Source organism: Geotrypetes seraphini, chromosome 7, assembly GCF_902459505.1.
Source record: "Geotrypetes seraphini chromosome 7, aGeoSer1.1, whole genome shotgun sequence".
NCBI lineage: Eukaryota > Metazoa > Chordata > Amphibia > Gymnophiona > Dermophiidae > Geotrypetes > Geotrypetes seraphini.
In genome coordinates, this window is record NC_047090.1 from 35,248,374 (window position 1) to 35,392,552 (window position 144,179).

The window sequence follows — 144,179 nt, forward strand, 5'->3', positions numbered from 1 at the left end:
TAACAACCAGAGTGGAATTCTCCAAAAGAGAATGATGTGCACTAAAAAAGTGTCCTTCAATCCGTCTGGTGAAATGACGATCTTTATTGTTCAAACATCAAATTGACAAATTGACTCGACATGCGCATGTTTTGGCCAATCAGGAGTCTTAAAAGTCACTAATGATGATATACGAGGTTTACTGAATCTGACCACAAATCAGAGAAGAGTGTCATGCCACAAGGAAAACGAATGCTGTCTGCTGACACAACGCGTCTAATTCTGAATTACACGCGTTGTATCAGCCGACAGCATTCGGTTTCCTTGTGGCATGACACTCTTCTCTTTTTCCTCGTATATCATCATTAGTGACTTTTAAGACTCCTGATTGGCCGAAACATGCGCATGTCGAGTCAATTTCTCAATTTGATGTTTGAACAATAAAGATCGTCATTTCACCAGACGGATTGAAGGACACTTTTTTAGTGCACACCATTCTCTTTTGGAGAATTCCACTCTGGTTGTTACATTCTCTATAGTGCATCACAAGGAGAGCTCATGAGAATACTAATGAGCTCCTTGTAATGCTTTTGCATGCTACGAGGACTGGTAGCAGCCACGGAGAACCCTTTAGTGCATCAGGACGAGAGCTTAAGAATATAAGAATTGCCACTGCTGGGTCAGACCGGTGGTCCATCGTGCCCAGCAGTCTACTCCCGCGGCGGCCCTTAGGTCAAAGACCAGTGCCCTAACTGAGTCTAGCCTTACCTGCGTACGTTCTGGTTCAGCAGGAACTTGTCCAACTTTGTCTTGAATCCATGGAGGGTGTTTTCCCCTATAACAGACTCTGGAAGAGTGTTCCAGTTTTCTACCACTCTCTGGGTGAAGAAGAACTTCCTTACGTTTGTACAGAATCTATCCCCTTTTAACTTTAGAGAGCCAACTTAAGAGCTTTCTTTTTAAAGACGCTTTCAATACTTAATTGAAATGCTAATTGCTCTTTATTACTACCAATCATACCAGTCATCTAAAGATATTATTTCCAAATTTATTTTGTTTTTCCCTTTCCTTTTGTAATTTACCCTCAATGTTCTCTCCTTTCCTATGATAAATTGTATTTCTTTCCCCTCTATCCTAATGTTTCCTGTTGTAATTTGTCCAATATTTAAATGATTTTTATATTCTTATTTATATTATTGTTATTGTTTTATCCTGTACTCTTTGTATATGTAAATCGCTTCGTAATTATGATAGGCGATCAATCAAATAATGAATAAACTTGGAATAAACTTGAAACTTGAGTTCCCTCTCGTTCTCTCCACCTTGGAGAGGGTGAACAACCTGTCCTTATCTACTAAGTCTATTCCCTTCATTTAAGGAGTCTTTTTGAGCACTTGATCCTGATTGGCATAAAGCAAGTCACAGTAGGTATTAACCTGTCTCTGGAGGGCTCACAATTAAATACATCAAAGCAAAAATTATAAAACCTTGCAAGGATTTGTTTCTCAGCATGCAGCCGTAACCAGTGGTGTCGCAAGGGCGAGTGGCTCCCATGGCGGTGGTGCCCCCTACCCTACCCTCGTCTCCACCTCCATTCCTTCCTGACTCCACCCTTCGCACATGCGTACGCCCCTTCCCCCATTCCTTCTTGATTTTGCCGGCGCGAGCAGCATCACAAACTTCCTGCCCCCATCGGCGTCAACTCTCCCTCTGACGTCACACACTAGGCACGTTACCCAGAAGTAATGTCAGAAAGAGCCGACGCTAGTACGAGCACAAGATTGGAGTTGCTGCTTGTGCCGGTGAAAAGCTACAGGTACAGTCGGGGGAGTGGGGGGGGGGGGAGTGAAGGCACGCACGTGATGGGGGAAGGAGTGGGAAGGAGCGAGGAAGCGGACAGGAGGATGGGTGCCGGAGCCCCCACCAAGATGGAGCCTGGGGCAGACTGCCCTCCCCCTCCCCCGGCTCTCACCATTAGGCACTTCCTCCACATAGACATCTGTGTGGCCATTCTATAATATGGACATTCCTCTGCCCCACTTATAATTTCGACATTTCACTTTCTTAAATTGATGTGATGCAGGATGTAGCCAGCACTTGGGACCTCCATTTCTCCTATATTCTAGGACAGACTGCATGTTTTCAGATCCTGTAGTGAAATTCATGAGAAATGAACATCCAAATGTGGCAATACCGCGTGCTAAACCGCCGGCCCCGCTACCGCTTCCGCCTCCTCTTGAGCAGGCGGTAGTTTTTAGGCCAGTGCGGGGGTTAGCGCGTGATGAAAAGTCGCACGCTTTATCCCTGCTAGCGTGGCTTAGTAAAAGGAGCCCAAAGAAGAGTTTGTTTAAAACAGTCAGCTATTATAAAACAAAACATGCTACATTGCCATAGGATGGTAGGTCAGAAACAATCTAGCTTGCAAACCCGACATGGTCCATGTTTCTGCTTTAGAAAAAGGTCTGCCTCAGGGGTACAGATGACGATCTGAGTATGGATATGAGACACAAGTCTCTATGATGGAGAAGTCTGGGTTTAGAATATCGTTTCGCTCAAAGCTGCGTGACTAAGCATACATCCGTAGTGAAAAAGTAAAAATTCCTTCCCTACTTTTTCTCTATAATATGTTTTGCATGGGGTCTCTTTCCTTGTTATTTTGAGTAGATTTATTAAAATGTATGCCTGACATGTCTGAACGTCTGCCTTAATTCTCTAAAGGCTCCTTTTACTAAAGTTGCAGCTAAAGCGCCTTTATTGCGCACATTTTGCAGGAATTTCTCATTCACTAAAGCCAATTAATCAGTTAGAACAGTGGATCGCAAACTGCATGCCATAGCGCACTAGTATATCACAGTAAGATTCCACAGGTGCCGAGAGACGCTGGTGGGGAGGAGAGGCACGCCCTGTAGGCAGTCAGCTGGCCAGCACCTCTCCGCACCTCTCCTCCTTCAGCAAACCCCCACTGGCATAGCAATTGCACGTGCAACATCATCGCGTCGACGTCCATGCATTTACGGAGGCCCTCCAGCCGCGGCCCCCCGAGTTTTAGTGTGCCGCGGCCGCAAAACGTTTGCAGAATACCGAGTTTGAATACGCATGAGATCGATTTGCACACGCTGCCTCGATTACATGCAGACCTAGCTCATGAATATTCACGGCGGATGTCCTGGAAACCTGATGGGACCAAGGGTGCCCGGAGGACTGGGTTGGGAATAGTTTCTTTACCCACCGATGTTGTGTTTTCCATTCTCTTCGCAAAGTCAGATTTCTTACTTCATTACAAAAACTGCACAAGGCAGAAGCTGCATAAACTAAAGTATCCTGTTCTCTTGCCACATAATCTCATGATTTTACGCTCAGTAACAAGCAAACTACTGTGCAACCCTTTATCGCATTTGTGCCTGGATTCTCCAAATGACACTGATTTTTTAGGTGCTGGTAAGGTGCCTAAGCTCAGTATAAAAAAACCCAACAACACTGTTTAAATGATGTTTTTACTGAGTTTCAAGGCACCTAAAAAAATCAGTTCTGGATTCACACCCATGTAGGCGCTTTAAGTCACCTAATGTGAATGTGGGTGTGGCTAATGTCGGAAGTGGCGTTAGATGACCTAAAGCAGTAATGTAGGCCTTAAAAAACCCTGGCCTACAATTCTTGTGCCAAAACAAACTGCTCCAAAACCCTAGGGCACATCTACTAAACAGGTCTCTTAACACTTAAAACTTGCTTTCGTACAGATCTTCTTGTCCTCCGTGGCGATACACCGAGCTCACCAAGAGGGAAGGAAGAGACTCAGCAATTTAACAGGAGTATCGTGGAAGGATTTCCAAACTCCCTAGCTCAGTCATTGGCACAAAAACCTCTCCCTCTGGTGCTCAGAAGTCTTTAAATTGTTGCAAAAGGTTGTTACAAAAAAGTCATTACAGAAAATCGTTCCAGGCACGCCCGCCGTGCAGCTTTCAACACTTTTATCTTGGTTCAAAGCAATTTTGTAGCAGTCCAGCGGGAAAAATTGTCAAAAGTACTTAAAAAAAAAAAAGTTTCATTGGGTTATGGCTGTAGGATACTTTATGAAGTGACATTGCACTGGAGATTACCTTGCATTTAGAGAACCTGTTATTTCCCTGATGCAGCGGAGTTCACAGCCGCGAAACGCTGTCAGCGCCGGAGTGAAAGAAGCGTGTGAAAACTCTCGGGGGAGCTCTGAGTGAACGGCTTATCACTGTCACAATCACAGCAAATATACACGGATGTGTAATTTACAACTTAAAGTTTGCTTGAAAGATTAAAAGATACTTTTGATCATTTGTCCCGATGGACTAGTACAAAATTGCTTTGGACCAAGATAAAAGTGTTGACAGCTGCACAGCGGGAGTGCTTGGAACGATTTTCTGTAATGATTTTTGGTAACAACTTTTTGCAACAATTTAAAGTCTTCTGAGCACCAGAGGGGGAGGTTTTTGTGCCAATGACTGAGCTAGGGAGTTTGGAAATCCTTCCATGATACTCCCATTAAATTGCTGAGGCTTTTCTGTCCCTCTTGGTGAGCTCAGTTTATCTCCACAGAGGACAAGATCTGTATGAATGCATGTTTAAGTGTTAAGAGACCTGTTTAGTAGGTGGTGCCCTAGGGTTTTGGTGGTTATTTGTCCTACTCTTCCTCTGTGATGATTTGTTTTGGTTACATTTCTTGTGCCCATCTTTCACAGTGGCCTACAGCTTGGCTGCCCTTGGAAGCCAAGCAGGGTTGGGCCTGACTAATACCTGGATGGGGGACCACTGGGGAATACCAGGTGCTGTAGGCTGCAGGGCCCTATGTTGGGCAGCAGCAACATAGTGGAGCCACACACTGCCCAGGAGAAGGCAATGGCAAACTAGAGAATGGCACAGGGACAAATGTGTCCCCATCCAACTCAGTTTCCCCATACCCACACATTTTGTCACTGTCCCTTCCCCATTCCTGTAAGCTCAGCCTTAACCACACAAATCTCAAACACTTATGATTTTAAAGTGTTCGAGGCTTGTGCAGATGAGGGCGGAGCTCAGGCATTGGTGGAATGAGGGATTATGACATCACAATCTGAGCTCTAGAATGTTGCTACTAATGATTTTGAAGTGTTTGAGGCTTGTGCAGATGAGGACGGAGCTCAGGCATTGGTGGAATGAGGCATTATGACATCACAATCTGAGCTCTAGAATGTTGCTACTAATGATTTTGAAGTGTTTGAGGCTTCTGCAGATGAGGACAGAGCTTGCAGGAATGGGGCAGGGACAGGAATAGAACTCGCAGGGATGGGACATGAAAATGAGTTCCTGTGGGAACAGGGAAAAATTTGTCCCCGTGTCATTCTCTACGGCAAATCACTCCTGAACTCTGCCTTGAAACATCACAGGGAGGATTCCTCAGTGTGCAAGCAGCCATGGGTTGGTGGTCAACTCAAAGGCATGCACACACACATCTTTCACAGAGGCACAATTCTCTATACAGCACCATTGCATGACTGCCATATAGAGAATCTGGGCCTGTTTATTACGGGGGAATTCTATAAATCTGTTAGGCTCCAGGAAGATTCATGCTAACCTAGCAGTCTGCAAAAGGTGATCTGCGCAGAGCACCCTTTATAGAAAACTAATCAAGTACAGATCTCACACCTAAGGTCACTGCATTTATGTCTGGTTTAAATGCTGCTGCACAACCAATGGCAGCTGGGTTCAAAAATGATCCTGTGCTTAATTTGTGGGAATGCCCCTGACTTGCCACACCCCCTTTTGAGGTGCATGCTATAACATTTAGGTGTGCATTTTATAGAATAGGATTTAATTGAAAGTTATATGTCCAACTCGAAAAACGTGATTCTAGAAAATGTAGGCACCTAGTCCAAAGCGTGTAGTTAAAAGTGGGCATGGCTAGGGATGGATCGTGGTCATACTGTTGAGTTAGGCATCTATTTTTGACTTAGGTGCAGGTATTTAAGCCAATAAAATCCTGGCATAAATCGGGTGTGCCTAAAAGCTGTGATACCCGATGCCGATAAGCAATACTAAGCGTGATTCTATACCGTGACCCTAACTTTTAGAGAATCGTGGTGCTGATTTTTTTTTTTTTTTAGGTGAACTATACGAGGTCTGTCAAAAAAAAAATTCCAGGACTGATTTTATAAAAAAATTTATTAACAATCTTACAACTTATCCCCTCGGGTTCCCTTCAAATTACTCCCCTTCCCTAAGGACTCCTTTTATCAAGCCGTGCGTGACTTTTAATCATGCGCTAACCCCCGTGCTGGCCAAAAAACTACCGCCTGCTCAAGGCAGGCATTAGCGGCTAGCACAGCCGGTGGTTTAATGCACGCTATTAGGCGCATTAAACCACTAGCGCGGCTTGATAAAAGGAGCCCTATGTGTACACTTTTCCCAACGCCGTTTCCACTTCTGGAAATAGGCCTTAAATGCATCTTCAGGCATTGCCAGAAGTTGCTGTGTTGAATTTTGTTTTATGTCTTCAATGGTGTCGAACCGCTTTCCTTTCAGCGTGGATTTAAGTGTAGGAAACAAGAAGTCAGCAGGGGCCGAGTCAGGAGTGTAAGGTGGCTGAGGAAGAACTGTCATCGCGTTTTTGCGCAAGATTCGTGAACTTTTTTGAGGTGTTCAAAACCACCTTCCACGACTCATGACATGTTCCCCATAAGCCACTTTTGACATTTCATAAGTTTCTGTAGCGGTCTTACCCAGTTTAAAACAGAACTTCACGCTGTAGCGCTGCTCGTTAAGCTCACCCAAGATGAAAAATAGCCGATCACGAAAACACACGTTCTCCAAAAAAAAACCAAGAAACTGCTGTAGCTCGGAGATGAAAACAAATTTGAACAAATGGTAAAAAGGAGGTTACTCTGTAGGGACCATGGATCACTTGTTGTTTTATTATCCTCTGATACTCAATTTTGGGAAATCAATATGGGACCAAATTAATATGATACTGGAAACGTCGATTCCATTGTCTTACGATGTGGTCATATGTGAGACTGTTGAAGGTTAACAATCCAATAGATAGTTATAAAAGCAGACTTCTTATGATCATGACAGGGGTTGCCATGCAAATGATCACCAGGAATTGGAAAGACTGGGACAGGCTGGGAAACGCTCTGTTTACATTATAGATATGGAAAAAAATGTACGTAGAGCAAATGAGAAATAACATAATTTTTTAAGAAAAAAATATGGCGCCCATTAGAGAAATTTGTGAAACAAAAGACTGAGTAAGTAATGAACTTTTGATTCCTTGATGATCCTTACGCACATCCAGAGAAGGTGGGCGGGGGGGGGGGGGGAGAGAGAAAAATGTGTTTTTTGTTTAATATGGGGCTCATAATCGAAAGAGAAAAATGTCCAAAAACGGCCTAAGTCGGCACTTGGACGAACATTTCTCAAAAACGTCCAAGTGCCGATAATAAAAACGGGTTTTGGATGTATTTCTAAACGACCTTGGGCTTCATAGTGCCGCTGAATGACCAAGCTAAACGGGGCATTTCGAGAGGCATGTTGAGGGCGGGAGTTGGGCGTGATGTGGGCCGGCTTAGACTTAGTCGTACAACATTTATAACTGAAAGTTTTACAATAGAGCCTAGACGGAACTTGGATGTTGTGACTTAGACCATGTAAAACATGGTCTAAGTCACAAAAACCCACCTAAAGTCACCAGATAAGTACTGAAAACACATAAAACAGACCCCCATACACTACCCCCATGATCACCGACCCCCCCACCCCCACCCCCATAACAATTTTAATCATAACTTTAAAATTCAGCCTCCAGACCATCAACACCTGGCCGCCTGGCATAGGAAAGCCTAGTCGTCCAGCCCAGAGGCAGCTTAAGTCATCTTGGTGGTGGGTTAGGGACTCTTGGAGAGGAGGACCCATGCCCATAAGCCCCTGTAATCACTGCATTGATACTTAAACATGTGCACTCCCCTATACACCCCCAAAACCCTTTTGTGCAGGCATATAAGTGGCTCCTGCAGCCATAAGGGCTATAGGGGTGGTAGATAAGTGGGTCTATGGGATTCTGGAGGTGGTTTGGGGGGCTCATCATGACCTATAAGGGAGCTGTAGGGAATAGAAGACATGGCACCCTTTTTGTGAAGTTCACAGCAGTGCCCTGTAAGGTACTCCACTAGTTAGGTGGTATGTCTGGGTGTGCAGTCCATCACTTTGCAGACCCCTCCTACATCCAACAGGGCTTGTTCTAGGCGTTTTGGACTTGGACGGAAAGTTGGACGAAAATGTGGTATAAAGATGGACAATTTAGTGGCTTGGACGATCAGATCGGCAGGACGTATAATTAAATGATTTTCGAAACAAAAAAAAAATTGGATGTATCTTTCGAAAATGTGTTTTAAGCTGTTTTTTTTACTTTGGATGACTTGTAAGATGGATGTAAACGGACTTAGACGTCCCTTTCGATTATGCCCCTCCACGTGTCTGTAGAAATGTGCTGATTTGTGTGTATTCTGATTGTATACTTTGCTTGCACTTGTATAAGTTTTGAAAATGAATGAAGATATATTAAATAAAAAAAAAAAAAAGGAGGTTACTCGTGAGGTTCCAAGCTGCCTAACATCACCTAGTGCATTTCAAAAGAACTTCCCTTCGGCGCACAGTTCATACTGTCCTGGAACTTTTTGAACAGGCCTCATAGACCTGCATATTAATCCTCTATCTATAGCCTTCAATCCCCTTTTCCCAATGCCGTACTCTGTCCTACCATGCCCTCTGGAAGCGCATTCCAGGTGTCCACCATCCTCTGGGTGAAGAAGAACTTCCTAGCTTTGGTTCTGAATCTGTCTTCTCTTAATTTATCCGAATGCCCTCTCGTTCTTGTAGTCTTTGAAAGTTTGAAGAATCTGTCCCTCTCCACTTTCTCTATGTCCTTCATGATCTTGTAAGTCTCTATCATTTCCCTTCTAAGCCTCCGCTTTTCCAGGGAAAAGAGCCCCAGTTTCTCCAATCTTTCAGCATAGGAAAGGTTTTCCATACCTTTTATCAATCTCGTTGCTCTTTTCTGAATCCTCTCGAGTATCACCATGTCCTTCTTAAGGTATGGCAACCAATATTGGACGCAGTACTCCAGATGCGGGCGCACCATCGCCCGATACAACGGCAAGATAACTTCCTTCTTTCTGATTGTAATACCTTTCTTGATAATACCTAGCATTCTGTTCGCCTTCTTAGATGCCATTGCGCACTATGCCGACGGTTTCATTGTCTTGTCTACCAGTACCCCCAAGTCCCTTTCTAGGCTACTTTCACCCATTACCAGCCCTCCCATCATGTAGTTGTACCTCGGATTTCTGTTTCCTACGTGCAAGACTTTACATTTTTCTACATTAAACTTCATCTGTCATCTCGTCGCCCACTCCCCTAGTTTGTTCAGGTCCCTTTGCAAATCTTCGTAGTCCTCTTTAGTCCTAGCCCCATTAAATAGTTTGGTGTCGTCTGCGAATTTTATTACTTCGCACTTCGTCCCTGTTTCTAGATCATTTATAAATAGCAGCGGTCCAAGCACCGACCCCTGCAGAACACTACTCGGGACCCTCCTCTAGTCCGAGTAGCGGTCCTTCACTCCTACCCTCTGCTTCCTACCCGCCAACCAATTCCTGATCCATCCATTTTGCTGATTGTCCAGCCTTCTTTTGTGTAAACCACCTAGAAATTGTTAGATTATGGCGGTATAGAAGAATAAAGTTATGTTATGTTACAGAAAGGCAGTAGATTAAATAAATTTATAAGCTAACAAACATGCATGCATAAAAATCTACATTTACAAGAAAACCTTCATAAAAGAAAAATAAAAAAAACCCTCTCCCTGAAATTTGTCAGCAAACACTGAGGGCTCCTTTTACAAAGCCACGCTAGGGCCTTAACGCGTGGATTAGCGCGCACGCTATCCGCTACTTCCTCCTTTGGAGCAGGCGGTAGATTTTCGGCTAGCGCACACTATAGCCCTAAAACCTCTAGCGCGGCTTTGTAAAAGGAGCCCTGAGTGTGAAGGCCAGTAGAAAGGGAAGAAGGGATCTCCCGGGGAAAGTGATCTATTTTTTTTTTAATCAATCTTTATTGATTTTTAATCTAAAACAGTGCCAAACAAATAAAAGAACAATATATCCTATATACAATGCACTATTATCTGTACAGGTAACACATATATCATTCAAGATTTCTTAGAATTAATAGTAACATATAATATAAATAAATATAATATAATATAAATGAAGAATAAAGTTACCTAAATGTCACCATCAAAATTTATTTCCCTCCCTCCAACCCCCCTCCCCCCATGGATGTGTAAAGGTAAATGAACAGAGGGAAATATAAAGTGATCTATTTGACAAAAAAATACTCCAATAAATTGTAAAATGCATGTGCGTTGCCATTGATTCATGCTTTCTCTCATTTTACAGATATTTATGGAAGAACCAGAAATAGAATCAAAATAAAACACTAGGGAGAGGAAAAATGAGCTTTTTATAAAGTACAGCCAGGAAAAGAGATAAGAAATTGAGATTGGGTGGAGACAGGGGTGCAATTTATCATCCCGTCGTACAGTCTAAATTGTGTGTTCCCGGGCGTTGGACTTTACTGACTGAGAACTCGCTCTCTTTAAGCAATTTAGAGACAGGTTGTAAGCGGTTCCACTCCATTTCTTTGTCAAGGCTCAGGAAGTTTGTAGCGTGGGATTACGTTAATTCCCTCAGAAAATATTTGTGGTATCCAGTAAGTCGTCATTAATAAGTAAACTATCCGATAACTGGGATTTGGGACTTTTCATGATTAGCATTTCCCAAACGAGGCCTTGAGCAGCTCAACACAGCTTCAGGATCTGACTAGCAGAATGAATTTATAGCTACAGAAGCTGGAAAAGCCAGAACAGGTACAGGATTCTGCTGGGGTAGTACTATTTTTAATCTTTAGGTCATAGACACATCCACACACGTGTATCTCATCAGTTTTATTTTCAGAGTTAAACAACTGCATTTGGGGGCAATAGATTTGTTTTTTTATTTGTTTGTTTTTGGAAGGGTTTTGTTTTGGGGGGTTTTGCTCTTAAACTGGAACTAACCGTTGCATTTTTAACCTCAAACTCCAATGAAAAGCAGAAATACGCCGTCTCCCACCCTTCCTTTCAGCTGTAAAAGTTCAACAAAATGAAACAGGCACAGTGCTTTAAAAGTTATACCATATGGATCTGGAATGGCCAAGCTGTCATCCCCTCACACCCCTTCTAACCCATCACCAACCCCCTGATTACAAAAGCCCCGCCCCCCTCGCTGCACTCACGCACTTATATTCTAAACTAAACTAAACTAAACCTTAGGTTTATATACCGCATCATCTCCACGATCGTAGAGCTCGGCACAGTTTACAGGAGTTGAGAGAGAAAGGAACTCCAATGAAGGTTAAAGGGTATAGAGAAAGGATGAATGGGGGGCTTACGATGCCAAAGATGGGGTAAGTATTACATTTTTGAAAACAGCCAGGTTTTCAGATGTTTGCGGAAGAGTTGGAGAGAGCTCAGGGTCCGGAGGGGGGAGGTAAGGTTGTTCCAGAGCTCAGTGAGTCTGAAGGGGAGGGAGGTCCCTAGTTTTTCTCAGCAATAACGCCCTAGTTATTCTCAGCAATCATGCCAATGATAAATAAACCACACACACTTTATTAATGGTAATAATCAGGCCGCAGCTTTGTTTATTGGGCCTAACAAGAAGCAATGAACAATTGCTTCGTCCCGAGCTACAAGACATTGCAATTTACAAAACTCACAATTGTATTCCCCTGACCCTGCCATATCAGCAAGGGCCTAGGGGTGGCATCGATCTCCATGACTCTATTCCGTGCCACGGGCCTCAAGACATATTCGCTCACTCGAGCTCCCTTCCCTTTAACCGCTCCTCCCCTGATGAGCCTAGGGGCGTAGGCATGGACCGCTATGCCTCCCCCCCTTACAGGGTCTCCTGACCCGCGGCATCACCACTCCACCGAGCTGACTGCCAAATACCCGCTCATCTTCCGATGAACCAAAACCTTGTAGCTCGGGTTACCACCACAGGCCTGTAACTTACAACCCCTCCCCCCCACACACCCAAAAACAAAGCTGCGACCCCAGGGATCCTGACAAGTCCAATTAACGGGAAGGGGTAAAACGCGGACCTGACAGACCTCGCAGATCTAAACCCGCACGTCCTTAAAAATCTGAGCTCCGTGCTGTTTATAGTTAGCTTCTGGCTCTGACAGACCTCGGTGACATTGTAGCGCTGACGGATCCTAATACTTTTCCCTCCCTATGCTGAGACGGATCCGTCAGCGCTAAATTGTCACCGAGGTCTGACAGAGCCAGAAACTAACTACAAGCAGCACGGAGCTCAGATTTTTAAGGACGAGCGGGTTTAGATCCGCGAGGTCCGCGTTTTACCCCTTCCCCCAACTAACCCCATCAACAACCATCCCCCAAATGCCTTTTTCCCCTAAGCACCATGAACCATCAACAGAAGTACTCCCCACACCGTAACCCCCCCCCCCCCCCCAATCTGAGGACAACTCCACACCCTTGCAGAGTAATAGGCCATGTTTCCCAAGCAACACACATCACTTTTGGTTTTCAGAGTTAAACAACTGCATTTGGGGCAATCGATTTGTTTGTTTTTTTACTTCTTTGTTTTTGGAAGGGTTTTGTTTTGGGGGCTTTTGCTCTTAAGCTGGAACTAACCGTTGCATTTTAACCTCAAACTCCAATGAAAAGCGGAAACTTGCTGTCTCCCACCCTTCCTTTCAGCTGGAAAAGCTCAACAAAACGAAACAGCCACAGTATTTAAAAGTTATTAGACTAAAGTCAAACGACCTTCCTTCCCGAAACCATTCCTCCCTGCCTGCCTTTGTTCTAAACTTCACTGCACTTTTTTGCAGGCTTAAATCTGTCAGGGGCGAAGTTTGGAAGTTTAAGCCATCAGCAAATATTTACACGAAATAACTAGAAAACGCACTCCGGGTAGGTCAAATTCTGCATTCTACCAAACTTGTAGGATCTTGCTTGGTTGAGCTGAACGCTGATCCTAAACTCTAAAAGCAGAAGAGCCACAAATCTTGGCTAAGCTTGCATGGGCTCAGTTGGCAGATCTTTGCTGACTGATGTGTTTTAAGTCGTCAGCTTTCTCGGAATGGTAGGAAGGTAACAGGGAAATAAATCTGTGTCGTAAAATATAAACCACTGGGTGGTTTTTTTTTTTTCTCTCCGTTCTAAACTCGTGCAGCTTAGTAAATCAACTTTAGATCCCTCCTAAAACATGTCTTTACTGGGTCAGAAGCTAGAAAGAATGCAAACCCAATCAAATCCGAATAGAAATTGCAGGCGTCTCCTTTAAGATTGAAGTTGGGCAGGAATCCAAAGGTGTAGCAGAAACAATACAGAAGTTCAAAGTTGGAAGAAATTGCTTAACTTCTAGCTCAGTGAGCTTTGGAGGCAGACCGGGACTAACGAGCGAAAACTGTAAGAGGCTAAAGGAAAGATAATCTGCCATTTGCTTATTTTATTATTAATGATAATAATGTTTCTTTGATGCTGTTTCAACTCTTTCAAGCTCATCATGGCACCCTTTGGAAGAAACTTGTTAAAGACACGGCACAAAAATAGGTACGGCGGGTTTTTGGGGGTTGAATTTTGGGGTTTGGGGGCTTTTTAGACACCCTCTAGGCATCTGCCCTACAAAGGATCGCAAGAGAATGCTTAAACCCTTTGTAGAAAACCAGACAAGTTAGACTAAAGCGCGCGCTTAGTCTTTTGGCGAATTGCTAAGCTCTGCCTTAGCAACATTGTTGCAGTGCGGCTATGCATTCTCTACAATTGTTTTGGCATTTACAACTCCTTGTGCCCGATCTCAAAGGATTCAAATGTATGTTAAATGTTTACCTTAGAGGTAGTTTGGAAGGGATGTGCCGTCAGGTTGAAAATTGGTTGGACCAACATTAAAAAAAAAAACCCCAATGCTCTAGTCTGTGGGCTTTTAAGACTATATGGGTCTGTTTTCAAATGAGACCACATTGTAAACCATTGTAGAGATTTCTTTCGTCTTCGTTTCCTCTTTCTCAGTCCGCGCTTTGAGTAGCATTTCAACTTACACAATGGCATAGAAATGGTATAAGTAGCTTCTATGATTTGTTTTTGTTTTTTTTCAACATTTTTTTGAACAATTCAGATGAATTCTTTCCTTTCCCTGGCAACCTCACTTTTTTTGTTTTCATGCTGTAAACAACCTAAAGAAACTTTATTTGCTCAGCATTCTCTAAGGGACCTTATTAGTAATGGGGGAGGGGGGGGTGCAGCCAAAATATTTTGTTGGAGTTGTGTTTTGTTTAGTGTCCTGAGTCATTTACAGGAAATTTCCCTCCCCTTGTTTAAAAGCAGCCTGAAAACCCACCTTTTTGATATAGCTTTCAATCCTTAACCCTGCTCCTCTACCTTCCAACCCAGCCCGCTGATTAACCGTTCCCCTTAATTGTATCCATGACATCCTGTTTGTCTGTTTAGATTGTAAGCTCTTTGGAGCAGGGACTGTCTTCTTTGTGACTCTGTTCAACACTGCGCAAGTCTGGTAGCGCTATAGAAATAATTCACAGAAGTAGTAATAATGTGAAGAGTTTCATTCTTTTGGAAGCAGAGCTGAGCTTGTGATGTCATAATGCCTCATTCCACCAATAAGAGCCAACCCCATCAGTGATGTCACAATGGCTTGACTGTCCTGTACTCCCCTCTGCCCTCCAACCCAGGCAGCAGATTAACCATTCCCCTTAACTGTATCCATGTCATCCTGTTTGTCTGTCTTGCCTGTTTAGATTGTAAGCTTTTTTGAGCAGGGACTGTTTTCTTCTTCTTTGTGACTCTGTGCGTCGCTGTGTGCGTCTGTTAGCGCTTTAGAAAGAATTAATAGTAGTAGTAATAGTAGTAGTGTGCATTTTTCAGAAAGAGTGTGCACTTTGGCAATAGAGGGCAAAGAGTGTGCGGTACTGTGGAGGAATGCAATCCCTCCCCCTGTCTAGAAGAGAATGCTCCTTTTCTGGATTGCAAGCACTCTTTCCCATGAGTGTGTGTACTATTCATCACACATGAAAACAGGACATTTCAGGTCTCTCCCTTTATTTTAAAGCAAATAGGACCCAAAAAATGGAATAAGTGTTGCCGGCATTGCCCATGCCATTTCAAATGAATGCAATGTTAGGAAATTCTACTTTACGGAGAGGGTGGTGGATGCCTGGAATGCGCTCCCGAGAGAGGTGGTGGAGAGGAAAACGGTGACTGAGTTCAAAGAAGCGTGGGATGAACACAGAGGATCTAGAATCAGCAAAATAATATAAAAAATTGAACTAAGGCCAGTATTGGGCAGACTTGCACAGTCTGTATATGGCCTTTGGGGAAGGATGGGCTGGAGAGGGCTTCAATGGCTGGGAGGGTGTAGATGGGCTGGAGTAGGTTTTGACAGAGATTTCGGCAGTTGGAACCCAAGCACAGTACCGGGTAGAGCTTTGGATTCTTGCCCAGAATTAGCTAAGAAGAAAAAATAAAAAAAAAATATAAATTGAATCAGGTTGGGCAGACTGGATGGACCATTTGGGTCTTTATCTGCCGTCATCTACTATGTTACTATGTCACATCTCTAATTGATCATGGGGTTTTCCTATATAGTATGGGAAATACCTTTTTATGGATAAATTTGATTTCTAATTACTTCTTTCCCTTTCACGCTGTATATATAAATAAAAAAAAATACCACCAAGATTTCATATGTTTAAACTCTCTTTTCCATCATTAAGAGGAATCGAGTCCATGAGTAAAATTTCACATTCCTTTCCATATTTACTAACTGCAATATGGAATGGACGACCTCCTCAAATTAGATCGTGTTTATCTCTTCAGTTCTTTTGAAAAACCTTAAAAACCACTGTTTCATCTTTTTTAGGCAATAGCTCCAATGAATGTTAATGGATTTTTCTTTGTGATCTAATTATCTTGTTCTATGAGTGTCGGGAGCAGCACGGAGCATTCAGCGCAGCTCCCTGCGCTAATAACCACTATCGCGGTTTAGTAAAAAGGGGGAGGGGGTTATGTAAATCGAATCGAGCTTGATTCGGTATATAAGATTAAGAATTGGATTAGATTGGATTTCCATTGTGTATGAAAAAATATACTTTTTAACACTACGTGAATCTGTAATGCCAAGTGCTGTAGTTAAATGCTGTGGGACTTAAGACGTTTCAGAGTTAAAATTCAGCCAGCAGCAGTGTTCTTATGTTTTCCTGAATTCTGCCAGCATTATTCCCAGATATTCAATGCTAGGCCATGTCTGGGCTAACTTATAGCCAATTAGGTCAATATTAATCACATAACTACATAAATACATAATTGACCTTTTCTCCTTCTCTGCCAACAGACACAAGAGAAGCTAATCTAATCTAATCCTTAGGTTTGTATACCGCATCATCTCCACGTTCGTAGAGCTCGACGCGGTTTACAGTAGGAGAAATAGGAAGGAACTACAACAGAGGGTTAGAGGTAGAATTGGGAAGAAAATTTACAGGACTCATTCCTACTTCGTTTTCCCCCCAGTTAGAGGTTGCAAACTAAAAAAAACACCATGAACACCTTCTTTCACATCAAGCAGCATTGTGGGGTAAAAACCTAGATCAACTGCTTTCGCCCACTACTATGAGGAATTCAGAAAACGTTCCTAAAGTATCTAGACAATTGACCCACTCATCTTCTTTCTCCTCCATAGTGATTCCTCTGTCCTATTAATCTCTTTCTCCTCAACAACGCATTTCCGGTCCTATTAACTCTCCTCTTCCCCCCTCTTAAATTCAATCAATTTTTACCTCGCTTAATCTATTGTAAACCGCATAGAACTTAACGGTATTGCGGTATATAAGCTGTTATTATTATTATTATTATAACTAGCCATGGGCTACCACATAAAGGGGCCCTTTTTCCAAGTAGCAGTAAGTACTAACTTAGCACTCCTTAAAATCCACAGCCACAGGACACGATCAGGCGTCACGCACTAACTTTGAGCTTGGCATGTGATCAAATATACTTTGGATATTTATTTTTTAGCACTGGGGTGTATTTAAGGATGGAGAGTAAGCACGCCCTGCGCTAATCAGTTACCAAGTGGTCATTGGCGTGCACTGACCAATTAGCGCAGGATTAGCGTGGGAGCCATTGCTGCCTACAAAATAGGTAGCTGTAGGGGCTCGCATGTTAATTTTGAAATTAGTGCAGGGCCATTAATGGGAACCCCCCTCTCCCCCCAATTGTGGCCATTTTAGAGCCATGCTAAAAATTAGCTTCAGCGCTATAAATAGCGTAGTCCGCTTTTCGGCACGGCTTTGTAAAAGGTCCCCAAAGATAGGACTGCGTTCTATGCGATCCCCTTTACGGTTTATGGTTCATTAGATTGGATATACCACTTTCCTCAAATGCAGCAAAGTGATATACATAAAAAATAGTAAAACCTCTTAAAGTGTGGCAAGGCTTGTGTTTGTCTGCCTGGTGGTTAGAGCTGTAGCCTCAACGCCTTGAGGTTGTGAGTTTAATCCTAGCCTGCTCCTTGCGACTCTGGGCATGTCCCTCCATTGCCTCAGGTAGCACAGTTGGCTTGTGTTGTGAGCCTGCTGGGACAGATAGGGAAAATACTCAAGAATATTTAAAGGGCTCCTTTTACTAAGAATAGCGCGCGCTAAATTGCCATGAGCGCTAGACCTTAACGCCAGCATTGAGCTGGCGTTATTCTAGAAACGTACCGCGTGGAATAGTGTGTGATATTTTTGTGCGTGTGCTAAAAACGGTAGCGCACCTTAGGGCTCCTTTTACAAAGCTGCGCTAGAGTTTTTAACATGCGTACCAGATTAGCGCGTGCTATAGCGCACACTAGCTGAAAATCTACCACCTGCTCAAAAGGAGACAGTAGCAGTTAGCGCGCGGGGCAATTTAACGTGCGATATTCCGTGTGTTAAGGCTCTAGTGCGGCTTTGTAAAAGGAGCCCAAAGATTATTCAATGTATTGTAAAGCTATATTAGTATTTTTAGCTATGAATTTTAAGGTTTTTTTGTATGTTTATCTTACTATATTTTAAGACTAGTATTTTAGCCCATTACATTAACAGGTGCTAGAATATATGTCTGTGTGTCTTTATTTCTGTCTCTCTCTCCCTCCCGCTGTCTGTCTCTCTCCCTGGCCCCCTTTGTCTGTCTGTCTTTCTGGGTCTCTCCCTGCCCCTGCGTCTTTCTTGTTTTCTTTCTATCTATCTGTCTCTCTCCCTGCCTCCTATGCAGCAGCATTTCTCTCCCACCACTTCCCTGTGCAACAGCCACAGCAGCATTCCCTCCCCCTCCATTTTCCTCCCCCACACCACTTCCCTGTGCAGCAGCAGCGTTTTCCCTACCCCCTCCCCTTTTCCTTCCCGCGGTCTGGTCGGCTCCCTTAGTTTCCCTTCCCGCGGTCCCGACAAACCTTCCGATTCCAGCAGCATCTGCAGCACTCTACACACGATGCTTTGGGGCCTTCTACTGCCCAGCAAATCAAGGCATTAGAAGGCCCCAAAGCAGCGTGTGTAGAGTGCTGCAGATGCTGCTTGAATCGGAAGGTTTTCAGGACCCGCTGCCCTTGCCAGACCTGAAGCGAGCTCTGGGGATTTTGGGGTTTTTATCCTTCAGATGGCAAGAGCCACCATGGCCGACAGGCTCTGCGCCACTGTGCGCATGCGCACTCTTACCTGTGGGTCCCTTCAGTGCACGGAAAACGGGAGCACGCAGGTGGGAGTGTGCATGCGCGCTTAGGGTTTTATTATATTAGATTATGTAAGTATATCTTGTTAACCGTTTAGTTGTAAACAGTATAAAAATTGTTTAAATAAATAAATAACATTATTTTTCATGAAACAATTTATTGAATTTTAAAAAATTTATAAAGATACAACATATCAAATCAAATGAAAAATACAAACCGAAAAGCATAAAACATGAACATAAAAACATAAGCAATGCCTCTGCTGGGTCAGACCTGAGGTCCATCGCGCCCAGCAGTCCGCTCACGCAGTGGCCCAACAGGTCCAGGACCTGTGCAGTAATCCTCTATCTACCGTATTTTCACGCATATAACGCGTGCGTTATACACGATTTTTACAAACCGTGCATAACCTTGCGCGTTATATGCGTGAGCGCGTTTTACAATGTTTTTTTACATAGTTCCCCCCAACGTCTGATTCACCCCACAGGACCGCTCACACCCTCCCCCCCGATGTCCAATTCACCCGCCCCCCCGCAGGACCACTCGCACCCCCACCCCGAAGGACCGCTCGCACCCCCACAGCCTCCCCCCCCCCATCATGGAGAAGCTCCTACCGTTCTCCTGCTGCTTCCTCTGCTGACGGTCCCGGGCCTTCTGTGAGCCCTGCTCTGAAATGCTTCCTCTTCCGGCGGTCCTGGCCCTTCTGTGAGCCCTGCGTCTGCGCTGCTTCCTCTTCCGGCAGTCCCGCCCTTTCTCTGACGTCAGATACAACGGCAGGATAACTTCTTTCATTCTGGTTGTAATACCCTTCTTGATTATGCCTAGCATTCTGTTTGCCTTCTTAGCAGCCACTGCGCACTGTGCCGTCGGCTTCATTGTCATGTCCACCATTACTCCCAAGTCCGTTTCTTGGGTACTCTCATTTAATAACATCCCTTCCATCGTATAGTTGTACCTCGGGTTTCTGTTTCCCACATGTAATACTTTACATTTCTCAACGTTGAACTTCATCTGCCATCTCGTCGCCCATTCCCCTAGTTTGTTCAAGTCATAGGGTGTCATAACACATCATGAATCCAAATTAAGCATAATACTGTACATTAATCATTGAGGGGTCCTTTTACTAAGGCGCGTTGGCCATTTTAGCGCATGCTCATACGTTTCAAGTTTCTATTAATATTTGATGGATCGCTTATTCAGTTTACTAAGCGATGTACAACTTTATAAAAACAGGTTGTGAAAACAGACAAAATAACTTCGGACTTACAAATCTAAAACAGACATGAGTCGTGGCGGGTAGGGGGGAAAAGTTACAATTCTTTGTTAGAGAGTAAAAACAGAAAGGGGGATAAAAAATTCGGGACTTAAAAACATCTGGTCATAGGTCGAAAGATGAAAGGTTGAATGCGTCTTTAAAAAGGTAAGTTTTAAAAAATGTTTTAAATGAGGGAAGATCTTTTTCTTCTCTAATGTACTGTGGTAGTGAGTTCCACAGTTGAGGGGCCATGACCGAAAACATATCGTGTCTTCTAATGCCTATAATTTTCAGGAATGGAACAGATAGGAGATTTTGAGATGTCGAACGAAGAGACCGGGAAGTGTTATAAGGGATAAGCATTCTGATGACAAATTGAGGTTCGTTAAAAATTAAAGATTTATATACTAAAAGTAATATTTTGAAAATGATGCGATGGCTAATTGGGAGCCAGTGGGAGTCAATCATTAAGGGTGTGACGTGATCATATTTTTTAGCATTATGGATAAGTTTAACAGTCTATTTTGTATTATTTGAAGTCTTCTTTTTCTTTTTGTGAGATATTGAGTAAAAGAGAGTTGCAATAATCAATTTTGGCTATGACCAGAGAATGAATTAATATGTTGATGGATTTGGGCTCGAGAAATTTAGAGATCGAGCGTATCAAACGTAATTTGAAAAAGCATGTTTTAACTATATTACTAATATGGTCGTGGAACGATAGTTTGTCGTTGATGATGACACCTAAGATTTTTAAGGAAGACACTAACTCTAAGGGAATGGCATTAAGGACAAAAGGGGTACTCAGAATGGTGTCCTTTTTCCAGGTAAAAAGCATCGATTTAGTTTTTTGAATGTTTAGAGCTAGTTTATTGGAGTTGAGCCAATTTTTTATAATTTCGAGTTTATTGTTGATTGCCCTAATTTCTCCATTGTTTTCTGGGTCTACAGGATGAAGGAGCTGGATATTGTCCGCGTATGCAAAAGATGTAAAGCCTATTGATTGACATATGCTTAGTAGTGGAGAAAGGAAATGTTGAACAAAAGAGGTGACAGAATAGAACCTTGGGGGATACCATAGGTCAAGGAGTAGACTTTAGAATTTTCGTCATTGAATCTAACAATTGAAGAGCAATTAGAAAGAAATGAAACAAACCAGTTTAAGACTTGGTCGTCGATACCTAAGGATTCCAGTCGTTTGAGTAATAAATCATGGTCAATTGTATTGAAGGCTGCAGATAGGTCTAGTGAAAAAAGAACTACTGGTTTGTGATGATCTAATAATAATAATAATAATAATAATAACAGTTTATATACCGCAATACCGTTAAGTTCTATGCGGTTTACAAAAGATTAGTGGAGTACAAGTTGAGTTGACGTACAAGTTGAATTAACTTAAGGGATGTGGGGAACAATGGGGAGAAAGAGCTGTCTAGGTATTTCAGGAATAGGTGGGTTTTGAGGCGTTTCCTGAATACCTCATAAGTGGTGGGCAATAGGAGTTGTTCTAGGTCTTTACCCTATAGAGCAGCCTGATGTGAGAGAAGATGCTCATGGTGCTTTTTTAGTTTGCATCCTCTAACCGGGGGAGAAACGAAGTGCAAGTGGGAACTTCTCTTGTGTTTGTTGGCTGAGAAGGAGAATAGGTCAGTGATGTATTTACGGTTTAGACCGTAGAAAACTTTAAAACAGAGGCAGGCAAACTTAAACTTTACACGAGCTTCCATCGGCAACCAGTGTAGCTGTTTGAAGTATGGCGTCACGTGATCAAACTTCTTTAGACCGAAGATTAGTCTGACCGCAGTGTTTTGCATTAGTTGTAATCGTCGCATATTATTTTGGGGGATTGCTAAGTAGACGATGTTACAGTAGTCGAGTTGACTTAATACGAGGGATTGTACCAAGATTCTGAAGGCAGAGTTATCAAAGTATGCTTTGATGGATTTAAGTTTCCAGAGGGTGAAAAAACTCTTTTTGATTAGTAGTAGATGTTGTTTATCAATCCTATCATTGAGTATTCTGTATTGTGGAATTTCCGGAAGCCGGTCTGGTTCGGGTGAAGTGCATTTGTAGAATCAATGAAATCTGAAAGTTGGTCAAATACAAGTCTTTCGGTTATTTTGGCAAGGAAAGGTATGTTAGCAATGGGACGATAGTTCGATACTTCATCTGGGCTAATTTTGATGTCTTTTAGTATTGGAGTATTGGCAGGTCCCAAATTTTAAAAGTTTCATTGAAATAGACAGAAAATCCCACTACTAGGGCAGCAAAATGGCTTGCCTTATTGGTTTAATGGAAACTAAAAAGAAATACAAGCCCGAGAGCTCGTCTAGAGGGCATAAATAATTAGGGGAGGGGAGGCTTGTGCGCATTCGAGGGGAGGGCTGTGAAGAAGTTACAAGCGCGACAGGGCAGGATTGGCCAGCCATGTCAGCAAGAGTCTGAGGGGTGGCATGTACCCCACATGCCCCATTCACCAGGTTCACCCGACCCAGCAGGTAAGGCTCCCCCGCTGGCCTGCAACTCATCCCACCAGCCCAAGAACCAGTAGCTCGAGATACCGCTCCCGCTATTTGCACTAATCTACCCAATAAGCTAACTCAACAGAAATAGAAAACAGGGGGAGGGCAGGAAAGCTGCCTCAGAGGACCTGGAGCGCCCTGAGTCCTCCAAGGTCCCAGCCTCTTATCACCTCCCTCCCCTCACCCTTACAGCTGTGCCCGCCCAATCCCGTTGCTCTTCCTCGGTGGGAACGACCCGCTGACTAATCCTGCCCTGTCGCGCTTGTAACTTCTTCACAGCCCTCCGCTCGAACATGCACAAGCCTCCCCTCCCCTAATTATTTATGCGCTCTAGACAAGCTCTCGGGCTTGTATTTCTTTTTGGTTTCCATTAAACCAATAAGGCAAGTCATTTTGCTGCCCTAGTAGTGGGATTTTCTGTCTATTTCAATGAAACTTTTAAAATTTGGGATCTGCCACCTATAATAGAGGCAACGGAACTATAAGGCATCCAGAAAGGTATGACGAGGCCACGGCACCAACAGAAGGACAAAGGGTGCTAAGAATGGCATGAAGACTCAAAGTCACAATCAGAAGGGCAAAGCAGCACAAAGACTCAAACCTATTGGCCAAAATGCACAGCATGTCAACATTGGAATGAAAATCCCACATCAAGAGAATAAGGGAAAAGCAGGGGTGTCAAAGTCCCTCCTCGAGGGCCGCAATCCAGTTTTCAGGATTTCCTCAATGAATATGCCGGAGATCTATTAGCATACAATGGAAGCAGTGCATGCAAATAGATCTCGTGCATATTCATTGGGGAAATCCTGAAAGCCTTACTGGATTGCGGCCCTCGAGGAGGGACTTTGCCACCCCTGCTCTAGTGCTATAGGAGATGATTAAAGAAATGTTGAAATTTGGCTTCTTTTCAGTGCTAGGCCCTTTGGGATTTTATTAATCCTCTTCTAACACATTTTGAATAAATGAAATAAATCGGATATACAAATCTATTCGATAAGCAAAAAAAAAAAAAAACATTGAGAAAGGATATGATGGAAAGTTGTCAATTCAAAAGGAATTGTTCTTTATTTTGTTCTTCAAACTTTATAGTCAGAGGCATAGCCGATAACTAGCATCAGGGGGAGCGGACAGTGAAAAAAATAGACGCCATCATGAAACCAGCAAAGGTGCCATTTTTACTGAATAGGCACGTTTTCTTTTGAAATCCTTTTGGGGGAGCGTCTGCTCCTCTCACATCCCTCCTATCTATGTCTCTGTTTTGTGGTATTATAGCATTAATGCAATGATACATGAACATAAAAACAGTCATACTGTGTCAGGCCAATAGTCCGTCTAGCCCAGGCTCCTGTTTCCAAAAGTAGCCAATCCAGGTCACAGTACCTGGCAGGAACCCAAATGGATTTAGGAGGAACTAAAGAACAGCTCCCTTGCTTCAGTTGTGATCCATTTGAATCAGGCATAATTCTCTAGGAAAGTTGATGCAAAATAACAATCATTCAACATAGGACTTCTTGTTGCTGTTAGGTGCCATTGACTTGTGCTCAAGACCTAGCAACTTGATGAATTGCGGATCTAGAAAGAAATCGGTTTTGTGCTAGTCCGGAAAGGTCCTCCACCGTCATCCCCATGGCTGTTTTCAACCTGTCAAGCCATCTGATTGCAGGTTGTCCTCTTCGCCTGGTTCCTTTGATCTTCCCAAACGTGATTTCCTTCTCCAGTGATCTCTCTCTTCTGATGGTCTGACCAAAATAAGACAGTTAAACTTTATCATCTGGGCCTCGAGTGACATAGCTGGTTTGATCTCTTCCAGAATTGATTTGTTAGGCCTGACGATCCAAGCATGTCCATGCAATCCTTCTCCAGCACCAAAGCTCAAAGGAGTCAGTCTTCTTTCTGTCTTATTTCAGTAGTGTCCATTATTAGTAACAATATCAGTGCTGTATACTGTAAGGAATTGGACCAGTGGTTAATAGCCCTTTATTTTTACTCACTCATAATAATGTAGACTTAAGTTGCCATGCTGTCCAAAAGCAAATGGCGAGCTCTTGTGCACAGATAAAGTATACAGGTGTCAATATTCAAAATGGTTTAACATCCCTTGGTAAATCCCACTGAGCTGGCCAATCATTGACATTCAGCGTCACGCAACCAGGCAGTGCCACTGAATATCAGCTCTAACAGGCCATAGCAAAAGTCGCTAGTTGAGGAACAGTCCAACAAGGTCATGCATAACTGGTTAAGTTAAAATCAGACTTGACTAGCTATGGGTTAGCGCATAAAGGACCTCTTTTACAAAGCTGCAGTAGCAAGCCTTGGTGCGGCAAATGCGACACAGCCCATAGGAATCAAATGGATTGCGTCGCATTGGCTACATAGGAATCGCTACCGCAGCAATGCATAAGGGGTCAAAAACAGGACAACTATTTATATATTCCTATTGGTGCATTAAACCTGGCTGGTTAGATCCGATTATAGATACCTAACAAGACTCCATCCCCAGAACACCCTTGGAATGCCCCAACATAGCTTTAACCCCCCCCCCCCCCCTCCAAATTCAGGGCAGGCCGGCACTCTGAATGTTCTACGCTGCTCCCAATGCTCATAGGACCTCTATGAGTGTCGGGAGCAACGCAGAACATTCAGTGCGTGGCCTGCGCTAAAACCATTATCGCATGGGGGAGTTGATGCTATCTGGCCATTTTCAGCAAGAATGAGTTGTTAAGATCCGCTGAAAATGACCAGATAGTAGCAACCAAGTGAGTTAACCAGTTTGTGGTTATTTCTAGCCAGCTAACTCACTTTGAATATTGATCAAGAAATGTCTTTTTTTTTAAATCTTTAATTCTTTATTATGATTATTCATTACAATAATAACAAATATTCATGAATATCCACAAAAACTCTGTATATAAAATACATTGAAACATATATATGGAAATAAATCAACTTGATCTAGTCCACATTTAAGTGGTCGCTAGAATTTAGACTAGGAAATCAACTCTTATGTATTCTATCATCACGGACAGGCTAGATTGGCTTATTTTATATATCATTCATCTTCCTCCCAATTGAAAATAACAATAACAGAAATTAAACTTTTAATAAAGGTTTCTCCTTAATAAAATCTTCTAGCTGGATTGGGTTGAAAAACACATATTTATAACTTCCATACGATATAAGGCATTTGCACGGGAATTTTAAAAAGAAAGTAGCTCCGACCGCCAAAGCTTTAGGCTTTAGCTGAAGAAATTGCTTTCTTTTAAACTTAGTATCCGGAAAAATTGTCACTCGTTGACCACAGAACAGATCTTGTTTTTTTAGAAAATGTAATTTCAAAATAGCCTGTTTTTCAAGTTCCGTCTTAAAGACCACCAACAGAGTAGCACGTTTACTAATTATATCCTTTGTCTTTTAAATTTTCCTATTACACATTATCTCTCTCCCATAGAACTCTTGAAAATGTATTTGAGGGAAATATTACATTACTAGTATTTTAGTCCATTACATTAACGGGTGCTAGAATATATGTATGTCTGTCTTTCTTTCTGTCTGTGCTTCTCCCTGCCCCTGTCTCTTTCTTTTTTTAATTTCTGTCTCTCTCCTTCCTGCTGTCTATCTTTCTTTATTTCTATCTCTCTCCCTCCCACTGTTTGTCTTTCTTTCTTTCTGTCTCTCTCCCTGTCCGCTGTCTTTCTATCTTTCTGTGGCCCCTTGCCTGCCTGCCTTTCTTTGTCTTTCTCTATGGCCCCCTTCTTTATCCTCCCCAAAGCAATCCAAGATTGTTCCCTGGCCCCCCCCAGCACAACCCTCTCCCCAAAGCAAAGCACGTTTCTCCCTGGCCCCCTTTGTCTCCTCCCCCCCCCCCCCATGCAGCAGCATCATGTCCTCCAACTCCACTTCCTTGTGAAGCAACATTTACCTACCCCCACCCCACTTCCCTATGCAGCAGCATTCCCTCCCCCTTTATTAAAGGCATAGTCGGCCTGGAGGAGCCGGTCGGGGCGGTGCTCCCGTGCGCAGTGGGTGATCGGCCATTTTTGCAGTGTTGGATCCTTTAGTTTGGGTGGCTGACTTAGGCCCGAGCGCAGCGTCGGCCTGGAGGAGGCGGGCGGGGCTCCCATGCGCAATTCCATGGTCAGCTGCATGGGAGTTTAGAGCGATGCCGACAGCCGTGGCGGCGCCTCAAGCCGCCTTAGCGCTGTCACGGCAACCCGCCGCCGAGCTGTCTTTCCTTCTCTGCCGACAGGGACCACCGGGGGCTGGATGCGGCGGGGAAGGAGGGTCTTGCCTGGCCATGTCCGGTCGAATCGCGGGCCTGCTCTCCTTCCCCTAAGTTCCGGCCCCTTACTCCGGCAGGGGGGGGGAGGAAGAAGACCATAAGCCGAGGAAGAAGACCGTAAGCCGCGCATGCACACTTCCTAGCTACAGCTCACGGAAAACGGACGCATGCATAGGAACTGCGCATGCGCGGCTTACCGTTTTATTATATTAGATATTAAAGTGGATATCTTTGAAGTTGATAACCTCTATTACATTCCAAGAGTTTCTAAGGAGATAGTAGAAGAAGGTGGTATGGACCAACTAGTTTCACCTGATAGTTTGAATGTATCACAGTTTCTTGAATCCTCTAAGGAAATGTCTTTTTTTTGTCTTCTCGTTATTTTTTTTGTAATAACATGTAATGACATAAGATATGCTATTGGCATTTTTTATGTTGTCACAAATAACAGCTGATGGTCTATCACACCTTTTCAGTAGAAGTATTTTTGAACTTTTATTTTATTAATTGTTAATATGTTTCTTCATTTTTAAAATCCAATATAAAGTGCAACAGGTTAACAAGCAATTCGTATAATAAACAGCACTCGGAACAATCAAATAATTTAAAAGTACATAAAAGCCTCCTCCCAAACCCTCCCCCCCCTAGATGTGTACAATACTCCTTCAGGACTCAAAGGGAAATAACAATATTTCTTACAAAATTCTGTTAATGGACCCCCCAATCTCTTTGAATTTACTATAGGGCTCCTTTTACAAAGGTACGCTAAGCGTTTTAGCGCACCCACCGGATTATCGCGCGCTATAGTAACATAGAAACATAGAGTATGATGGCAGAAAAGGGCCGTCGGCCCAACAAGTCTGCCCACTCAAAGAAATCTCCCTCAACAAGAACCCTCCCTCTAAGAATTTCCCGGAGCGAACCCACTCCAAGAACCCTTCCTCAACAAGAACCCTCTTTTTAAGCATTTCCCCGGAGCGAACCTACATGTATATCCCATCGTCCCATCGTGCGTTACTGGCCTCAACTACCTGACGTGGAAGACCATTCCATCGATCAACCACTCTTTCGGTGAAGAAGTATTTCCTGATGTCATCATGAAATCTCCCATGAAATCACCCTCGAGTTTGAGCGGATGCCAAAAATCTACCGCCTGCTCAAAAGGAGGCAGTAGCGTCTAGCGCGCGGGGCAATTTAGCGCGTGCTATTCCACGCGTTAAGGCCCTAACGCGCCTTCGTAAAAGGAGCCCATTGTGTCCCAATTGTAACTGCCAATAAAGCCATTTCTAAACGGATTTGTCTTCCGGTTGCCATAATCAATCACCTTTTAGTAAAATTTTAAAAATAAGGCTGAAAATAAGTGAAATTGCTGCTGTGGAAGGAGGAACTGCACATTCGCCCGACCATTTGCATCAGCATCCAACCCATTAGAATGGTGAATAAAAAAATTTTAGCACATAAAAATGCTATTAACAGGTCTGCTATTGATAAACATTTGGGACAACATTCCATGGGAGCAACACATTTATGAAGACTTTTTTTCTTTTTGTCTTGTGCATGCCAGATCCCGCTTGGAGAGGCGGTGACTTGGGACAGTTTGTAGCTACAAACAGAACAGAGACCGATATATCAAATCCAAAGGCACAGTTGCTTTGTTGTGTGGAGTCTTTTGATGTGAAGTCTCCTTTGCATAAGCTGTAGACATTCGGGTAGGATCCCGGCTGGCATCCCAGTTTCGGCAGTCTGGAGTGCCTTCCTCGGGGGGACAGGCAGGTGGCTGGGAAAGCATAAAAACCGTGCATTAAAATGATAAATGTGGAGGCATTGGATTGAAACTTAAATATGGCTAACAAGATGATTAAACATGGGAATGTTACATTGGCGCTAAATTAGAGTGCCATAAATAAATATTGTACTTTGATCACACTGGGGTGGGGTGACCATCATGGAGAAGAAACCGTGTGGTTATCTTGTGAATCATGTGGAAAGAGAGTGGTGAGAACACGTTTATTAGTTTTGGGGGGCTCTTATGACATGCTTGTATATTTAGTCCTCCAAAATCTTGTGAAACACACTGAAATCCTTAAGACTTGGCTAATACACAAGCCCACATGCAACCCAAAACAGGATGTATAGCGAGGTAATTGGGGGTCTCAAGCGCTCACAGCTATAAGCCCGTCAATCACAACAAGGCCAATAACTACAAAGTGAGCTATCATCGGTCCCTTACACTCTTTTCTCCAATAATTTTCATGATTTTCATAATTTAGTGATTTTAACTTATTATGCAATTACTCTCCCATTGTAATTATAATCATGAAGTACTCAGCTTCAATTAATGGGAGCAAGTAAATAATATGCTGTGATGATACTACAAAATATATACTTTTAAATGACAGTTAAATACTTATAAAATATATATAGTGCTCAGCCCCACAACCTATATATAATGCTTCTATAACCATAAAGTCCTATGACTTCACAATGCAGGTGTAAAGAGCCTTAGCCTATAGGAAGAGGAGATGCAAATGTTAAGAGCCTTAGCCAATAGGGAGAGGAGGAGATAGTAGATGCTGCGGATGGGCCATTTGACCTTTATCTGCCATCAAGTTTCTTTCTTTCTATATAGATTCAATAGAGTCACTCCAAATGGACTCAAACAAGAGGCTGCTCTATTTTATAATGCTATATTAGATGAAATATGAGATCTTTAACTGTACCTTCTCTATAGTGGCTATTGTTTACTTGCTATTCATTATTTATGTATTTGTTTGTTTTAAGCATTTATTTTTGTTTGGTTACCATTTGTGATCATTTATATCTTATAGTTAACTTAATACCATTTAGTAATATATCTTTTAAAGAAATGGTTAGGGGAGTCTCAATCCGACATAGAACTGTTTTGCCGTAGCTTTCCCAAGGATATTCCCCTTGATTGCTATATACACCATTCCTGCTCTCAGACTTTTAAAATTCAGAAAATCAATCACTACCAGGTTTCTGAATTTAAAAGTCTGAAAGCAGGAACGGTGTATAGAGCAATTAAGGTGAATATCCTTGAGAAAGCTACGGCAAAACATAGGCCTAGATTCACTAAGCAAACCGATTGGTTTGTGAGCCCTTTGCTACCCGATTTCCCTCCGACCCGATTCACTAACAATCCGTGCATGGAAATGAGGGGAATCGGCATGCAATGCAGGAAGGACGCCATTCACTAAACTTACCGACTGGCTGGCCGATCATAAAACTAGCGACTGGTGAGGACCAGTCGCTTGTGCTAAAATCCTACTCTCTGCCCCGATTCTCCTGCTCTGGCCACCCGACTCTCCAGCCCTGCTGAGCCCCGACTTGCTTGCCCTTCCATACAGTGCGAGCCCGCGGTTTTAACAGAAATGTATAAAAACAAAATTGGTTTTACCACAGAAGGAAAAAGAAAGAAAAAGATCTTAATACAACTGATTTGATTGTATTTCTTTTGTGTAATTTTCTATAAGATTTCTCTTTCTTCACCCTTAATGCTAATACTCATAGTTTGAGGAGGGGGTTATCTTAATGTATAAGAATGTGGTATGGGTTATTTTACTAGGTTTCTTGTAATGATTATGGGTAGGGTTACCAGATTTTCCATTCGACCAGCCCCCATGTCCGCCCAGTTCCACTCATCCCCGCCCCATCATGCCCCAGTCCCGCCCCCTGCTGCCTGCTCTGGTTGGGCAGGAGGGCATCTGCGCATGTGATGCAGTGACCGCCCGTGCGTGCGCATGATGTCATCGCATTGCCCTCCTGTCCGATGGCGATTTTGAGGGAGGCTTTTCAAAACCCAGAAAAGGAGGACATGGCTGGGGGAATCCAGACATCTGGTAACCCTAATTATAGGAAATATATGTTTCAGAAATGCAATAAAACTAAATGGGGGAAACCCTTTATACAGCCCAGAAACTTATAGCACAATTGTTTTGCCTCTGCATCCCTAATGTGCGGTTCATAGACAAAACCGCCAAAGACAACTGAGCGCAAGACGGAAGCGCGCGCCGAAGAAAAAGAGTGTTTTTAGGGGCTCTGACAGGGGGGGTTTGTTGGGGAACCCCCCACTTTACTTAATACAGATCGCGGTGGCGTTGTGGGGGGTTTGAGGAGTTGTAACCCCCCTCATTATACTGGAAGCTTAATTGTTTCCCTGTTTTTTAGGGAAAAAGTAAAGTTTTCAGTAAAATGTGGGGGGTTACAACCCCCCAAACCCCCCACAACGCCCCCCACAATGCGGCGCGATCTGTATAAAGTAAAGTGGGGGGGTTCCCCCCTACACCCCCCGTTGGAGCTCTTTAAAACAGTCATTTTCTTCGGTGCGCGGCTCTGCGTTGCGCTCAATTGTCTGCACGCGTCTTTGTCCCGGCGCGCTTTTGACCTGACACCCTAATGTGCACAGGGCAAAACCCATTTCAGTTTGTTCAGGGTTCTTGCGACCTTTCTTCCTGATCTCCAGGCATGTTTCTCAGTGCCTTTCACAGTTGTCGGAGCAGAAACTTTGGAATGTTCATTAAAACTTCATAAGGTGTGCTAATTAACAATACAAATTAATTGGTGGGTTAATGCAATTTGAATTGATTTAGCACACACTCGTTTTTTTTAAGGCACACCAGTAAATCAAACGCACATCCCTGGCAGGCAAAATCCAATTCATGTTTCTTTGGGAAGTTGTGCGGAAAATGTGTGGTCTGAGAATTGGCAGAAACGTAGAAAGATGACGGCAGAAAAGGGCTATAGCCCATCAAGTCTGCCCACTCTACTGACCCATCCCCTTAAGTCTATGCCCTAATGACCCAATTCCTTAACTCGACCCTTGTAGGGAACCCACCTAGGTATCCCATTTATTCTTAAAGTCTGGCACACTGCTTGCCTCAATCACCTGCACTGGAAGCTTGTTCCAATGATCAACCACTCTCTCCGTGAAGAAATACTTTCTGGCATCGCCATGAAATTTCCCGCCCCTGAGTTTGAGTGGATGCCTTCTTGTGGCCGAGAGTCCTTTGAGAAAGAAAATATCATCTTCCATCTCAACACATTCCGTGATGTACTTACATGTCTCAGTCATGTCTCCCCTCTCCCTACGTTCTTCGAGAGTGTAGAGCTGCAATTTGTTCAGTCTCTCTTTGTATGAGAGACCCTTGAGCCCCGAGATCATCCTGGTGGCCGTCTGCTGAACCGATTCAATTCTGCATACATCTTTATGGTAATGTGGCCTCCAGAATTGCACACAGTATTCCAGATGAGGTCTCACCATGGCCCTGTACAAAGGCATTATGACTTCAGGCTTCCGGCTGATGAAAGAGCTTCTACTGCCCAGAGAGCTGAACTAGAGAGTTGCACGGGGATAGAAATCCTGCCCGTCCCCACCAGTATCTCGCCTGTCCCCGCCCTCCAGAATCTCCTCCGTCCCGTGAGGAATATCCTCCGTCCCTGCCTGTCCCCACGAGGAATCTCCTCTGTCCTCGCCCGACTCCCCATAAAAGTTACCTGTCCCCATAAAAAGCAGCAATTTCTTCTGACAGTTTTGATTTTTTTATTATTTTTTTTAAAGTCTTAGTTTTTTTAAACCAATAAAATACAATATAAACAAATAACAGTGAACAGAAATAAGAGATGCATACATCACCGGAAAGAATTAGACGAGACATTAGGTCATGTGACTGTAGGGTCGACCATTTCTTGTTAAAAGAAATAAAATAATTGGATTTTTGGGCAATATAAAGCTCTTATCTGTAGAGCAAATAAATCTGGTTCCACCATCTGGCATAGGTAACTTGTGAGGGGGTCCTTCCAAGATCCACAGATATTTTTTAATGCAGCAATGAATAAAGAATCAAACAACACAGCATCGAAATCATTTAAAGCAGAATTGAGAGAGGCACTTTTCAGGACAAGGGTTGCATAAGAAAAATGTGCCAAAACTGAACTGGAAACCCCAAAATAAACTCAGCAAGTACTTCATTTTGTACTAAACACAATTGGTGGCATAACCATGAGAGGGGCTGGGCCTCCCACTTTGAGCTTAGCCCCCTCAAAATGTAGCTGGTGGGACATTTTTGTTTTTCCATCATTTTGGTCCCAGTTTCTGCTTTTGTCTATCTTCTACTAATTCTCTTTCCAGGCCTCGGGCACCCCGTGGGAGTCCCATGAGCCTGAGGGGGATCCCCGTGGGAGTCCTGTAGATCCGGGGGGTTCCCGCGGGACCCATGAGATTCCTGCAATCCCCATTCCTGTGCAGACCTCTAATCTGAACCCTAAAACTTCAGATTAAGTACCTGATGTCCTAGTGCAGGGGTCCCCAAAATCCCTCCTTGAGGGCCGAATCCAGTCGGGTTTTCAGGATTTCCCCAATGAATATGCGTGAGATCGATGTGCATGCACTGCTTTCAATGCATATTCATTGGGGAAATCCTGAAAACCCTACTGGATTTGGCCCTCAAGTAGGGACTTTGGGGACCCCTGTCCTAGTGACTGAATTACACAGACCCAGCCCTTTTTTCGCTGGCCCCGCAATCCAGTGAACTCTCACTTGCTTCTCATTCTCACTCTCATGTTTCAAAGTTCTGCAAGATGCCTTTTAACTAGTTGGTTTGAGAAGTATCTCGGGGTCAGCTGGCATTCTTTCTGGTGAGTGCGAACAGAACCCTGTTAGACTGCCCTTGAAAAGAAATTGCTTTCTGAGCGGTAGCAGATCCATTGTCTTCAAGTTTCAAGTTTATTAAGTATTTGATTAATCGCTTACTCAAATATCTAAGCAATGAACAAATCATTCAATTTACAGATAATACAGGGGTCATAAAAACAGATGGATACTGAACAAAACATATTAAATTAACGACTAACAGAATAAACAGAAAAGGAAAACAAAGGGAAAGGCAGGGTAATGAAATACAATAATAATGATAGAAAGAAGGACGATTATGGTAAAAAACAATAGGAGGGAAATAAAAGAAGTAGCCTTATGAAAATAAGCAAAAATAGGCTGGGACTCCTAAATATCATAAGCGTCTTTGAAAAGAAAGCTCTTAAGTTTACTTTTAAATTTATCTAAGTTCTTTTCTTCTCTGAGATAAATAGGGAGGGAGTTCCAAGTCTGAGGAGCAGTAACAGAGAAGATATGGCGTTACTTGAGAGAGTTCAGAGAAGAGCGACACGTCTGATAAAAGGGATGGAAAACCTTTCATACGCTGAGAGATTGGAGAAACTGGGCCTCTTTTCCCTGGAGAAGAGGAGACTTAGAGGGGTTATGATAGAGACTTATAAGATCATGAGGGACATAGAGAGAGTAGAGAGGGACAGATTCTTCAAACTTTCAAAAAATAAAAGAACAAGAGGGCATTCGGAAAAGTTGAAAGGGGGCAGATTCAATACAAATGCCAGGAAGTTCTTCTTTACCCAACGTGTGGTGGACACTTGGAATGCGCTTCCAGAGGACGTTATAGGGCAGAATACAGTACTGGGATTTAAGAGAGGATTGGACATTTTCCTGCTGGAAAAGGGAATAGAAGGGTATAAATAGAGGATTACGTGCTCAGGTCCTGAACCTGTTGGGCCGCCGCATGAGCGGACTGCTGGGCACGATGGACCTCAGGTCTGACCCAGCAGAGGCATTGCTTATGTTCTTATGTTCTAAAGTGCCGCCGTGTATTAATAACTTTAAGTGAGGGCATAATTAATAGATGTTGGTCAATAGATCTCAGTGATCTGATTGGGGTATAAGGGATCAATAACTTGTAGATGAAAGCTGGGGTTTTATATAACAGGGATTTGAAAGTAATTAGATTTAGTTTATATTGAATTTGATGCGCTACTGGAAGCCAGCGTGCTTTCTTAAGAAGAGGAGTGACGTGATCAAATTTCCTTGCTTTCATTATGAGTTTAATTGAGGTATTTTGAATGATCTGCAAACGTCTAATTTCTTTTTGAGCTATTCCCATGAGTAAAGCATTACGATAATCAATTTTCGAAATAACCAGGGAATGAATTAGTATATTAAGAGACTTTGGGCATAGAAATTTGGATAGTGAACGAATGTGCACAATGAATAGCCCAAGATACGAGCTGCTGCTTGAAATCCCGCTGTCACTCTGCAGTATGTGAAGCATTAAAAGTCCAGTTGTTTTTAATGAGAGCCGTGCGGGTAGAAAAATTCTACGTTTTTCTTCTCTTTCCTTTCTTTGGGGGTCCTGTTACTAAGGCGCTCTGGTTGATTTAGCGCCCGCTAAATGCTAACGTGCCCATTAAAGTCTGCGGACGCGTTAACATTTAGCGCACACTAAGATTTAGGCGCTCTTTTTACTAAGGCGCGCTAACCAATTAGCACTCGCCAAACACTAATGCGTGCACTAGTGTTAACACTAATGGACGCGTTCGTGTTTAGCGCGCGCTAATTCGATTGGCCTGCGCTAATCAGTTAGCGCACCTTAGTAAAAGAGGGGGTCTGTTTTTGTTTGTTCTGATTTCAATTTTTGTCTTTTTGTTTATGCTGTTTTTGCTTTGAAATAGTGCGCATCTTGAAGTTAGAACAGGGGTGGGTGACGAGGGCCGGAATCCAGTCGGGTTTTTAGGATTTCTCCAATGAATATGCACGAGATCCATTTGCATACCATGGGAGGCAGTGCATGCAAATGGTTCATAGTCATTTGCATGTGAGGCTTCAGTGCGCTGACATTGCAGCGCCGATAATTCGGCACAACACACCAGTGCGCTGCCTAAAAATGACTTTTAAAGAGCTCCGACGCGGAATGTGAGTGGGGAACCCACCCCCCAGTTTACTTCATACTCTTCGCGCTGCCGTTAAGGGGGTTGGAACCCTCCATTATAGAGTAAACTTAACTTTTTCCTGATTTTTTTGGAAAAAATTAAGTTTTCTCTATAATGGGGGGCGGGTTGCACTCCCCACCCCACCCCCCAATGACAGCACAAACAGTCTGAAGTAAAGGTGGGCCCCCCCCCTCCCCGTCGGAGCTCTTTAAAAGTCACTTTTTAGGCGGCGCGCTGGTGTCTTGCACCAAATTGTTGGCGCTGCAATGTTGGCGCACTGAAGTCTCACACGCGTTTTTTCCATCACCCATGCAAATAGATCTCATGCATATTCACTGGGGAAATCCTGAAAACCCGACTCGATTCCAGCCCTCGTTGCCCACCCCTGAGTTAGAACTTGTTCTGGGCATCGCAACCCCATCACACTCTAAATATTACCAAAGCTTCTGCCATCCATCCATCCACCTGTCCTCCATTGTGAATCTTATCCAAATTCACCTAATGATTTATTTATTTATCAGAATTTATTTACTGCCTTTTTGAAGGAATTCATGCAAGACATTTAGAGCATGAGGCTGGACTCATTTAGAGCACTGGTTTTTGACCTGGGGGCCGCCATATGAGCGGACTGCTGGGCACGATGGACCACTGGTCTGATCCAGCAGCAGCAATTCTTATGTTCTTATGTTCATTGTACACTAAGAATAATTCAAACCTAAGCAATAGACAGTTACAACAGTCAATATATTCAAATAACAATATAAAGTATGGCTTCGTATGGAACATTACAATGTCATCACAAAAAGTGATAAAACTTTTTAATGAGCAGCAAAGGCAGTGGTGTAGCGTGGGTGATAGGCGTCCAGGGTGGTGGTTCCCCTCCCCCGCCCGTTCCTTCCTCGATCCCCCCCCTGCCGCACAAACGCTCCCTTCCCCGTACTTCGTTGTTCACTGCCGCGACCAACGAGAACTTCAATGTACTCCTTGCAACCCCCATCATCTCTCCCGCTGATGTCACTTCCTGTGCATGGCACCTGGAAGTGACATCAGCAGGAGAGACGACGCGATTGTGATTAGCACATTGAAGTTGTTGCTCGTGGTGGTGAGCAACCAAGAGGTGCGGGGGAAGGGGGTACGTGTTTGGTGAGGGGAGGAGTGGGAAGAAGTGGGGTGGAGAGGAGGAGGAGGTGCCACCAAGATGGTGCCTGGGGCGGATGCTCCCCCTTTGCTACCCCTTACTGAGCAAAGGGTATAGGCAAAGAAAGGTCATGTAGATAGAAAAGGTAGAGTAACAGAAGTTAGAAAATAAGGGGACTGATTTGAAGAACGCTGTACGTGAGGTCAGAATGGTGCTTGAACGTTATCACAGCTAGGGTAGAAGTGGACAGACATGTCCTGCTATAATGTATGTGCAGTCGGTGTCATTCTGTATGTGTGACTAGCAAGTTAGTTACTTCCTCCTATTAAAGACTCGGTTGAAGAGTCAAGCTTTCACCTGCTTCCTAAAGTAGAGATAGTCTTGTGTTAAGCGAAGCCTTTCAGCGAGTGCATTCCAGAGTGTGGGGGCTACTCCAAAGAAGGCTCGCCGGTGAGTGTTGCATCATGTACGTCCTTCGGAAAGGGCGTGTTTAGGGATACTCCTTGGGAGGACTTTAGTGACCTTGGAGGTGTTTAGAAAGAGATCCTTTTGTTCAAGTACTCTAGGCAGTTACTTCTGAGGGCCTTGAAGATCAGTCATGGAGTTTTAAATTTAGCCCTGTATTGAACTAGTAGCCGGTGAAGGTTTTGCAAAAAAGAGAGTTACATCTGTCAGGTGTTTGCTATGAAAAGGCCTTGAGTTATTCATTTTGAAGATTGCCATCTATGGTGCTTCACGTTTTTCCTCAACTGGGATATGCGAACTAATACAATACATAGTATAAGTCTATGTGCCAAATACCTGGCAATTGGCAAAGAAAAAAGGAACACACACATACATCATTATCATTATAATAGGTCTTGTTTGTACTTGTCATCATAAGGTCTTTTTGTTATTTGAGGAATTTCTTCCTACACAGAGTAATATTTGCTTAAGAAAGACTCTCCCTGCCTTTTATACAGTAATGTTCCTTGATGGGTTTAATTTTAGAAAGATGCAGAGGTCACAGATGAGAACATAAGAAGGTCAATGTTAAATAGAGGGTCTGCCACAAGAGTTTAAATGCCCCTGAAAACAAAGATAAGATATTTGTGTTGCCCACATTGATTCTCTCCTCAGAGCAGGGGTGTCAAAGTCCCTCCTCGAGGGCCGCAATCCAGTCGGGTTTTCAGGAATTCCCCAATGATTATGCATGAGATCTATTTGCAAGCACTGTTTTCATTGTATGTTAATAGATCTCATGCATATTCATTGGGGAAATCCTGAAAACCCGACTGGATTGCGGCCCTCGAGGAGGGACTTTGACACCCCTGCCTTAGAGTGAAGAGTTTCAGTTTCTGGTAACCAGAGCTGATATTGTGAGGTCATAATGCCTCATTCCACCAATAAGAGCCAGCCTCATCAGTGATGTCACAATGGCTTGATTGTCCTATACTTGACTCACTTTTTTCTTTAATTATGGGGGTGGGGGTATCAACATGGGCTACAGTTAAGACAGGTTATTTTAACCCCCCCCCCCCCCAATTGTTAGTAGCTAGATCTCACTGCATAAAAAGGGACCTATGCTAAAATAACATGAGTTAATGATAGCCTACATTGATAACTCCCCTCCCCCCCCCCTCATTTAGTATGGAGAGTTTCAGTCTCTGGTATCCAGAGCTGATAACGTGTGGCAATGTTGACTCACCAGAATCACACTTACATAGGCACTTTAGGCCACCAAACACCAAAGTAGGTGTGGCTAATGCATGAAGTGAAACAAGCAAAAAGTGGAACCAAGTCCTGGACTAGCAGGAGTAAAAATCAATGTTTATTAGTGTATCATAAAATACAACTCATTATAAAAACAAAAAAACATACTTTGCAATTCTGGCCAATGGCAACAGTTCACCAAACATATAAAAATAAAGCCCACTTAATCCGTCATAGAAAGCACTGTTATGCAATTCCTCTGGCTTTATTTTTAGTCCACCATATTAAGGACCCCTGAGGAAGGCAACTTCTTTGCTGAAACACGGACTGTGTAGGGTCTGCTGCTTTGATATACAGGGTCTGCTGATTTTTTATATAGCCCTATTTTTATGTTTGGTGAACTGTTGCCATTGGCCAGAATTGCAAAGTATGTTTTTTTTTTTATAATGAATTGTATTTTATGATACACCAATAAACATTGATTTTTACTCCTGCTAGTCCAGGACTTGGTTCCACTTTTTGCTTGTTTCACTATTTAACTTTGTGGTACCAAGGTCTTTCGATGTGTGTAGTTGGACCACCGTTTTTTGGTGGACACCACCCCACAGCGTTTTTGTGGTAATGCATGAAGTGGTATTAGGCAGCCTAAAGCGCCTATATAAGCACGATTCATACAAAGATAGACGCTAGAAATGTAGGCCTATGTCCTGGCGCCTATCTTTGGCGGGGAATCCCGACAATAGTCCACAGCCTGCCATCAGCTGATCATGGCAGAGGAATTTCCAATCAGCTGAGCCAGCGTGGCTCTGGGGAGTCCTGCTGGCTCATCAGATCAAGGATTACCCTGCCGCAATTAGCTGGCAGGGAGAGCCCCGATTCCTCTCTCCCTCCTTCCTGCCCACCCACCCATCAATTCTCCCCTCCCACCACAACTACTTCACAAGGAAACACCCCAAGCCTGACATCCCCACAACCCCCTCGTACCTTTTATGGAACAGTGGCAGGAGGGATGTCCACTCCCTCCTGCCGGCAGGCCTGCCTCATCAAAATGGCCGGCTTCCCCTTCCCAATGGTTCACAAGGTTCATTATTCCAACACCCCATTTAACAACATGATCCCTTGATCATTAGAGTCATCCCAACAAAACCGTCTTGTTGTCTCTTCCTTTTGCACATTTGTCTTGGTTTCATTAGAACTAAGATATTCAGTGTGACCGATCCCTCCCTCTGGAAAGCTTTTTCTTTGTCTCTTCAAGAGAAACACTCTTTCCAGAGATTTAAAAAGGGACTACAGACATTATTGTCTCAAGATTTGTTTGGAATATAATCTACTGTAAGTGTGTTTCTACCTTTCTGTCTATCCTTGTGCTCTGCAGTCTCCTCGGGGAAGGGGGGGGGGGGAGAAGGAGAACCTCGTGCCAGACTAACTGCATGCTGATCTATTCTCTCTGTTATCCAATATCGTATTTCCTTTTGCCTTGCTGGCTCTGTAGGTTGAATTGCAAACCGCCTGGAAAGCCTTCTGATTGGGCAGTGTATCAAAAATGAAATAAACTTGAAACTATTTAACAAGGCTTTTTGGAAATTGCCCAGCTGGCTGTGGGGGAAAATATGCACTTTGTTAAGTGATACGTGCGCTTTCCCTGGGATTGCTGTGCAGGCATTCCTGGGGCGGGTTTCAGCTGGTAGAGGCAACAACGCTTGCAGTGTTGTAGTTTTTGAAACTGCATTCATCCTTTGGAAGCGAAAACGTGCCCGGTGGGGAAAAAAAGGACATGTAAGTCTCTGCGGATACTTTTGTTTTCTGGCAGTTTTCAACGAGAAAGCATGGAGTAGTAGCCACAGAGACGCTGCATCAGTAAAGCAAGTTTTCAAATGCCTTCAGCATGACTCGAAGAGGGAAGGAGTGGCCTGGTGGTTAGAGGTACAGCCTCATCACCCTGAGGTTGTGGGTTCAAATCCCACGTCGCTCCTTAAGACCCTGGGCAAGTCACTCAAGGGGAAGATTCTCAGAACTAAAATGTGCCTTTAACGTGCTCGCTAAACCGGTTCCAGCCAGTTTAGTGCGCATGTATTTTAGTGACGGATTATCAAAACGGCTTCCCGTGGTCTTTTCCAAGTTTCCCAGCAGTCTCCAATATGTAGTACAACAAGGTCATTAATATTAAAATGAGCAGGCTGAGCGGTTCTCTTATCATTGCCGAGGGATTCCCTAACCTCATTGTGCCACGTTTGCGGCCAAAATTTGACGACAGGTCTGAGCTGTCATAGCCTTATTTCTGATTGGCTCAGGCACTGACAGGAAAGTAAGGTTTGACAGCTCAGAACCCCCACCCCCACGCAAATTAAAAAAAAAAAACAACCAAATTGAAGATCAGCAGGAGAGATGCCCATTCTCACCTGCCATGTCACACAATGTCTCAACACTACTACTCACCCTCCAACCCCGCATCAGGAAAGATCCCCACCCCTGGCAACACCCCCCACCCCTCCCTACCTTATTCACAAAGTTCAGCTTGAAGGACCCCTACCCACTTCAGCTGGAAGGCCGGTTTCTTATAAAGTGGCAGGCCTTTACCTTTCACCTGGGATGCGTCAAGGAGAGGCCTAATGCTCAGGAGAGGCCTAATGCTCTGATTGGCCCAGGTGTTTAAGGCCCCTCCTAGAAAGCGGAAGACCCGCCGTTTGTAACAGGTGAGCCTGCCAGTTTGAGCGGGTAGGCTTCCTTCTGTCCAGACTTCATGAAGAAGATAGGAAGGAGAAGGGGGGGTTTTCAGGTGCATGGGGGGAATTGTCGGGAGGGGGACTGGGCGACAGCAGGAGGAAGTAGGCATCTTTCCCTCTGTGGGGGTTGGGGTGGTGGTGGTGGGTGGGTAGTAGTGTCAGGGGATTGTGCGGCGGGAGAGCAGGCATATCTCTCGCCGCTGGGTGGGGGTAGGTGGGTAGTAGTGTTGAGTGATTGTGCGACACGGTGGGAGAGAGTGGGCGTCTTTCCCACTGAAGGGTGATGGGGTTGGTGGTAGTGTCAGGCAATTGTGCGTCATGGCGGGAGAGAGTAGGCAAGGGTGGGTTCTGGAGGCTGTGGAAGTGCGGCAGGAGAGATTGGGCATCTCCCCTGCCGATCTTCAATTTGGTTTGGTGGGTTTCTATTTTATTTTATTTTTTTTAATATGCGGGTGCATTCTGCGCCTATGCTGATCGCTACCACCAGCGACTCATCTCGAGTAAATTTAGCAAGACCGCGTGAACATCCACAAACCTCATTTGCACGCAGGGCCTTTTGAGAATGACGCGCCTTTTTTAAAATTGTTGCACCAGTGACCTCGGTAGCAGGCCCGTCAGATTTTATCGTGAAATTTTGAGAATCTTCCTCTCAATCCTCCATTGCCCCAAGTACATCAGATAAATTGTGAGCCCACCGGGACAGTTAGGGAAAATGCCTGAGTCCCTGAATGTAAATCGCTTAGATAACCTTGATAGGCGGTATAAAAACCTAATAAAATAAAAATAGACATGATGTTTCAACTATATGGAGTAAATAAGCTGAAATGGAGATCATGGATAAATGCCATTCTGCAGGAAAAAAAAGAACATATATGCTGATAGATAGGGTTTTATTACCATCATGGGACTGACAGGGAAGTTGTCAAGATAACACCTTTAATGCTTAAAAAAACAAACCCCCCCCCCAAAAAAAAACAGTCAACCTTTAGCCAAAGTAGATTACTTGCAATCATGTGCAATTTAACAATCCTCTTAGAAGTGTCAAAATAACGATGAGAGTGCGCCATCGCACCTTGATACAGCCAAAGAAGGAACAATCTGTCTTATCCTGATGCACTGTTCACTTGAGCATCTGAAAAGAAACGTAGAAAAAAAAACGATCTCTAAATGCCATCAGTTATGGGAAAGTCTGTTTCCAAATAACATCCCGAGAGTTCTCCTTTAAGGTCATTTTTCCTGTGTGCTCCTGCTCAGCCAAACCAAAGCCAGCGTTACATTGTAAGTACGCACACCCTCATGTGTCCCTTTTTTAGAATAGTTTGCTCTTTGACTAGGTTTGTAAATAATTGTAAGAGAAGTATGTGCTATACACACATGACAAAAGGAGTGCTATGCAATCTTTTGAATTGGCTAAAGCGTGCAGTCCTTTAATCAGCGCTGAGATTTTAATGAGGGATTTTCGTACAGTGGAAAAGTTTGGTGTGTATTAAAGACGACACCACTGCAAGCTTGGCTAACATAACCTTGATGGGAAAAATTCAAGAAAGCGTGGGACAGGCACATGGGATCTCTTAGGGATAGGAGATAGTGGATGCTGCAAATGGGCAGACTGGATGGGCCATTTGGCCTTTATCTGCCATCATGTTACAATGTTTCTATAACCTTAAAGTTCTATGACATCACAAAGCGTGTGTAAAGAGCCTTAGCCAATAGGGAGAGGAGATGCAAATGTTAAGAGCCTTAGCCAATAGGGAGAGGAAGAGATAGTGGATGCTGCAGATAAACAGACTGGATGGGCCATTTGGCCTTTATCTGCCATCATGTTACAATGTTTCTATAACCTTAAAGTTGTATGACATCACAAAGCATGTGTAAAGAGCCTTAGCCAATAGGGAGAGGAGATGCAAATGTTAAGAGCCTTAGCTAACAGGGAGAAGAGGAGATGGTGGATGCTGCAAATGGGCAGACTGGATGGGCCATTTGGCCTTTATCTGCCATCTTGCCTTCCCAAGTACCTTTTTGGTGTGCTCTCTGACGTCATTTCCAGGACCCACGCCTAGGAAGTGTACATCAAAGGGAGTCAACACCACCATAGGCAGCATGCTGCTCACGCCAGAGAAGTTTAAAAGCTATGGGGAAAGGGAAGGATGCACATACATGGTGGGGGCGGGGGCACTACGCCACGAATACCAGTTTAAAAATTCATTTAAACAGTGTTTTATACTTGGGCGCCATTTAGAGAATCCGGGCCACTGTTTTTATCAGTTTGGTGAGATTTCATGCCAGCTGGTATTCACCCACCCCTGAGGCAGCCATTTGGCAAAACATGACCGCGTTGGGCAACCTCGTTTAGACCTGGGAGTTAAACTGTGTTTGTCATATGGTCTGCTTCTCTTCTCTTCTCCATATTGGATTTCATGGAGCATTTGCCTTGTTATTTTCTCGGCCCTAACCCAGGCACTGGCACTCAATATCTGAGTCTTTACTGGCCTCTGGGTGCTAACCAATATACAGTGCTGGTACACAGGTAGATATCTGGGCAAGTTAGGACAGCTATTCCTATTTCAGGTACCAGGACTGACAATCAGCAGTGCTTGGATAGCACCTGGGTCCTCCCCCAACTCTGCTTCCAGACTGCCCTCGCAGTAACTGCTTTCAGGGCTGCTAAACACAATTTAACTGGGCAGTTAGCGGAAGAGGCAATTTTTAAGAACATAAGAATCGCCATCCTGGGACAGACCAAAGATCCATCAAGCCCAGTATCCTCTTTCCAACAGTGGCCAACCCAGGTCACATGTACCTGGCAAGATCCCAAGTTGTAAAACAGATTTTATGCTGCTTATCCTAGGAATAAGCGGTGGATTTTCCTATGCCATCTTAATAATAGCTTATGAACGTCTCTTTTAGGAAATTAGCTAAACTGTTTTTAAACCCTGCTAAGCTAAACTCTTTCACCACATTCTCTGGCATTAGATTCCAGAGTTTAAATTATACATTGAGTGAAGAAATATTTTCTCCAGTTTGTTTTAAAATCTACTATGTATCTTCATTGCATGCCCCTTAGTCCTAATATTTTGGGAAAGAGCGAACAAGTGATTCACATCTACCCTTTCCACTCCACTCAGTATTTTATAGACCTCTATCATATCTCCCCTGAGTCATCTCTTTTCCAGGCTGAAGAGCCCTATCTGCTTTAGCCTTTCCTCGTAAGGAAGTGGTCCCATCCATTTTATCATTTTTGTCACCTTTCTCTGTACCTTTTCTAATTCCGCTATATCTTTTTTGAGCTACGGTGACCAGAACTGCATACAATGTTCGAGGTGCTGCTGTACCACAGAGCGATAAAGGGGCATTATAACATTTTCATCTTTGTTTTCCATTCCTTTCCTGATAATTCCTAACATTCTATTTGCTTTCTAAGCAGCCACCGCACACCGAGCCAAGGGTTTCAACGTATCCTCAACAATGACACCTACTGTGGATCCTTTTCCTGGGCGGTGACCATCACAGAGCTAAAGTTTGGACACCTCTTTCCCACATGCATATGAACACATATGTACGAATAAATTACATTACAACTTCTAGAAAGCATTTTCATCGGCTGAGCTCAAAAACCGAGTCATTAATAAAACGTAAATAATAATTGATGGTATTCTTGATAGGGGGGGAAAAACCCCCCCAATTACTGCACAGAATCTTTGCTCGCTTTCCTTGATTATGTTAAGCAGTGAGATATATTTCACATGTCAAAAATAGGCAGAGCACATTCTTTAATAATGAGGGGGTCTGATATCCGTTTTATTCTGCATCTGTGAGATATTCTCTGGGGACTCAAAATGAACCTATAAATAATGTATTCATTTAAGTAATTAGCATTGTTCTAGAAAGCGCTAATGTGGGGATGTAAAAATGTCAACATGATCATATTATCATAAAATTATAATGAGAGCCTAAGCACTTCTATGCCCTATAAAGATAATGTGCCAATTTGTTTTTATTAACGAAATGGGACTTTTATAATCTAATCCCTTTATTGAGGACATAGTTAAGGTTTATCATTTTTCTTAGTTTTTTTTATTAGTCACAAACACTCGAATGGTTTTAATGTCTTAGATGTGTAGTTACTGCAGCACTAGATAAATCAAATATGTACCTACGAGCCCTGCACTCCCCCACTGCCTTCATATTTCACCCCCCGTGCAGAGGCGTCGCAAGGGTGAGCAGCACCCGGGGCAGTGGTGCCCTTCTTCCGCCCCTTCCCCCCTCCTGTAATATTAAATAGTTAATCATCATAAATTTAATCCATAAATCATAATGGAAAAATATAGCATGTCAAAACACTAAGGCCCTCTTTTACTAAGGTGAGCTAACCGCTAACGCGTGCATGTTAGTCTTTGGACGCGTTAGTGTTTAGCATGCGCTAATCCGATTAGTGCGCGCTAATCGGATTAGCGCACCTTAGTAAAAGAGGGGGGCAAAAGGTTGCTGTTTCTTTTTCCAATGTCAACTTTTGTGCATCATTTAGGAGCTAATAATGCCATTCTAATTTAGATTCTTGCATTCATGCTTAAGGATCTGGAACACTCTAAGCAATTATCAACAGGTTTCATTTTGCAAAGCAAGCACTCCGGGGGGATTTGGAATGCGAAGCAAAAATGAATTGTAGTGCAGAGCTGAGCTGACATCCTTTATAGGAATGAGAGCCAGTGATAAGCCCATGATATTCCTCTAGGAGTAAAAATTGCAGGATCTACTGAGTACGACAACTCCCCCCCCCCGTCATGTGATCTAGAGCAGTGGTTCCCAATCCTGTCCTGGAGGACCAGCAGCCAGTTGGGTTTTCGGGATAGCCCTAATGAATATGCATGGGAGAGATTTGCATATAATGAAGGAGACAGGCGTGCAAATCTGCTCCATGCGTATTCATTTAGGGCTGTCCTGAAAACCTGACTGCATGGTGGTCCTCCAGGTCAAGGTTGGGAACCACTGATCTAGAGGATAAAAATCAAGTATTTGAAAGAATATAATAGTGAGTGATATTCACATGTGTTGTTGTGGCATGACATTACATCATTATAAAGGTCCAAGATGGCCCCTATCTCTTTTCCTAGCAAACAATGCTCCCCTTTCCATCTTTTCTATGAAGAAAGGCAAAAAAAGGGCTAGGACTTTTCAACTTGGAGAACAAATGGCTTAGGGGATATATGATATCAATTACAAGGAGCAGAGATGACCAAGCGTTCAAGCTGGCAAATAAATTTTAAGCAAAGTCCAACACATTTGCCGATAAAACAATAACAGAACAGGGTCTGGTTTCACATTTCTCTGAGCTGGCATTGCAAGTCTGTTGGATGCTACTCATTAATTTTTTATATATATTTTTTCCCCTCATCGGTTTAGTGAAACATTTTGAAACTCTCATGGACCCCCTGATGCAGGCAACTTAGCCGAAACACATCCCATGTCGAGCCCTTGTTCCATTATTGTTTTATCACCATATGCATTAGTGCAACTTCTCTGTATTTTGCCTTCTTACCAATTTTCTTGTCCTTTTTGTATGTTAAAATCAATAAAAAAAATTTTGAACTTAAAAAAAAAATTATTTGTCAGCTTGATTGCTTGGTCATTTCTGCTTTTTTTTTCTAAAAGTAGATGCATAATAGAAAAGATAATCTTCTCCTAGTATGATGATTTCAGAAAATTTAACAGGAGTATCAGTATTAGGCCTTAGATTTCATGTACACTATTATTCATGTTAAATTTTCCTCCTTTTTTCTAGATCTTCAATCAAGACGATGGATTCTGGTGAGAATGAAATTGTTGTGTGGGTTTGCCAAGAAGAGAAGATTGTCTGTGGGCTTACAAAGAGAACATCGTGTGCCGATGTTGTTGAAGCACTGCTTGACGAACATCAAGCCACGCACAAAGACAAATGTTTTCTTCTAGGACACCCTAGTGATTATAGCATTGTGGAGAAATGGAGAGGTTTTGAGAGGGTTTTGCCACCTCTCACAAAAATATGGAGACTATGGAAGGCTTGGGATAAAGAACAGCCTAACCTCGGTTTTGTTTTGGTGAAATCGGATGCTTTCCTTCCTTTCCCAATGTGGAGGACAGCCGAGGCTAAGGTTGTACAAAACGTTGAACGCCAAAGAGAGCACAGCCCAGCACACTACATTAAGACGTTACCAGTCGACAAACAAAAAAGAGTTGTCAGGAAAGCCTTCCGAAAGTTGGCCAAGATTAAGCAGGACATTGTTTCACAGGACAGAGACAAAATGGAGACGCTTATTCATCTAATTGTATCTCAGGATCATACTATTCACCAGCAAATCAACAGAATGAAAGAGATAGACTTAGATATTGAGAGGTATGAAGCCACGCTGCATCTGGACCGAATAGAAATTGACGGAGAAAACTATGTTCAGAATGCGTATCTACTGAATTGTTCAAGTTACTCAAGTAAGGAAATGCTCACACCATGCACTCAAAGTAAACCTGATGATTTGGACAAAAGTGATGAATCTTTGCAGGTAGAAGAAAAACTGATGCAACATAAAATGCTTATTGAAAGTCTCTCTGCAGAAATTGAAAAAGAGATACGGAACATAAGCATGGAGAGCAATGCAGAGGAGATGCGGATGGAGGGGAAATCCGAGGAGGAAGCAGAAGACTCAAATTTGGAAAGTGTCAAGTGTGAGTTAGATGAAAGCATGGCATCTGGCTTACAAATGTACACGGATTACAACTGCCTTCAAAAGGAGTTGCAAAACAGTGACCTAATGCTTCAAAAGAAGGCAAAAGAATATGATGCTCTAGCTGAAGAGTTTAATTCATTGCACGTCATTGACAAAAGTGACTATAAACACTGCCTGTCTGACAAAGAACAAACAATGGTTAGAGGGGCAACTAGCAACAGTTATGGAGTCTGTAGCTCCACTTTCAGGATAACTAACTTGGATATCAATGACACCGACTCTGATACTGGCATAAGTTCTACCCACAGTCAAGATTCTGAAACAACCTTAGGCGATGTATTGCTATTATCAACATAGTAGCTTTTATGCAGGACAATGGCTGCCTCTATAGGGTATTTTGTGTTATTGCTCTTACCTTTATGTTTTGGTCCTACACAGCCAGTCTTCTTGTATACATCCTGTATACACCCATAGATGGTATGCAAACTTTCACGGGAATTTGAGCTTCTTATCAGGTTGAACTGCTTGGATGACGGAGAAAGATTACTAGGCCTTGGTCTTCACTCCTGGGGCTACAAACATGTCAGATTTTCAGGACACCCCTAATAAATATACATGAAAGAAATTTGCGTGTAATAGAGTTGGTAGGTATGCAAATTTCTCTCATGGGTGTTCATTAGGGATATCTTGAAAACCTGACCCATTAGTGGTTCTCAAGGCCTGGGATTGAAGATCAAAGGTGCTTAATGCCTTTCTGACTTTTCATTTCATTTGGAGAAGATGATAAATTTGATCTAAAAGACCAAGGATCTGATATTAAACAGATATATTTCAGGATATTCAAAGCCCGGCCCTGTCCAGGTTTCAGCTTTGAATATCCATTTATTTTTGAGCCAGCTAGCACATAGCTGCTTAATTTGCTATTCAGCACTTAAGTGGGCTTGGATTAACACATAGAGATAGGACAGACTTTAAGGTGGTCCCAAATATGCATTAAATCTAACTGCTTAAGGGCTGAATGTTAGCACTTAAGCAGACAGATGTTGATTTTACCCCCATAATGCCCCAACATAGTTGGCTTTGAATTATACACTAAGGGCCAGATTCTATAAAAGACACCTAAAGTTAGGTGCTTAGATCGGTGTGCCTAGCTAGTCTAGGCGGCTAACTTAATTATTTAAAAAGCTTAATTGACACTGTTAATTGAAAATTGCAATTATATAGTAGGCGCCTACCACCAATTATATAGTAGGTGCCATCTACTCCAAGGTGCCTATCAGAAAGTAGGTGTGGTTAGGGGAGAATTGCGGGCAGATCTTGGGCATGTGTTTACTTAGGCACAAGTAGGCGCCTTACTTTGGTGAACTCATTTAGGTCAAGAAAACCTGGTATTGATAGTGTGTCTAAGGTTTCAACGCCTACTGGTGTCTAAGATTGCTTTAGGTGCCAGTAGGCACGATTCTATAAACAGCGCCTAAGTTATGATTGATACTTGCGCTCCTCGGTGCCTACATATTAGCACCATTTATAGAATCAGGGCCGAACTTACGCTGGCTTTTACAAAGCTGCGATGGAGGTGTCTACCACAGACCAGTGAAATAAATGCTTCGATGCCAATATAATTCCTTTACCGTGGCTTTGTCATAGGAGCCCTTAGCAAGTGTTTCTGAAAATTAGTGACTAGCTCTGACAAATCCATTTAATCAGCGGTCCGATAAATCGCTTTGAATATCGGCCGGCAAATGATTTTAAACGAATGCTTGGTCATTTACAAAATGTCATCACATGAGAACCCCTTACCCATCTCCACCAAAATCAAAAAAAGATATGATTTTTTTTTTTTACTCTAAATTTGCCTCTATTCTATGAATTTCGGCTTAAAACAAAGCTCGTTAATTTTGTTTTCATTTATATTTTACACAATTCCGGTAAGTTTAACAGAGAGTATAACAAGTGCCCAAATTCATTTTTTTAGTCTTTCATATTATCCTTTAAGGCTGTTTTTATTTCATTACACATTAAAATGTCTTTGGTTCGCCTGGGATGAAAGTCTTATTGAAGACTATTTTGATAGGTGTAGTATGAGAACAACCTGAGGGAGTCCTCACAAACTGAACACGTTAACAGTTTTTTTTGTGGTTTTTTTTTAAAGATGCCTCTGTTGTGATCAGGGTGGGGAGATTTGCTATTAATATATATATATTTGTGCAGCTCGTGTTGATATGTTTTGCTTGGCCTATATGGAACACCTATTTTGCATATTGTAGACATGTTGACTGTCAAAATCCAGACATTTTGACGGTTCTGTTAAGTTATTATAATTAGAGGAAATTACTGCTGTCATGGTAAATTTCTAAAACTCTGCTTTTTCTTCCAGCTAGTACATGTGATGTTTTGTCACTTCAAAAATTCTTTAGTGAAGACAGTGTGTTCGGTTAATAAAGACTTTAATAATCGGCTCTGTAGACTGACTTCCTCTGTAAGTGTGCCCATATAAGTTCCCTGGGGTGATTTACAAAACAGAAGTACCCGATAATTTCACCATGAAAATCTGCAGGGAGAAAACTATGGCCCCGATTCTATAAACGATGCATAAAAAAAATAGGCCTCGAGAAACGCGGCGCATAGTGCCTGTCAATCTTAATGAGTCTTTTAACTAAGGCGCACCGATTGATTTAGCGCGCACTAAGGGCTCCTTTTACAAAGGTGTGTTAGGGCCTTAACGCGTGCTAAAATGCCACGCTCACTAGCCGCTACCGCCTCCTTTTAAGCAGGCGGTAGATTTTCGGCTAGCGCGCGCTAATCTTGTGCCTGCGCTAAAAATGCTAGCGCTCCTTGGTAAAAGGAGCCCTAAATGCTAAGGGGCCCATAGAATATAATGGGGGCCTAGGCATTTAGCATGCCCTAAATCAGTTAGCGTGCCTTAGTACGAGAACCCCTACGTTAGGTGTTATTTATAGAAGTATGCATGGGAATGTGGCGATTGTGTCGAGTCTGTGAGTTTTCCCTGATGCAGCCGTACAACGGTGAAACAAGGGCCTTGTCGGAAGAGGCTCGGACCAGTGTGTGGCGTACATTCAACAAGGACGTTGTAGTGGAGGACTACTGATATCAAATATGTCGGTTTGACGAAGACGCCAACACTTCCCCCCCCCCTCTTTTACTAAGGTGCTTTCTAGCACGCGCTAAACACTAACGCGTGCATATTATCCTATGGATGCGTTAGCAGTTAGCACATGTATTGATTTAGCGTGTGCTAAGCGTGCGCTAAAACGCTTAGCGCACCTTAGTAAAAGAGATCTTTTAAGTTGAGTAAAAAAAAATGGTTTGGTCAATTAAACCCTGTGCACAGTGGCGGGCCTAGTCCCGATTTGAAATTTGCATTTTTGTAGGTGGAGTTTTTTTGTTGACTATGATGAGAAATGAGCAGCTTGAAATCAGTGTGGATTGCCGGCTCTAACAAAGTGCTTCAGGCTTTTCCGTCACTTTATTGTTAAATGTTTTTTTCTCTGTGGGTAAATCCACCGCTGGCTGGTAACATCAGTAGTGTTTAGGAAGTATATTTGTTGTCAAACTACCATGATTTATGAGATTATGCCTAGCAGCGCCTAAAGTGGACTTAGGCACTGGTAGGCACTAGAGAGTTGCACGGGGACAGAAATCCCACCCATCCCCCCCGTCCCTGCCAAGATCCAATCCATCCCCACCCATCCCCGCCAGAATCCTCTCCGTCCCCACCCATCCCCGTCAGGATCCTCTCCATCCCCACCCATCCCTGCAAGGAATTACTTCCATCCCCGCCCGTCCCCATAAAAAGCAGCAATTACTTCTGACAGGATCATCAATTCCACAGTTTCTTTTGTGTTTGCACTGCTGTTTTCCTTGTGGAATCTCTTTGGTGGATTCCTTTTTTTGTTTTCTATTCAGGTAATTAACTTATAAACCCCCTCTTTTACTAAGGTTGACGTGTCCATTATATTATATGGACGAACCCTGCTTCCAAAGCCTTCCATCCCTGTGGGAGTCTCGTTGGCTAGAAGAGGGGTCCCCATGGGAATCCCGTGGGCCAGAGGGGGTCCCCTTGGGAGTCCCGTGAATTAGGGGAGGATTCCTGCGGGAACCCCGTGGGACCCGCGGAATTCCCGCGAATCCCGTTCCCGTGCAGACCTCTAGTAGGCACCCTATCGTTAGACGGTCCCTATTTATGCCAGGGTTTTCTTAGCCTAAATACTGGCATGTAAGTTAGGCGCTCACACCCAAAACACAGACCAGGATCTGATCAGGATCTGCCCCTAACCATGTCCACTTTCTGGTAGGTGCCTACCAAGCTGGGCGCCTAGCAACTAATTCATTTTAATTTAAGTCAATTATGAAGTGCTAATTGCTTTTTATCTGCACTGATTAAGCTTTTTAAATAATTAAGGGCGCCTTTTACTAAACTGCGGAAGAGCTTCATACCACGGGCCAGCAAGGTAAATGTTCCAATGCTCATTAAATTCTTAGGCGCATCAGAGCATGTACGTCACCAGCCTGCAGTAAGAAGCTCTTCCATAGTTCAGTAAAACCCAGCAGTAAAAGTTAGACGCCTAGGTGTGCCAATCTATGCCCTTAACTTTACTTGTCTTTTTACACAATCTGGGCCTACGTGCGTACTTTTTACGCGTGTGTGGTTCTAAATTTACTGCCAAGATGTTTGTGCTGTTTTTATGGTTTTTCTCGTATAGTTCTAAAACTAGGTTTGCTTTCATTTACACTTAAATGCTCCATCTGTTACAAACATTCAGTTACACCTCACAGTTACCCTTTTTCTAAACCGTGATAGCGGTTCTTAGCGCAGGGAGCCACGCTGAACACTCTGCGCTGTTCCTGACGTTCATAGACCTCTTGTGAGCGTCGGGAGCAGGGCGGAGCATTCAGCACGGCTCCCTTTGCTAATAACTGCCATCGCGGTTTAGTAAAAGAGGGGGGTATCGTCTCACTGGTGACCCTTTTCATTCATTTTCAGAATGTGTGCAATATGCAGAGCTCGTCCCTCTTCGAACAGACGCATTTACCAAATGCATATTGGAACATCAGTGTTGCAGCTTTATTAATTTATTACTTTAACAGTGATCAAATTGTTCTCATAACAAAACATTTAGGGCTCCTTTTATCAAACTTTTTACCGCAGGCCGGTAAGGTAAATGCTCTGAAACCCGTAGGAATTGAATGAATGATGGAGCATCTATCTCACCGGCCCGCGGTTTAAAGCTTTTCTGCGGTTTGGTAAAAGGAGTCCTTAAAGCCCCTTCCAGCTCATACATGTAAATATACATTTCTCTACTACTTGACTAGATAGTAACAACCTAGTCAGACAGTAATATATCATTTTTGGCCATCCAAGACACCTGCGGTGACACCAAGGGTCATTTGGATCATATGCCATCAAGAATTATTAACCTAGCACTCAAATCATTCTCAAGCATAGTCCAAGCTCAAATATCAAATAATTATATTCCTTTAGTTTGGAATATAGCAGAGCATACCTCCACCACCACCAAACTGTGACAAACTACTCTCTCCAATATACTCGCCTACCACTACAGGAGGGTGAGTGCGACAAAAAGAAAATGTTCCCATCATTACCTCTAACTGAAGAATGCCACCAAGAAACCCAAGTCAGTGATTGGCTTCAGCGACATCCAATCAGCTTCAACGTTCCCAACATAATAGCCCAGAAAATAAAGTATGCAAACAGGAAGGGGGAAGGGTTTTTTTATGCTACAGTTTAGGTTATGACTTATTCTTATGTGCCATATCTACTTAAACATGTGGAGGGGCATAATCGAAAGGAACGTCTAAGTCCGTTTTTGTCTAAGTCGCAAGTCGTCCAAAGTAAAAAAACAGCACAGGACACATTTTCGAAAAATACGTCCAAATTTTTTTCCCTTTCGAAAATTGTCTTAAGTATACGTCCTACCGATCTGATCGTCCAAGTCGCTAAATCATCCATCTTTATATAACATTTTCGTCCAACTTTTTGTCCAAGTTCAAAATGCCTACAACAAAATCGCCTGTTAGACGTGGGAGGGGTCTGCAAAGTGATGGACTGAACACCAGACATGGCACCTAAATAGTGGGGTACCTTACAGGGCACTGTTTTGAACTTCACAAAAAGGGCGCCATGTCATCATCTCACTACAGCTCCCTTATAGGTCATGGTGAGCCCTCCAAACCACCTCCAGAATCCCCTAGACCCACTTATCTACAACCCTAATAGCCCTTATGGCTGCAGGAGCCACTTATATGCCAGTACAAAAGGGTTTTGGGGATGTTTAGGGGAGTGCACATGTTTCAGTATCAATGCAGTGAATACAGGGGCTTATGGGCATGGGGGCCTCCTCTCCATGGGTCCCTAATCCACCTCCAGGATGGCTTAAGACGCCTCTGTGCAGAATGACTAGGCTGCTAGGTGATGATGGTCTGGAGGCTGAATTTTAAAGGTGTGATTATGATTTTTATGGGGTTGGAGGGGAGTCGGGGATCACTGGGTAGTGTGGGGGGTCTCTATTATGTGTTTGCAGTGCTTATCTGGTGACTTTAGGTGGGTTTTTGTGACTTAGACCATGTTTTAAATGGTCTAAGTCACAACGTCCAAGTTCCGTCGATCCTGTGCTGTATAACTTTCGGTTATACATGCTGTACGACTAAGTCTAAGCCGGCCCACGTTCCGGCCAAATCCCACCCTCGACACTCCTCCTGACACGCCCCATTTAGCTATGGTCGTTTAGCGGCACTATGAAGGCCTAGGTCGTTTGCAAACATGTCCAAAACCCGTTTCGATCATCAGCACTTGGACGTCTTTCGTTTATGATCGTCCAAGTGCCGACAGGCCGGTGTTTGGACGTTTTTCTCTTTCGATTATGAGCCCCTTAGTGGAAAAGGTGTAATTAAGGACATACATTTTATAATGAAGCCAATAAATTGTTGGCTGATTCAATGCAGAAATCTGTCCAAACATGTATTTATTTATTTAGGGGTCCTTTTATTAAGGTGCGCTAACTGATTTAGTGCGCGCTAAAGATTAGCGCGTGCTAAATGCTAAGACATCCATTATATTCCTATGGGCATCTTAGCATTTAGCGCGTGCTAAATCGGTTAGCGCACCTTAATAAAGGACCCCTTAGTTGGTTAGCTGGTTTTCTATTCCATTGTCCTCAAAGAGCTCAGAACGGGTTACAGGTCAATCACATACAATAAACAGTTAACAAGGAATGATTTGCTATAATTACAGTACCGTTTACGATATCAGTTATTATCCTAACTTGATGCATACAAGGGGTCTAATTCCAATTACAGTTTATAGGTTGCAATTTTCCATAGTTATCCTATACTGCAAGTTTTTTCAATACAAGTTATTTTTCTAAGTGGACACACATTATGGATCAATGCCACTATACGTAATGTGCAATTTGCAGGTTAGATATCCATGCATTTGAAAGAGATGTATTCACTTTTTTGAAGTACACAAGGCCTTTGAGCTCTGCTCAGTTAGCAAACTATGCAAATAGGTTTTGGTTTTAAATCAAAATCAACAGCCACGGTATGTTTTTCGGAAAACATCGGTCTAAGTATCAAACTGGAGTAAATGAGTTATTTGTTAAGGCCCATGTTCTACAATGGAGCCTTAAGTTAGGCGCTGGTTGGTGCCCTAACGGCGCCTAACTTAAGTGCAGAATGCCATTTTAACATGCTTAAACTTGTTTAAAAATAAATATAGCTGCCTCGATCATGTTTACGAGGGCACTTTTGAACACCTAAGGTCGAAGTAGGCATGGCTAATGCTGAAAATGACCTTAGGAATCCTTAGGCGCCTCCGTAGACATGATTCTCATCAAACGTAGGTGCTGGAAATGTAGGCCTCAAAAATCCGGGCCTAAATTTCTGGCACCTATGTTTGAGGTAACTGAGGTTCTACAAACGGCACTATTACATGATTGACACACGATCAGTAGCCGTTTTTTCATGTGGCCGCCGATACCAGTGTCATTTGTAGAATCCTGCCCTAAGTAAGAACATAAGAATAGCCTTTCTGGATCAGACCAATGGTCCATCTAGCTCAGTATCCCATCTTCATGGAGGCCAATCCAAGTCACAAGTACCTGTCAAAAACCCAAAGAGTAGCAGTTTCCATGCCACCGATCCAGGGCAAGCGGTGGCTTCTCCCATGTCTGTCTCAACAGCAGATTATGGACTTTTCCTCCAGGAACTTGTCCATATCTTTTTTTTTATAAACCAGCCACATTAACCACTCGTACCAATTTTCATTGGTATATCTTTTTCCCTATTGTACATAGCAAATAAACAAAAAACATTATGCAAATGAATGAGAGAGGCTTGTACCGTAGCTAAATTGCAAAACATTTTGTTTGTGCATTTTTGAAGTAATCCACCGAGTTCAGCTTGTATTTCATCAAACACATAGTGGTAGGCAAGCTAGAAATATCTGTTTCCCTTAATAACTGAATGCAAAATTAAAGTAGACAATTTCTTTTAAATGTTTTTCGGTTTTAAAACACATTTACAATGCCTCTTTGTTATTTTTGTACCTGAAAGCTGAGTATATTTAATTAAATTCTTATAGTACTCTGGAGGTGTGAATTAGTTTTGCTGTATCAAGTCATGTCGGGTTTTTTTTTAATCCCTAGCAGGATTAATTAACCTGCAATGACTCAAGTTGTAGCACATACAGAAAGATTAAATGCGTAATATAATTGTTTTCCTGTAGTTATTTTGCTTGGTCTTCTGGGGTTTATTTTAAAGAGCAGCATCTCTTAAGATATTTGTAAAATATAGGTTTGTACATTTTCAAAGAATTTGGCAGTCTAGCATGCTAGGTACAAGCATAAGAACAGCCATACTGGGCCAAACCAATGGCCCATTTAGCCCAGTCTCCTGCTTCCAACAGTGGCCAATCCAGATCACAATATCTGGCAGAAACCCAAATAGTAGCAACATTCCAAGCAGTGGCTCCCCCATGTCTGTCTCAATTGCAGACTATGGATGTTTTCTCCAGGAATGTGTCCATACCTTTCTTAAACCTAGCTATGCTAACCCCTGTAACCACCTCCTATGGCAATAAGTTCCAGAACTTAACTATCCTTTGAGTAAAACAATATTTCCTCCTATTTAACTTATAAATTATCTGGGAATCGGAACAAGTGAGGTGATTAAATTTGCAGTTGACCCTTAACTGTTCAAAGTTAATAAAAGTTTATTTGGATTAAAAGATCATATTAAAACATCAAGCCTGTGAAACTTTAAATACAGATATGTTTAAGCTAATATTCAGACCTAATTGTTCAATTTCAACTCTCCACTATTTATCAGGATCCCTGAAGAAGGTAAAGTTCTGCAGAAACACGACCCGTGTAGGGTCCGATTTTGATTGGCCTCTTTGTGAGCCATTAGTGTAAACATTCTGGCATATGTTTTAATTCCATTTAAGGTTTCACAATTTTGATGTTTTAATATGACTTTTTAATCCTAATAAACTTTTGCATCAGATGACTCTTGTTGCATCCAGAGATTCCTGTTCCACCTTTGATGTTTTGGGATTTATCAGTGCCACTGTGGAACATAGGTCTCCTTCTCTTTTGGTTTGTGTCTTCTCAAAGTTGGTATAATGCATGAAGACTGAAAAGTTACAGGAAGACCTTAGGAAATTGGAAGACTGGGCATCCAAAGGCAGATGAAATTTAATGTGCACAAATGCAAAGTGATGCACATTGGGAAGAATAACCCAGATCATAATTACATAACATAACATAAAACTCACTTTTATATCACAAAACCGTTAAGTACTATGTGGTTCACAAAAGATTAAGAGTATACAAGGTGAATACAATAAGCAAGGTTACCTAATTTCCAAAAGATTTAATAAAAATATATGTTTTTTTAACGCACGCCAAAATTGTTGGTGTCAGAAGACATAATTAAATGATTCAGATCCTTGACCCATAATGCCGCTTGAAAGGACAGAAGGCGCTGATGAAATCTTTTAAATTTGCAACCCTTGGCAGACGGAAAAGTGAATAAAGCATGAGATTTTCTGGAACGTTTTGAACTAGTAAATATGAATGAATCCAAACGATATTCTGGTATTAAGCCAACTGATGCCTTAAAGCAGATACATTCAAATTTGAACTTAACCCAAGCCTCGAAAGGTAGCCAATGCAATTGTCGATAGAAAGGTGTGACATGGTCATACATCTTCAGATTATAGATCAATCGGACAGCAGCATTCTGTATAATGCACAATCTTTGAAGAGTTTTTTGAGCTCCGGCAAGATGCACAATGTTACAGTAATTGAGTTGGCTGAAAACCAGGGCTTGCACAAGAAAGACATTATATCAAAATATGCTCCTGTAGATGGAGGTTATATCATTATTACTCCTTGGGGGTCAGAACCTAAGAAAGAGATCTGGGTGTCATTGTAGACTAAGAATACTATAATGCCTCTGTATATGCCCCTGTATCATTCCATTATTTACCTTCCTCCATTGAGAAAATGGTCATTTAACCCTACTCTTTGCTTTCTGTCCAATAGCCAATTCCTAATCCACAACAGATCATTGCTTCCTATTCCATGATGCTTTCATTTTCCGAGGAGTCTCTCATAAGGAACTTTGTCAAAAGCTTTCTGAAAATGTATTGCCCTTAGGTTCCAACTACAAGAGTTGGCGTCAAAGATCACTCCAGTCTATCCAAACCATCATGACATTTGTGGGATACAGACCATAAACGTCTGCCCAGCAGAGTCCTCATGTTCCAAATTACTGGAGTTTGCATCGAAGCCCTTCCTGGCCCATCCTAAACCAATTTGCCATATACAATGCTCTCCCACGAATTCGCGGTTGGCAGTTTGCGGTCCCGGTCAATCACGGTATTTTCTGACCGTGAATGACTGGGCAGGGGAGGCAGGAGAGGGCAGCTGGAGAGGCAGGAGAGGGCAGCCGGAGTGCCGGCGAGTGAAGGAAATCACTCGCTGTATGCTCCGACCGCCTCTTCCTGTACTAAAGTCGGGCCTTACCAATCAGGAGTTACATGTCAAAGCAGCTCCTGATTGGTGAGGCCCAACTTTAGTACAGGAAGAGGCGGTTGGAGCATACAGCGAGTGATTTCCTTCATTCGCTGGCGCTCCGGCTGCCCTCTCCTGCCTCTCCATCTGCCCTCTCCTGTCTCCCTTGCCTAAAAACCGTATTCGCGGTTTTTTGAATTTTGCGGGGGCTCCTGGAACGGAACCCTCGTAAATTTCGGGGGAGTACTGTACACGGCGCAGACTGGCCTCAGTTAACATAACAATTCACTTGTATTCCGTAACTACCTCACAGTTCAGTGCTGCACATTCACAGAGAATTATAATCCCAGTTTGTAAAATAATTTGTCAAGTAAGTACTTTTTTAACATTTTTCTAAAAGCTTGATAAGAATTAGAATTTGCTATCACATTACCAAAATTCTTATCCTATACACCAGCCTGATAAGATAGAATTCTATTGAGAAATCCTTTATACCAGTGGTTCCCAACCCTGTCCTGGAGGAACACCAGGCCAATTGGGTTTTCAGGCTAGCCCTAATGAATATGCATGAAGCAAATTTGCATGCCTATCACTTCCATCATATGCAAATCTCTCTCATGCATATTCATTAGGGCTAGCCTGAAAACCCGATTGGCCTGGCCTCCAGGACAGGGTTGGGAATCACTGCTTTATACATACAGCCTTTTACAGAAGCCTAGAACAGTGTTTCTCAACTCGGTCCTGGAGTACCCCCATGCCGGTCAGGTTTTCAGGATATCCACAATGAATATGCATGAAATAAATTTGCATATAATGGAGACAGTGTATGCAAATTTCTTTCATGCATATTCATTGTGGATATCCTGAAAACCTGATTGGATAGGACAGAGTTGAGAAACACTGGCCTAGAATCACAAAAGAGGCGCTTTCAATTAACAACTTTAAAATGATCGAGAAGATAATTTGGTCTAAGACCATGCAATGCCTTGTAGAAAATGCAGTATTCTTGGCTCAATTGGCAACCATAGTTCTACCTTTTATGCCATTAATATTCTAATTAGAGATCCCCTGTGGTCATCCCACTCTTTTTGTGAATTCCGTCACTGTTTTCATTTCCACTATCTCCATCGGGAGGGTATTCAAGGCATCCACCACCCTCTCTGTGAAAAAGAATTTACTAACTTTATTCTTGTCTCCCATCCCTCAAACTCAATTCATGTCCTCTAGTTTTACCAATTTCCCCTCTCTGGAGAAGATTTGGTTCTATATTAATACCTTTCAAGTATTTAAATGGCTGTATCATATCTCCTTTGGCCTTCCTTTCCTCTAGTCTTCCAGTCTCTTTTCGTGCAAGTCCCGTAACATTTTTGGCACCTTCCTCTGTATCACTTCAAGTGTTTTTGTTTTTTTTTAACATCCTTAGCCGGATGAGGCCTCCGAAACTGAACCCAAGACTCCAAAACTAGAATAGCATTTAAGTGGGTATTTTTGGGAACTTTTTAAATGTCATATATAAAATTCAGTCCTATGTGCAAAAATGGCACTCTTTCTAAAAAAAAAAAAAAAAGTACACACTTGGTACATATGCGATAGTTTGCAAATGTGGAGTGGGTGCCTTCGTTGCAAACAAATGCCCATTCCTATAAGATAAAATAAATAGAGGCACGTTTTATATGTGGTTTTTAGAGAACACTAGCAATGCATCACTTCAATCCATTCTAGTTTGGATGACTTTCACATTACCCAATGCTCAAATCCCTCGAGAAACATATGTACTCTGAGACTGAATGTGCCCCATTCTCCGCCTGAAGCTTTTTCCTGGATTCTTTGAGCACTAATCAGTGCAGCTGAGTTTGTCAGAAAAGGATAAGATCATTCCACCGTAATTACATTTATCCTGCGATAACAATATTGAGATGAAAGATCTCGTACGGCGTACGATCAGACTGAAGTAGAAATGCTCCAGTGAATCTGACACCTTCACTTTCAGGAAGGGAATCACCTAATACAAATTTGACAAGCCTCGTGGGGCATTCATTCTTCTTTGCAATCCAGCTGTTGCTCTGGGAATTACATAATTTACAACATAGGTGAGCTAACAACCAATGATGCAGACCATACAGTCTAACACTACCCTGTGGAAAGAAATGTATCATGATTTCTGTTATTAAATTTGAAAGTGACTTTTTCCTTGGCAAGCAATCCATTAAAAAAAATATAATAATACTTTTCATTGCATTACTTGCTAGACTACAGTTTATAGAAAACACGCCTTATAAGAAAATGTAATATGATTAAACTGAGAATAAACCCAAGGAAAAGGTATTGCAGCTCTCATCAAGGAAGAGCACAGGCAATAATAACCCAATTTTACTATGAGCATCGTAGCCTTTACCTCGCCGGTCCACGATAGAAACCTGTACCACCGTTTAGTAAAAGGAGCTCTTAGGTTGCGTGCAGATATCCACGTGGCATTAAGGATAAAGTCCCTGATCGAAAGAGATTACAATCTAAACACGAATAGAGAGACAATCGTTATACTCAGGGGAGCTATTAACCCAAGGCGTCTTGAGGAAGATCCATGCTACCGATCCAGGGCAAGCAGTGGCTTCCCCGTATTAATTTCTGTTTCTGTGCCTGAACCCTCACATCCTACTCTGTTCCCTCCACCGTCTGTCCTAATCCTCCCTCTCTTTCTCATGTTCAGAAGCATCTCGATCCAGCCTGGCAGAAGTCAACAGCAACTTCCCTCTTTTTCAGCTTATCCAGATGAGTCCTTCAATCTCACTCCTCCCTTCAGCAATGTGAGCTAAATACCCCATGTCGCCTTCTTCTCCTTCTAACTCTATGGGGCACTGACATCAATATTGGCTTCTTAGAAACATAGAAACATGATGGCAGATGAAGGCCAAATGGCCCATCTAGTCTGTCTATCCGCAATAACCATTATCTCTTCCTCTCCCTATTGGCTAAGGCTCTTTACTCCTGCATTGTGATGTCATAGAACTTTAGTAACACTGAAACATAGAAACATGATGGTAGATAAAGGCCAAATGGCCCATCTAGTCTCTATCTGCAGTAACGATTATCTCTTTCTCTCTCTGAGAGATCCCATGTGCCTATCCCAGGCCTTCTTGAATTCAGACACAGTCTCTGTCTCCACCACCTCTTCCGGGAGAATGTCCTCTACAGGGGCTTAAAACACTACCACAGGCAGAGGCATAGTAAAGGGGAGTCAGGAGAGAGAGGGAGGGTCGGACCACCCCGGACATGGTATTGGTAGGGACGCCGGCACCCGTCCTGCTCTCCACCCCTCCCCCGACTCCTTCCTGACCCACCCTGCCACGCATATATGCCTTTTTCCCTTTCCTTATACCTCTTTAATTTTCCCTATAAGAGCAGTATAATGAACTTGCTACCCGTGTTGGTGTCGCCTGACGTCACCTCTGGGCCCTGCGCCGAGGAAGCCGACACAACATGGGCAGCAACTTCATAATGTTGGCTCGTGCCTGGAAATATTAAAAAGGTGCGAGGGTAGGGAAAGGTGGCGCGCGCAGCAGGGGGGTAGAGGGAAGGAGTGGGGGAGGTAGAGAGGAGAGGTGGGAAGGGGTGCCACCGCCCTTGTTACGCCAAAGGTCAGCTACAGAAATGTGTGTTGCATTCCTGGCCTTGCCTCATTTAAAAAAACAACCCTAAATGAGAGGGAGGTAAAGGGAAGAACTACAATCGATATAGGAAAGAGAATGAAAAAGGAAAAACCTCAGAGTTCCCTCTTTCTCCCTCAGAGTTCCTCTCTTGAATGAACCCAACCTGGGTAGAAATGCCTCTCTACTGTGAGTCCCACCCTTGTGACTCAAAACTGAGCTCGCTGGGACCTGTAATTCCACATTTCATTAGTGCCTCCTGCTGCCTGGGGGTATATTTGCATGGGGGACGGAAAACCCTTTAATCTGTTACAGACAGTTTATACTAAAATCAGGTCAAATTAAACAGATAGTAGTGGTCAGCAAACTTTGGTTAAGTGCCATACAGAGGCATTGAATACATGAATTTGTTTAAATACCTCTCTCTCTTATCCCTGCAAACAGCTCATATGGCCACCACAAGTCTCATGGTTTCGATGGCAGGGTCCTAGGTGGGGGAGGTTGCTAGAGTTGCCCCTGATCATCCTAAAGCAAGGGAAGATTAAGGCCCGGATTCTGTATAGGACACGCGGTCTCAGAAGCCACCTAAGCGGCTTTGGAGAATCGCAAACAGGCACACAGGGGCATCTCTCCTGCTGTGATTGCTGGGGGGGGGGGAGGAAGGGGATTCCGGAAGGAGAGATTGGGCATCTCTCCTGCTGTGATCGCTGGGGGAGGATAAGGGGGTTCCGGAAGGAGAGATTGGGCATCTCTCCTGCTGTGATCATTGGGGGGGGGGGAAGGAGGTTCCGGTAGGAGAGATTGGGCATCTCTCCTGCTGTGATCGCTGGGGGGGGGGGGGGGGAGAAGGGGGTTCCGGAAGGAGAGATTGGGCATCTCTCCTGCTGTGATCGTTGGGGGGGGGTGGTGGAGGAAGGGGGTTCCGGAAGGAGAGATTGGGCATTTCTCCTGCTGTGATCGCTGGGGGGGGGGGATAAGGGGGTTCCGGAAGGAGAGATTGGGCATCTCTCCTGCTGTAATCGCTGGGGGGGGATAAGGGGGTTCCGGAAGGAGAGATTGGGCATCTCTCCTGCTGTGATCGCTGGGGGGGAAGGGGGTTCTGGCAGGAGAGATTGGGCATCTCTCCTGCTGTGATCACTGGGGGGGGGGTGGAGGAAGGGGGTTCCGGAAGGAGAGATTGGGCATTTCTCCTGCTGTGATCGCTGGGGGGGGGGATAAGGGGGTTCCGGAAGGAGAGATTGGGCATCTCTCCTGCTGTAATCGCTGGGGGGGATAAGGGGGTTCCGGAAGGAGAGATTGGGCATCTCTCCTGCTGTGATCGCTGGGGGGAGATAAGGGGGTTCCGGAAGGAGAGATTGGGCATCTCTCCTGCTGTGATCGCTGGGGGGAGATAAGGGGGTTCCGGAAGGAGAGATTGGGCATCTCTCCTGCTGTGATCGCTGGGGGGGAAGGGGGTTCTGGCAGGAGAGATTGGGCATCTCTCCTGCTGTGATCACTGGGGGGGGGTGGAGGAAGGGGGTTCCGGAAGGAGAGATTGGGCATTTCTCCTGCTGTGATCGCTGGGGGGGGGGGATAAGGGGGTTCCGGAAGGAGAGATTGGGCATCTCTCCTGCTGTAATCGCTGGGGGGGATAAGGGGGTTCCGGAAGGAGAGATTGGGCATCTCTCCTGCTGTGATCGCTGGGGGGAGATAAGGGGGTTCCGGAAGGAGAGATTGGGCATCTCTCCTGCTGTGATTGCTGGGGGGGAGAAGGGGATTCCGTCAGGAGAGACTGGGTATCTCTCCTGCTGTGATCACTGGGGGGGGGGGAGAGAAGGGGGTTCCGGAAGGAGAGATTGGGCATCTCTCCTGCTGAGGAACATTGGGGTGGGTTCAGGGGTGCTGGGCAGGAATGACTGGGCATCTCCTGAGGGTGATGGTTAACGGTACTTTCTCTGGGACATCGGAGGTAACCAGCGGGGTGCCTCAGGGCTCGGTCTTGGGTCCGCTCCTCTTCAACATATTCATAGGAGATCTGACTCAAGGGCTTCAAGGTAAAGTAACATTATTCGCCGACGACGCCAAACTATGTAATATGGTAAGCGAGGGCAATTTACAAGATAGTATGGCGCAGGACCTGCGCACATTGGAATGTTGGTCCTCAACCTGGCAGCTGGGCTTCAATGCTGGAAAATGTAAGGTCATGCACCTAGGTAACAGAAACCCATGCAGAACTTATACCTTGAACGGGGAGACCTTGACCAGGACTTCAGCGGAACGAGATTTGGGAGTAATCATTAGTGCAGACATGAAATCTGCCAATCAGGTGGAGAAGGCTTCCTCAAGGGCAAGGCAGATGCTGGGTTGCATCCGTAGAAGTTTTGTCAGCAGAAAGCCTGCTGTCATTATGCCATTGTACAGGGCCATGGTGAGACCTCATCTGGAATACTGCGTGCAATTCTGGAAGCCACACTACCGCAAAGACGTGCAGAGGGTCGAGTCGGTCCAAAGAATGGCCACCAGAATGGTCTCAGGGCTTAAAGGTCTCCCGTACGAAGCAAGACTAGATAATTTGCAGCTCTACACTCTAGAGGAGCGCAGGGAGAGGGGAGACATGATTGAGACGTTTAAATACGTCACCGGACGTATAGAAGTGGAAGATAACATCTTCCTTCTTAGAGGCCCCTCAACCACAAGAGGGCACCCGCTCAAACTCAGGGGCGGAAAATTTCACGGCGACACCAGGAAGTATTTCTTCACGGAGCGAGTGATTGATCGGTGGAACGGGCTTCCAGTGCAGGTGATCGAGGCCAGCAGTGTGCCAGATTTTAAGAATAAATGGGACGCCCATGTGGGATCCCTAAGAGGGTCAGGGCAAAACACTAGCTAATCTTAAGGGGAGGGTCTATAGTGGGCAGACTTGATGGGCCTTGGCCCTTTTCTGCCGTCATCTTTCTATGTTTCTATGTTTCTATGATTGTTTGGGGGGGTTCCAGCAGGAGGGATTGGGCATCCCTCCTGCCAGCGATGTACTGATGGGGGGGGGGGGGCCAGCGGCCACAGACACTAAACTTATTGAGGCAATGAGATCTCTTGCCGTGAAAAGCTCAGTGGCCGTGTCTGCTTATAATACAGGCCAGCATTCTGCTGGCCTACATTGTACGCATCTTCCGCTGGCCTAGGGAGACGCGTACAGCCGCCTAGGTCCACCTAAGGCTACTTCTGGGCCAAGCCACACCCACGCCTAGCCTTAGGTGAGCTTAGCGGGCTTGCGCACCTTCTTAGGCTCCCGGAGGCACCTTCAATGTAGGCGGCCTGCCTTGGCAGGTTTTTTTAAGAAAACATGCATCCCGATTGGCTGGTTTGGCAGCAACTGGCCGCCTACAATCGGGACGCTGTATATAGAATCCAGCCTATGTGTCTTGCCCAGGGCCCTAATGAGCTGCCATGGGATTTGAACCTGGGCCCTCTGGCTCCCAGCCTACTGCACCAGCCATTTGGCTACTCTTTTGCAAGCCTTTAAATAAATACATTGACTACCACTCCTGAAGATTATCCACAATATCACCTCCCCATCTTTAACGCCGTAAGTTTGAGCATCATCTCCTTCCCTGTTTTCAATTCTCTTCTGTGTTGTTTTTAATATCATTTGCACAGGTTGTTCCAAGTTCTCTGAAACTTTGAATACTGCAGACTCTCAAATGTATGTCTACACACCTCTTGCATTCCTAAACCAGTCCCTGAATGATCGCCACACATATTTTAAATATCTAATGCTAATTTTTAAACACAGAGCAATTTGATTTGTTTTCAATTTATTCAACCTGAATATCTAATTTATCCATTTTAATGTTACTTCAAAGTTATGTTAAGCAAATACGCACATGGATACATATTACCATAATTAACATGTAGTTTATATGCAAATGGAAAAATTTGATGAATAATGAAAGTGTTTGTTAGTGCTAAATTGAGCCTTTTGCATAAAACTAAAACAAGAGAAAAGTAAAATTTAAATGTCATTAAAAAAAAAATTCACAACAGGCAACTTAGGGGTGCAGTTGTCAACATGGCCTACTGTTTAGACACGTTATTTTACCACTAACTTGTCCTAGCTGTTAGGATGGGAGGACATAAGAGAAGTGAAAAGACAGTGGTCTAAGCTGAAAGGAGCGATAAAAATGGCTACGGACCTTTATGTGAAGAAAATAAATAAAAACAAGAGAAAAAGGAAGCCGATATGGTTCTCCAAACTAGTGGCTGAGAAAATAAAGACGAAAGAGTTGGCATTTGTGAAATATTTAAAAAAAAAACAAGAAGAGGAGTGCAGAATGGACTACAGGGTGAAACTGAAAGAAGCCAAGAGAGAGATATGGCTGGCGAAAGCACAGGCGGAAGAACAAATGGCTAAAAATGTTAAAAAGGAAGACAATTTTTTTTTTCAGATATATTAGTGAAAGGAGGAAGATGAAAAATGGAATTGCTAAACTAAAAGATGCTGGGAACCAATATGTGGAGAGTGATGAGGAAAAAGCAAATGTGGTAAATAAATACTTCTGTTCTGTGTTCACCGAAGAAAATCCTGGAGAAGGACCGAGATTGTCTGGCAAAATTACATGAAAAAATTGAGTTGATTCTGCGCCGTTCACGGAGGAGAGTGTTTACGAGCAACTCGAAAAACTGAAGGTAGACAAAGCGATAGGACCAGACGGGATGCATCCCAGGATACTGAGGGAGCTCAGAGAGGTTCTGGCGGGTTCTATTAAAGACTTATTCAACAAATCTCTGGAGACAGGAGTGGTTCCTGGGGATTGGAGGAGAGCGGATGTGGTCCCTATTCACAAAAGTGGTCACAGGGATGAAGCGGGAAACTACAGGCCGGTGAGCCTCACTTCAGTTGTTGGAAAAATAATGGAAGTGTTGCTGAAAGAAAGGATAGTGTACTTCCTTGAATCTAATGGGTTACAGGATCCGAGGCAACATGGCTTTACAAAAGGTAAATCGTGACAAACGAACCTGATTGAATTTTTTGATTGGGTGACCAGAGAGCTGGATTGAGGATATATGCTAGATGTAATTTACTTGGATTTCAGCAAAGCCTTTGATACGGTTCCTCATAGGAGGCTGTTGAACAAACTTGAAAGGCTGAAGTTAGGACCCAAAGTGGTGAATTGAGTTAGAAACTGGCTGTCGGACAGACGCCAGAGGATGGTGGTTAATGAAAGTCGCTTGGAGGAAGGAAATGTGAGTAGTGGAGTCCCTCAGGGTTCGGTGCTGGGGCCAATCCTGTTCAGTATGTTTTTGAGTGACATTGCTTAAGGGTTAGAAGGAAAAGTGTGCCTTTTTGCAGATGATACAAAGATTTGTAACAGAGCAGACACCGAAGAGAGAGTGAAAAATATGAAAAAGGATCTGCAAAAGTTAGAGGAATGGTCTAATGCCTGGCAAATAAAATTCAAGACACAGGCGGCGACATTAAGAGCACGATTTAGAGCTCAAGAATATCCAAGAGAGCATTGACGTGGGCTTATTTGCAGGCATGCTTTGCACAGTGGAAGTTGCATGAAAAAAGTCAATTAGTAGAAGAGACACTTAAGGCCCTGATTCGCTAACCGACCCTGATTGACAAAACGGCCCACTGCGTGTTTTTCCCCTCAATCGCCCATTTTCCGATTCAACCGAGTGATTGATTCACTAACATTTGCTTGGCTATTTTGCATCAGGTTTTATGATCCTAAAACCCGATATGCAAAATATCTGTCCCACTGCCGCCGCAGGCCCTCCCCGCTGACCCGCCGACAATCGTGTGCCCCCCTCCCTCCTGAAAATCACAGTGACCCACCCAAACCCCCAAAAGATGGCAGGAGGGATGCCCATTCCCTCCTACCATGAAGGCCCTCCCCCCTCCACCCCAAAGAAAACGGCAGGAGGGATGTCCACCCTGCAATGCCCCCTGCACAAATATGGCAGGAAGGATGCCCACTCCCTCCTACCATCGGTGCCCCCTACCCCCTGAACTGATATGGCAGGAGGGATGCCCACTCCCTCCTGCTGTCGGGCCCCTCCCCCCATCCCCATCATTGGGTCGACCCCGTCACCCCCCTCCCCCCGCCCATACCTTTACATTGGGAGCAGTAGGGTTGCCCAGTCAGACCCTCCTGCTCCTCTGGCCAACTCCAGTACAATGCGGGCCTTAGGCCCCTCCCTGGTGCACCATGTGATGCACCAGGGAGGGGGCATAAGGCCATGATTGGCTCAGGTGTCTCAGGCCCCTCCCTGTCTCCAAAAGTGAAATTTAAAGATTTCTACAGCTAGAGCCAAGGTCTCCCACCTCTAAAACCCCTTTCCCAGAAATTTGTGTACATCAGGGAAGTCCCCACAGGCCGGTGCAATTTTACTGGTGGCAATCATTTTAGATTTTAAATGATCTTTTTCCCTAAAGTCCACATTTGCCTCAGAACCCCTCAATTTTGCCTAAAATAGGGATGGACACTCCTTGAATTCCAAAAACCCGCACTACGCGTTAGTAAAGGAGGGGGTATAGTTTGATAATTATATATTTTAGTTCCATAATGATGTATTTTACTTTGTAAGCTGTTTTGTTAATAGTTGTAAGATTACCGTATTTTCGCGGATATAACGCGCACCCGTGTAAAACGCGCACACGGGTATAGCACGCAGAAACCACACTTGTATGTACGGAAACTTTTGTATACAGCGCTCATGGGTATACCGCGCATGCTGCCTGACTCTCCTCTGGCCACCCCGACTCTCCTTTCGCCCTCCCCGACTCTCCTCTGGTTGCCCCGACTCACCGTTCACCCGCCCTGACTTTCGGTGCACTGCCCCGCCTCTCCGTGCGCTGTCCCGACTCTCCGTTCACCTGCCCTGACTTTCCGTGCACTGCCCCGCCTCTCCGTGCGCTGTCCCGACTCTCCATTCACCTGCCCTGACTTTCCGTGCACTGCCCCGCCTCTCCGTGCGCTGTCCCGACTCTCCGTTCACCCTCCCTGACTTTCCGTGCACTGCCCCGCCTCTCCGTGCGCTGTCCCGACTCTCCGTTCACCCTCCCTGACTTTCCGTGCACTGCCCCGCCTCTCCGTGCGCTGTCCCGACTCTCCTTTCGCCCGCCCTGCCCTGCTCCCAGCTCTGTAAGCATGCGCAATGGTCTGAGCATGCTTGCCGCTTAGTTTTCACCAAGTCTGTTTTTCTGGTGGTGTGCTTTTCACCACGTGGCTGTGGCCCCCTCTATCTGGCCTTGTAATTTGCCCAGTGAATACTATTTTGACTATACAACAGCATCTCAGCCTTTGGGTAAGCCTATAAAAGATTAATGTTGCATGTAGAGCCCACATTTTAATTTGATCACTTCAGATTGGTATTCTGCATTTATCTACCCTGTAGTAGAGTTTATCAATTAAATTTACCGGTAAATGTACCGCCATAATGGCAGGAATGAGACGAAAGTCATATACAGCGGACTTTAAGCTTAAAGTCGTTGCGAAAGCTGAGGAAATAGGCAACCGGGCCGCAGCGAGAGAGTTCGATGTTGGAGAAACATCGGTGCGTGAATGGAGAAAAGATAAGAAGGAACTGGAGAAATGCAATCCGCGCAAACGGGCACGTCGTGGGGCCAAACCAAAATGGCCTCAGCTGGAGGATGACTTGAAGCAGTGGATTCTGGCGAGAAGGGAGCAAAATCAATCAATCTCTACTGTTGCGATTCAGATGAAGGCAAAACTACTTGCCAATGGAAGAGGAATACCCGACTTCAAAGCTGGCTTCACATGGATCTCAAACTTTATGAAAAGGAACGGACTATCAGTTAGAATGAGAACAACTGTTGGCCAGCGACTTCCAGATGACCGGCAGCAAAAATTGATTGATTTCCGTGACTTTGTCGCCAAAGAAATATCTGAACTTGGCATCACTGCAAAGGACGTCATCAACATGGATGAAATTCCAATGGCATTCGACATTCCAGCAACAAGAACCATAGCCCCCACAGGTACTAAATCTGTTGCCATCACCACAACTGGGCATGAAAGAACGTGTTTTACAGTCGTTCTTGGTTGCTCAGCTAGCGGGGTTAAGTTAAAGCCCATGCTCATTTTCAAAAGGGTCACTATGCCCCGTGAAAAGCTGCCCACCAGTGTGGTTGTGCACTGCAACAAGAAGGGATGGAGGGACTGCGACGTAATGAGATTGTGGGTAGATAAATGCTTTAGGGCAAGACCGGGTGGATTCTTTGCAAAAAAATCCTTGTTAATTTTTGATGCCATGGCTGCCCACAAAGAAACAAATGTTCAGGCCTACATTAATTCTATTCGTGCCCACATCGCTGTGATACCTGGAGGCCTGACGTGTAAGCTGCAACCACTTGACATCGCAGTGAATCATCCATTCAAGACTTTTATTAGAAAGGAGTGGGAGGAGTGGATGCAGAGCGGCACGCACGAGTACACACCCGCGGGGCGGCAGAAGCGGGCAACTTTCACAGAAGTCTGCAAGTGGGTGGCTTCAGCATGGGACAAAATAACACCAGATACCATTCGAAACGGATTTAGAAAAGCGGGCATTGTTTATGAAACCAATGAAACTACGGCTACTACCAGTGCAGCGGAAGGAGGCAACAACACGGATATCAACGATGATGATGATGATGACGATGATGACGATATCACTTCGGAAATAAACGAGGATCGTCTGCAGGCCGTGCTCAGTTTATTTAATGACGATGATGACAATTCGGATTTTGATGGATTCAAGGATTCAGATGACTGTGATGATGATGACTGAATAAACCTGTAAACTTTGTTTATTTACAACTTTACCGTAATTACGGTAACTGTATTTAGATTATTTTGTCCTCCATACTTCGTTTGATCTACCGGTTAATGTTATAGTTTATAAGAATTAACATGTTTCTGTTCTTGTTCCTGAATTCATACTCACTAACTCTAGATTAAAAGTTATAAGGTTGTTTATAAGAATGAACAGTTTTTTTCTTTTCACGTGTTTGGTTGGAGGGTGTGTGAATGGTGCGTGAGTTCTCCTATGTCTGGTTGAGGTGGATTGAATTACCGGTATTTAGCTGAAGAAATTATGGTAGTTAAACAACCCCCCCCCCCATTCCACACACATTACGGTAATTCTCTTCCATTTTTGTTCCCATTATAAAAAACACTGATAAGTTTCCAGAAAAAAATACATTAAAATAAGAAGTGAAAACAAAGGCCCCTACAGATGAGAACATAAGAATAGCCTAACTGGGTCAGTCCAATGGTCCATCATGCCCTGTAGCCCATTCTCATGGTAGCCAATCCAGGTTACTAAATACCTGGTCAAAACCCAAAGAATAACAACATTCCATGCTACCGATCCAGGGCAAGCAGACGCTTCCTCCATGTCTTAATAACAGACTATGGACTTTTCCTCCAGGAATTTGTCCAAACCTTTTTAAAACCAGCAACGCTATCTGCTTTTACCATAACTTAAATCATTCCTTCCAAACAGAGACCTTGCTAGATGTCAAATACAGAAAGAACAAGGTACCGTAACTTCACAAGGACTTAGCTGTGCAGGAATACCTATACCTATATACGGTACCTATACCATATACCGTACCTAGTGCAAAAATGTGCAAAGGTCTGTTTTTTTCTTTCCATCACTACATAGCCTACGGTAATGCCACACAAGCAGCGCTGTTACAAATATATTCTGAAGGTCAATGCTAAGGTTAACAAAGTTTCCTTCCTTGCACCACAAGGAGATACTGACAAACCACTGAAAGAGATCCCAGGAACAACACCCAAAGATCAACTCAGTATGTGAACCAGTTGAGTGGAGTGGACTAGGGTAACTGGGGGGTGGAAATGGACCCGGAGTTTTCTCAGCAGAATTTCCCAGACTACCTCTTCCTCTCAACACATTGACACGCTAGTGGGTTTATTTTCTAGCTTTTTCACTCCCTTCGGTCTGCCTGTCCCCCTTGAAGTCCTGTCCCCCCTTGAAGTCCTGTCCCCCCTTGAAGGTCTGCCTGTCCCCCTTGAAGGTCTGCCTGTCCCCCTTGAAGTCCTGTCCCCCCTTGAAGGTCTGTCCCCATCCTGAAAGCCTGATGCCCCCCCTCGACGTCCGATTCTTCTCCCCCCTCGGCAGGACCACTCGCACCCCCACCCCGAAGGACCGCCGACTCCCCGACAATATCGGGCCAGGAGGGAGCCCAAATCCTCCTGGCCACGGCGACCCCCTAACCCCACCCCGCACTACATTACGGGCAGGAGGGATCCCAGGCCCTCCTGCCCTCGACGCAAACCCCCCCCCCCCCCAAGAACCTCCGACCGCCCCCCAGCCGACCCGCGATCCCCCTAGCGACCCCCACGACCCCCCCACCCCCCTTCCCCGTACCTTTGGTAGTTGGCTGGACAGACGGGAGCCAAACCCACCTGTCCGGCAGGCAGCCAACGAAGGAATGAGGCCGGATTGGCCCATCCATCCTAAAGCTCCGCCTACTGGTGGGGCCTAAGGCGCGTGGGCCAATCAGAATAGGCCCTGGAGCCTTAGGTCCCACCTGGGGGCGTGGCCTGAAGCACATGGTTGTGCCTCAGGCCGCGCCCCCAGGTGGGACCTAAGGCTCCAGGGCCTATTCTGATTGGCCCACGCGCCTTAGGCCCCACCAGTAGGCGGAGCTTTAGGATGGATGGGCCAATCCGGCCTCATTCCTTCGTTGGCTGCCTGCCGGACAGGCGGGTTTGGCTCCCGTCTGTCCGGCCAACTACCAAAGGTACGGGGAAGGGGGGTGGGGGGGTCGTGGGGGTCGCTAGGGGGATCGCGGGTCGGCTGGGGGGGCGGTCGGAGGTTCTTGGGGGGGGCGGTCGTTGGGGGGAGGGGGGTTTGCGTCGAGGGCAGGAGGGCCTAGGATCCCTCCTGCCCGTAATGTAGTGCGAGGTGGGGGTAGGGGGTCGCCGTGGCCAGGAGGGTTTGGGCTCCCTCCTGGCCCGATATTGTCGGGGAGTCGGCGGTCCTTCGGGGTGGGGGTGCGAGCGGTGGGGGTGCGAGCGTCCTTCCGGATGATGAATCGGGCGTCGGGCGGGATGTGAAATATGTAAAAAAAATTTTGTATACCGCGCTCAGGTATATAACGCGCGAGGGGTATGCGCGGTACGTAAAAACGCGTATAACGCGCGCGTTATATCCGCGAAAATACGGTAGTTTATTATGTAGGTGGCCTTGTAAACTAACTAGATTTGTAGCTAGGTGGGGTATAAGAAAATTGTAAATATATAAACTCATTCTTGTTAATACAGTACTAACCAGGATGCATCACAAAGGCTGATTCTAAATCAGCTTCCCCATTCATTCTATATGAAGAGCTAGTGGATTCAAGTTCCTATATTACTTTATTGAATGTACTGTATACCTGTAGCTTCTAATGGGAATACAAGCTTGCAAAAACCATTAAGAATGATTATGCTTGACTGTACTAATGAGTCACTTGACAAACATTCAGGTGCAGTCATCTGCCTTTATAATACACTCAGAAAATAAATAATTTTCCATAAATTGAATTTTTATCATGTGCAATACTAGGAAACGAGTGATTTGGTGAGAATGTCAATGATACCATTTTATGACTTTGCAGAATGGGTTTCCTTATTTACCCATTATGTAGGCAATGCATAAAAAGCAAATTTGAATTTGCCTCCGCTTTTGAGCCTATGTCAACCTTGTTATGTATATATACATGAACCTCGGGTTGAGCAAGCTGCATTTGCAAATGAGCTGTAAAAAGAGACCCAAACCGACGATTTTAGTCAAAAACTTAACAAAGCCTAACGCTCTGGGTTTTAGGAATTCTATGGGCGTCGGAGCAGTTGCCGGCGCTAAAACCCGAGCTATGCGTTAGTAAAAGAGGGGGTTGGTTTTGATCAGTAGACGATTGCGATCATTTTCAAATTTTACCAAGGTAGCGGAAGGCCTGTGAGAAGCAAGTTGCAGTAATCTAGGGGAAGAGGTGGATGAGAGCGAGAAAATTATTGCATGGAAACAGAAAAGTCTCACGCAAAGCCCTTAGTAAAGTTATACATGTAGGGCTCCTTTTACTAAGCTGCGTTAGCGTTTTGAGCGCACGCGAAACCCGCGCTACGTAGCTAGCACTAACGCCAGCTCAATGCTGGTGGTAGCGTCTAGAGTGCGTGGCAATTTAGCGTGCGCTATTCCGTGCGTTAATGTCCTAACGCAGCTTAGTAAAAGGAGCCCAAACAGTCTGCAGGTACAGAACGTCATCTGTCCATGGGGCAAGCCTATTTATTTATTTTATACTAGTTTTTAAGCCCGTTACATTAACGGGTGCTAGAATAGATGTGTCTGTCTGTCTGTCTGTCTGTCTTTCTTTCTGTCTCTCTCCTTGGCTGCTGTCTGTCTTTCTTTCTTTCTCTCTCTCTCCTTGGCCACTGCCTGTCTGTCTGTCTTTTTTTCTTTCTGTCTCTCTCTCTCCTTGGCCACTGTCTTTCTTTCTGTCTCTATTGTTGGTCGCCTTCTGTCTTTCTTTCTCTATCTCTCCTTGGCCACTGTCTGTCTGTTTTTCTTTCTGTCTCTCTCTCTCACTCTCCTTGGCCACTGTCTGTCTGTCTGTCTGTCTTTCTTTCTTTTTCTCTCTCCTTGGCAGCTTTCTGTCTTTCTTTCTATCTGTCTCTCTCTCTGTCACTGCCTAACTTTTCCATCTTAGCATCAATGTGTGTGTCATTCTGTGTATATTCAGTCGGCACCTCTTACTTTACACTACCCAAACTGTGATCTTCTTCCCGGAAGGGCAGAAACATCTGCACAGGGCTCCTTCCTCTCTGTCTCATTCGTAGCTTCCTCTCCTGTTAGCTTCTCAACGTTCTTCTCAGCTTTGTCCTTCTCAGTCATGCTGTTTTTGTTTGTTTTCTGAAGTGGCCCCCTCAGCACGGTCTTTGTTTTCCTTCTGATTTGGTTTCCTTGCTGACTCGGACTGCTGCTTCTTCACGTGTTGCTGTCACTATCACTGTCCAGCCCTTTTTCCATCTGTTCTCCGGAACTGCCACACGTGCCATAAACTGCCACAGGCTCCACCACTGTACGCATCGCAGAAGCAGCATTGAGAGAAAAGCGCTGCACCGCGCTACCGCTGGCTTCAGCGTCTTCTGTCCACTGCGGCCTGCCCTCTCTGACTACTTCCTGTTTCCGCTAGGGTTGGCTGCAGTGGACAGAAGACGCCGAAGCCAGCGGTAGCGCGGTGCAGCGCTTTTCTCTCAATGCTGCTTCTGCGATGCGTACAGTGGTGGAGCCTGTGGCAGTTTATGGCACATGTGGCAGTTGCGGAGAACAGATGGAAAAAGGGCAGGACAGCAACACGTGAAGCAGCAGCAGTCCGAGTCAGCAAGGAAACCAAATCAGAAGGAAAACAGCGGTGCAGCTCTTTTCTCTCCATTTAAACGCGGGTGAGCCGGTGAGAAGGAGGAGGTGGTGGTTTTGGCAGTGAGTGAGGGCGGGAGGGGGTAGTAGCCTGCTGTGCTGTGCTTTCCCGATCTGGCCGCCGCATACGCACTCTGGCCACGGACCTACAGATCAGGGATTACAGATCACGCAGGTCTGAGTGCGCATGCGCAGCTAGCGTTTTATTATATAGGATAGGATAATCCACCTAGCAAACACATTTGTTCAAGAGAGCTCACATAGAAAACATTCAAAATAAATATAAATAAAAAAACACAAACCCATTAATACAAAAAAAAACAAAAAACCAAACAACCAATCCCATAAAAGAACTTACACAAAAGGCTTCAGCAAACAGATAGGATTTCAGGTGTTTCTAAAACTTTAAGCAATAGGTCTCGAAACACAAAGAATCAGGTGACAGGTTTCATTGTCTTAGACTAGCATTTGTCCAGGTTGTTGCCTGCTCATTAGCAGACTTAGCCACCCCTGTAGACCTGGCACTGCTGACAAGTTTCAAGTTTTCAAGTTTTTATTCAAGTTTTTATTGATATTTGATGAATCGCTTATTCAATTTGCTAAGCGATGTACAACTTTCTAAAAAACATAGTTGTGAAAACCAACAAAATAACATCAGACTTACAAGTTTAAAACAAACATGAGTCAAGGAAGATAGGGGGGAAAAGTTACAATTCTTTGTTAGAGAGAATAAACAAAAAGGGGAAAGACGAAAGGGAGGGTAAAAAGTTAAAAACCTAAAGCATATGTCGGTCGTATGTCTAAAATTTAAATGTTGAATGCGTCTTTAAAAAGATAGGTTTTTAAAGATTTTTTAAAGGAAGTAAGATCCTTTTCTTCTCTAATATATTGAAGTAATGAGTTCCACAGTTGAGGAGCCATTACCGAAAACATATCGTGCCTACAATTTTCAGGGAGGGGATGGTTTTGAGAAGTCGGCCGAAGAGACCGAGGGATATTATGAGGGATGAGCATTCTAGTTACAAATTGGGGCTCATTAAAAATTAACTTTCCTAACTGATCTTAATATGATTTGAGTTGGTCATATCACTCTTAAAGCAGGAGCTCACAACCCAGTCCTCAATCTCAAGTTTATTCTGTGTTTGATATACTGACCATCATCAGATATCTGGTTTGCAATACTAAAATAGTAAAATATTAAAAATAAAGGTGCATTTTAAAAGAAAAGGGGTCATTTACTAAAAATAACATAAGTGACTGACAAAGACATAAACAGACTTGGTACGAGAGGTACTGGGGATAGGCTAAGGACTCCTTTTACTAAGCCGCGTTAGCGTTTTTAGCGCACGCAGCTAGAACTAACGCCAGTTCAATGCTGGCGTCAAGGTCTAGCGTGGGCAGCAATTTAGCACGCGCTATTTCGTGTGTTAAAAGCCCTAACGCGGCTTAGTAAAAGGAGGATAAGAAGGGGAGGTTAAGAAAGAGGGAGGGGGAGTCGCTTCTTAAAAGCGATTTTCTTTCGTCATTGGTCATAGGTAGAGCTGTCGGGAGAAAAGATTCTATCTCATATTTGATAGGCATCCCGGAATAGAAATGTTTTGAGTTTGGTCTTAAATTTATCAAGAGATTCTTCAAATCGAATGTCAGACGGGAGTGCATTCCAGAGTGTAGGTGCTGTGGCAGAGAATATGGTATTGCAAGTATAATAGAGCTCCTTTTTTTCTTTATTCATTTTTATAACTTACATCAACTGCATCAATTAAAGTAACACCATTTTGACTTAAATACATCACTTGAAATTCTACAATTCTTCATATTACATAGAATTATCCCTTTCCCTCCCATCCCTTCAATACCACCTCCCTCCCCCCACCCCATTCTTTCATTTGTACAAATCAGGGAAAATAATACCTATTCATTGCAATAATTTGTTAATGGCCCTCACACATCTTGAAATTTATTAAAATTCCCTTTCTGAATAGCTAATGTTCTTTCCATTTTATAAATATGACACACTGAATTCTACCAAAAACTGTACTTTAATCTATTCCAATTTTTCCAATTATATGTTATTTGTTATATGGTGACTCCTGTTAAAATAAGTAAGAGTTTATTATTTTTGGAAGATATTTGGCTCTTAACTCTCATAGACATGCCAAATAATACTGTACCATATGATAATGCCACATGATTTTCTAATAAACTATTAATTTGGCCCCAAATTGATTTCCAAAAATCCATAATAAATGGACAATAGAACAATAAATGATCTAAAGTCCCTACTTCAAGATGACAATGCCAACATCTATCAGATATATAGCAGAGCTCCTTAATTGGGGGAATAGTCAGCAAATTTTGGTTAGTGGATAAGATATTGATCTAAAAAGGCTGGGGAATGGGTGAGGGTCATTAGGGTGGGCAGACTGGATGGGCCGTGGCCCTTATCTGCCATCGATTTCTATGTTTCTATGTTTGAAGGCAAGTAATAGTATCTTGTATGTCGTTCGATGAGATACCGGTAACCAAAGTGCTTCATGGAGTAGAGGCGTGACATGGTCATATTTCTTTGCTTTGTGTATGAGATTAATGGCGGTATTTTGAATTAGTTGTAGTCTACGGGTTTCTTTTTGTGTGATGCCATGATATAGTGAGTTGCAATAGTCGTGCGAAATGATCAAGGCATGAATCAGAAGGTGAATGGAGGGGGGGCTAGAGGACAGTCAGATTTTCAGGATATCCACCATGAATATGCATGAGATTGATCTGCATACAATGGAGGTAGTACATGCAAATTTATCTCACACATATTTGCTTTGAATATCTTGAAACTCAGACTGGCCTGGTGTATCCTGAGGATGGGGTTGAAAACCCCTACACTAAGGCATCTCCTTAAGTAACCAGACCCCCCCTTGTGCATGACCCTGAAAAACCCTAATGGCTTGAAAGATAAGGACACGGCAGTCACAACAGATCATATTTCTCCTGAAGCAGCAGGAAGTCGCAAAAAAAAGGGCCTTTGTTACGATTGTTTTTTCTTTCTGCCTGGATATATGGACTGCCGAATATAAGTTACTTTGGATTGGCTGTAAAGGTTCATCAGCTGGACTGAAAATCATGACTTTAAGATAAGTGCTTACTTTGCCCAAGAGATTTATATTGACGACATTTTCCTTTTTTTTTTTTTTTATGTCTTTATTGATTTTCCATTACTAACAAAAAGTGCAGCACAATATTCATATCAGTAACAATAACAAATAAGCACTTAAATTCAAACATTAGCTGTGCTTCCCCCACCCCACAATTACATCGAGGAATCACACTAAAGATATATCCCTCCCCTCCCTCCTCCTCCGAATGTGTTTGACTTATACCAACAAAAAGAAGGATAAAATAACTATAACAATTGTACAAAAGACGTCAATGGACCCCAAACTAAGTTAAATATCTTAGAATTGACATTTTCTTGTACTGCAAATGATTTTCATAAGGGATTCTGATTTGAAATGAGAGGGTCTGGGTTTTTGTAGAACAGTCTTTTTCGCCTATCCTTTCAAAGAAGGGTTTTTTTTGGTACTGTTCTGTTTTTCCCTACTGTGAAGAGCAAGCCAGTGATATAAGCTGGGCTTCTGATCCCAATGGTGGTCTATTTTGAAGCCTGTTTCCTGGTTTTGAGGCTTGCCATTTGATCATAACTACTTTCCCGGTTTATCCCTTAGTGCAACTCATCATTAGCAAACATTATTATCTATTACAAGATTAGATAATAATGCTTCCTTATATCACTCGTATTATTCCCTATACTTTTGTTCATTTACTAGATACATTTACCTCATTGACATGAAAAGTGTCAAGAAAAGTGTTGAATAACTTGTAAGTTTCATGGCTCCACATCATTCTCTTTTTGGCTGGGCTGAGAACTAGAGAATGACGTGGGGACAATTTTTCCCCCATCCCACAGGAACTCAATGTTCCCGTCCCCTTAAGTTTTGTCACTGTCCCTGCCCCTATCCCATTCCTGTAACTCTGCCTTAACCACACAAGCCTTGAACACTCATGATTTTAAAGTGTTTGAGGCTTGTGCAGATGAGGATGGAGCTTAGGCATTGGTGGAATGAGGCATTATGGCATCACAATCTGAGCTCTAGAATGTTGCTACTTATGATTTGAAAGCGTTTGAGGCTTGTGCAGATGAGGACAGAGCTTAGGCATTGGTGGAATGATTCATTATGACATCATAATCTGAGCTCTAGAATGTTGCTACTTATAATTTTAAAGTGTTTGAGGCTTATGCAGATGAGGACAGAGCTTGCAGGAATGGTGCAGAGACAGGAAAAGAACTCACTGGGACGGGACGGGAAAATGAGTTCCTGCGGGGACGGGGAAAAATTTGTTTCCATGTCATTCTTTACTGAGAACTTTTCAGTGGCCTTTCGTATAGTGATGTCATAATGCCTCATTTCACCAATGCCTAAGTGCCATCCTCATCGGTGATGTCACAATGGTTTGGTTTCTCTATACTTGCATAAGGGATTCTGATTTGGAATGATAGAGTTTTTGTAGAAGTCTTTTTCTCCTATTCTGTATTTTTCTGACTGTTAAGAGCAAGCCAGTGACATGAGCTGGGCTTCTGATCCCAATAGTGGTCTATTTTGAGCCTGTTTTCTGGTTTTGAGGCTTGCCGTTTGATAATAATTACCTTCCCGGTTTATCCCTTAGTGCAAATTTATTATTATCAAATGCAACATTGGTGGAAACATTAAGTTTGCTCCCTTACATATTATTATGTTTGAAAGATAGTGATCCATTCAAGATCTAGCGTTCAGGGGAAATTCTAGCAGTGCTGTGCTCTTAAAGTTCGCTTTCAAAATTACCGTCTATTTGCAATGCCACTATACAATTGCTCGGGATTCTTATTCATAATTAAAACATTCAGTTGAACCAATGATAATGGTTGATTCAATATTGCGTTCAATATTGGTCGCCGCACCTCAAGAAGGACATGGCAGTTCTTGAGAGAGTTCAAAGGAGGGCAACGAAACTGGTAAGAGGGCTGGAAAACTTCCCATATGCTGAGAGGCTGGATAAACTGGGGCTCTTCTCTCTGGAAAAAAGGAGGCTCAGGGGGGATATGATAGAGACCTTCAAAATACTTAGGGGCATAGAGAGGGTGGACAGGGACAGGTTCTTCAGACTAAAAGGGACGACAGGTACAAGGGGGCACTCAGAGAAACTGAAGGGAGATAGGTTCAAATCAAATGCAAGGAAGTTTTTCTTCACCCAAAGGGTCGTGGACAAATGGAATGCGCTCCCGGAGGAAGTGATCCGGCAGAGTACAGTACAGGGATTCAAACAGGGATTGGACAGATTCCTGAGGGAAAAGGGGTTCGTGGGGTACTGAGGGAGGTGCTGGGGTGTTGCATAAGTATAGACAGCTCACCAGGTCGTGCAGGTGCAAGGCCGGAGGGTTAGGACATTGATGGGAAGATAGGACTTCGATGAGAAACCTAGGGGGCAAGGGGGCCCCTTCTGGTGATTAAGGCAGGTCATGACCTGTTGGGCCGCCGCGGGGGCGGACTGCTGGGCGGGATGGACCTCTGGTCTGACCCGGCAGAGGCACTACTTATGTTCTTATGTATGTTGATGGGCGAGACTGATATGCTACAGAGGAACACCATTAAAACAGGAAAATATTGTAAGTGGCAATAAGTTTTACAGAGGGAAAACCATCTGCTTTAGCAGGAAAGGTCTTTAAACCTTTTATTTAATTAAAAAAAAAGAGTAGAGACGATGCTTTGATCAGTGAGGCATTTGAGAAAGCATGTTTATCCCTTAAAGCAATGGCTGGGCACGACAGCACTTCCATCTGTCTGATAAAATAAGACCCAACATATTTGCTTGTGAAATGAAAATACTGTATACTCAGTCTGATTTCAGCCTGTATCTCAAATGAACTCTCCAGTGTAAAAGAACAGTGAGATTGTTAAAGCAATAACCAACTGAAGAGAAGGGGAAGTATTATCATGTTATTTTCTACACTATGCCTTAACCAAAGAAAAGGCTCTGGGGTAGGGTGCCTGGAAGGCAGGTCAGGATAAACCAATAGGCCAAGTAGGCATGTGCCTAGGGCCTGAAATGGTCAGGGGGGTCCGATGAAGGAGGGCATCAACATTGTTTTTTCCAAACGGCGATGGGCTCCTCCAGCATCGATCGGCAATGTGGGCCCCCATGATTGGCAATGCGGCCCCCCCCCCCCCATCGACAGAAAGTAAAACAAGCAAGCAACGCGGGTAAGAAAGGCAACGGGAACTGTAATTGTGCAAGCGGTGCTGCTTGCCCAAAGCTTCCTTCTGACGCCGCTTCCTGTTTCCGCCTGGGTGCGTGGTGGAGTGGGGCGGGGCAGGGGGCCCAGTGTACTTGTGTGCCTAGGGGCCCTCGATGAATTAATCCTGCCCTATTGGAAGGCGTGCTTTAACATGATGACTTTCGTTCCAACACTCAGGTATTCTTCTTCCTCTTTTCCACTCTGTCTTTCCTCGATATGATTGGAGGAGGTGCTGAAAAGTTCCACCTCATTCTCTTCTTGATTGGACAGAGAACTTTTCAGCACCCCCTCATAGTGTGAAGACTTTCAGTCTCTGGTAACCAGAGCTGAGACTGTGATGTCATAATGCCTCATTCCACCAATAAGAGCCAACCTTATCAGTGATGTCACAATGGGTTGATTGTCCTATACCTGGCCCACTTTTAGTACATATGAGGGGTGCTGAAAAGTTCTCAGCCCAACCAACCAACTTCCTATATTCTGAGCATTATGTTGTCATTGTAATGGAAAAGTGTGTTATCTTATTTCATTAAGTGCCAGTTTGGTTGGGCTGAGAACTTTTCAGCACCTCCTTGTACAGTATTGAATTCGATTTTGGTCTCCTTATCTCAAGAAAGATTTAGTGGCGCTAGGAAAGGTTCAAAGAAGAACAACCAAAATGATAAAGGGGATGGAACTCCTCTCGTATAAGGAAAGACTTCAGCTTGGAAAAGAGATGGCTGAGGGGAGATATGATTGAAGTCTACAAAATCCTGAGTGGAGTAGAACGGGTACAAGAGGGTCGATTTTTCACTCCGTCAAAAATTACAAAGACTAGGGGACACTCGATGAAGTTACAGGGAAATAATTTTAAAACCAATAGGAGGAAATTTTTTTCCACTGAGAGAATAGTTAAGCTCTGGAACGCTTTGTCAGAGATTGTGGTAAGAACGGATAGTGTAGCTGGTTTTAAGAAAGGTTTGGACAATTTCCTGGAGGAAAAGTCTATAGTCTGTTATTGAGAGACATATGGGAAACCACTGCTTGCCCTAGATCGGTAGCATCGAATGTTGCTACTCCTTGGGTTTTAGCCAGGTATTAGTGACCTGGATTGGCCACCATGAGAATGGGCTTGATGGACCATTGGTCTGACCCAGTAAGGCTATTTGTATGTTCTTATGTTCTTAAAATCCTGAGTGGAACAGAATGAGTAAAAGTAAATCAATTATTTACTCTTTCAAAAAGTACAAAGATGAGGGGACACTCCACGAAGTTATATGGTAATACTTTAAAAATAAATAGGAGAAAATATTGTTTCATTCTATAAATAATTAAGCTCTGAAACTTGGTGCTAGAGGATGTGGTAACAGCAGTTAGTATGTCTGAGTTTTAAAAGGTGGACAAGTTCCTAGAGAAAAAAAATCTGCTATTAAATTAGACATGGGGAAAGCTGCTGTTTCTCGGGGATTGGTTGCATACATCTTGCTACTCTTTGGGATTCTGCCAGATACTTGTGGTCTAGATTGGCCACTGATGGACCATTGATCATACCCAGTATGGTTATTCTTCTGTTCCTATTAATTCAAATCACCAGTTTGAAAACTCCGGCTGGAACTTCCAGAGCTAGAAGGGAATATGAGATTTCAAAGCAGGCCACAGGGTCTGATTTTTAACATATGAGCTATTTTGCTTTGTTTTGTTTTTGGAGCAGTAGAGAAGGGAGTGGGGCAGGAGGAATGCTACATGCAGACCAAAAGGTTGATGGGAAGCACAGAGTGATCGCCCTGAGAAAAAAAAATAGTATCAGACCAGAAAGGGTCTTTTCTCCAGCGATTTAGCTTGAGGGGACTTGATCTGAGGGCACAATTGGCATTGTGCAAACAAATTTGAACAGTTACGTGAAGCTCCATGAGGACCTGCAGTGCGAGTTCGGTGCAACCACACCTGAAAGAGACAGCCAAGCATAGAAACTTAGTAGGAGCCCAAAAAAAGACCTTAGTTGAGTCTATGGTAGGTATGGTGGAGTTGAGTTGATAACTGCCTAGCTTGTGCATATTCATCTTAGGTATCCTATCTTAAAACTTAACTGGCTAGGTGTGTCCCAAGGACTGAGTTGAGAACTCCTGCTCTAGAGTGCACATCAGTTTAAAAATCTGCTTCTTCTATAACAAATTAATACTTATGAAGCAATAACATTTCATGTTGTTTCTATCCCCCACCCCAAAAAAACAAACAGCCATAGAAGAGGGATCCATTAATCCCTCATTTTAATATACGAGGATGTGCTGAAAAGTTCTCGCCCCAACCAATCAGCTTCCTAAATTCTGAGTGTTATTTTGCCACTGTAGCTGAAAAGAGTGTTATCTTATTCTGTTAAGTGCCAATTTGCAGAAACGAAATTCTCTGTTTTCACATTGTTTCAGATCATTAATTGAACCATATCCACATCAAACTCTTCTTGGTTCGGCTGAGAATTTTTCAGCACCCCTTGGTAGCAACATTCCAGAGCTGAAATTGTGATATCATAATGCCTCATTCCACCAATAAGAGCCGGTCTCATCAGTGATGTCACAGTAGCTTGCTTGTCCAATACTTGGCTCACTTTTATTACATACTAGGGGGTGCTGAAAACTCTCAGCCCAACCAACCAACTTCCTATATTCTGAGCATTATTTTGACACTGTAGCTGAAAAGAGTGTTATCGTATTTCGTTAAGTGCCAATTTGCAGAAACGAAATTCTCTGTTTTGACATTGTTTCAGATCATTGATTGAACCATATCCAACTTATTCTCATAAGAACATAAGAGTAGCTTTACTGGGTCAGACCAATGGTCCATCTAGCCCAGTAGCCCATCCTCACGGTGGCCAATCCAGGTCACTAGTACCTGGCCAAAACCCAAGGAGTAGCAACATTCCATGCTACCAATCCAGGGCAAGCTGTGGTTTCCCCCATGTTTCTCAATAACAGACTATGGGCTTTTCCTCCAGGAAATTGTTCAAAGCTTTCTTTTTCCAGTAAGTCCCCTCAGAAAGGGTACTTTCACTTGCATGCCTAGGGTCATCTGACTCCAGAGTAACTATTTTTTTTAATTGTGTGTTAGCTTGGCTTGAATTATTTGTGTCATTTTGGACTCAAACCCAGAGCAGATCACATTAAATGTTGTACCAGCTTTGTAAAAGATCTGGCAATCTGTGTGGATTTGTTGTGGGTTGCTCTGGCAACTGACCCTGGCTCAGTTGATTTCAAGGGCACCACTTGCAGCAAATTCTCAGGTTGTCACCTTTTGCCAACACTCTCAAAGGAGCAGCCAGTGTTCAAAACGACTGATACAACTGTGGTTCTTATTTTTAGTCCTGATGTGCAATTGCCCACAAGTAAAAGCTTCCATTTCTCTGTTTGAAGCAGTCAGAAACTAGAAGAACATGTAGACAGACCCATGCTCGTATTTTTATGTCTGAGAGTCAAAAGAAATTCTCAAAAGTATCAGCATTGTGGCAATAAAATATCAAATGTCTATAAATATATTTTACCACTCTATTAAAGTGGTACCAAATAACATTCCAGAATCAATCAATCTGCAATCGCGGTCTGGTGTTGCTTAATCATAGGTCATTAAAAAAACCTCTCTAATTCTTCATCCAAAATGACTCAAAACTGCAACAGCTCTTTTTTTTTTTTTTTAACATGTACCATAGGATGGAGAGTCATTGTACTTTTGGATCATTTTGAATGAACCGCAGACATCATTATCCACCTTTTTTACAAAACTGTATCACAGTTTTTAGCGCCGGCCATGGCGGTAACAGCTCTGATGCTCATAGGAATTCTATGCGCGTCGGAGCTGTTACCACCCCGGCCGGCGCTTGAAACCACACTAAGGTTTTGTAAAAAAGGGGGGGGGGGTATATGAGCTAGATTCCAACCCACAATTCTCCTTGTGACCCTGGGCAGGTCGCCAGACTCCCCATTGCCCCAGGGACAGACAGGGAAAAATGCTTGAGTACCTGAATAAATTCATGTACACCATTCTGAGCTACCCTGGGAGAACAGTATAGAAAATTAAATAAATAGTGTGAAAAATGTCAGCCTCTGATACCCAGAGCTGGTATTGTGACATCATAATGCCTCATTCCACCAATGCCTAAGAGCCAACCTCATCAGTGACGTCACAATGGCTTTATTGAGCTATACTGGGCTCACTTTTGCTATATTCGGATTCCTAGAGTGATGCAGTGGCTAAGGCTACAGTCTCAACACCCTGAGGTTGTGGGTTCAAATCTACGCTGGTCCTCGTGACCCTGGGCAAGTCACTTAATCCTCCCATTGCCCCAGGTACATTAGATAGATTGTGAGTCCACAGGACAGATAGGGAAAAATTCTAGAGTACCTGAATAAATTCATGTAAACTGTTCTGAGCTCCCCTGGGAGAATGGTATAGAAAATTAAATGAATAGAGGTGTGATGAAATGAAATGACACCATTGCCTCCTACCTGCCAGTATATCTTCTCCTTTAAATGTTCAGGGGCAGGGTAGCACCTCTTTTACATTGATTCTCTGTCTCTGAAGGGCAGGGGAAGATCTGATGGGAAAACCACTGTTCCATACATTTTGAGAGTTTCAGCCCAGCCCCTCTAGGCATATGCCTATAGTATCTAGAGGAATCTTGTTATATCATTGATTCAACAACAACATATTTTCTAACAAGATTCGGATTAATTAAGAAATGAGGGAGAGAGGATAAGACGATATATTTTGCAAGTCTCAATCAGCTGAAATACCTATAAATCAAATGACGGGCGCCCAATAGATACCACTTTTGCAGGCTGACAGTTTTTACTAAGGTCTTTTCCCCTCTGGTTTTGGAAATAGAATCTACTGACACATTAATACAATGAGGTACATCTACTAAACGGTGCTAATAAATGGGCTTAGCGCATGCTAGCGTGGGACTTTCCTGCGCGCTCATGGCTAGCGCGCCCAGGATATATGGGAATTTCCTGTATCACTCATTTGGGGACATGTGGTAATATCTGCATTAAAACACACGGAGGGGCATTTCTGATGGGACGTGTAAGTCCGACTTTGGCCGTTTCCCACAAGAGGTTCAAAGTCGGGGATGGAGAAACAGCCATTTTCGAAACCATCAGAAACACTAGCCAGGCATCTTGGCCATCAGGATGTCCAAAATTAGGATCTATAACTGTTCTGGCAACTTTTGACCACAAAAACATCCAGACCATTTGAGCATGGGAGGGGCCAGCATTGTATTGGGACATGCCAACAGAGCGGTGGGGCACCTTAGAGGACACTACTGTGAACTTCGCATAAAGGGTGCCAGATGTACATCTAACCATAACCCCCATAATTTTATTATATATTCAATTTTCCATACCGTTCTCCCAGCGGAGCTCAGAACATAGAAACATAGAGTATGACGGCAGAAAAGGGCCGTAGGCCCAACATGTCTGCCCACTCGAGGAACCCGCCCTCAACAAGAATCCTCCCTCTAAGAATTTCCCAGAGCGAACCCACTCCAAGAACCCTTCCTCAACAAGAACCCTCTTTTTAAGCATTTCCCCGGAGCGAACCTACATGTTTATCCCATCGTCCCTTGAAGTCGAGTGCGTTACTGGCCTCAACTACCTGATGTGGAAGACCATTCCATCGATCAACCACTCTTTCGGTGAAGAAGTATTTCCTGATGTCACCATGAAATCTCCCACCCTTGAGTTTGAGCGGATGCCCTCTGGTTGCCATGGGACCCGTAAGGAAAAAGATATCTTCCTCCACCTCAATACAGCCCGTAATATATTTGAACGTCTCTATCATGTCACCCATTTCTCTGCGTTCTTCGAGAGAATATAACTGCAGCCTGCTTAGACGTTCTTCATATGGGAGATCCTTAAGTCCTGAGACCATCTTAGTGGCTATTCGCTGAAGCGACTCCATTCTCTTCACATCCTTTTGATAATGTGGCCTCCAAAACTGAACACAGTACTCCAGATGAGGTCTCACCATTGACCTGTACAACGGCATTATGACTTCAGGCTTACGGCTGATAAAACTTCTCCGGATGCAGCCTAGCATTTGTCTAGCCTTGGCTGAAGCTTTCTCCACCTGATTGGCAGTTTTCATATCTTCACTAATGATTACACCCAGGTCTAGTTCTGCGATGGTTCTTGTTAAGTTTTCATCATTCAGGGTGTATGTTCTGCAGGGGTTATTGCTACCAAGGTGCTTCACCTTACATTTTTTGGCATTAAAACTCAGTTGCCAAGTATTAGACCATTGTTCCAGTAAAAGTAGGTCTTGCCTCATAGTGTCTGGCACAGTTGCACTGTCGGGCTCAGTTGCGCTGCCCACAATGTTGCATAGTTTAGCGTTTACATGCATTTGTTCAGGTACTCTAGCATTTTTCCCTGTCCTGGTGGGCTCACAATCTATCTAATGTACCTGGGGCAAGGGGGGGATTAAGTTACTTGCCCAGTGTCACAAGGAGCAGGGTGGGTTTGAACCCACAACTTCAGGGTGCTGAGGCTGTAGCTTTAATCACTGCATCACACTATGCTGAGACCTCCAAAACTCTCCTAAAATCTACTATATCTACCTGTCTCGTACTCCAATAGCCCTAATTGCATCAAGTGGTATCTATATGGCAGTAGAGTAGGGTTTTGGTGGTCTCACACTTTCCACCATAAATGTAGTGTTTAGAATGGCTTATGGGCCTGGTTCCCCCTCAGCGGCGTAATAAGGGTGAGTGGTCATGCCCCCTTCCCTTTCCCTTTTAACTTCTCCAGCGTGAGCAGCATGCATACATCGGTGTCGGCTCGCCATTTGACATCGCTTCCTAGGCACGGGTCCCAGAAGTGACATCGGAGAGAGTGCCAATGCTGACGCAGGCAGCAACCTCGCACCTGAAAATTTTTTAGAATTTGTGGATATATTTCACAATCTCTCTATGACTCCCAAGACTCCTGAAGCAGGCCTTTTTGGTCGAAACACTTACATGTCGAGTCATTGGGTTTGAACAAATAAAAGATACTTGTGGAATACATTGAGTCCACCAATCTTGATTGGACATCTACACTCCTTGTTTTATGCCTTTAAGTTACATCTACAGAATGTGATTAAAAAGATTTATTTTAAGTTGCGGATGTTGAGAAAACTTCAAATGTATTTATCAGGCTGTGATTTTAAACTAATTCTTCAATCTGTTGTGTTAGCTGGTTTGGACTACTGTAACATTATGTATTTAGAAATGGCATCTTCCAACATATGTGCATTACAAGTTGTTCAACATTCCATTATTCGAATTTTGTTTAGGATTGGGAAGTATGAACATGTTACTTCATATTTCGTATGTAGATGTAACGGAGTGAAGTATAAGTTGCTATTGTTAAGAACATAAGAATTGCCGCTGCTGGGTCAGACCAGTGGTCCATCGTGACCAGCAGTCCGCTCCCGCGGCGGCCCTTAGATCAAAGACCAACGCCCTAACTGAGTCTAGCCTTACCTGCATATGTTCTGGTTTAGCAGGAACTTGTCTAACTTTGTCTTGAATCCCTGGAGGGTGTTGTCCCCTATGACAGACTCTGGAAGAGCGTTCCAGTTTTCTACCACTCTCTGGGTGAAGAAGAACTTCCTTACATTCGTACAGAATCGATCCCCTTTTAACTTTAGAGAGTGCCCTCTCATTCTCTCTATCTTGGAGAAGGTGAACAACCTGTCTTTATCTACTAAGTCTATTCCCTTCATTATCTTGAATGTTTCGATCATGTCCCCTCTCAGTCTCCTCTTTTCAAGGGAGAAGAGGCCCAGTTTCTCTAATCTTTCGCTGTACGGCAACTCCTCCAGCCCCTTAACCATTTTAGTCGCTCTTCTCTGGACCCTTTCGAGTAGTACTGTGTCCTTCTTCATGTACGGCGACCAGTGCTGGACGCAGTATTCCAGGTGGGGGCGTACCATGTGCTCTCTCGACCACTGCACTCTGCTACCCATTGTAATTTTGTTATTCCAACTCATAAGAAATTACGTTAACAGACTATGAGATCTGGTACTTTCCTATGTGCGGGTCCTGCTGAGCGGAACAGGCTGCCAGAACACATCAAGCAACAAAAAGATTTGTGCCAATTTTAAAAATTGTTAAAGCGACATCTTTTTTGTAAGATGAAGTATGATGGTTGATACCTTTTATATGAATTGGCAATTCTGATATTTTTTGACATGTTTGTTTTGTTATTTTTTAATTGTGTATGTTTGCTTGTAATCTGCCTTGTTTAAAGGCGGAATATAGAAGAGTAAGCTGTAAACTAGTATAGCTTTGAATGCATAGACCTAAATATCCTCCATATTTACAAATTCATGATATTGCTGTATAACCCTATAGGTCCGCCTTTGATATTACTTGTACCCTGATAATATAGGCTACGTTTACCTCTTCAGGTACTTCAGAAGTTTATACTGTAACGAAGAGCTCAAAATATTTTGCAAATGCTTTTATTTTCATGCCTGGTTGGCATTTATTGCTTGAAAGTCAGCATGAAAGCATCGTAACATTTTTCAGAGTCGAATGCCCATGAAACCTGTATCAGTTTAAGGGTTCAAACAGTGACTCAAAAGAAAGAACGCAAAACGATTATAGAGTCCATAGGTTCTTAGTTAATGTTTTAATTGCCAGAATGATGAGCAATCCTTACATGTTTTAATTGTGTCCAGTGTCTTTAGCACCCTTAGGGCATCATTAGAGGAGCAGCTGTGATAATCAAAGAGCCTTTGACTAAAGCACTCAACAGTGAGTCAACTGAATGTAAGACTAGAAATAAACCAGACTCTGAAAGCATCTTGATTATAAATGGCATATTCTTTAATTAGACAGTGGCCGTTTTTAAAATATCCATTCAACACAGCCATGAATGGTAGGCAAATTGACAATGTGACATTCTGTGCCCACCCACAATAGCAATGAAGAAGAGGTGTGTTGGTGAAACATTATAGATGGAATGCTGGTATTTAGTGGAGGAAAGAAAAGCAGAATGTTTGGAAAATATTAAGACACGAAAGGGTAATTCTCAGCCTTTGGTGGCCAGCATATTTTTAAATGCTGACATCTGTAGGTAGAATTAGACCTATATTCAAGCCCAGGGATCTAGCCAGCTCTCCAATTTTGGGGGGGCCCAGGGGTAGACTGAGGGTGGGGGGAAAGTCAACACCTTTTCTCATCCCTCCCCCCCACCTCACACATAAATTAAAAAAACTCTTTGCTGGAGGGGATACTAAGCCCTGCCAGCCAAAGAAATTTGGGGTCGAAGCCACTACCCTCCTGCTGTTGCTGCTGCTGTAATCAGAAGTTTACAGTGTATGCACGGACTTTCCGAGCACGCTCAATTCTTGAAGTCCTAGTGTGGGCAGCTAGGGCACACCATCATCTTCTGATTACAGCAGCAAAACAGGAAGGAGGTCAGCGGCTCGGACCCTGAATTTATTTGGCTGCTGGGACTTTGTCATCCCCACCAGCCATTTAACAGGGCACTGGAGGTTTGGAGGGGGCCCAAAGTGGCAGGGACCGGGGTCCCAGTATTTCCCCATGGCTATGTCAGTGGCTGAGCCATGTTCAGATACTGGCACTGAACACTGGGGACTGCTTGTGGTCGTACCAGTCTCAGCCCTCTCTCTGATGTCACTTCCTGTTCATGGGGACCAGGAAGTGATGCCAGAGGGAAGGATGCTGCTCGCGGCCAGCAAAGATTTGAAGAGGTACAGAGGCAGGGTTCCAGAGAAGGGTGCATGGGGGTGCATGGCTCAGCGATGCTGGGGTGCATGGTGCAATGATGCCCAGTGCCTCTGAACCGAGTGCAAGCTCCCCTTGCTACGCCATTGGACTAGATGAACCTTCTGGTCTTTATCAGCTGGCGATGGTCAGTGATTTTTTTTCACTACCTTTGCCTTTATGCCCATGTATTTCATGTTGAGCCATTGACAATCCAGGTATGTGCGGCTGGCCAGCAGTTAGCCGATTAAATGCCAATATTCAACCTCAGCTAATTAAACCCACCAAAGATAGGATTTTTATTTATGCAATCAAAGCCCGTAGAGATTTAAAAGTCTTTGGGGCTTTTGCCGCATGGCAACCACTACTGCAGCTTTGAAAAAAGTGAGGTTTCACTTGTTAAGAGTTGAAAATCAGCATTTAACATGTTAATCGCCAACTCCGCCCCAACTTTGCCTCCAGGCAGTCCACTGAATGGTCAGTTTGGGTCTAGGCAATTAATGGCAATATTAAGCAGTCCTATGCAGTTAAGTGTCCCTAAAAACCAGCCGAGAGCCCCACACTTAGAACACTGATCTCCATTAATAGCATCGGTAAAAAAAAAAAAAAAATCCACACCAATCCATATTAGCAGTCTTTCACATAAAAGGTCAATTTTCCCACTATGGTTATAGTATAACAATTGCATTTCTACCATCGAAGCGATGGTCCTCCTTTTTCTGTGCTGCGTGAAACAGTTTTCTGATTATTTGCTTCCCTCGAGACCATGGAGTCGCTACACAGGAATCAAGACATGTTGTCTTCCATTAAATCGTGCTGCTATCATATAGGAATTCAATACTCTTCTGATTCCAACCAAGAATGGTGCTTAATTAGTTTCAGATACTTTTATACTTCACCTCATTTTAGCCTCTCTCGATGTGAACTAGCATTTGTATTTATTCAAATAGCATTAGTGGAGTTTGATTGTGTTGCTTTGAAATCTCAGGATATAGCAGAGGGTTTACAAATGTTTAATTTTCAAAATTTTAACCTCTGTGCACTCTTTTGGGTGTTTTTTTTTTTAATGCAAATATATTTACCTTCTCTCTTATTGAATGGTAGCATAAAACATATTAATTCTGGTCAGGGAGAAGGCATAAGCTAGGAATAAACACAAGTTTTCATGTGACAGGGCGGAAAAATCCTGGGATGTGGGGAAAAAAAAAATATATCAAAGATTTAGGGGTCCTTTTACCAAGCTGTGTTAAGCACTAGCTTATGTTTACCACACAGGGCTTACTGTGGTGTTTGTTCATAAGGGGTGGGGGGGGGGGGGAACACAAGGCTGCCTTGGAATACAGTCCAAATATGCAAATGAAAGGCAAGTGAGATTAGGGTTACCAGATTTTCCAAACGGAAAATCCGGGCCCATGGCCCTGCCCCCCAGGATCGACCCGCTCCAGCTGGCCACGCCCTGTTCTGCTCCCAGGCCCACCCCATCCCCGCCCCACCCGACCTGCTCGAGCAACGTTGGACGGCACTTGAATGCCGTCCCGACGCCGCTAGTTGCCAGAAGCTTTCCAAATCCCCGGACAAAGTGCCGGGTTTTGAAAAGCCGTCCGGATCCCCAGACATGTTCTCAAAAGAAGGACATGTCCGAGGATATCCAGACATCTAGTCACCCTAGTTGAGATGCCAAGTTAGACAACAGTCACAAGTCTCTTACAGTCTGTATTCTATTGGGCCCATCGAGCACAGAGAAGGGGGCTCCTTAATTTCTGTCCTGGGTCCCAGCATATCTAGTACCAGCCCTGCTGAGTGAAACCTGTGTACCACCTGAAGAAGGCAGTTTTGACTGCCGAAACCAGGATCCTTGTTAGGTCCATAGGACTGTTACACGTTATAATAAAGCTCAGATTGGTTATGTTGGATATCACGCTTGCCTCTATGTTGCTTCGTTTGCTTCTTTGGCAAGTTATTTTTCTCTGTGCTGTTTGGTTTCATACCAATAGGAACAGCAGGCCACGTTAGATCCACACAAAACCTGGATTCACTTTATGTTTGCTTTGTTTTTAAATTTCACCCCATAGACGCCGAATGGAAGAACAGCCTTAATGAGTCAGCCCTACGGTATCTGGTAGGATTTATTATGATTAATTATAGCATATGCTATCATTTTAATAGCACAACAGATTATATATTTACTTTGGAATCATGATGGATAAGACCCAAAGTATCATCATTTATAATTATGATATGACTAAAGCTACCGATATAAATTTGCATTAGGGCCATCCACTGAGCAAGCAGTAGGCCTCACATGAATAATGCGCCATTGGAATAGTTTCAGCTGTGACTGCCTGGATAAAAACAGAAACAATAGAGATCCTTCGTTTAGATTTGCAGTGATCGGTCTGTCAGATCTTAATACTAAACGATGAACGTTGTACAAGAGCAGGTGTGATGTTATACATTTATAAGGACCCAAAAGCTAGTTATCTATATCCAGTTTAAAACAGTGTTAAACACGACAGACTAGAATAGGATTTCCAGTGAGGTGTTTTTTTTTGTTTTTTTTTTAGGTAAATAGCTTAATATTACCTAATCCAGTAGTTCCCAAACATGAAAAATTAATACTAATATTGATTCTACAACACTTTAAGGATATACTTTAAAAACTCACCTTATTTTGGATTGTCAACAATAGGGAATCCATAAATGAGGCTCCTGAGTAACACACATACAAGATTATTTGCAGTTACTATATCAAGTGAGCTAGAATGAAATTAACATGAGTAATGAAGTGAAGTAGCAGAACTAAAGCACGAGCCTGATAAACCACCAATGGGAGGAAAAAGCCTCAGACCGAAGCCCTCCCACCACCACAGCAGTGGCTTAAGGTGTTCAGGCCGAGAACCTCATTGGCAAAAAAACCTCCCGTGGGGCCTTGCTAGGTAGGCTCTGTGCAGTGCAATGCAAATATATAATACAGTGGCCAAAAATAATTTAAAGTGACTCAAAACTTATCTTGATAAAGCTCGGTCAGAACACCAACGGTGGCCAGCGTTTCACATATAGCTGCCTCAGGGTGTGACCTCCGATCGTGAGCCTTCAAAATGGGACACGACGTGGCGTGTCTCCTTGCACAGAAAGATGTCCAAATGTCCAAATAAAAGGCAATGAGATTAGGGTTATCAGAAAAAGGCCATCACTTAGACGTGATAGCTATGTCCACAAAGGAGATTTTAGACCCTTCCATCTCTCTACCTGACGGTACTTGGTGCCACGATATCTGGTCCGACCATTTTACTTATTATTTCAAGTTAAACTGGACTCATTTAAAATCTAAAACACAACCAAGGATAAAAAAAAGAGCATCTCACAAGGGGTCCTATCAATCCAGAGGAATATTGGTCACAATATGAACTACAAGCGGAGATAGGAAAAGGGATCGATTTTTGGGATCACTGGATGAAAACTAGTGCATCCATTTTAGATAAAATTGCCCCTAAACGAAACAGCAAAAGATGCTCAAAATAAATATAACAAATGGTTTGACACCGAACTTCTAAAAATGAAACTAGTCAGACGACTAGAAATAATTTGGAAAAAAACAGGAAAACTGACAGACCGGAACAATTGGAGATCCAACATAAAAATCTATAAACAACTGATAAAAGAAAAACGTAAAGCATTTTACTCTTCCATAATCGACTTATCTAACACTAGCCCAAAAGGTATCAATACAAAAGAGCTGTTTCAACCTAGTTACGAATTGATTTAACACCACACACCACACTCAACTCGTGCATAATATCAAATATCTTCAGCAAACGATTTAGCACAGCATTTCAATTCAAAAATTAAAAACTAAGAATCAACTGTTCGACAAATGACACATATGACACCATCTTCACTCCTCCCGCATTCCGAAGGGTCAACCTCTGAGAATCTCGTATCATGTGCGGCAGCGATGGAGATTACCTTGCCAGAGATATCACCTGTTCTTGGAGGAAACTCGGGACCCAGATGATAGCCATCGGAACTGGGGTTGACGGCAGTTAAAGAATAGGATGGGAATGGTGGTTAAAGTGAATTGGGGTGGATATGGAGGTGGGTATGGAGAGGGATAGGGATATGATGTATTCCGGAAAGGCATTTAAGATCTGGTGTTAAATGATCATAATAATTACAAGTCAAAGATCTTGATGCTTTTTTGGAGTGTGTTTCTGTTTCTCTCTATGCTTATTTTTATCTCTATTTTGTTTACTTTAATTATTATTTTAATTCTATCTTTAAATTATTTATTCATTACTTGTTGGAATATTTCATTTCTATATCTATCTCTACCTCTGTCTTTTTATTTTTATTTTTCATACTGTTTCTTCAGGTACTTTAGTTAGATTGTGAGCCTGTGGGACAGTTAGGGAATTTCCAAGTACCTATCTTATTTATTTAGTTTTTATTTATTGTATCTTTAATGCGTCATTTTTGTAAACCGCTTAGAAACCTCATGGTTATTAGCGGTATATAACAATTAAATTAAATTAAAATTAAAATATGAACATCAAATAGCCAATATACAAGGAAATGCTATTCCAGCTGACATGATTTGGAGTTCCTTTCAAGATTTAGAATGGAATAACTATATTAAATTATATAACAAGTTTTCATAATCATATTGTGTTTTGGACTCAAGTCCCCCAGAAATTATGAAAGCAGCTCCATTAAACTTTAAACTATCTTTGCTGAACTATTTAACCGATAATCTAAAAAAGGGAAAACTCCTTACTAACAATGGCCACATAATAATAACCCCAATTCTAAAAAATAGCAAAGAATCTTCAACACTAGTCACCAACTACAGACCAGTAGCATCAATTCCATTTATTGTAAAACTCATGGAAGGATTGGTACATACCCAATTAATGGAATATCTCAATCAATTCTCTCTCTTACATGAAACTCAATCTGGTTTTAGACCTTTCTTCAGCACCGAGACAGTAATTGTGGCTATCTTGGATAACTTACGCCTCCTGTTCAGTAAGGGACTTAACGCCCTGATCATGCAATTCGATATGAGCTCTGCGTTTGACTTAGTAGACCATAGGAAACTGTTACAATGCTTAGATGCAATTGGTATCAGAGCAGAGGTGCTAGACTGGTTTCGAGGTTTCCTTATGTCTCGCACCTATCAAGTACGTATCAATTATGATCTCTCTGTTACCTGGAATAATCTATCTGGCGTGCTGCAAGGTTCACCACTATCCCCATTGCTTTTCAATGTCTACATGTCTTCATTAGGTGTGCAATTGTCTCAGCTGGGGTTAAAATTATTTAGCTACACAGATGACTTCACGATCATTATCCCAGTCACTAACTCTCTCGGAAATCACTCCCAAAGCAACAGAAGTATTAAATTTGAAGGAGCAATGGATGACAGAATTCAAATTGAAACTTAACATAGAAAAAACAAAATTTTTTGTAGCTTTGCCACACCCGCTTGATACCAAAACATCACTATGCATCAATAAACTCAGTTATTCTATTCAATCTACTATGAAGATACTGGGTGTAATTTCAGAGCCTAATTATGGGGAATTTAGGAAACGCCTAAAAACATATCTGTTCCTAAAGTACTTAGGCAACTAACCTCATCCCTCAATAACTGATCCCTAGAGTTGTTAATCACTAGTTTTTAACTTTACTAAATCCACTCAACTTGTAGCATCTTTCAATCAATGTTAACCGGCAGAACATTGTTAAATCCTTTCAGTCTGTAACATCTTCTAATTACTGTAAACTGCATAGAACTTCATGGTTCTGCGGTATATAAACTGTTATATTATTATTATTATTATTTTACAAATGGAAAATCCGGACCCATGGCCTCGCCCCCAGGTCCGCCCCTTACCAGCTGGCCACATCCTGTGCCACCCCCATCCCTGCCACCACCCCGCCCCCTCGACTTGCAGGGAGACACGTTTCTTCGTGTCCCGTTTTGAAAGCTCATGATCGGAGGTCACACCCTGAGGCAGCTATATTTGAAACACTGGCCACCATTGGTGTTCCGACCGAGCTTTATCAAGATAAGTTTTGAGTCACTTTAAATTATTTTTGGCCACTGTATTATATATTTGCATTGCATTTGCATTGCACTGCACAGAGCCTAGCAAGGCCCCACGGGGGATTTTTTTGCCAATGAGGTTCTCCGCCTAAACACCTTAAGCCACTGCTGTGGCGGTGGGACGGCTTTGGTCTGAGGCTTTTTCCTCCCGTTGGTGGTTTATCAGGCTCATGCTTTAATTCTGCATGCTTGCATCACATTAAAAATGCTTACTATGTGACATGCCCTGGCATTCCATAGTAAAATGGTCATTTTTTTGCGTACATTCTGCACTACATATTTTTAATTTTAAAAAAGAAATTTCTTGGAAGAGGGTGTGTTAGGGGGGGTGGAGAGTGGGCATGGCAGCTCTAATCAGCGGGTGAGGCATTACTGTGTACTAATTGATAAGCACAGGCTTAGCATGTGGGGGGAGAGGTTACCTCCTACAAAATAGGTGGCAGTAGGGGCTTATATTTTGGGGGTGGGGGGTTGTTGTTTTAATGGCTATGGCAATATCAGCCATTAATTCATAAAATGGAAAAATCAGCCATTTTCCAGCCTCGGCATAAGTGGCCTTAGCAGGCAGGAAAGGCTTGCATAAGGGGCGTGTTAAGGCCCCTTTTGCCACCGCTTTAGTAAAAAGGTTCCTTAGTTTATTCTTTATGGTTGTGATCTATTATTGGGATTTCTATATGTGCCTCTTTTTTATGCAATTATTATTTGCCCACTTGTATAATTTGTGAATTTAGAAATATAAGCCATGAACAGAAACACCCAACTACTATTACTTATAATTTCTAAGGCACTATCAGAAAATGTGCCTGCCCAGTAGAGCTTACAATCTAGTCAAGACAAACATAATGTGACAAACAAGAAGTTATAATAGAATGTAGGAAGGTTCCAAGATGTAAAAGCAGCTTCGGAAGGTGAGGTTTTCATCTGGAGTTGAATACACTTCTCTCTCCGTATTCACGGTTTCAATTATTTGCGGTTTTTAGCTTGCTGGCACCTCCCCCCTCCCTCCCCATGACATCAGCTTGCATAGAGAAATTGCGGATTCCAAGCATTTACAGAGAAAATCGCTGATTCCCAGCACTTTCTTCACCGTGTTTTGCCTCTCCTTCAGGAACGGACCAGGTCTCCCACCATGTTATTCGCGGTTTCACCATATTCACGATGGTTTTTAATAGAAAACAGCAAATAACATATGAAAAAGTTATTTGCGGTTTATCTGTATTCATGGGTCTGTTAATCCCTTATCACCGCGAATACGGAGGGAGAAGTGTGTATGGAGAGAACGTCGCATGTTGCCTCGGGAAGTCTGTTCTAGGCAAATAGTGCAATGAGGTTGGGAGTTTGTAAAGGAGGAGAAGGGTACTCATAACAAACAGGAACCCCTAACTGTGTGATCTATTTAAAACAACAAAAAAATACAAATCGTTTCTGTAATCTTGGGTCAATAAAGTCATCCAGACAAAAGGGGAAGGTTTTCAAGGTGGAAAATTCATATAAGCAAAAGACAGTTTTAACAGCATAAATCTTCTGAATAACGTCCTCGGTGTAATTTGACTGTCAACACCATAAGTGTATTTGCAACATATTGAATTCAGATGCACTAGAAAAAGAGGATTTGACTCAATAACTGAATGAGTTTGACTTTTGAGTCTACCCAATGTCTTTGCACTCTCCTGAGATTCTCCAGCTATGTAGATCTAATCCAGACCTTTTGTCCTTTCATCCATAACTGGTCTATATTTCTTTCTTCTAATGCATGTTCTTTCTCTCTAAGGCATATCTGCATGGTTTCTTTATCTTACCTTGCAACATTTTCTTCCTCCCCCACCCCCCATACACTGATGCTACACCTACACCTGCCTGAATCTTAATCAAAATGAAATTCCCTGCCTCTCCTGGGCATTCAGGCCAGATTCTGTATAGGATGCCTACATTATCATTATCCCCCTATCCCTTGGTTTTTAGTGCTGGCCGTGGTGGTAACAGCTCTGATGCTCAAAGAATTCCTATGAACGTCAGAACTGTTACCGCCGCTGCCAGCGCTATAAACAGCAGTACGGTTTTGTTAAAAGCGAGGTGGGGGTGGTTAGGTTTTAAACATGGCGTAGTTTTTTAAATAAAGAAATTTGAAAAAATAAATAAGGGGTCCTTTAACTAAGGTGCGCTATCCGATTACACCGTAAAGATTAGCACGTGCTAAATGCTAAGGCCCCCATTATATTCTATGGGTGCCTTAGCATTTAGCACGCGCTAATCTTTAGCACGTGCTAAATAGATTAACACAATTAGCGCGCCTTAGTAAAAGGAACCCCACGTTAGCGATGCGTAACTTTGGAATCTGTGCTCACCTTATTTTTTTTTTTTAATTGGCTTAATTGGCATGATAACTGACCAGTTTTTAGCCAATCAAAAGTAAATAAAATAACCAATTCAGAGTTTGACGCCAAACTCATAGGACGCCTTGCGACACCTAAATGGAGGCACTTTCTGATGCCTAACGATGCCTAACTGAAAAGTAGGCATGGTTAGAGCCAGAGAATAGGTGTGGTTGACTTTGACGTCACTAGACGTCTAAGTTAGGCATCGGTAAATTAGGCCAAGTAAAAATCTGACCTAATACACTGGCACCTACCTCTAGGACGCCTAGCTAGGCTTAAGCACACCTAGGCACCGCTAGGCGTGATTTTTTAAGTGGCGCCTAGCAGTTGGTTGGTGGCACTTACAATGTAGACGCGCTTGGGCGCCATTTATGAAATCCGGCCTTTCATTCTTACACCAAAAAAGTTGTTTTATTTACCACACCAACTGTTTCATTCATTTGTTTCTCAAAAAGGGCTGAGGCTACAGTTAAAGTGCCTGTCCATTTAAGTGCTGGCAGCTCTTGTGCCTTTCCTGAAACGTCACTGGGCATAAAAATCGTGATCGCATGAGCCCTTTTACCGAGCTAGCAACCTCCTTGACAAAATATAATTGCTCAATCAAGTAGCATTATATAGCAGAACTGTTGGTGTTCAAGTGACAACTTGACCAAGGGACATCCAGTCATGTCAGCATGCAGGATAGGGGCATAAGCTCCATTGTTCTGAACTGTCACACAAGATGACTCGTAAGAGTACATTCCCTTCTCAGTAATGATAACCATGCAGAAGTTCCAGTTCCAGTGGTGACACAACATGTTCTCACATGACCCCCAAACCGGATGAGTCAGCATAAAAGATGTTGTTTTATTTCAGTGCTGCAAGAAAGAGACGTTATTTCCTCAGGCTTCTTGTGGCAGCACAAAGCGCATTAAACTGTCCACTGCGTGCAAAATGGGCCAAATTAGGCGTTCATTAGAATGCCCCTTTCAGCTATAATCTGTGCACTGCAGTCCCATTCGCCCTGCTTAAATAATTGGGGAGAGGGGTGCAAAAGCCACCATCCCTCACCCTATCTCCAAGGTGTTGCGATACCATAGATTTATTTTAAACACGTAAATCCTGATGCATGCAAGAATCTGTAAAAGGGCTGCGGTGGTTTTCTTTTATAGACAAATTCAAGTAATTATTTCTTTCATAGGTACTAAAGTTAGATTGTGAGCCCGTTGGGACAGAGAGGGATATTCAAAGTAGCTGATTAGATTTTTGGCCTTTACATAAGTCAATTTAGTTGTTTTGTAAACTGCCTCAAATTCTTTGGGAGATTTAGGGCTCCTTTTACTAAGCTGTGCTAGCGGTTTTAGTGCCCGCTGCATTGCCATGCACGCCAGATGCTAATGCCAGCACTGAGCTGGTGTTATTTTGTGGCGCATAGCGCGGGGTCAGCACGCATGGCAATGCAGCGCCCGCTAAAAATGCTAGCGCACCTTAGTAAAAGAGAGGGTTAGCGGTATATAAGACACCGCAGTAAATGAAAAAAAAAAATGTCAGTCTGTGATTTCTGGAGTAATGACGTTTTAATTTGAAGTTTGCCGCCCTTGGTTCCATGGCACTTTCCTTCTTGCCTGTGTTGTTTTTAGGGACAGCAAACGTGGATTTATCTTTCTTAGGAGACAGACAGGTTTGCAGTACTCCCCCGAAATTCGTCGGGGTCCATTCCAGGAACCCCTGTGAATTTCAAAAAACCGCAAATGTGGGTTTTCATCTGTCAAAAAGCAGGGGAGGCAGGAAAGGGCAGCTGGAGCGCCTGCGTGTGAAGAAAATCACTCACGGTCTGCTCCGACTACCTCTTCCTGTAGTAAAGTCTGGCTACACCAATCAGGAGCTGCTTTGACATGCAACTCCTGATTGGTGTAGCCCGACTTTACTACAGGAAGAGGCGGTCGGAGCAGACCGCGAATGAGCGAGTCTGCGATTCGCAAACTGCAAATTTGTGGGAGAACACTGTAATTCCAAAGGAGGATGATAAAAAAGAGGTCCTTATGTCTCGGCTCAAATAGAAGATCCCGGAGAGCTGAAGAGCACCGAACCAGCATGGCATGGGACAATCTTATGAGACTGTAGACTCTCCCATTCGCTTCTTTTTTTAAGATTCAGAAGGGAAAGACTGCAGAGGGGTTGTGAGAAGACATCAAGAGACAGAGAGATTTTCACTAGTAAGACTTTGCTGGGAAATTGCTTGCAACCTTGGGGGAAGGCAGTGGCTTAGTGAGAGTGAGAGGTGCCCCTCCCTGCCCTCATCTCCACCCCCCCCTTGCTCTTTCCATGATACCCTTACCACGTGGGCCTCTTTTCCCTTCCTCTGTACCTCTAGTTGAAATTTGTGCTCAGTGCATATCATCTCAGTATGTAAATTTCAGAACCATGTATTCAATTTACACTAGAGTTTTAAATGCAAGTGGGGCATATACTTGGCTGAAACATGGGTGGCCAAAAAAGAAAAGTGGTTAAAAACCACTACTAAGGTAACTATGAAAATGGAGGAGGGGAGTGTGATGATGGACTTCCGATGGAGACTAGAGACAAGTGAATAATACTCCAAATTTCTTAGATCTCCACAAGGCATCAACACTACTGAGACTTGATGCAGAACCGTGTTTCGTACACTGAGTGCGCCTTAGGAACACGTTCCTATAAGCAATAAAATCAAAACATCCACTGGGTAAACCACAATAATCTGGCTTAGAACTGTAGCAAACAAAATCAGCTCACTGCCAAAACACGGGAGAATAACAGATTCATGGGTGAATCTCCCACTTATGTGCGTAACTTACGGAATTTTGTGAGTTACACAATACATGTCTCTTCCACATTTATATAACATTTATAAGACCGCGGTTGCACCAGCCATAGACTTCATCAAGTCTATGGCTGGTGCAACCGCGGTCTTATAAATGTTATATATCTTGATACCCAGCAACTCTAGTATTCTGCAATGGAATCTGGGTGCCCAGATGCTTGTAGAATCATCCTTGGGTCACCTAATGCTCAGACGTCCGGTTATGCTTTAATCTGCAAATCATCAACATGAAGTATAGACTACTGCTGGGAAGTTCTTAAAACCCTAGATCACAACTTTCAATGTTCTGCTTCTGCAGGGCTGATTTAAAACTCGAGAGAGAATAAACCGTGTTTCCGTTCTCTGCCCTGGGATCTCCACGTATCTATTTCCATAAGTTCCAAAGACGTGCCGTTCGAGACATCATTTTTGAGTTCCAAACCACAGTTCATGAGTCACTTATTCATGAATCACAAATAAGAGAGGCGGAATTGCAAAATGTCAAATGAATCGTGGCTTACGGAGGCCGCAAACTCTTGATGGGCCAATCTTTTACAAGGCCAAATTTGAATGACCATATTTTTAAAAAAAAAAACCCCAAAGTTGCCTCAAACACATTTTAGTGGAACAATTTTTGAAAGCCTAGGTCCAGGTATGGAAACAAAGACAAATGCTGCATATAGTTAAATCTACCACTGTGTGGTCCGATGAACTTCTTGAACAATGATTCTATATATAACAAAACAGATGAGTAATAAAACCACAGGCATATCCTTGCACTAAAGGATCATGCATGTCTTTCAGGAACTCCCATAATCTCTGCTGGAAATAATGACAGAATTCATTCCTGGCAAAGTCATATCTGATAGGATATTAAGTAAGAAATTAAAAACAATATACAGCCTACACATTTTTATGTGTCTTTGACTTGGGGGCTGCCGCGTGAGCGGACTGCTGGGCACAATGGACCACTGGTCTGACCCAGCAGCGGCAATTCTTATGTTCTTATGCACACATCTGTACAAAATAGCAAATTATCTCCTCCCTTCCCATTTTATTAAGCTGCACTGCTGACCAGTGCAAGCTTAATGCCGAGGTGCCCATTCTATTCCTATGGGTGTCTCGGCATTTAGCTGCTTGATAAAAGGAGGTATATGAGTTATGGTTTATTCATCTTTATATACTGCCTGTCCTGTGAAAGCCTATACATTTGTTGTGACAATGCACCATGATTTTCACACAAACTGCATTCTAAATAACTTGATAAACAGCAAACAGAAAGATCAGAAGATGCATTGGGAGGGGCCAAAAGCTCTGATTGGCTCAAAATTGCCATTTTGAGCCAATCAGGGCTTTCGACCCTTCCCATTGCATCCCAAGATGCATCCCTGCCGTTTGCTCTTCCAAAGGTACGGGGGGTTCTGGGGATGTGGGAGGGGGGCCCAGGAATGTTAAGGGGATGTGGGAGGGGCAGAGATATTGGGGGGGGGGGGGTTATGGGATATCGGGAGGGTGTTGGGATGTGAGGGGGAATGTCGGGGATATCAAGGGGATGTCGGGATGTCAGGAGAAGGGGTATAGGGATCCGTGGCTCAGCTGATCCTGGTAGGGGGAGTCCCCATCAGCTGATCTGCCAGGAATCCCCCCAAAGTGGCTCAGCTGATGGGGATTCCTTCTGCCGTGATCAGACAAGGTAGTTGGTGGGTACGTTTACAAAAGTTGCTTTTGTATGTTTTTCACGTGGTCGACTTTATTTCTGAAAATGGGCAAAAAAGGTAGACGTCCTAAGAACCAAAACTTATACATTGCTCATTTTCAAAACTAAAATATAGGTTTTTGGCAGCTTTGAAAATGGACATTTTTCCTGCTGGGTTTGTGGACGTTTTGCATATTATGTATATTGGTATTAGACCCCTACTATGTATCGAGTTAGGATAAAAACTTATATCATAAACCTTTACTGTGATTATGGCAAATCGTAACCTAACAGTATTTTATGTATGTATAACCTGTAACGCGTTCTAAGCTCTTTGAGGAAAACGGGATAGAAAGTGAAATAAATAAAATGCTACAGAGGTTGCAAGTATTCCTGAACTCAGGATAGTACTTTATTTTCCTTTGAAGAATAAGCTCTGAAGGTGCCCAGTTAGAGAATTGCCTAAGCCTCTTATTTGTGTAATAATCTCCAAACTGGAGATTCTACCCCCTCAAGGTAGAACAAAGAAAAGCAAAAAAAGGCAACCTGTGGTGCTCAATCCTTTTATTCACTCATGACCCGACATGTATGTGTTTCGGCCATAAGGCCTGCCTCAGGGGATCTTAGCCTCAATACAGAGCACTGTAGTCTCTTATAGTGAAACAATCAAAATCTCTTAATCACCATCCATGTGTGCTCTGTATTGTGGATAAGATCCCTGAGGCAGGCCTTACGGCCGAAACACATACGTGTCGGGTCTTGAGTGAATAAAAGGATTGAGCACCACAGGTCACCTCTTTTGTTTTTCTTATATTCCTACATCTTGCCAGACTGCCTTGTGAATGCCAAGAAGCAGGAACTCTGCGTTACATACTGTATACTAAGTATTGCTAAACAAATACGGATGATACTAACCTGGCAGCCACAATGGGGCTCATTTTCAAAAGAGAAAAATGTCCAAAAACTCGTATTCTGGCACTTAGATGTTTTAATTGCCCAAATATCCAAGTGATGATTTTCAAAATTAAATTTTTTTTTAGAGAGAGATATTGCAGGGTATTCGCCCTCCATGATGTCTAAATGTTAAGGGGGCATGTAAGAGGTGTGGTTTGGGTGAAATTTGGGCGGACTTAGCACTGGAAGTCTTGCAGGAATAATCACAGCTTTTTCAAAACGTCCAGGGCGTAATTTAGATGTTTGGAGTTAGGCCTGTTTAAAGAGTGAATAAGGGCCAAAAAGGTACCCAAACTGGCCAGATGACTACTGGAGAGATGAACATATGCCCCCCTACACTCCCCAAGTGATCACTGACCCCCTCCCACCCACCCCCACCCCCAAAGATGTAAATGAAATAGTATATTTTTGTTTCTGGGATAGCAGCACCTGGTATAGGAAAGCGAAGTAGAACTGCACAAAGGTGTGTTAAGTAGCCTGGGGGGTGGGCTAGTAAACCATAGAGAGGAGGACCCAGGCCCATTAGCCACTCTAACTACTACATTTATGGTGGAAAGTGTGAGCTCACTAAAACCCACCAAACCCTACTGTACTGCCATATAGATGACACCTGCAACCATAAGGGCAGCTGGGATGGTAGGTGGGTATAGTAGGTTTTGGGGGAGTTATGGAGGTCTCACCATACACTAAAAGGGGGTTCTGGTGAAATATGTACCTGGCACCCTTTATGTGAAGTTCACAGCAGTGCTCTCTAAGGTGCCCCACTGCCCTGTTGGGATGTCTGCGTGGCCTGTCCATTAAGATGTTGGCCCCTCCCACATCCACAGTCAGACTTAGACGCATTATCAAAAATTTCCCTCCATGGTTTCATAGGTATTTATGCTATCATCTACTATGATATCTTGTTACTATGAGAGTTCCTACAGGTCCAGGGGATTTGCTTCCCAGGATACAACAGGAGTGAGAAAGCAAAGAAGTCAACATTCATAAGAAGATCAAAACAAATATATTTTTAGCTTTCATCATGGATTCCTGATTGTACAAATAACTATCAATTCAGGTATAAAATCCAACATGGAAGTCATTAGATCTCTTGAAAAGAGGTAATAGCTGCAAACAAATGTATCAGAGCTATCTCATTTTTCCTTCCTTTTTCTTATATACACAAAATATCTACATATATTCCTGCTGTAGATAACTCAAGACCAGGTATAGGGGTAAGATCCAATTGCACTCGGTTTTGATCAACCCTGTTATTGTAAAACGCTTACTTCACCATGATTGTACACGGTTATTTCTGATCTCATCTTAGGGGGCCCTTTGATTAAGGCGTGCTAACCGATTTAGCGCATGCTAAATGCTAAGGCGCCTGTAGAATATAATGGATGCCTTAGCATTTAGCGTACGCTACATCGGTTAGCGTGCCTTAATAAAATGACCCGTTAGTAATTGTAAACTGCTTATTACACTCTGTCGAAGCGGTATATCAAATGTATTAAACCCAATCCAACCCTTCTTTACACTAGTAAACGACAAGTCTGCTGCATGCTTTTTTTTTCTAGGAAATTCTGCAACATTTCTGTGCCCCACCACTGAATGTACATATTTGATGGAAGTAGGAAAGAAATTGATCAAAGGAAAATCCAGACATCAAAAGAGAAGTGTTGTCTGCTGAAGCCAGAAATTGAATCTGAGAGAAATGTGGAAAAGATCAAACCCTGCACCTTGAACCGCTGACAGCCAGATGAAGCCGGTATCAGTAATGCACGGAGAACGCAGGCACCTCTCTAATCCACTGCAAATGTGTGTCTCTTTAGGATGACAAAGAATAGTAGGTATCCACACTCCCTTTTATCATGAATTGCCTTTTATTAAACTTTATTCTTTTAAGCTTAGTCAATGTAAATCCTTTACAAAATAATTAAATAAGCCTTTTAATTTGTGGGGATCTTTTACTAAAATGCAACACAGTTTTCCATTTACTGCACATTCAGTGCAAAAAATTAATGTACATTAAGTGTAGAACCTTTGCACTATTTGTTGGGGCATTCCCACAGTGGCGTAGTGAGGGTGAGAGGTGCCCCTCCCCCACCCCATTCTCCACTTCCATCCACTCCTTCCCCACTCCCTCTTACTGTGTGCGTGTGCCCCTTCACACCCCGTACCTCTTGAACATTCCTGGTGCGAGCAGTAACCCCCAACCTGCTGCTCGCACCAGCATTGGCTCTTCCTCTGATGTCACTTCCTAGGCGTGCATCCTGGAAGTGAGGTCAGAGGAAGAACCTCAGCTAGTGTCCTCACGCCGGGAACATTAAATAGGTACGTGGGAAGGGAAGGGGGCATATGCGCGCAGTAGCGGGGGTGCAGAAGGAGTGGAGGGCAGAGAGGAGGAGAGGTGCCAATGCCCCCACCAAGATTTAGCGCCTGGGGTGGACTGCCCCCCCCCCTTACTACACCACTGCATTCCCAATTAGTTCTCATCCTACCGTTGCATAGAAATGTTCTATACTCTTTGAACATAAGAATAGCCTTTCTGGGTCAGACCAATGGTCCATCAAGCCCAGTAGCCCGTTCTCACAGTGGCCAATCAAGATCACTAGTACCAGGCCAAAACCCAAAAAGTAGCAACATTCCAGCATCTCAAAGAATAGCAAGATTTCGGAACCCCAATGAGAGCAACATTCCAGAGCTGAGATTGTGATATCATAATGCCTCATTCCACAGTGCCTCAGAGCCAACCTCATCAGTGATGTTACAATGGTTTGATTGTCCTATACTTGGCTCAAGTAAGAACATAAGAATAGCCTTACTGAGTCAGACCAGTTGTCCATTTAGCCCTGTAGCTCGTTCTCCTGGTGGCCAATCCAGGTCATTAATACCTGGCCAAAACCCAAGAAGTTGCAACATTCCATGCTACAGATCCAGGGCAAGCAGTGACTTCCCCTATGTCTTTCTCAATAACAGCCTATGGACTTTTCCTCCAGTAAATTGTCTAAACCCTTCTTAAAACCAGCTACGCTATCCACTCTTACCACAACCTCTGGCAATGTGTCCCATAGCTTAACTATTCTCTGAGTGAAAAAATATTTCCTTCTATTGATTTTTAAAGGATTTCCCTGTAACTTCATCGAGTGTCCCCTAGTCTTTGTAATTTTTGATGGAGTGAAAAATCGATCCACTTGTACCCATTGTACTCCACTCAGGATTTTATAGACATCAATCATAATCTCCCCTCAGCCATCTCTTTTCCAGTTAGTGTGGATGCACTTAGGGCTTGATTTGATCAATGGCACCCAGCAGCTAGGCGCATTTATCTATCAGCTGTTAGACACCATTTGTAGAATCATGCCTAGCAATGCCTAAGTGGGCTTAGATGCTGATATGCATCATAATATTAGGCGCTGGGGAAGGGAAGGGGCATGCGCACGGCATTGGGAGAAGTGGGAAGTGAGAAATCGAGAGCAGGAGGGGAGCCAGTGCCCCGAAGAAGGAGGAAAAACTCTTACAATAGGGAGAAGTTTCAGAGTACTGTTGATGGAGGCTACTTTGTTACAAGAGCGAGGGCGATTCAATGCACTGTGGAGAATGATTTCATCACCAGGAAAAAATGAATTTATCAAACGGGTACGTTTTTCATCTTTTCCTGAAGGCGAGGTAGTGTCACTGTTTCTCACTTGTTGTCCATTTCTTTTATCTTTCGCCAACCGTTGGGATCTCCTGGGTCAGATGATATATCAACAAACTGCTGTTATTAATACATTTTCGTAAACATGTCTCTTGGTTTCATTTCATTTTATTTATTTTTTTTATTCTTTATTCATTTTCAAACTTACAATAAGTGTGATAAAATGTCCAAACAAATTAACAATATCTAATTCTATATCACTTAATAAGCATCAATAATCAGTCTGCTACGCTGTTCTGTCAAAAAAACCCCAAAAAAACCAGTTCTTGCGGGATTCTGTTCTGAACTGTGAAGAGTGTAAAAGTGAGTACGTCGCCGGGGTTAGCAGAAAGACTGCGTACTGTCTTGCAGTAGTCCAAGGCTCATTCCCTTGAACTGACTTCTGTCTGAACCAGTGACCACACCAGTGATCCCTACGATGGGAAGGGATTTAGCAAATGTCTAGAGTGGCGCTCAGTAGCTAGGCCAAGAGCATAGTATTTGTAACTTATGGAAGAAACCGTGGCTCATGGGCTAAAGGAGAGGGAAAGATAAGAGGTGTGCACTCATTCCAGGGCTGGATCAAGGCTCTGTGGCACCCTGAGTCAATTATTGCATCGGTGCCTCCCAACCCACACTGCAGTATCTCCCTCTCTCTCTCTAGCCCCCTCCCCTCTCCCCCCACTGGTGATAAATGGCAACATAATCTCAGTCCAGCATCTCTCTCTCTAACTTAATTGGCAAAATCTCCTTTAGAGCTTCGATAATTAAAGAAAAAGAAAAGCTAATTATGCACTTAGCGATGTTTAATGCATAAGTGGACTTTTTATGGGTGGCCCATGACTTGGGTGTCGCTAAGCGCAATTCTCCAAAAACTTAGGCACCTGAAGAGTAGGCCTTTAAAACCCTGGCCTATATTTCTGGCGCCTAAGATTTTACAAATCTGGGTCATTATCATCAATTAAAACACCACTATCTGCAAATACCGTACAGTAATTGGCCAATAGCTCACATCATTGTCATGATGCAACTTAAGTATCCTTCTACAAAATGTGATATATTTTTTGTATTTACTGTGCTATAACAGCATAAACTAATGTACAGTTTAATTACAACAGCCCATGAACAGTTCACAGGCTCCGCCATTTTCGAAATGCTGCCGCCCTTGGCCCGGTAGCCGATGATCATGCTTTTTCAATATTTGATAAATTACTCTTGTTCCCCCTATGACAGCCATGTTCAGCTGATCAGGCGCGATTCTCTAACTGGCACCTGTGACATGGGCCCTGGTTAGAGAATCGGGCTGGTTAGGCGGGGTTGAACGTCTGTCCCTTAGGGCAGACGCGATTCTGCAGAGGACGGCGGTGAGTGATTCTCAATCGCTTCTTAGGCGGCTGCAGAAACTGGCATCTCTACAGAATCAGGCCCTTATTTATTTATTTCTTCCATTTGTGCATCACACATACCTATGCAAGCTCTTGGCGACATTACAGAGGAAGGGGTTAGAAGAGGGTAGAGAGGACAATGGAGGGCAGGAAGATACAGGAGGAGAAGAGGATACAAGGTGTCAAATAGATGAGTTTTCAGTTTCTTCCGGAATTTGATGTGGTTAGGTTCCGTCCTGGTCATTTCAATAAGGCCATTCCAAGTTTTTACGCTTAGAAAGGTGAACATGGAGTGAAAAACATGCTTGTAGATTTTTTTTGTGGAAAGGAGATTTAGAATTATTCTGTTGAGGGTTCTGTGGGAATTAGACCATGCCTTGGAGAAGAGCTGGATGAGAGGAGCCGCGGAGTTTCCGTAAAGTATACGGTGGATGATGCATGAAGTTTTGAAGGTTATTTGTGACGAGATGGGTAGCAGAGCAGTTGCCTGATGAAGGCTGTAATCGAGTCATATTTTCTCAAGTTGAAGATTAGTCTGACAGCAGTGTTTTGGATGAGTTGTATTTTGTGAATCAGAGTGGTGTTGATTCCCACGTAGATGGAGTTGCAGTGGTCGAGTTGTGGAAGTATCATCAGCTGTACAACTAAGGCAAAGTGGTGTTGGTGAAAGTATGGTCAGATTAATAATAATAATAATAATAATTTTATTTCTTATATACCGCCAAAGCCATAGTAGTTCGAGGCAGTTTATAACGAAGAAGGGCTTGGCAATCAGCGAAAATGGTACAATGGTACAATCAGAGAAAATAGGTGGCAGAGAAAAAAATGGTACAAACAGAGAACAGTGATACAATCGGCGAAGAATGGTACAATCAGCGAGATAGGTACAACCATGGCAAAAAAAAATGGTACAGGGAAGAAGGTCAACACAAGCTGCGTAAAGGACATGGTGAGATAGAAAGAGCCAGGGTAGGGCATAGGGGTCTTAGGGTGTGAATCGGGTGATTAGTCTTAGTTGTCTCAAGACATAGAGGGTTTTCTTTAGGAGGCTGGAGATTTGTGTTTCCATGGTTAGTGTGGTGTTCAAGATGCAACCTAGGATTTTGGAGGATTCTTCTACAGGGATGGTGCCGTCTGTTGGGGTGTGTGGAAGTATAGAACTTTGGTTTTAGTTGTGTTTAATTTTAGTTTGTTGGTAGTCGCCCACATTTGGATTCTTAGTCTCAGAGGCAGCCAAACCAGTCTGCCAGAAGATGTTACTATGATGTGTTAACATTAAATGTGATTTTTTTTTGTGTGTGTGTGTGTGTTGATCTGTTCTGAATAAGGTTTGCTTCATCCTCATCTCTGTCCCTTATTTTTATTTATTTTTCATTTCTCTGGGTCTTAGGGTAATAGGTTGTAATTCTGTCTTGGAGTTATGTGGAAGAAAACTGTGTCTATGCCATCAGGCATAGGTATCATCAGGCCTATATACTGTGTCAGGGTATGTATTGGATCCTTCCTGAGCTCATGCAACATCTCCCTGATTGGCTGTACTTAGAATGGCAACTCCTGTCTCCATTGAGATTATGTCATATTTTAAGTATCAAGTTACCAAGAATTTATATAAGGACAATAAAATTGTATTCGCTACATGGCAGACATTGAAATTTATTAATAACTTAACACTTATTCCGATTCATTTATCCATGTGTCAGTCCTTGTGGTTGAACGCCAAGATTCAAATTGGCGAGTCTAAGATCCTCTGGAAGCACTGGCTGCAGGCAGGCATACGCACACTGGATGATGTGTTATCAGATGGAAAGCTGCTTGACTTTTCACGACTGCAACAAACATTTGGTATTGCAAAGTCTCAAGTATATAAGTGGTTGCAGTTGAAGCAGGCCATTCAGAAGGGGTTCTCTGATTGGCGTAACTTAAAAACTCAGTATAGCTTACCGGGTCTGTGCTTCCAGACAGATTTCCTGGGGCATCAGGCAGCCAAGTGGCATAAATTAATATCTGAATTTTTGAATAAGAAACCAAAAACTGGTCTTAAAGACATTTGGAGCATTGAGACTAAGCAGCAGATTTCTGCGTATCAATGGCCACGAATTTGGACTTGGAGGATGATATGTACAGCGTCAGCATCTATGAGACAAACTTGGGTTTGTTTTTTTTTTGTTGCATAGAAGTTTTTGGACCCCTGTTAGATTACAAAAATTAGATAGTTCTAAGTCAAATCGATACTGGCACTGTCATCTCGATATAGGGACACTGGATCATGCCTTTAACTTATTATTTGATTGTAATTTTGTTTGTTTTGATCATTTGTATTACTCTTGTTTATCTTTATACTGTATGAAAGGGAGGGTGGGTGGGAAGGGATATGTATTTATATTATCATTTGATGGAATTACATGCTGTTTATTTTGTACATTGTTTGATAATATGTTGCACTTGGTGTTGGTTTTTAAAATAATAAAGATATGGGAAAAAAAAAAGAAAACTGTGTCTATGGTAAATTAGTGTCACCGGCATAGCTATGGATAAAAAAAAAAAAAAAAACCCTCCTAAATGGTTAAGTTCCAAAATTCCATCAAAGTTACATATACTTTGTACTTAACTTGTTCTCTTCATATTAATAGAAACCAGACTTAACACTGAGACTCAACTTCAGGCATCATCTTAGATTTCTCCTTTAATATGAAGCTAATTGGGTCTGACTGAAATAAATAAAGTAGTTCTGGTCAATTTATATCTTAATCACATTTTGCAAAGCTAATTAATTTTTCTTTGCCTCTCCTCGAAAGATTACAGTACATCGGAACCATCTTTCATTTTAAATACCACTCAATATTTGATCTACTCCTCTACGGCAATCCGTCTGATCTTCGGCCTAAAAAAATGGGAACACATAACTCCCTACTATCAAAAACTTCACTGGCTACCCTTGGAAGCAAGAGTGCAATTCAAGTTCGCCTGTTTCTGTTTCAAATCCATCCTTGGCTCGGCCCCCCTATACTTGGTACCCCATTTTATCCTAGACCGCCCATCCAAACACACTCGCAGAACCCACCTGTTTAGCTATCCTACTCTAAAGGCCTGCCGCTACAAAGATATCTAAATAGAACTCTCGCCTTTCAAGCAGGTCATCTCAATAACTGGCTGGCCCACATCATCTCACGCGCCTCATCCTACCTAAACTTCAGGAAACTACTAAAATCTAATCTATTTACCAGATTTACAACCTAAATGCCTATATCCACTGCATGAACCCCCTTTGTTATACCTACATTTTTTAGATTTATCCTTATGCAGATGGTCCTGACCTTCTTTACTGTACTTTTTTGCTCTGATTGTACCTTTTTTTTGCTCTGATTACTCCATCTTTCGCCGATTGTACCATTTTCGCTGATTGTACCATTTTCTCTGGCACCTAGTTTCTCTGATTGTACCATTGTAACCTTTCGCTGATTGTCCAGCCCTTCTTCACTGTAAACCGCCTCGAACTACTATGGCTTTGGCGGTATATAAGAAATAAATTATTATTATTATTATTAAAATTCTAGGGGTTGTTTTAGACCGGAACTTAACCATGAAGAACTAGGTCAATGCAGTGGTTTGTAAAGGTTTCCAAATGTTATGGAAGCTACAAACCATCAGACCTTATTTTGAAGTCTGCATTTGAAGCCCTAGTCCGGTCTCTGGTGTTAAGCCACTTGGACTATTCCAATATCATCTATCTAGCGGGCGTTAAGAAAAACACCTCCAGACTGAGGATCATTCAAAATACCACAGTAAGACTCATTTAGGGATTGAAAACGTTCGATCATATAACTCCCTTTTTTCGGGAATTATGTTGGCTACCAGTAGAGTCTCATATAGGGCTCCTTTTACTAAGGTGCGGTAGGGCCTTATCGCGCGGAATAGCGCACACTAAATTGCCATGTGCACTAGACCACAGTTCTTCAACCGCCGGTCCGTGGACCGGTGCCGGTCCGCAGAAAATTTCTGCCAGTCCGCACAGGGCCGGCGAGATCAAATCGGCAGTTAAATTTCCTGCCGACTGTGGTTCCTCCCGACTGCGGTTCTGCTGACTAATGTTCCTCCCAGCCTCAGGCGATCAAGATAGGCTGCCAACGTCGGGGCCTTCCCTCTCTGAGTCTCGCCTGTTCGGAAACAGGAAGTTGAAACAAAATAGGCGGGACTCAGAGAGTGAAGGTCCCGACGTCGGCAGCGTGTCTTGATCGCCACTCCTGCCGAGTTGCTGAAGAGGGCCGCGGGGAAGTCGCGAGTAGAATGGAGAGAGCTGAAGATACAGGTGCAGGTGGAGGGAGATGGTCAGCGTGTGCAATCAAGATCCTGGGGAGCCTTCACAGTGGCTGTCTCCCCTCCCACCAGCTCTCCAAATTGCCAGGGCAGTGATTTACTGGCAACTTCCTGCAGGCAAGTACCGAGAGCTGCTGGAAGGGGAGGAAGCCACTGTAGGAGGCTGGGAAGGTGCTGGAAAAGGAAGAGCTGTTACTGGACTTGAAGGGAGTTAGAAGGAGAGCTGCTGCTGGGAGGGGAGGAGGGAAAGGGATGGGAAGAGAGTTAATGTTGGATAGAGGGAGGAGGGAAGGGAGAAGAAGGAGAGATGCTGCTGGGAGGGGAGGAGGGAAAGGGATGGGAAGAGAGTTAATGTTGGATAGAGGGAGGAGGGAAGGGAGAAGGAAAAAAAGGAAGGAGGGTAGGGAGAAAGAAAAAAGGAAGGAAACAGCTGGCAGGGAGATTACAGGAGGGGAAGGGGGTCAGGGTGGAATGGAGAGATCAGATGAGAGAAAGGGGAGAAAGAGGAATGAGAAAGTAGAGAGACATTGATGCTGGAAAGGGGGTCAGCAGAGAAATAAGAGAGGGATAAAGATGCTAGATCTGGTGTAAGAGAGATAAAAATGAAGAAGGCAGTGAAGCTGGAATGAATGATGTAAAAAGGAGAGAGGAGGATGGACAAGGAAGAAGGGCATAGAAATAAGTCAGATATATATGGAAGGGGGAGAGGGCAGACATTGGATGGAACGGGCAGATGCTGGAAGGAAAAGAGTGAAAAGGAACCAGAGACAACAAAAAGTAGAAAAAAATAATTTTATTTCTATTTTGTCATTAGAATATATCCTGCTAGAGACATAACTGGGGACTGCAGTATTCTGTTAGCATGATATTTCTATGTAGCATTCTATAATAACTTGGCTTGTTCAGTTTTCTTGATAGTAGAGGGAATATATGTGAAGGGGAGGGGAGACAGGGGTTTTGTTGGTCCGTGCTCTGTATATTTGTATTTATAAAATCACAATTGTTCAGAATATTATTTCTTTTTATACTTTAATAAAATACGTTCAATATAAAATCATAATGGCGACTTGTGCAGATGGGATCAGATGGTTTGCGGGGACCGAGCTCGCGGAGATGGGGCGTAAACTGGGTTTTTAAATTTTAGTCCTATTAGTTTTCTGGTCCACAAAATAATTCTTTTATTTCTGCCGGTCCACGGGTGTAAAAAGGTTGAAGAACACTGTACTAGACCTTAACGCCATCATTGAGCTGGCGTTATTCTAGAAGAATACCGTGCAGTTTAGAGTGCAGTAATTTCGTGCATACGCTAAAAATGATAGCACAGCTTAGTAAAAGGAGCCCCTTAGTCTTTAAGTTGAAATTGCTTTCAGTCAGGCTCCGCTCTATTTAATCAATTCATTTTCAGTTGGTTCTCAGAGAAACCTTAGAACAGTGTTCTTCAAGCACCGGTCCATGAACCAGTGCTGGTCCACAGAAATTTCCTGCCGGTCCACAGGGCCAGTACGTGCATCAGGCTCAAAACAGTGTTCTTCAACCGCCGGTCCACGGTGCGATCAATGCGGCGTTATCTTCGAGCCAGCTCCCTCTTCCTCACTGATTCAGTGCACAAAGCCATGGGCAGCGGCTCCTACGGGCATCCTGCGCCTGAACCAGAAGCCTTCTCTCTGACGTTGCAACATCAGAGGGAAGGCTTCCAGATGAGGCACGGCACGTGCAAGGTGTAATTAGTACTATTATGGGGGCGGGATCTGGGGTGGAGATTGGGTAGAGATGGGCGGGGTCTGGCCCATGACTTAGCCCAGTGTTCTTCAACCGCCTGTCCATGGGCCGATGCAGGTCCACAGAATAATTCTTTTATTTCTGCCGTCCATAGATGTAAAAAGGTTGAAAAACACTGCCTTAGAACATCCCATGCTGTCTTTGTATTTCCGTCTGTCAAGGGTTGCAAATTTTAAAAATATCACAACTACACAATTTCTTTTCAGGCGGCTCTTTAAGATAAAGACTTTCGGCATTTGTTATCGACTTCTTATTCTTATTTCCATTTTAGAAGGCAATTAAAAACTCTGCTATTCAATAAATTTTTAGATAATTAAAATTCTATTCTGTCGCGCTTATTCAGTTATGTCAATTTAACTTAAATCTTTTCTAAACCGCATAGAACTCTATGGTTATGCAGACTAGAAATCCGATTTCATGTTATGTTATGTTACATTAGGGCATTTCAGAAGCCCTCTTCATGGTTTGCAGAATCCCCGTTTAATCCAGAAACTGAAATTGCTGCACCAAATTTTTCCAACTCATTTTGCCACCAAATCTTAAGCTTGCGACTAGCGTACTTTCCTAACTTTATTTCCCTACCAAGATTTACCCCCCTCTTTTACGAAGAGCACACTAAACGCTAATGCGCCAATAGACTAACATCCATGCTAATCAGTTAGCGTACCTTAGTAAAAAGAGGGCCTTAAAGTTATGTCCCACGGATTTCCCCACCTCAATAATTACCCGTCAAAAATTTACCACGCCGCCTGCACAAAATGAATGCAAAGTCTCTTACTGCGGTTCTGCATTAGCAGTTAGCATGTCATAAACCATACATTAACCCCCTCCCCCCCCCCAAGTTCTAAAAATAGCATATAAAACTCCCTTTTATCAAGCTGCGCTACAGGCTTTTTAGCACGGGCTGGCGAGATAAGTGCTGTGACACTTATAGGAGTTGTCTGAGCGACGGAGCATTTACGGCGCCTACTCGTGCTGAAAACATCTAGCGCAGTTTGATAAAAAGGGGCCCAGGTGCATACCCACTGATAAAACAGGGGTCAATTAGCTACCTGAGGCTAAATTGACACTTAATTGGAAATAACTACAGTTAGCATTAGGTACTAATGGCGCAATTTAGCAGTAGTCACACACTCTCAGTCACAGAGTCAGCAATAATATTCGGTGCAGTTTTATAATAATTTTTATCAGAGGTCCTTGGGGATATCAGATTGCCTTACAAACAACATAGTTTGAAAGGGTACCTCCTCCTCCTCTTGTTCTTTTACTTTTTCTATTTACTTTTTTCTTTTTTCTATTAATTATTCATGATTCTATGATAGAGTATACTTAGCTTACAGCCTTGCTATATATCCCCTCAACGCCAACGCGTTTCGGTCTCTTTTTCAAGGCGAAATGGGGAAACCGTTCGCTGTAAGCTCCGACCGCCTCTTACCAATCAGGAGCTGCGTGTCAAAACAGCTCCTGATTGGTGATACCTGACTTTAGTACGGGAAGAGGTGGTCGGAACATTCAGCGAGTGATTTCCTTCACTCGCCGGCGCTCCGGCTGCCCTCTCCTGCCTCTCCAGCTGCCCTGCCTAAAAACCGTATTTGCAGTTTTTTGAAATTTGCAGGGGTTCCTGGAATGGAACCCCCGCAAATTCCAGGTGAGTACTGTACATGAATTTATTCAGGTACTCAAGCATTTTTCCGTCTGTCCTAGTGGGCTCACAATCTGTCTAATGTACCTGGGGCAATGGGGAGATTAAGTGACTTGCTCAGGGTCACAAGGAGCAGCGTGGGTTTGAACCCACAACCCCACTGCGCCACACTCTCCTCTGCCCTGTCACTTTAAGCTATTTAGCTGCCACCAATAGCATGAAAAAAGACAGCAAATGATATATATATATATATATTTATTATTATTAATATAATAAAGGAGCTTTTAAGAAAATATAGAGAGAGATTTAGAAATATTTATATATATTCTTTTCTAGGGGGAAGAAAAGAAGCAGTAAAAAGAACATCCTGATGAGAAAAGAATTTGGAGCTGAATTATCAAGCTTCGATAAGGTCAAAGGCCGGACATAGCGTGTTTCGTCATCCTCAAGGACAAATGCTGCTGTTTAAACATTTCTACCAGCCTATTTAAAGTCTGATGAAATTCCTCAGTTTTAACTGCAGTAGAAACTTAGATTATGATGGTACAAAGGCAATCTGCAAACATGAAAAATTTGCAATAATAAAATAAATATAACATGTTGCAATGAATATTTCTTGAAAAGATAACTTGAATAAACAAATTTAGTTGCCAGCCGAAACAAAGAAAAAGAGAACAATGATAGCAGAAAAATGCCACAGAGCCCTTTTTCAGTCTGTCCTTCCACACCAAGGGCTCCTTTTACTAAGGCGCGCTAACGTTTTTAGCACGCGCTACAATGCCCCGCGTGCTATCCCCACGCTAAATGGAAAATGCTAAGGCAAGCTCTATAGAGGCTCTATAGTTAGTGTGTAGCGTGCACGCTAAATCCGCTAGGGCACCTTGGTAAAAGGAACCCCAACTGTTCCGCTCTGCTGTCCCCTGAATTTATGTGGAGGATAATTTTATAAAAGGACAGGAAAGTGATTGTTTTCAGCCTAAAAAATTTATTCACACTGTATAGAATTGCACTTAGCACTGGCAAAACATCCTTAGGCATCGCTAGGCATTCTCCTAAGCTTCAGCACTAGAGAATGACACAGGGACAAATTTCCCCGTCTCCGCAGGAGCTCAGATTCACCATCCCGTCCCCTTGAGTTTTGATGCTGTCCCTACCCCATTCCTGTAAGCTCTGCCTTAACTGCACAAACCTCAGTCACTTATGATTTTAAAGTGTTTGAGGCTTGTGCAAATGAGGATGGAGCTTAGGCATAGGTGGAATGAGGCATTATGACATCACAATCTGAGCTCTGGAATGTTGCTACTTATGATTTTAAAGTGTTTGAGGCTTGGGCAGATGAAGACAGAATTTGCAGAAATGGGGCAGGGATAGGAAAATAACTCACCGGGATGGGATGGGAAAATGAGTTCCCGCAGGGACAGGGAAAAATTTGTCCCCATGTCATTCTCTATTTGGGAGAACAGTATAGAAAATTAAATAAATAGTGTGAAAAATTTCAGCCTCTAATATCACTGCACAACAAAGTTTTTGCTTCCTGAACACTGCTGGGTGTTTCTTATAGAATTTTGGGTGCTGATCATGAATATTACATCAAAAATTACCCATCACGTACCATTTCAGAGAAATCTTCAATTTTGTCGTGATTTTTTCTTATATTTGGATGCAAACAATTTTTTCTCCCATAAGTGTCTTATCAACAACGGTTTGTGCCGCCTGGGTATGTCCATGCATAAAATCTAGCCAGGTTGGAAGCTGTTTTATGGAAGATGACATCCTGGGCATGTCTGGGCAGGTCTGAACGAGCTTGCGCTGTCTCACCATGCTATAATGGTGGCTTCCATACACCGATCCTGCTCATTTGGTTAATATAGATAGTCCGTGTGTGTATATAGTATCAGTATAGTAAAGTATAGTAGTATAGTAGCTGTAGCAATATAACAGTAAGTAAGCTTGATGCTATAGACGTTTTGGTGTCGGGCAATATGTCTCGTCGGTGTCGTAACAGCCGCGACACATTCTGCTATATCTGTGGGGAATATACACTTACGCCTCAGAGACGTTCGATGACTGCCCTTGTAAAGAAAGCCTATCATCTGTATTTTGGCTGCAAAATAGGTGATCAAGACAAGCAATGGGCGCCTCACATTTGCTGTGCGACATGTGCTGTTAGTCTGAGAGCCTGGCTCAGAGGTACTCGAAAGACGATGCCATTTGCTGTTCCGATGATATGGCGAGAACAGAAAGACCATGTGACGGACTGTTATTTCTGTTTGACTAATGTGTCTGGTTTCTCTGCCAAAAACAAGAAGTCAATTGAATATCCTAATCTGCCTTCAGCAATGAGACCCATGCCACATGATGACAGTCTTCCAGTTCCGAAACCACCAGAGGATTGGACCTTAGACGAACCAGATGAAGAAACTGCAGTGCAGGGTTCTAACAGTGACATTGACCCGGATTTTGAACCATCCTCATCAGGCGATCCACATCTGATAACACAGTCCGAATTGAACGATTTGGTCAGAGATTTGGGTCTGTCAAAAGCAAAAGCTGAGCTGCTAGGTTCGAGACTGCAGGAATGGTGTTTGCTATCACCAGGTACGAAAATTTCTGTGTTTCGAGACCGGCATCATGATATAACCAAATTTTTTGCACAAGGCGACAGGCTCTGTTTCTGTTGTGACATTGAAGGATTGTTCTCGGTCTTTGGTTGTGATCACAACCCGGAAGAGTGGCGTCTTTTCATTGATTCGTCAATGTTAAGCCTGAAAGCTGTTCTGTTGCACAATGGCAACGTTTATCCTTCAGTACCTGTTGGCTATGCAGCACATATGAAAGAAACATATGAGAATATGGAAATGTTACTAAAGTATGTCCAGTATACCAGGTATAACTGGAATATCTGTGGAGACCTCAAAGTCGTTGCTCTGTTACTAGGACTGCAGCTTGGCTATACAAAGTACTGCTGTTTCATCTGCGAATGGGACAGCCGAGACAGAGAGTCGCACTATTCTAGAAAGAACTGGCCACTCCGTAAAAAGTTAGTTCCAGGACAGAAAAATGTAGCACATGAATCGCTTGTTGACCCGACAAAGATATTTTTGCCTCCTCTTCACATTAAACTGGGACTCATGAAGAATTTTGTGAAAGCAATGAACAAGGAAGGGGAAGGTTTTCGTTATTTAAGACAGATGTTCCCAAGAATAACTGATGCCAAGATCAAAGAGGGTATTTTTGTTGGCCCCCAGATCAGACATGTTATGAGTGACAAGCGATTTGAAGATCTGTTAGTTGGGCCGGAAAAAATTGGCTGGAAAGCCTTGAAAGACGTTGTTGACAATTTTCTGGGCAATTACAGAGCCCCAAACTACATTCAGCTGGTAGACAAACTTCTCAAAGCATACAAGAGAATGAAGTGCAATATGTCACTCAAGATTCATTTCCTCCATTCACACTTGGACTTCTTCCCCGCAAATCTCGGTGCTGTGAGTGACGAGCACGGTGAAAGGTTTCATCAAGACATAGCTACGATGGAGAAACGATACCAGGGCAATTGGAATCCGTCAATGCTTGCCGACTATTGTTGGATGCTACAACGTGATGCACCAGACACTGAATATAAAAGAAACTCGGGAGCAAAACACTTTTAATTCTGTTTCATTTAGTCGCTTGTGCGAAACGTAAACTTGACTATATATTTTATTGTCAGTAAACATAAAAATGTCTATTTCTCATAGTTCTTACGTGATGCAGTAAAACCAAAACCATATTTGAGCATACCAAGTTGGTACCTGTCATAATCACCAAAAACTTTTCAGGAATCAAGACTTAACCAAAAAATTGTTGTGCAGTGTATCTAGAGCTGCTATTGTGACATCATAATGTCTCATTCCACCAATGCCTAAGAGCCAACCTCATCAGTGATGTCATAATGGTTTGATTGTCCTTTACTTGGCTCACTGTTACTACATTTTGATTTCTAGATTGGGGCAGTGTAGAGAATAACACAGAGACTAATTTTTCCCTGTCCAGTACCCATGAGTTTTGTCGCTGTCCCTGTCTCCACCCTATTCCTGAAAGCTCTGCCTTAACCGCACAAGCCTTATGATTTTAAAGTATTTGAGGCTTGTGCAGATGAGGACGGAGCATAGGCATTGTGGAATGAGGCATTATGACATCACAGTCTGAGCTCTAGAATGTTGCTACTTATGATTTTAAAGTGTTTGAGGCTTGTGCAGATGAGGACAGAGCTTTCAGGAATGGGACAGGGACAGGAAAAGGATTCTCTGGGATGGGATGAGAAAATGAGTTCCCACGGGGGCAGGGAAAAATGTATCCCCGTGTCATTCTCTATTCAGCACTACTCTGTCCTATACAAAAGCAAGCCTGCCACTGGTCACAGCACCAGGTGGCCAGAAAATCTCCCCAAAGACAGAGCACACGTCCACCCAAATGCACCGCAGACATTTGTAAACCTAGCAAAATCCCTGGATGAGTCCCAGCAGTTACCTGATAGAAAGAAACACTTTCACAAATTTTCCAATTTAAAAATGAATGAAACATTTATTGTACAAAGTATTTCAGAATTTCACTTTAGTAAACTTCATTTCAAGGAGCTTTCCACAAATTAAAGTGTGTTTAACAAATTTAAAATCATTTAAAACAATTTAAAACTGATCAAGATCAATTAAAGTGCAAATATTGATTATTCTAAATAAAAAAACAAGTTAAATTCACTTAACATTCTCTTTTACAGCTCTACTAATGGATAAAATGCACTATTCACTTGTCTCTTTTTTTTTCAGGTATTCCACCCTGTGTTGATCAGTATTAGAGAAACCTCTCAGATAAGTACTAACTTAAGTACTCTTTTCTCTCTGCCAATTACTGAGTTTCACAAACTTAAGGGCTCCTTTTACTAAGGAGCGCTAGTGTTTTTAACGCACACAGGAAATTACTGCGCACTACACCACACGCTACGTGGTTAGAACTAATGCCAGCGTTAAGGTCTAGTACACGCAGCAAATAGCACGCGCTATTCCGCACGTTGAAGCCCTAACGCAGCTTAGTAAAAGGAGCTCTAAGTTATTTTGTGTAAAATATTATTTTATTCTTTCCCACAGGTGTATAAAACACTCAGCAGGAGACCCCTGAACACAGGTAACTATCTTTTTTTTCTCTGTGGTTCTCTAGCTTCTTTGGATTTTAGATTGTTTAATTTAAAATTGTAATATTCTCTGTTTTATTTTCTTATAGGAGCTAAAGATTTCTAATCAGGTATCAGCGCTTAAGATTTGCCTTAAAAATGGTGGATCTACACATCTGAAAAAAATATATATATACAGTACTCCCCCGATATTCGTGGGGGTTCCGTTCCAGGAACCCCCGTGAATCGTGAAAAACCACAAATACAGTTTTTCAATGGGAGAGACTGGAGAGAGCAGCAGGAAAGAGCAGTTGGAGCGCCGGTGAGTGTAGGAAATCACTCGCGGTATGCTCCGACCGCCTGTTCCTGCACTAAGTCGGGCCTTATCCAATCAGGAGCTGCGTGTCAAAGCAACTTTTGATTGGATAAGGCCCAACTTAGTGCAGGAAGAGGTGGTCAGAGCGTACAGCGAGTGATTTCCTGCTCTCTCCTGCTTCTCCTGCTGCCCTCTCCTTGTCGGTGGTTCGCAGTCAGAAAATACCGTGACTGACCGGGACCACGAACCACCAACCACGAACGACCGGGGTAACACTGTATATACAGTAAAACCTTGTTTTGCAAGCATAATTCGTTCCAGAAGCATGCTTGTAATCCAAAGCACTGGTATATCAAAGCAAATTTCTCCATAGGAAATAATGGAAACTCAGACGATTTGTTCCACAACCCAAAAACTATGCTATATGTACTTGTATTGCAAGACCTCACTCATTTAGAACAGTCGCTACACTCCTGCAGCGTCAGAGAAAGAAGAACCATCGGCTCAATTGTAATGATGTGACGCGTGTATATTGTATGTACTCGTATTGCAAGAGTTTGCTTGTTTAGAACAGTCACTACACTATTGCAGTGTTAGAGAAGAACCATCGGCTCAGTTGTGATGTGTGTATACTGTATGTACTTGTATTGCAAGATTTTGCTTGTACATCAGGTTAAAATTTAATAAAATGTTTTGCTTGTCTTGCAAAACACTTGCAAGCCAAGTTACTTGCATTCCAAGGTTTTACTGTATATATAAAACCTTGGATTTTCATACCCTTGTCACATTCTTGCAGTGGGTACCTTAAAGCTACCCAGTGGACTGCTTCTCTGTCGCTTCACTTGAGACTGGACACCCAAACACCAGGATAAAGTCAGGAACATTTACCGTGTTTCCCCGAAAATAAGGCAGTATCTTATATTAATTTTGGGCCCAAAAAACACACTAGGGCTTACTTTCGGGGATGTCTTATTTTTTCATGTATAACAATCATCTCCCCCTTCCTCTCCTCCACCCCAATTCTTCCTTCCTCCCCCTTGTGCAACATCTTTCTATCCCTCCCATCCCCCTATGAAGCAGAACCCCACCGACCCTCCCACCCTGAGACTGACAGACCTCCACTCTATGGCCTCCTAAAACAGCAGGGGTGGAGTCCGATTTTTTCAGCAAATCAGGCAGCACTAGTGTCAAGAATGGAGTCAGGAAGTGTTGGGGTGGGGTGGGGGCTTTGGGGGTCAATCTTAACTAGGGCTTATTTTGGGGGTAGGGCTTATATTAGGAGCATCTTTAAAAATCATGCTAGAGCTTATTTTCGGGCCAAAGCAGCTCCTGATTGGATAAGGCCCGACTTAGTGCAGGAAGAGGCGGTCGGAGCATACCGTGAGTGATTTCCTGCACTTTCGGCGCTCTGGCTGCTCTCTCCTGCCTCTCCCGCTGCCCTCTCCTTGTCGGTGGTTCGCGGTTGAAAAATACCGCGAATGACCGGGAAAGCGAACCACCGACCGCGAACGACCGGGGTAACACTGTACTTTTATTCACCAATAAATTTTATTGATTTTAAATGCTACTATAACAATACACAAGCATTGTACATAAACATGAGTGCTTATGAGGGTAATAGATATCACAAAAAAAACTAGCTGTGAATATTGAAGTTTTTTAAGGTCTGAGTTATGAAAAGAAAATTTATATTGAATTAACTTTGTTGCAAAATTTGTCCATAGGTGCCAATACTTTATTAAAATGTAATAATGTATGTATTTTTTTTAATAGCAATGACTTATGGAACTTATGTAGTTCTTTCGCCGATATTTTTCGAGACAAAGTTCTTCAGCGCGGCGAGATTTGGAAGTTTACAATGTCCGCGTTGTTGAGCGATATCTCTCATTGAAGTTGTAAAAGTCTAGAAGAGAGAAAGGGATTGCCTGTCCGGGAAAGTGAACTTTGCTGTATGAGAATTTCACATTTCCTGATCTCCTGAAGAAGCTTTGGGCGAAACGGGGGCTCCGTTGAGATCAGAAATTACAACCGTTTTGTTCAGATCAGATGTCTACAACCTAAGTTCCCTTTTTCCTATGGACTATGCACCTTTCCTCCAGGAAATTGTTCAAACCCTTCTTAAAACCAGCTACGCTATCCGCTCTTGCCACAACCTCTGGCAATGCGTTCCAGAGCTTAACTATTCTCTGAATGAAAAATTATTTCCTCCTAAAGTATTTCCCTGTAACTTCATCCCCTAGTCTTTGTAATTTTTGAAGGAGTGAAAAATCGATTCACTTGTATCCGTTCTACTCCACTCAGGATTTTGTAGACTTTATTCATATCTCCCATCAGCTCTTTTCCAAGCTGAAGAGTCCTAACCTTCTTCCATGATAACCTTCTGTGACCTCAGCTTTACCTAACTTCTCCCTTTTAATCTGAAAAACATTGTCATGATAATGGACCTTCTCTTATGAATAGCTAGTAACTTCATTAGTGTAGCATTGGTACAATTTTCTGTGTATAACATGTACAGACTATTTTTTTTCTCTTTCGTACACTTGTTCAATTTGATCTTGGCAAAAGCTAAAGCAGTATGTGTTTTATTACTTCACAGAAACCTAATTTCCAGAAAATTTCCAGATTTGCTTTCATTAAATCTTCATTATTTTTTCTTCTTCTTGGAGGAAATGTCTTTAACAAAAACAACAGCTTGGAAATATGTTTTTACCTTCATGAAAATGAAGTAATTTGAGTTGCGTTGACAACAACTCTTATTATCTCATCAAAAACTTTTGTTCAAACTTTTTCCTTTTACAAACTTTGAAAATGCCATCTTTAAAAAGTAAAACAAAAACAAGCAAACTCCTTCAAAATAGTTTCAATTGGGGTTTGCTGAGCCCTTTCTGAAATATGTTTTTTATGCTATTTGTTTCAAGTTTCATAAAAGGAAAAGGTGTTTTCTTCTAGCTGGTGGATTCTGTTGAGGCTTTTTCCAAAATCTAAATCATAAGAACATAAGAATAGCCCTACTGGGTCAAACCAATGGTCCATCAAGCCCAGTACCCCTTTCTCTAGGTGGCCAATCCAGGTCCCTAGTACCTGACCAAAATCCAAGGAGTAGCAACATTCAATTCAGAATCCTAAAGAATAGCAAGATTCTGGCATCCAAAAGAGTAACAAAAGAACTCCAATGAAAGCAACATTCCAGAGTTGAGATTGTGATGTCATAATGCCTCATTCCACAGTGCCTCAGAGCCAATCTCATGAGTGATGTTACAATGGCTTGATTGTCTTATACTTGGCTCACAAAGAACATAAGAGCTGCCATACTGGGTCAGACCAATGGTCCATCAAGCCCAGTAGCCCATTCTCACAGTGGCCAATCCAGGTCCCTAGTATCTGGCCAAAATCCAAAGAGTATCAACATTCCATGCTACCAACCAGGGGAAGCAGAGGCTTCCCCCCATGTCTTAATAACATACTATGGACTTTTCCTTCAGGAAATTGTCCAAACCATTCTTAAAACCAGTGTTCTGTCTGAATTTGTTCCAATCAGATGACCTTTCATAGAAAATCTAGGAAAATTTTAAAGTCCTATGCAGATGAATGTATCTTATCTCTTGTTTAAAATGTTTTAGATATGTCCTATTTTAATTTGAGTTCTTTTCTACATGTATACAGGTATATTATAGTTATTGTAAACTGCTTGGACCTGTCGTATGAACGAGTGGTATACGTTTTAATAAAACATAAACATAAAACATTTGTGTGCTCCCAGTTGAACTCCAAGTACAGTAAAACCTTGGTTTGCGAGCATAATTTGTTCCAGAAGCATGCTTGTAATCCAAAGCACTCGTATATCAAAGCGAATTTCCCCATAGGAAATAAAGAAAACTCAGACGATTTGTTCCACAACCCAAAAACTTTAATACATAATACTATACGTACTCGTATTGCAAGACGTTGCTCATTTAAAACAGTCACTGCACTCCTGCAGCATCAGCGAGAGAAGAACCATCGGCTCAGTTGTGATGATGTGACACGTGTATACTGTATGCATTCGTATTGCAAGACTTTGCTTGTTTAGAACAGTCGCTACACTCCCACAGCTTCAGAGAAAGAAGAACCATCGGCTCAGTTGTGATGTGTGTATACGGTATGTACTTGTATTGCAAGACATTGCTTGTATATTAAGTTAAAATTTAATAAAATGTTTTGCTTTTCTTGCAAAACACTTGCAAACCAAGGTTTTACTGTACATATTATTATGAAAAGAAGCTGACAACATATTTTAGGAATACAAGTGCTGTGAGAATCTACATCAACTTAGAATGCTTGATTACGCATAAGAATGCCATAGATGCAGAAGCAATGGCAGAGACTTAAGAGCACAGCTCCGCCCCTCCCCGATCCAGCAGGGGATAACGGTGAGCACAAGGAGACGCCGGGGTCACACCAAATCCAGCGGCAGGCAGCAGAAGCAGTGGCAGAGACTTAAGAGCACAGCTCCGCCCCTCCCCCGATCCAGCAGGGTTCTATACCATACTCGATATCAGATCTGAGAATGGTGGCAGTTGACCGTTTAATGCAGCTGATGCACCGAGATGATAGTGGCGGTTGTCTGGCTGTTGCAGAGGTCATCTGATCCAAATGACATGCCTGCATTTTAGCATTGCATTGACTCTGATCTAAATGACTAGCCTGTATTTTGGCACTCATTACTACTTCCTGGGAAACCTCATGGCTGAAATATTGTGTGTTGGCTTGGCTGCATACGTCAGGGCTCAAGGAGCATACCAGCTTTCTCTCCTTGGCATATCGTCTTTATCAACTTCTAACATCAGATCCTATTGTCTGATTGGAATTTATTTTATTTCATTTATTTTATTTTTATTTATTGTTTTCTCAGGTACTTTAGCTAGATTGTGAGCCTTCGGGACAGCTAGGGAAATCCAAAGGACCGTTTTTATTTATTTTATTTTAATGTATCTTTAATCTATCTTCATTGTAAACCGCTTTGAACCTCACGGTATAGCAGTATATAAGAAATAAAATTTAAAAAATAAATAAATAATCCCCTTTTTTACAAAGATGCACTAAGCTTTTTAGCGCATGCTAAACACTCGCTAAACGCTAATGTGTGCATGTTATCCTATGGACACGTTAGCACACCTGTTGATTTAGCAAGTGCTAAATCAGCGCTAAAACGCTTGGCACGCCTTTGTAAAAGAAGGCCTAACTAAGATATGCATTTCACACCCATTCCCTACATATAACCCACCTCATAACAACCGGATATTCAGCCAGCAACAGTCAGTGGTTGTTTTGGGGTTGTTGGCAAATTACTGTGGGTTAAGTATGGGGCAGGCTGGGCACCAGAGCTTATGTGGGCCAGGCTGATTTTCAGCCAGCATCGCTTTAGAGTTATAGAGGCCTCGGCTGACTATTGGGCCAGCACCTATATAACTATTGTTGCTTATAAATATCCTCCCAATCCCCCTCCCGGCCTCTCCTATGGCTTCCCTCGCTCCTATCCCCCTACCCCCAAGCCATGATGCTTTAATTCACCTTCCCTCCCAAATGATCTCCATGACCCACCCCGAACCCCAATGGGTAGGCAGTCCCCCAATCCAATCTGTCTCCCTAATAGTCAAATGGGGGTCATTGGGGGTAGGAGTGTAGCCCCATCGCTTCAGCCCCTTATTGTAATTCTTTATTTAAACACTGCAAGTACACCACAAAGATCAAACATCTAGACATGGCACAGTCCAACAGCATAACTCAGAAACAGAGGTCACCCTGGTGCTTTCAATAACAGCGTTAACCAATTTTCTGAAACCCACAAGGAAACACCTCCCCCCAACTTCTACACCTTAACCAGAAAGAACTTCCCCCTCCCCCCGAGAGACAGTGGATGGAACCCCCCTCCCTTAAAACTACTACAAGGTTATTAGTAGACCAGAATAGAGGAAATCATTGCATAGGCCAGAGCCCCAACAGACTAGGAGGACCCCTCAAAGTCAACATGGGTCAGTACCCTCCACCTCCAGAAATCTACCCCCTAGATCCTCAAATTACTGCCATCGACGGGTCAGCAGAGCAGAGAGTGCATATTTCTCACAAACCCACCCCAGTTTTTCCCACATCAGCCCCTTAAAGCTCCATTTCAAAATGGCTACCACAGCCTCTCATGGCAGCAGCCCCTTAAAGCTCATGGTACTTCACATAATACAAACGTTTGAGAGGTTTTTTTTTTTTTACCTAAGTAAAGATGTATCACCACTAGAACCCTCAAAGCACAACACAGGAGAGTGAAATTGTCCCCAAATTTCATTGTGGCCCCCAACTAGACTGTACAACCCTTGCAAGGTGCTTTAAATTTTATTTTATATTTTTCTGGTTATTTCTTCAATCCCTGTAGTCGGTGAAGCAAAAGTATAGAGTCCTTTTGGTTAGGGTTACCACACGTCCGGATTTCCACGGGCATGTCCTCCTTTTTGAGGACATGTCCGGGGGTCCGGACAGCTATTCAAAACCCAGCACTTTGTCTGGGATTTGAAAAGCATCCTCAAAATCGCATCGGCCAGGAGGGTATCCATGCATGCGTGGTTGCCACGCGATGGCATCACGCGCATATGGGCATTCAAGTGATGTCAACACATCACATCTGTGCATACACGGATACCCTCCTGCCCGACTAGAGCAAGCAGTGGGGGCGGGGCTTCAGCGGGACTTGGGGTGGGACTGGGGCATAACGGGGCAGGGTTGGGTGGAACTGAGCAGGCCTGGGGTGGGTCTAGGAATCCGGATTGTTCTAAAGTAAAATCTGGTAACCCTACTTTTGGTGTTCTTTGCTCTTCTCCAATATCCATCTAACACTGGCAATAATGTCTGTTACTCCTCGATCTTTTCTGAAATCAGCAAGAACTTCGGGTAGTTCTTGCTCAACACATGATTGTAGCCTTCGTTACCATAGCTTTCAGCCACTCAGCTAACCTGCTTAAAGAAATAATCCTCCCAGACCTTCTCAGGACTCTAATAGTTAGTAGGGGTATGCAGCCCAAAATTTGTGGTGTTGTATCGTTTCCTGTGTGTTTTACAAGAACTTTCATTTTGTTTATTATTTTGGAGAACACCAAAAAAAAAACTCTGTGGAGTGACGATGTTCCTAAATGGACTTTATTTGAAAGTGTGAAAGTTCCAAAGGTACACTGAAATCATCCATATAAAATAATTCCACATAAAAATAAATCATCATTTCCGGCTCACTACACAATTGTTTCCCACGTACTCACCTTTATAGGACCCCCAGGGACCCCTGAAGAAGACTTTTTGTCAAAACGCGGACCGTGTTGGGTCCTGTATCCCTAGCGAACTAGGTCCTTTAAGGCTTTTATGTGGATGAATTTATTTTTATGTGATTGAATTTATTTTATGTGGATGATTTCAGTGTACCTTTGGAACTTTGACACTTTCAAATAAAGTCCATTTAGGAACATCGTCACTCCACAGAGATTTTTTTGGTGTTCTCTGGATTTTCTTCTTTGTGGATATTTTAGCGTCAATTCCTTTTGTTTTTTGTTTATTATTTTGGAAACAATATAACCCCCCCACACACACACACACCTTTTACTAAACTGCAATAGCGGTTATTAGTGCAGGGAGCCGCGCTGAATACTCCGTGCTGCTCCCGACGCTCATAGGAACTCTATGAGCATTCAGCGCGACTCCCTGCGCTAATAACCACTATCGCAGTTTAGTAAAAGGTGGGGATAGTTATCAGTGCACACACTTTCAGCAAAAACACAATTATAAGCACTCATGGCTATAGCTGAATAAATCCACAGTTATCTGACTAAATTGTTCATGTTTTAGAGCACAGCAATCTTGCGATGCGATACAGGCTACTTACATAGCTTCAATTCTCCTGCCCGATAAGGCCGACAGAGTTCAGGTAAGCCTCAGAGGGGAAACGCTCAAGCCCCATTTCCCTTTGTCATTCTAGAGTTTTGCTGTAATCTCATCTCACTTGTGACTTTCCTCCAAGTACTTAAAGTTATTATTATTACTAGTATTTTAGCCTGTTACATTAACGGGTGCTAGAATATATGTCTGTCTGTATTTATTTCCGTCTCTCTCTGTCCTGCTGTCTTTCTTTCTGTCTGTCTCTCTCCCTGGCCCCCTTTGTCTGTCTGTTTTTCTGTGTCTCTCTCTGTCCCTGTATCTTTCTTCTTTTCTTTCTGTCTCCCTTCCTCCCGCTGGTGGTAGAATATATGTCTGTCTTTCTTTCTGTCTCTCTCCCTCCCTGGCCCCCTTTGTCTGTCTGTCTTTCTGTCTCTCTCCCTGCCCCTCTCCCTGTGTCTTTCTTCCTATCTCCTTCCCTACTTCCCTGTCCAGCAGCCGCAGCATTCCCTCTCCCTCCATTTACTGCGAGAGGAGCCTGCACAGACCTAACAGCTTGAGCCCCCAGCAGTGTAACTTCCTGGCGGCTCCTCTCACAATCGCCGCTTTCTCCGATGCAGGAGCAGCTCATGAGAGGAGCCGCTGCAGTGTCTTTGACATTAAAAAAAAGAAACTTCGGCCCGGCTCCATGCTCGGCCGCCGCAGCTGCAGCTACCGCGGCCTACATCGCCTTCTTCCGCCTGGATATCCGAATGGGATATCTACCTCATCCTCTGTCTTGGTAAGGGATTCTGTGACTCTTTCCCTTTGTCTTGTGACCAACAGCAATACCTTACCTAGCATCTCGGCTAAAGGCCCCAGTAACCCATTCTATCTCACCTTGTGTAAAGCCTTGAGCAAGATGGATTCCGCCTTCGTTTTGGAGGTTAAGTTCTCTGTAGTTATCATGCCTTTTCTTATTTTCTCTCTCGCCTTAACCGCAGCCGGCAGTGCTGGTGGGGGTGGGGGTGGGGGTGGAGGGTTTTCAAAGGTTTAGCGATGGCGGTGCTGGGGGGGGGTTTGAAAAGCCATCGGTATACTTCATGGCCGACGGCTTTTCAAGACTTTAAAAACTTAGCTGCTCCTACTGTTCGCCTTGGCAGGAGAGAGAGATTGGCACGCATGCGCACTCCTACCTGAGGTGCCCTACATCTCACGGAAAACGGCCGCAAGCAGGTGGGAGTGCGCAAGCGCAGCTTAGTCTTTTATTATATTAGATTATCTGGGTTGGGGAGCTTGATAGAAACAAGCATTTTAGATATGGTGCTACAGGCCAGCAAAAACAGCAGCTAGCAGATGAGGGATGTCTCGTCAGACCCTGTAATCATAATTGAGGGGGTGATGATGGGAGATCATGCACCTTTATCTGCCATCATGTTTCTATGGCCCTCTTTTACTAAGGACTCCTTTTACCAAAATGCGGTAGGGGTTTAACGCGTGGAATACCGTGTGTTAAACCGCCTGCCGGGCTAGCCGCTAAAGCCTCCATTGACGAGGCGTTAGTTTTTTGGCTTGCCGCGGGGGTTAGCGTGTGATGAAATGTCCGACGCGCTAACCCCCTTAGTGCACCTTGATAAAAGGAGCCCTAAGGTGCGCTAACCGATTAGCGCACGCTAATCTATTTAGCGTGTGCTAAATGTTAATGCATGCATGTTAGTCTGTGGATGCATTAGCGTTTAGCGTGCACCAATTCAATTAGCTTGTGCTAATCGGTTAGCGCACCTTAGTAAAAGAGGGGGTATGTTTCTATCAGACTTAAAGATCTCAATTTGTATACTTTGGAAGAAAGGCTGGAGAGGGGAGATATGATAGAGACGTTTAAATACTTACATAAAGTAAATGTGCACGAGTCGAGTCTCTTTCATTTGAAGCGAAGCTCTGTAATGAGAGGGCATATGATGAAGTTTAGAGGTGATAGGCTCAGGAGTAATCTAAGGAAATACTTTTTTACAGAAAGGGTGGTAGATGCGTGGAACAGTCTCCCGGAAGAAGTGGTGGAGACAGAGACTGTGTCTGAATTCAAAAGAGCCTGGGATAGGCACGTGGGATCTCTCGGAGAGAGAAAGAGATAATGGTTACTGTGGATGGGCAGCTCTATGACCTCACAATGCAGGTGCACAGAGCCTTAGCCTATAGGAAGAGGAGATGCAAATGTTAAGAACATTAGCCAATAGGGAGAGGAGGAGATAATGTTACTGCAGATGGCCAGACCAGATGGGCTATTTGGCCTTTATCTGCCGTCACGTGTCTATGTTTACCATGAAGACTAGCACAACTTTTGTGGTCACGGTGATAGAACACAACACTTTAGAGGGGAGATTCTACAACTCTTCCAGAAAGTTGATGAGGTTCCTGAAGACAATGACTCTTTGGAGATAAAGGGGTTGCTGTGAAGGGACTATTTTCTCATGCAAAGAAGCTCTTCATTTTTGAGCCAGATATTGTGAGAAATCCAGATATTCAGTATATGACCCATATTGCAGTAGTTGTAGCATAATTAACGGGACCATGAAAACGGTGACACATTTGGCATTACCTCTACATAACAATAGTTAAAATTTAAATAAGGACAGCATTAAAATCTACATGTAACTTGCATTGCATGATGGCGTGAGCTCTGTTTTTGTTATCAAGAGTATTGCTTTCTCTAAGTTTATTCCTTCATCATGGCTGTCCTGCACCTTTGCACTTTTAATCCCCCATCTCTTTATGCTGTACTAAGAAGTTAATACTTTATCTCCTAGATGCTCAACTTCTTGATTATTCTGAATTATTTTTACTTGCCTACGGTGCACGGAGAGGTATAGTTCCCAGAGGAATACAGGAAAAACATGTAAACTATTGTGCAATTACAATCTATCAAATGTCAAACTGTCAGCAAGAAAAATCAGGACTCAAATGATGACATTGCCACTGTACCTGCAATTTAAACGGAACAAGTGTTAAGCGCAATCATTAAGATGATTCAGGGTTCATCTGCTCCTTTAAAGTTTATTCAAAAATGGAAAAGAAACCCACCAAAATACACTGAGAATGTTTAGAAATAAATTTAAATTGGACTTTTTAAAAAGTATCCCCGAGGTGCCTCATTTATGTTTTTGCTTACACTCCCTCCCCCCCCCCCCCCATCCATATTTGCAGGGGTTAGGGGCCTGAGGAGTCTGAGCAAATCATGGCCTTCACCTTTCGCATTTCATGGGGTGCAATTGAAGGGGCGGCATTTTAAGGGTTCCCATAATCATAATGTAAACCTTACCCTAACACTAGATAGGAAGTGGATCTTTTAAGTGTAGTGTGTGTGTGTGGGGGGGGGGGGGGTTCCCCACACCCCCCATCAAAAAAGAGGGTTACTTCATAACGATAAAATAGTATCCAATTGTCGGGCGCATTTGTCAGGGCACAATTGTGCGCACATTTGACGAGTCACCGTTGATTCCAGTGGTTTGGTATGAATTGGAAGTAGGAACATCATTTGGTGGTTTGCAGTTGAAGGGCATGGCCAGGGGGCATTTTGAGGCATATTTCATCCTTGAAGTGGAGGGGCCTGTTTGAGTGGTGTTCTCATCCTAAAATGCAAAAAAAAAAAAAAAAAAATAGCATTAGAAATTAGGAATATACAACCGAATATTCTGCAACAGAGGTATGGGGGCATGAATTGTAGTGGATGTTCTAAAGTGATTTGGGGTTGCTGAATTCAAAACGGACCTTTATTTTTCGGTATAACCCTCTTGGTGCTGAAGCTGTAGCTTTAACCACTGCACCACTCTAGAAATCAAAATGTAGTAAAAGTGAGCCAAGTAAAAGACAATCAGGCCATTGTGACATCACTGATGAGGCATTGGCGGAATGAGGCATTATGACATCACAATACCAGCTCTGGATATACTATGCAACAGAGGTTTTGGGGCATGAATTGTAGTGGGTGTTCTATAGTGATTTGGGGTTGCTGAATTCAAAACTGACCGTAATTTTTCATGACCATGATTTTTGGCAAAAAAACATTATAATGCAAACATTAACATTTTCGCTATATTTTCTAATGCTTGGAGTAAATGTTATAGCAATCTACTGGAAAAGGGAATAGAAGGGTATAAATAGAGGATTACTGCTCAGGTCCTGGACCTGTTGGGCCGCCGCGTGAGCGGACTGCTGGGCAAGATGGACCTCAGGTCTGACCCAGCAGAGGCATTGCTTATGTTCTTATGTTCTTATCGAAACAGTTTGCCTCAAATTCAATTTTTTCCCCCCGATAATCTTGGTAGTGTTAGTGATGAGCACAGGGAAAGGTTTCACCAGGACATTGCTAAAATGGAGAAACGATATCAGGGCAGACGGAATTCATCAACACTGGCTGACTATTGTTGGACATTAATTAGAGATGCTCCTAATCTCGTTTATAACCGCACATCAGCAGCAAAACAATTCTAGAAAATAATATTTATAGGAACTCTTAAATCGGCGCAATGCGTTATATGATGATTTCTCATGCTGTAAGTATTTGTGATTTGCTCAAAAACTATACACGATAGGAAAAAACTGAGGCTATTTTCATACACAGGAGGTCAAATTCTATAAAGTAAACTTAATTTTCTTCTTGCCCCAGAAAAAAAGTTAAAAATTTGTTGCGCAGTGATATATCAGCACTAAGAAGCTATATTGGAGTCGGCCCACACAGAAGCTGAAGAAGGGACTTTGGTGCACCAAGTTCATATACAGTGAGAGATTGAGCGATCTGTTGAATGTACCCTGTTTCCCCAAAAATAAGACCTACAAGTATCCTGAAAATAAGTCCTGGCATGATTTTTAAAGATTCTCCTAATATAAGCCCTACCTCCAAAATAAGCCCTAGTTAAGATCGACCCCCAAAGCACCCCCCATCCCCCAAATGTCCCTATAAACTCCCTGACTCCATCCCTGACACTAGTGCTGCCTGATTTGCTGAAAAAATTGGACACGTCAATTCAGCAACCTTCACCCCTGCTGCTTTAGGAGGCCTTGGAGCGGAGGTATGTCAGTCTCACGGTACGAGGGTCGGTGGGGTTCTGCTGAATAGGGGGCTGGGAGGGAGGGATAGAAAGATGCTGCACAAGGGGATAGGGGAGGGGGAAGGAAATATGCTACACATGGGGGGAGGAAGAAAGGAAAGAGGAAGAACTGGGGTAGAAGAGAGGAAGGGAGAGATGATTGTTGTACATGAAAAAAAAATAAAGACATCCCCCCCAAAAAAAGACATCCCCCAAAAAGACATCACCAAAAAAAAGACATCACCCCCCAAAAAAAAAGTAAGCCCTAGTGTGTTTTTTGGGCCCAAAATTAATATAAGACCCTATCTTATTTTCGGGGAAACATGGTAGTTTTCTTTTGTGCCATAACTTGTATGATGTATTACATTTGCAAGACAATGTAACTAATCCCTTGTTTGCTTTCTCTGGAAGAAGATCATGTTTTCGTGGAGAACATCACCAGATCTTAAGTGATGACAGACACAGGAGACAGAAACAAAAGGAGCAGCTGAATTAAGTTGTACAGTGATTTAAAGTTTCTAAAAATGAAGCGGAATACTTTTCAAGAGCTGGGTTTTGGTTTGGTTTTGTTTTGGTTTTTTTGCCATGCACTCGTACCCAAGAGCAAAACCTTAATTGCACTCTGTGGGAACTGCCATCGAGGCGTTTTGCAACCTAACAGCGGGATCACGTTATAAACTTCTTTCTGATTTTCACTAAGCAAATTTAAAGTATTATCCAGACTAACTTTAACATGACATAATCAGCCAGCTTAAGACTGAGAACAAAAGCTTTGCTATAGAGAACTATATAGCTGCTTGGAGACCACACAAATACTGACTTCTTTTAAAGGGATTTTATTCATTTTTCTATGGTAGCATTGTTTGTTTAAATTGCCCTTCTTCAAGGGGATTTAGCCATCATTCCTGCAAGCCGGTGAGGTAGAACGTGGAAACTAAAGTAGCTTAACTGATACTTGCCGGGACAAATTTCAACTCAATTGGCATTAACCAACACCTATCTAGCACACGGCTACGAAAATTTCATCACCATCGCAGTAGATTAAATTCTGAATAGTTATTAAAAATAGATAAAGACTGATGAAATGGGACTGGGAAAAAAAAAAGCATTACTTTTCACTATAGTTCAATATAGCAATAGTGGAGGAGTAGCCTAAAGATTCATTTTCCATCACAGCTCCTTTTGACCCTGGGCAAGTCAAATAACACTCTATTCAGTGGCCCCATGGTCCGTCTTGGTGAGGACGCCAGCAACTCTCCTCCTCGCTGCCTACCCACCTTTTCAAAATCTTCAGCAGCAGCAACTCCTAGCTGCTGCTGGCATGGACCTGAGTTCTCCTCCTGATGTCACTTCCTGGTCACGTGACAGGAAACGATGTCAGAGGGAGAGCTAAGGATGGCGCCAGCAGCAGCTAGGAGAGGCTGCTTTCTGTCGTTGAAGGTTTTGAAGAGGTAAGCGGGGCGGGGGCTACACAACAGGGAAGAGTACAGGGGGTGGATGGCACGGTGATGTCAGGCATCACCGCCCTGGGCACCTCCTTCCCTCACTAGGCTGCTGACTCTATTGCCCCAGGTACAAAAGTTAGGGCCCCATTCTCTAAGCTGCATTAGGTACTAATGCATGCCTAATGCAGAAAAACAAAAGGCCTAACACAGGATACACAAATGCATTCTGTGTTAGTTTTGGAATGTGTGTGTGATAATTATTTGTTAGCAGGGCCGGATTTTCCTATAGGCTAACTAGGCTTCAGCCTAGGGCCTCAAGATCAAGGGGGGCCTAAATTCAAATTGTTAGCAAAATTAAAATTACACTATTCTAAAAACAGTGAACACTAAAACACTGAACCGAAAATAAGGAGAAATTCTACGCTTCGGGATCGGAACTGGCTCCGGCCGTAACGGGGCGCCGACTTGGCTTCTCCCTTTCTTTTTCTCACCCTGGGAGGAGGATCGGGGAGGGAAAGACGTCAGTATGGAAACAGCTGGGCAAAGCCCAGCCCCGCGGGGAGAGAGGCAAAACATGGATCCGTCAGGACAGGGCAGCGCAGAATGGCATCGGGGGGGGGGGGTTTCAGTGGAAAGGGGATGGAAGGCAGGCAGGCTGGCATCGGAGGGGGGTGGGGGGGTTTAATGGAAGGCAGGCAGGCAGGATGGCATGGGGGGGATGTTCAATGGAAGGGTGATGGGAGGAAGGCGGGCATCGAAGGGGGGGTGAGGTGAGGAAGGACGTACTGGGGGCACTATGGACATAGGAAGGGGCAATGTTGTGTGTTATGTTTGATTAGTTATTGTTACAAGTACAGTACTATATATGGTGCTGAGAATAAATGTCCAAATAAGTGTTTTATTTATTATCCGTGTCACATTTTTTATAAAGGTTAGTACCAATAACAACATGTTTCATTTAACATATTGATATATATCACAGTAATGATGTATTTTATTATCACTCATGTAATTTACAAACTTAAAAATGGGAGGTGAAAGGGCCTCATAAGTGGAATAGCCTAGGGCCTCTTTTCATCTAAATCCAGCCCTGTTTGTTAGCAATTTTTTTGTCGGAGATAGAGAACGGGCATTCCTGTGCTAACCAGTTTATGCATCTACAGTACCATGTGCTAACTGGTTAGAACACAGATAATGTAAGCACCCTGACCACCCTGTAATTTTTAAAAATGGCCATGTACTAAGGTTAACATTAGTGCTAGGTCATTAATGAAATATATATATATTAAAAAAAAATATATATATATACTGCTTATACAGTGTCCATGTGCTTAAGGCCCCGCCCACAGGAGGAGCCTAAGGCTACCGGGCCTATTCTGATTGGCCCAGGCGCCTCAGGCCCCACCTGTGGACGGGGTTTCAGCTGCCTGGGCCAATCCGGCCCCATTCTGGAGCCGGCTGGCATGCCGGGCGGGCGGGCTTGGCACCTGTCTGTCCAGCCAATGATTTGAGGTATGGGGAAGGGGGGTGGGGGTGGGGGGATCATGGGGTCAGTGGGGGGTTCACGGGTCAGCGGGGGGCAGATCGGGGGTTCGGGGGGTGGACATTGGGGGAGGGGGGATGTGTCGAGGGCAGGAGGGCCTGGAATCCCTCCTGCCCGTATTGTAGTTGGGGGTAGGGGATAGGGGGGTCTGCCTGGGCAGGAGGGGTTGGGCTCCCTCCTGTCCGATCGTGTAGGGGGGTGGAGGGCAAGAGACCAGGAGGGCTTGGGCTCCCTCCTTGCCTGATTGTAATCAGGGGGGGGGCCCGCAGGGCAGGAGGGCTTGGGCTCCCTCCTGCCCTGAACGTAATCGGCGGGGGGGTCATGAATCGCTGGGGTCAGGAGGGCTTGGACTCTCTCCTGGCCCGATGTTGTCATGAGGTGCCGCAGCTGATGGGGCAGGAGGGCTTGGGCTCCCTCCTGCCCCGATGTTGTTGCGGGGTGCCACGGGTGCCTGGGGCAGGAGGGCTTGGGCTCCCTCCTGCCTCGATGTTGTCACGTGGTGCCGCAGTTGCCCGGGGTAGGAGGGCTTGGGTTCCCTCCTGCCCAACCGTAATCGGGGGGGGGGGGGTTTAGGGATCACGGGTCAGGAGGGCTTGGGTTCCCTCCTGCCCCGATGTCGTGGGGGGAGGGGGGTTGGGGTGGATTCTGTAACCGGTGTTGTTTTTGACAGACTCCAGCTTTTAGACGAAGGACTGGCTCCTCCTTCGCCTAAAAGCCCTTGTGTTGGACGTTTGAGGCTTAGGCATTTTTTTGGTTCATTATGGGGTATAAGTGTAGACGTCGTTTGGGTACAAGTGTAGACGTAGTGGTTTTCTGGATGTTTAAACAGCTGAATGTAGAGGCAGGCCATTATCAAAACAAGGATATTTGTTTTGGTTATGGACACTTTCCCTGCTTCTGCTTTCAACGTTTAAGGCCTTAGGCCAAAAAGGGACTTAGACGTTTTTTTAGATTATGCCCCTCCACATATATATATATATTACTGCCACAATAGAAATAGCCTTAGCATATGGGAAAGAATCAGATAAGGGCACACTCAAACCAATTCTTATCATAGCTTAGTAAAAGGACCCCCTGGATTGTAAGCCCATTGTGACAGCAAAAGTACCTCTATAAGTACTGTTTTGGTTGTACTACAGAAAGATGGTATATCAAAATTTTCTGGCCTTTAAATGATAGACAGATAGACAGACAGACAGATAGATACAGACAGATAGATAGACAGATAGACAGACAGACAGATAGATAGATAGATAGGCACATAGATAGACAGGCACATAGATAAACAGATTGACCGATAGATTGACAGACAGACAGATACATAGACAGACAGATAGATAGATAGACAGACAGATGATAGACAGATAGATAGATAGATAGATACAGGCAGATAGATTGACAGATAGACAGACAGATTGATAGACAGACATACAGATAGATACAGACAGATAGATAGACAGACAGACACATAGACAGATAAACAGACAAATAGATAGACAGACAAATAGATAGACAGAAGATGATAGACAGATAGATAGATAGACAGATAGATAGATGCAGACAAATAGATTGACAGATAGACAGATAGATAGACAGACAGATGATAGACAGATAGATAGACAGATGGATAGATACAGACAGATAGATAGACAGACAGACAGATGATAGACAGATAGATAGACAGACAGACATATAGATAGACAGACAGATAGATAGATAGATAGATGCAGACAGATAGATTGACAGATAGACAGACAGATAGATAGACAGACAGATGATAGACAGATGGATAGATACAGACAGATAGATAGACAGACAGATAGACAGATAGACAGACAGATGATAGATAGATAGACAGACAGACACATAGATAGACAGATAGATAGATAGATAGATAGATAGATAGATAGACCGTGGAACTATGTGGAAACCATTTCAAATAAGTGGCAAGAGGAACATGCTATTGAGGTGAAGACCCAGATTTGGGTAGGTCATAATTGTTATTGTCAAAGGTCTTTTCATGACTGTCCCAGGGGTTTTGGTTTAGGGGTTCTTTTACAATGCTGTGGTAGAATGTGAGCTTAGCACACTCTTACCTAGGTCTTTCCTGTATGCCAGGGTCGTTATTAAAACTGCTTGAAAATGGCCGATATTCCCATTTCCCAAATCAATGGCCACGTGATAAAGAATCCTCTTCCTACAGTCCTGCCAGTCGGGAATGCTGTTTCACTATCGCATTTTCAATAATGAGGGACAGGCAGTGACATAGTAAGGGGGATGCCATGTCAGTGGGGGCGCCATACCCTCCTTCCTCTTCCCCCTTCCCCTTGCCATGCACATGCCCACCCTTCCCTTCACTCGTACCTCTAGTTGTTCACTGCGAGTGACAACTTTAACGCGCTCCTCACAACCACATCATCCCTCCCGCTGATGTCACATCTAGGGGTTGTGCATAGGAAATGACATCAGAGGGAGAGCTGACGGGGTTTCCAGGAACACATTGATGTTCTTGTTGCTCACGGCGGTGAACAACTATAATTACGGGAAAGGGAAAAGAAGGGGGCACATTCGCGTCGGAGGGGGATCGGAGATGGAGCAGAGATGAGGGTGCGGAAGGGTGCCACCATCCCAGGCACCTCTCATCCTCATTATGCCACTGGGGACAGGCAAGGTCTGCAGGATTTCAGCCTATCCTTAGTAATTGAAAACACAAATGGAGCAGCGCCCCCTGCTGGCAGCAATGCAGTTGGAGGATTCTCACTCTGAGGGAACAGTGAGTGCTCCCTTTACTTAGGGTTTTATTCTGTGATTTATATTACTTTTCACTTCTTATGCTGGCTTAGAGTCTTCATGCCACTGTTAGTAGCCTTTGTCCTACTCTTGGTGTTGTAGGCCAGTGGTTCCCAACCCTGTCCTGGAGGATCACTAGCCAGTCGGGTTTCCGGGAATGCCCTAATGAATATGCGTGGGGCAGATTTGCACTCCTATCCTCTTCATTACATGCAAATCTCTTTCATGCATATTCATTAGGGCTATCCTGAAAACCTGACCACTATTGAAGGTGATTCATGTCACTCGATGATTTGTGATGTTGTTGCAAGTTTCAGTGACAAAGGATGGAAAATTCCACTGCTAAAGCACAAAACTGCTTTCCTCAATTATACTGAAAATGAATGAAAGAGACGGGAGTGATTCCTGGGGATTGGAGGAGAGCGGATGTGGTCCCTATTCATAAAAGTGGTCACAGGGATGAAGCAGGAAACTACAGGCCGGTGAGCCTCACTTCAGTTGTTGGAAAAATAATGGAAGTGTTGCTGAAAGAAAGGATAGTGTATTTCCTTGAATCTAATGGGTTACAGGATCCGAGGCAACATGGCTTTACAAAAGGTAAATCGTGCCAAACGAACCTGATTGAATTTTTTGATTGGGTGACCAGAGAGCTGGATCGAGGACATATGCTAGATGTAATTTACTTGGATTTCAGCAAAGCCTTTGATACAGTTCCTCATAGGAGGCTGTTGAACAAACTTGAAGGGCTGAAGTTAGGACCCAAAGTGGTGAACTGGGTCAGAAACTGGCTGTCGGACAGACGCCAGAGGGTGGTGGTAAATGGAAGTCGCTCGAAGGAAGGAAAGGTGACTAGTGGAGTCCCTCAGGGTTCGGTGCTGGGGCCAATCCTGTTCAATATGTATGTAAGTGACATTGCTGAAGGATTAGAAGGAAAAGTGTGCCTTTTTGCAGATGATACCAAGATTTGTAACAGAGTAGACACCGAAGAGGGAGTGGAAAATATGAAAAAGGATCTGCAAAAGTTAGAGGAATGGTCTAATGCCTGGCAACTAAAATTCAATGCAAAGAAATGCAGAGTAATGCATTTGGGGATTAATAATAGGAAGGAATCGTATATGCTGGGAGGAGAGAAGCTGATATGCACGGACGGGGAGAGGGACCTTGGG

General features: G+C 43.4%; 1 protein-coding gene and 1 long non-coding RNA gene across 6 annotated transcripts; both read left to right on the top strand.

Annotated features, from left to right (window-relative positions):
* The first annotated feature begins 12,829 nt into the window (after positions 1 to 12,829).
* RASSF9 (Ras association domain family member 9) lies at positions 12,830 to 50,358 on the top strand. Of its 5 annotated transcripts, none has more exons than XM_033952798.1 (2): positions 12,830 to 13,015; positions 46,982 to 50,358. In XM_033952798.1, exon 2 carries the CDS (start codon positions 46,998 to 47,000, stop codon positions 48,255 to 48,257), a length of 1,260 nt encoding a protein of 419 aa, XP_033808689.1. In that variant the 5' UTR covers positions 12,830 to 13,015; positions 46,982 to 46,997; the 3' UTR covers positions 48,258 to 50,358. The 5 variants fall into 5 exon arrangements, with proteins under 5 accessions (XP_033808689.1, XP_033808690.1, XP_033808686.1 ...); XM_033952799.1 differs by lacking the exon at positions 12,830 to 13,015 and adding an exon at positions 13,167 to 13,187; XM_033952795.1 differs by lacking the exon at positions 12,830 to 13,015 and adding an exon at positions 13,281 to 13,657.
* A 25,448-nt stretch (positions 50,359 to 75,806) lies between these two features.
* LOC117363306 lies at positions 75,807 to 119,419 on the top strand. The gene is made up of 3 exons (XR_004540021.1): positions 75,807 to 76,046; positions 107,605 to 107,873; positions 119,163 to 119,419. It is a non-coding gene; the product is annotated as an uncharacterized LOC117363306 (long non-coding RNA).
* The last annotated feature ends 24,760 nt before the right edge of the window (positions 119,420 to 144,179 follow it).

Bases quoted from the DNA above. Each gene is read 5' to 3' on its own strand.
- RASSF9 (XM_033952795.1), top strand. From the start codon at position 13,611: ATGGCACCCTTTGGAAGAAACTTGTTAAAGACACGGCACAAAAATAG. The intron at 13,658-46,981 runs GTACGGCGGGTT...CCTTTTTTCTAG, and splicing joins AAGACACGGCACAAAAATAG to ATCTTCAATCAAGACGATGG.